The sequence below is a fragment of the Brachycentrus maculatus genome, unplaced genomic scaffold (genome assembly GCF_059751285.1).
Source record: "Brachycentrus maculatus isolate JH-2025_06_01 unplaced genomic scaffold, ASM5975128v1 h1tg000374l, whole genome shotgun sequence".
Lineage (NCBI taxonomy): Eukaryota > Metazoa > Arthropoda > Insecta > Trichoptera > Brachycentridae > Brachycentrus > Brachycentrus maculatus.
The window spans coordinates 25290-157811 of NW_028281123.1; the positions used below are offsets into that span (position 1 = coordinate 25290).

Sequence of the window (132522 nt, forward strand, 5' to 3'; positions counted from 1 at the left end):
AACGGATTCGACTGGAATGCGAAAAACCGGGATTCGAGATCATAATTGAAGGTATTATGTTCACAACCGGCTCTCGGAAATTGCATTTCCAACGTATGGATAATTTAATGATTGGTTATTATTTATTGACGACCCTTGCGTACTGCATGATAATCGTTTAAAAAGAAAACAGTTTAATATAAGGCAGATAGAAAAAAAGTTGAGTGATGTGTGGTCAGAGGACACAAATCGTTACAGTAATTAAAACATGTCGTTAGTTAGATTTTCAGCATTTTTAGGCTGTAGAAATGTATGGTCAGCAACTTTAATGTGAAGGTCCTCACAAAAAGTTACTTTTCCAATATTGCACAAAAAATCCTTGAAATACAAATCTGTTTTGTTTACTGTATTCTATCGAAATCTTAATTAAAGTTGCTACAAAACGTGACCAATCCTGTGTTAAAGCAATATGAAATCGTAACAATTTTACAAGATTCTTGATCACTTAAAATCACTTATAATGGAAATGTAACGTTTTAGTATATTTTCAATTTATTTTTCATCCTCCTTTCAATATATTTTTCATTATATTTTTAAACATTAAAAACGAACTCCTGAAAAAATCAAGTTTTTTTTAAATATTTCGCTCACTCCTTTCGAGAACGTCATAAATCAAAAATCGACAATTTTCAGTTGTGCATGTTTTCGGAATGCCCAGAAAATATACTACATCCCAGCAAAAGAGGCATATTTTTAACTCAATATCTACCCGTTACAGGGCAGAAAATTTTGTTTTTGCATTTTAAAGAAAAGGTATTGCTTAGTTATTTTTTTTTTAAATTTACTAAATATTTTTCAAATGGAGAAAAAACCTTCAGGTTTTACCTAAAAAGATGTGTTGTACAGTAAAAACTTTAATAAGTGGCTTGATATTTATTTTTAATACATTGTGTTATATTTTTAATCTTTTAAAACGTTATTCTGAAAAATCAAGTTTTTTGATTTATGACGTTCTTGAAAGGAGTGAGCGATATGAGGTTGTTGAAAGGAGTGAGCGATATACGATATTGATAGTGCTCAAATCATAACAGATACGTATACTAAGCTACTCTGAGCTATTTCTTTTGCTGGCTATTTTAATGAGGCCCTGTCGACAGGCCACGTGTCTAAAATTCACGGTCCCAACTCTAATATGATAATATCGCACGGCTACAGTAATCACACGCTTAATTAGAAAAATTCGGTGTGAAGTTCGATTATTCCAAGTCTTCGAGATATTAACCGGTAATCCGTGCAAATCGAATTATTTAGGAGGTGAAATTATTATCAAAAGAATGTTTAAAAATAATATTAAAAATATATTAGAGATTCGCACATTATACGAGACGAAAATATCGATAATATCTAGGTTAAAGTTTTTACTTTTTTATTTATATTTAATATAAGTTTTACTTTGTAAATACTACTGTTTCTTAAAATCTATTGTGACACGTGTTTCGATGCATTCAGCATCACTTTCGAACCCCGTATAATGCGGAATGCAATAATCGAAACGCGTGTCCAAATAGATTTTAAGAAAGAGTGGAATTAACCAAGTAAAACTTAAATTAAAAATGGATAGATTTAAACACAAAGTGACTACCGAATCAATTGATGAAATTATAATTTTTGCATTTATTTCGTTTAGTACTTTTCTAGATGCGGATTGCATTTTCAGGGTCACTATCCCATGTTCCATTAACACAAAGATTTATAGAATTTAAAACTAAGTTTTGTGAACAAGGATTTTAACACACACAAAATATTGTTAATAAAACAAACGGTCAAATTATAAGCAGTATAAAAATTTTAAATCACATTTTCACGCGTCTCTCAGTGTGTAAAATATTTCAGTAATGATCTTGTATACATTTAAAAAGGTTAAAAAAAAATACAATTGTTTAACCAACAGAACTACGCTGTCATTTAAGGCACACATATAGCGCAGTGGTTAGTACATTTGGCTAGTATGGATAATTTCCCTTGCTCGATTCCCAATCTGATTTATTTTTGTGATGCAAAGAGTGTCAGAAATGAAGACTGTAAGGATCATATCTGGCAAGAGCCTATGAGATAGAATAAAGAACACCAGGATAAGAGAAATATGCGAGATCGAAGATGTCGCTAGGTGGGAAAGGCGACGAAGGAGATAATGGTATACGCATGTGAGGATAATGGAACCATCAGACTCCCCAAACATTGCATTGCACGTCCAACCCCAAGGCAAACCACCAGTAGGATTGACAGCTGGGATTCGACATGGGAGGCTAATCCCTTTTAAAAACAGGCCACAAGGCCTACACCAAGAATAAAAAGGAGAATGAGACAGTCTGTCGCCATGGGTATTCGTTAAATACAATGAACAACACTTTCCAAACCACCATCGTTTGAACTTATAAGCCATCGCGCACTGTGACGAATTTAACCTTTACAGAAAAACGTAGGTAAATAAAAACCATAGCTAATACCCGAATTGCTCCTAAACAATATCGTTTTATAAACAGTATACATACCTTTATCTGTAAATATATTATATAAAGCATAATACAACCAAGACGAAAATGTTTCAAATTTTGTTCCATTTCTTTCTTTTTACGATAATGTTCAATTATAAGTATGAAAATGTTCGATTCGTCACAGTTTCCCTTTAATTTCTAAGCTGTGCGAAGTATTTTAGTGTTCATTTTGTATATCATATAATTTCGAATGGCAATTTTAATTAATCATTTTTAAAAACAAAACATATCTCCATTGTTCATTAATTGACTCGGAAAAAATATCTATCGATTTTAAATTTAAGTTTTACTTTAAATACCACTATTTATTAAGATCTATTGTGACGCGTGTTTTGGTGTATTCTTATCATTATCAGGCACCGTATGTGAAGCTGAGCCTTAATCGTAGAGTTGTTTCCTTGGGACGTTGAAGGATGAAGAGGAGGTAGGAACTGTTTCTTATTATTTACTAGTGGAAATATGGACAATAGGGGAGATGCTTTTATTCATGGACATATTGTTAAGGCCTTACTCGCAATGATAGAATTCAATAAGCGTCCGGCTGCACTGAGAGCCGGACGTCACTACACACCCATTTTTTTTCAAAATATATTTTGTATTTTTTTGTTTTTAAAATAAATGTAGGTACATATATTGAAAAAATATTTTTATATTTTTTAACTCTTCACCTTTAAATACCTTTTTTCTCTTCGAAACTATATATTTATTTCGAATAAAAACTTTTATTACGTAAAATTTCACCTGCGTTTCAAGAAAATTATTTTGCGATTTGTCGAGTACTGGGCCTCAAATATGGATAAATTATTATTTGTATAAGATTATTACAATAGCTTTATATCACATGGAATATTGGTTTATATTTTAAATAAATAAATTATTTTAAGAACAGAATTTCTAAACAAATAATTTATTTTATAATTGAAATGTAAGTTTGTTTGAAAATCACTATTTATAGTGATTTTAAAACAATGTTACATTTTAATTATACAATGGAAAATCACAAAGTTAGTGCCTCAAATATAAACTATATATAAATAAATTATTTCTCCCTTATTTATTTACAAATTTAAAAAAGAATGATACATATTGTACGAGTATTTCTATATTTTTGTTTTCAATCTATTTTTTTTTAAATATAGAATGGCGTTGCACATGTAATACAATGCATCTGCCAATGTCAAGTTAATTGAATTCTTAATTATAAAATATGATAGACTATAAATTATAAAGAAAAACTATAAATTTATTCGATTTAATTTCAGAAATACAACTAACAGTCTGTACATATTTGGGTTCCTGCTCGCCAGGATGAGATGGATATCTGTAGGGAGGGGAATAAGCGGGGCCAGAGATTTAAAAAAATGGCATTTGGTCATTATTTGGGCAAACAAAGAATATGTGGTTAAGGTCTTCCTCTTCGAAACGACTTCAATCAATTTGCTAACATTATTTTTAAACCTAAGGCTTTCTTTGTATACAGGGTGGGGCAAAATTAATCACTCTATCGGAAGATGTTTTAATTTTGCAAATGGCATCGTAAGTTAATATAATATTTGACATTTGTGAACTTGACAGATGCAGTATACGAAAAAATTTAAGGTGGCGCAAAATTGATCATCCAATTTTGTTAATAAATATTTTTTTTCCAAAAAAAATTAGTGATATAAATCTTTATTTGGACTTTTTTTGTCAAGTGGCTGCTTTATTCCCGTTTTATCAATTTGTTTGTATACTGCAGCTGTCCAGATCACAAATATCAAATATAATTGACGTACGTCGCCATCTGTAAAAATTTTAACATCTTCCGATAGAGTGATAAATTTTGTGCCACTCCGTATAAGTTGCCCTGAAACGCATAAAAAATATCATTCATCATTTTGTACTCAATATTTTCAAATTAATCAACCATCCACTTTGCATTTTAATTATATAAGTCATTTATGCCCAATTACTATACAATTACTTTTCAATTCATTCCTTATAATTACGACTATCTTTGAAGCACTAAATCACTTCACAGATCATCATTTGGTCATCTAATAAGATAAAAAAAGAATCTCTGATAAGCGGTTATCGTTTTGTCTTAAACTTGTCTGCTAATCTTACCCGAGAGGAATTTTAAAGTGTGTGAAGAAAAGAATGCGGGTCAATTTCACACTTAAAACAGAGGTATAACATTGGAAATTTATATCAAGTCTTATATAGATTATATCAAGTCTCATTTATATCAAGACACGTGTGTAAAGTGATCACTTAAACCAGCCTATGAAGGTCGTCAGCCCCGTAAATGCCCAGACTTCAATATTCTTCTTCATCTTTGATGAGATGTCAAAAAATACTTTATCAAGTTTTTCACGGTCTTTCTAAGCTTCTTTTTCTATCAACATTTGCCTAATAGTTTGTTTTACCGTTCTTTCCTCGCTCATTCGTTCCACATGTCGAAATTCTTATCTCAGCCTTCTTATCTTATTATTTTCACCATTTCCACATCTACAATACATCGTTTTGCCGCAAGAAGAGATTGCGGATAGGATAATAAATAATACGAAAATAACTCCTGTAATTGGAGATAAGTCCGCCCGGTCCGTCCTCAGTCCGCCTCCGTAGTGTAATGGTCAGCACGCTCGGCTACCGTTCTGGAGGTCCCGGGTTCGATTCCCAGGGGGGGTCAAATAAATATAAGTGATTTTTTCACTGTTATATCTATTCAATATTACCCTGGACTGGTACCTGAAGCGGGGGGCTGATCACCTTTCCTTCATGTGTTAACGATCAAGATAACACTGCGTTTATATGATGCAGTGCCCTATGCACCATTGGGGTGCGGATAAGGGTTTTATTTATTATTATAATAGGAGATAATCCAGATTTTGTGAACTAGTATTTGGACACACTCAAAATGTTGTAAATGCAAATGAATATCAGGTTGTACAACTTTGTTGCATAATAATCGTAGTGCTTTTGACCAAAATTGGTGTTAATAGTGATTTGTATGCCTTTCTGGGAGGTGCTGCTTATATTATGTTAGAGCAATTCATAAATGCATTTAAACATCAGGTTGTACAACTTGATTGCATAATAATCATAGCTCTTTTGACCAAAAGAGGTATCGCTCATTCCTTTCAAGAACGTCATAAATAAAATAAAAACTTGATTTTTCAGGAGAACGTTTTTAAAGTTTAAAAATATGATACAATGTATTAAAAATAGCCAAGCATAAATCAAGCCACTTATTGAACTTTTTACTGTGAAACAGATCTTTTTATGCAAAACCTGAAGATTTTTTTCTACATTTGAAAAATAATAGTATATTAAAAAAAATAATGAAACAATACCTTTTCTTCAAAATGCAAAAACAACACTTTCTGCCCTGTAGCGGGTAAATATTAAGTTACAATGATTAAAGAAAACACATAGTTTTTTACCACTTGAGTTTTATTATAGACTACATGTTTCAGAAGTTAACCTTCCATCATTCAGGTCTGTATAATAACTAAAATATAAAATATAAAATTGTTCTACAAATAAAGAGAGGGGAAAGTTTAACTAGTTTAGTTTAGTTTTTTTGAATGATGGAAGTTTAACTTCTGAAACATGTAGTCTATAATAAAACTCAAGTGGTAAAAAACGAAGTGTTTTCTTTAATCATTGTAACATGTCTTACCACAAAGTTAATGCCGAAACAATAAATAAAATATTAAGTTAATAAAAAACCGGTTTTGCTGGGATATAGTACATTTTCTGGGCATTCCGAAAACATGCACAACAAAAAATTGGCGATTTTTGATATATGACGTTGTTGAAAGGAGTGAGCGGTATGTGTTAGGTTTTATTTGATGTTTATCGATTTATAATTCGGTATTTTAATTCAATAAATAGCCCATGTGTAGGCCTAAAGCTTCTAAACTGGATCGCGGAATGTATCAGGAGCTCAGAGACACAAAGTAGGTAAATCTAGGCGCTCGTTTCGGAAATCCAGTATATTTGTTCTGCGCACCAAATAAAGTACTTTTTTTATGTCCAAGTCGGAATGCGGTACCTACTCCACTTCACCCTGCACTGGATCAAGTCAGACACATAAAAACAAACAAATGCGTAACTATTTAATAAGGTCGCGCCGTGAGCATATCAAGTGCTCGAAACGTGTAAAGACAAACACGGCAACCTCTGAATGAAATGGATCATTTCATCAACTAATTCGGAAGTCGCTCTGTGCGGCAAGACGATGGATGATGGATTGTGATAAGATGATTGCGTAACTCACTATAGTTATCTTCTTCTTCTTCTTCTTCATGAGCCCTCAGTCCTGCACTGCTGGATATAGGCCTCTTCCCCTACTCTCCATTTCCTCCGGTCGGTTGCTGCTTGCAGCCAGTTTCTACCCCCCACAGCGACTATGTCGTCGGACCGTGTCTTTTAGGGTCTTCCGACACCTCTTATGTTCTCCCAAGGTCTCCATAGTAAAATTCTTGGGACTCCAAGGATTTCACGATAGTTATAGCAAATAAAAACCTATCGAAGCAAGCTAAACTTTCTAGTTTACTTTTTGTACACAATAAAGTTTTGGTTTCAACCTAAATGTATGGAAGTAAAGCACAGAGTTGACAAAAGAAGGATGAAAGTAGACTGAATGCAGTCGAAATGCAATATTTTAGAGCTGCAAAACGATGTTTGATAGATGGGCTCACGATAGGCATGGCAAATAAAAACAACCGAGTTATGGTTTCAACCCAAATGTATGGAAGTGAAGTTGGCAAAAGAAAGATGAAAGTAATTTATTATTAGATTAAAACCAATATTTTTTAGCTTTTCCACTTTTTTATTTGACCAGCGACCGGGTTTCGTCGTTACCGACATCATCAGACTGGACCAGTCTGATGATGTCGGTAACGACGAAACCCGGTCGCTGGTCAAATAAAAAAGTGGAAAAGCTAAAAAATATTGGTTTTAATCTAATAATAAATTAAAAATGCAATTCCATCACGAAGTGTCAGTGGATAATATAAATCTATTAAGATGAAAGTAGACTGATTGTAGTCTAAATGCGATCTCTCAACCATGGTGCGGTAAAACCATGTACGATAGATGTTCGAATGGTGATATAAGGAAAGAATGCAAGGCTGAGATAAGCGTTATCGATAAAATTATGAAAGGCGTGTTGAGGTGGTTTGGCCATGTGAATTGAATGAAAGAAGAAAGAGTAGTAAAAACAAACTTATGAGGTGAATCTGGTTGGAAATAGAAGCAGAGGAAGACCGAGGAATACTTGGAATGATCGAATATTTCAATTACTTGAAAGTGGCCTGGTCAGGAGTTGAAATAATCGCATGTGTATATGAGGGGGTACATAAATGTGGAAGAGGCGAAGAATGTGTAAAGAGACAGAGTGGTGGCGTTCTATTGTCGTATATAAAATTATCACTCAAACCAACCTATGACAGGTCATAAGCCCTATCATAGATTGGTTAAAGTGATCCATATTCATTTGATTACAGTCTGTTCACAGTTATTTTACAGATATTTTTTTTTTTTAATTTCTATTTGGCTGTATAAATAATTTAAAAAAAATTAATGAAAAAAAAACAGGTAAAATAACTTACTTTTTTTAAAAAATTAATTGGGTAGTATAAATAATTTAAAAAAATAATAAATGAAAATAAAATAAGTGAACAGACTGTACCAGTAGATATAGTGATAATTATTCCAGATTCATTATCTACTTTTTTTACATAGTTAAAACGTAAACTACTGTATATAATAGATGTCCTCGTAGGTACTTATATTTTTTTGGAGTTTAATATTAAAATAAAGAGAATTTATTTTATTCACGGAAGAGGAGATTGCCAATTTTGTTATTATATACCACACTCTCTGTGTTTTGTTTTTATGGCCGGCTACCAGAGGATCTACAGCATAAAATCATGAATAAAAACTTGATTCGATGTCCCATTTTTTACCGCAATTAATATCTGTGTTTGAGATTCGGTATTAAAGTGTTTGATGACGGTCGTTAAATTCATTATAAAAAAAGGAGTTTCGGAAGCACAAGTCTCAAATTCTCAGGGGACATAGTCATTATTCAAGATTCAACTGTAGAAAACGTAATAAAATTCCCTCACCGCAACCGTTTCGATAAGCCAATAAATTGGAGCGTGTTGTTTTATGTAAATTTATTGATACCTTCCTTCGTTTATAAATTAATTGACGATATATTTATTTTTCTTCATCTTCAAACCATTATCCACACCCGGTGGTGCATAGGGCACTGCTTCATATAAACACAGTGTTATCTTGATAGCTAACACATGAAGGAAAGGTGATCACTCCTCAGCTTCAGGTATCAGTCCAGGGTAATATTGAACAAAATTAGAGTGAAAATCAGTTACTTTTATTTGATCCCACTCCCTGAGAATCGAACCCGTGACCTCCAGTACGGTAGACAATGCATTTACGATAAACGTATTCATAAAATATATTTTCAGCAAATAACTTCCAATTTCCAATCCAATTTCCTCGGTGTTTCTCCTTCTATGTCCAATTATTTCACATTTATATAACAAAATAATAACTTTATATGTAGTTTTTTCCACGTATATTTGATTTGACCGGTTACCAGGTTTTGTCGTTACTGACATCATCAGACTGGTGGTAGGCTAGACGAAAAGTTAAAAACACAACAAGGCAGGGGTTGAAAACCATTATCTTATATAATTAAGTTTTGAGATATTGTACATTTACCAGATAAATGTATTTTACGGTTCTTTCTTTACTCATTCGTTCCACGTGTGCCAACCATCTCAACAGATATTTCTTAATTTTATCGATAATGCTTATCTTAGCCTTGCATGCTTTATTATATCACCATACGAACATTTATCATATCGTAGTCGTACAGGAGAAAGTGACCAACTAACAAAACGTAAAATGTTCAGGAGGGCCATTTAAATCACTTTTGCTTGGCAAGAAAATAAACATCGATGCAGTTAGTCATTTTTAACAAGTTAATAATCCTTTTGAATTTTTTTCAGGGCAACATTAAGCTAGTAAGATATCAAATAGTAAATGATCAAATTTTTGTTAAAAATGCAGTTGGTCACTTTCTCCTGTATGACAACGATATATCGTTTTACCGCACTGAGAGATCGCATTTCGATTGTATTCTGTCTACTTTCGGTAGAAGTAGGATGAAAAAAAAATTCCCCATCTCTGTACTTCACTTCCATACATTGGAGTTAAGACTGAGCGCCGTTGTGTACTGACAGTTTTAACTTTTGCCGATAGGTTTTTATTTACTATAATTGAAAAATATATTTAAAAAACGGTGACAACTGTTTCACCTTATGGGGTATTATCATTAACAGTTTAAAAAAACAACTAGGTGTATGTAAGTCAAAAATGAATAAAGCGGGAAAAAGAGCTAGATTTAGTCATTATAAAATAAATATTTTGATAGCTAATATAATTTTTTAGCCATATTAGTACGGGGAGTTTTTCTTATATTTATGCTAAAATTGCTGAAGACTTTTTGCAAACAAGTTCCATTTAAAATTTAGAGGATATTATATGAAAACAATAGGGATATTATACGAAAAAAATACGATTTTTATTCAAAGCATTTATTTCTAATTTTCATTAAAATTTAGTGAAATTTATTTATTTCTTATCTGAATATTATAAACGAATCGAGTATCAATTTTTAAATCAAACACAGATTTAAATAAAATATATGCAAGAATGCATAGTTTGGGAACTCCATTTTAAATTATGTTTTAATTTTAAATCAGACACAGATATTTTGAGTCTACTAAGTTGTGTTTTATTAAAAAAACACATAAAAATTAATTTTGTGACAATTATTTCGCCTAGTTATGGCATTTTCAAACGAATGTGAAGATTAAATGGACTGACGGTCCTTATAAAGCTATACAATAATACATAAATTAAAATGGAGTTCTACAAATTAAGCGCCAAATTGATAAACGAAACGAAACATTAGCGACACGATCTCCTACCTCAAAAGCCAAAATAATCGATATATCGACTGAAGAGCATCTGGCGTAGAATACCAGAGTCAATATATCGATTCTCTGCTCACTAAGGATTAAATGAATTCAATAATTTTATGATTTCCAGATAAGGGCAATTCTTCTTAGAATGTGTAACTCGACATATATTTTGGCGATTTTTTGTTATTTTTTTTTGCAATGTATATCAACTTTGTCGGCTTCTTTGAGCCGTGATCTAATGCGCAAAATTTTTATTACCGTGTGAAAAAAAACAGGTACCTACCTACATTAATTATATATTCCGCGGGAAAATTGATTCGGAAGTGGAATAGAATTACAATATAACGTTTATCTATGGAATCACGAATGTTTAAAAAATGGCGACCAGTCGCGGCCATAATAGATTCAAATTGACCCCAATTGTCAAAAATGCTCTAGAAATTCGTGTGGGATTAAGCTTTAAGTGCTTAGTCATCAGTAATTCGTATATAACTGATAATGAGATGATATTTTTAGAAGGAATAAAAACGCATTTGTTTGCTGTATTATTTCCACAATCTTTTTTTCCCCAATTGAATCTCAGTAAAGCGCCCATGAGGTAGTATTTTATTAAAATGGCGCTTTATAAATTGTGCTAAATTATTGAATGTCAAATTCAAACACTGATTATTAGATTGAAAATGCCATAACGCAAACGAAAAGGCAAAAAAATTGTCACATCGCTCACTCCTTTCAAGAACGTCGTAAATCAAAAAACTTGATTTTTCAGGAGAACGTTTTTAAAGTTTAAAAATATAAACAATGTATTAGAAATTAATATCAAACCACTTATTGAACTTTTTACTGTCAATAGAACTTTTTAGGTAAAACCTGGAGGTTTTTTCTCCATTTGAAAAATATTGAATATATTTAAAAAAATAATTAAAAAATATGTTTTCTTCAAAATGCAAAAACAACACTTTCTGCCCTGTAGCGGGTAAATATTAAGTTAAAAATATGCCGCTTTTGCTGGGATATAGTACATTTTCTGGGCATTCCAAAAACATGCACAACTGAAAATTGACAATTTTTTATTCATGACGTTCTTGAAAGGAGTGAGTACATGCTTGACATGAGGTGAGTTCCGGGGCCTATTTTGTTAAAAAAAAAAACCCTGACCATACTTACCTCTGAAATATTTTATAGTCTCTTTTATTTGCTTTTCTCATTGGTCAATATGCCTTTATTTTATTGAGTTTATGTTAACTAACTAACTAACCATCGCGACGCTTCGCCGCAGGGGTAGGCAGAGAGAATCAAATGCCACATCGCTCTGTCTTTGCAAACATTCTTCGCCTCTTCCACGTTCATGCATCTCCTCATACATACCCGCCTTATTACCCGATTATTACGACTCCTAACCTGACCACTTTTAAGTATTTGGCATACCAGATCGTGCCTTCCTCTGCGTTTTTTTCCAACTACATTCGCCTCATAAATTTGTTTTACCATTCTTTCCTCACTCTTACGTTCTACATGTCCAAACCATCTCAAAACACCTTTCTTAATTTTACCGATAATGCTTGTCTCAGCTTGGCATTCCTTCCTTATTTCACTATTCGAACATCTATCATACATCGTTTTGTCGCACATTCTTCTGAGTTATCGCATTTCGACTGCATTCAGTCTACTTTCATCCTTCTTTTGCCAACTCCATGTTTCACTTCCATACATTAGAGTTGGAACTAGGACTCCATTGTGTTCTGCCAGTTTAGCTTCCGCTGATTGCAGTGCACCATTCACTCTGTTCCCAGCATATATATATATATATATATATATATATATATATATATATATATATATATATATATATATATATATATATATATAGCCATATTTAAGGTTTATAGTGACATCTGTGGAATTTTCCTTAAAGCTTTATTATAAGAGTACATTTCAAGACTGTCCCACTCTTACCACTGGTACCAACCTTTAGTAAAATATTGATTTTTATTACAAATTTGGTATTAAATTTGTGGTGAAAAAACATGATGATTACAATTTAAAAATAAAACACTTGCGTAAGACCACTTTTGAGTTTATTAATGTAGACATGACTATTTTCTAGAACTACATATTTGTAAAATACAAACAGATACAAATTCATAATGGATTATTGTACATTTTTTCAAAAATACTAAAAGTGTTGTTCACACATTTGGGACGGTAAAGGAATTTCTACCCTTTGGGTTGATTTAAGATTAAGGACAGGAAGGGTATTATTACCTTCTGCGCCGGCCTCATTTCAAAGGCAGAAAAGAAAGAATTACATATTCAACGCTTTTATATGAATATTATGTACCAATCTCTTATTTATTGATTTGGCATTTAATTTGTAGAACTACATTTTAATTTATGTATTAATTTTAAATCAAACACAGATTTTTTTGAGTCTACTAACTTAGTAGACTCAAAAAATCTGTGTTTGATTTAAAATTAATACATAAATACCAATCTCTTTGTTAAGGTCTTAACTACACGTACATAATTATCAAATTTCAGCGGTCCGCAGGCGTAAAAAACACCCGTCCGAAATGTGTTGAAAATGTTACTGAACATAGCCTCTTTTATTTTCTTCACAATGTCAAAAGTCTAAATAAAAAAAAATTTGTAATAAATAAAACCTTATTGTGATAATTAAATGACTCGGACTTCTATCTTTTTTTCGTATAAAAATAAATACTTATTGCTCACTCTTTTCAACAATGTCATATATCAAAAATCGACAATTTTAAGCTGTGCATGTTTTTGGAATGCTCAAAAAATGTACTTTATCCCAGCAAAAGCGGTATATTTCTAACTTAATATTTACCCGCTACAGGGCAAAGTGTTGTTTTTGCATTTTGATGAAAAGGTATTGTATAATTATTTTTTAAATACACTAAATATTTTTCAAATGGAGAAAAAACATTCAGGTTTTACCTTAAAAGGTCTATTGCTCAGTAAAAAGTTCAATAAGTGGCTTGATACATATTTTTAATACATTTTATTATATCCTTAAACTTTAAAAAGGATTTCTTGAAAAATCAAGTTTTTTGATATGACGTTGTTGAAAGGAGTGAGCGATATTTCATCTCAGTTACAAATGAATTTATCAAAAATGGTCCAGCCATGTGGCAAGATCAATTGTCACCAAAAACTTGACATGAGCAAATTGGGACCTTAAAAACTCCCATCTAATTTTTGTGACCTTTAAATTCAGTCACATCACCCCACTACTTGCCAAATGCACTGGCTACGCTTTCCTGAAAAGGTTGAGTATAAATAAACTCTTATTTTTATATTCTTCTTCATCTTTGATGAGATGTCAAAAAATAATACCTCACCACTTCACCAAATGCACTGGCTACGCTTTCCCGAAAGGGTAGATATAAACTCTCTCTACTCATGTATAAATCAGTACAAAATATGGCACCGGAATATCTAAAAGATCTGTGTTTTTTATACACAGCTCTTTTGGATATTCCAGATGAATTGCTGCTTGATAGACGTCTCACATTTGGATCCACTACACTAACTGCTATGGGTAAAGTGATCAACCATCGTACTAAATTTGGCAAGCATGCCTTTGCTGTTGCGTGACTGATGGCGTGGATGCTCTTTCACTAGTGAAACAGTGAGAAAAAAAAACTAAAAATGCATTTGTTTGCTAAATCATTACACTATCTCCCTCTCCCCGATTCATTCACAGCGAAGTGCCATTACGAAAATGGCACTATATAAATTATCAAAAATTATTGTTATCCCTGTTGCGAGTGTTTTTGCCTTGAATTTTCACTCATGGATTACATTAATTATAGTAACTTTAAACATAAAGAGTAAATCCACTCAGGAGTAGGAATAGGCTATGAAACTTATAAAGTTGAATCCTGAGTAGGGACATGATAAGCGGTGTTGCATAATCCGTAGCTATATTTCTGAGTCACTTGGACGTTAGGTAATACAAAAAAAAATGTTATCCTTGTTTTCTTCAAGTCTACTTAGCCGGAAGACATGTACAACCAGACATGGAGAACATCCCCATAACTTTAATGATAGTGGTATTTTGTATGTTCGCACCGCCCAGGACGAGTACTGTTGACAATTCATCGGCAGTTCTCATCAGAACTTCGGGACGCGGACCTGACTTGGGAGGATGCAAGGGAGCTGGCAGCTGACAGAAATACCTATAGACAGTTTGTGGACTCCATATGCTCCACATAGGAATCGGATATGGTTTAATATTTAATATTTATTACATATGGTTGTTATTCTCCATTGTCCATTTGCCAAAGAAGGTCTATCCGAGAACATAATGTTTTGACCTGAAAAAAAAAATGAAAAAATTATAATCATCAAAACTAACCAACTAATCATCACGCTGCTTCCCCGCAGCAATAGGAAGAGAGAATAGTAGAACGCCACACCACTCTCTCTTTGCCTCTTCCACATTCATGCAACTCCTCGTACATACCCGCCGATATTTCAAAATTAGTTGCGAAAATGGGAAAGCCTATGCTAAAACTAACTTACCATCACGCCGCTTCTCCGCGGGGGGAGCCTGAGAGAATATAACGCCACACCAATCTGTCTTTCCAAACATTCTTCACCTCTTCCACATTCATCTCCGCATACATACCTGCTGATTATTACGACTTCTGACCTGACCCCTTTCAAGTATTTGATATACTTGATCATACCAAGTTTTTCTCGGTCTTTCTCTGCTCTATTATCACCCCTGACCATTTATGCTGAAAATCTATGCTAAGTTCTTCTTCTTCTTTTGTAGATCCTAGGGATCTGTTTGTGCCTCGGCATGTCGCTCTTGGGATGTTGACTCCCAGCTGTCTTTCCATCTTTAAGGAGGTCTGCCTGGAGGTCTGCGTCCTTCAGGGTTGCCTTGAAGGGCGATACGTGGAAATCTGTCTTCTGACATTCTGTTTATATGTTCCTTCCAGTATCGCCTTCATTGTCGTCCCCACCTCCGTCTTACAGATGCTCCGGATGTCGGTATTTCTTACTCGATCTTACGCTAAGTTGTCAATATAAATTACTCCCAAGTGGAGACGAGGCCAGAATCTTGAACAAAGATTCGGACACACTCGAAGTATTGTGAGAAAAAAAGACGACTGATTACCTTGAAAAAATCGGCGCTTCTAAATGCCTTGCTGTTGCATTTCAACGCATTAAAGAAAGAGACAATCCAAATTTTGGCATTCTTCTCTTTCGGTTTACCCAAATCGGCAGGATCAAACATCCATTTCAGCTCATTGACTAGTTTGACCATGATGTACTGCTCGTACGGCGACAGCAGATTGATCCGTTCGCCTTTGGCCAGCACTTGCCGCATTCCGGAAAACCGGCAAGTGTCGCCATCGTCCCTCGCGTACCCGACCAGCCGGCAGAGGGTCCTGCGGAGCAGTTCTTGCGCGAGCCGGGTGGAAAAGTACACGGGATCGGTGTCAATATGGCGAGGATTGCACTTTACGATCATGCACTCGGCTATGTAGAGTCTGTCGTGAAAATGGTCAAAGTTTAAAAGGATTCTATGTAAAAATCGATCAATCTGAAAACAGAAAAAACAACAATAAAAATCAATTATACTTTCCAAATACACGAAACCATATAACTGTTTAAAAATTTCTCTATATACTACTATGATAAATGTGCGGCAAAATGATGTATGATAGACGTTTGAATGCTGAAATAAGGAAAGAATGCTAGGCTGAGATTAGCCAATAAAATAAAGAAATATTTAAATTGTAAAAGAAAAATTCTCGCCTCTTCCTCATCCATGCATCTCCTCGAATATTTTCTTCAAACCCTCACCCGCACACGATGGTGCATAGGGCACTGCATCATAAAAACACATTGTGTTCTTGGTCATTAACACACGAAGGAAAGGTGATCAGCCCTCCGCTTCAGGTACCAGGGTAGTGCTGAATAAATATTAGAGTGAAAAAATCACCTATATTTATTTAACCCCACCCTGGGATTCGAACCCGGGACCTCCAGAATGGTAGCCGAGCGTCCTGACCGTTACACTACGGAGGCGGGTCCCACCCCCCCCTCATACATACCCGCCGATTATTCCAACTTTTGACGTGACCACTTTGAAATACTTGATCATGTCAAGATTTCCTTGGTCCCTCTCTACATTTATTACCAACCATGTGTGTGTGTTTTTTTTTTAAATAAGGGTGCAAATGAATTTGTTCATTTGTATAACTCACGGTTTCTTTATTTTGTAAATCTTTAGGGACTCTCTCCAGAATTCGACACAGGACTTCAGGGACTGTCAAAGTGGTAAATACCAGCCGGCACTTTACGTCCAATAAAATGGAAATCACAAGCAACGCATGGCACAATATATTTCCGAGTTGGATGACTAACTTCTGGTCAGAATACATTTCCACAATTGTATCAAGTAGCTGCAACAAAATAAGATGAACGGCTAAGTCCCTCATTCATATCTGTGAAGGTGTTAAACAGGGATGTGCAATGTCACCGTGGATGATAAATGTATACATATATGGAATTGTACAAACAAACTGTGACTGTAAAAATGTTCTGTTTTCTGCTTTGACGGATGAGTTATAATGAAAATTTTATTACGAAAAAGGGCAGGTTTTTTAAAAATATTTTTGATAATGAAAAATGCATTATTGCAAGGAAATTATTATTTATTCAAATGATACATGTCCACAAATTCAAAGCAATCAACAATACAGGTAAATAACTTTGGAAGATTAAAGATTTTGCACAAACTAACATTGACATTCTTAATTATACATACAGATAAAAACATGCGTAAATTCGATTGCAATATTGTGTCAAAATTTCAAAACAATCAGTGAATAACTTATCAAATTTTGAACTTATCAAATTTTATATTTTTTTTTATATTCTTATTTAAATAGCGATTACACCTTTTGCTCACTCCTTTCAAGAACGTCATAAATAAAAAATTGTCAATTTTCAGTTGTGCATGTTTTCAGAATGCCTAGAAAATGCACTATATCCCAGCAAAAGAGGCATATTTTTAACATAATATTTACCCGCTACAGGGCAGAAAATATTGTTTATGCATTTGAAGAAAAGGTATTGTTTTATTATTTTTTTTAAATATACTTATATTTCTCAAATGGAGAAAAAACCTTCAGGTTTTACCTAAAAAGTTGCATGGTAAAAAATTCAGTAAAAAGCTTGATATTTATTTTTAATACATTGTGTTATATTTTTAAACTTTAAAATCGTTTTCCTGAAAAATCAAGTTTTTTTATTTATGACGTTCTTGAAAAGAGGGAGCGATTTATACTAAGTTAATGCCAATCAAATAAATATTTTAAAACCTTACACGGTCCAGAACGATCCGCAAATGTTCATCAGATTCACACTGCTCCAATTTTTCAATATAGTCCGAAACAAATTTTTTCCTAATTTGCGACGGCGTATCGAAAAAATTATCTATGTTCAATTTCGAGACTTGTATTCCGGGATTTTCGGCCGGAATGGTCGGGGTAACCTTCTCATGCAGCACTTCCATTATCTCTTCCTTGTCCATGCTCTCCTGCTCCTTCAAAAGGTCGTCCAGTAACAAATCCTTCTCCAATTGTAATTTTCTGTTTGCGGCGATGACATCGGCGTCGGGCATTGAAAAGTGCGAGTTGTTTGATGTGTTTTGGGAAGCATCCGAAGCGTTCTGAAAGTAGACATTTTATCAGTATCATTCATGAATAATAATAGATATAATATAATTTGTTTGACAACTCAACATAGATGAAGAAGAATATGCACGTCTGGGCAATTACGGGCTTACGACTGTCATAAGTGTAACATTTACCAATTCTGCCCATGATTGACAACCACACTGTTCAAATTCTTGGAAGTTTTATGAGGTATAATTTTACGAAAATGGTATCCCATGGACAGCTAGACGCACCAACGAGTCCATTCATCAGGAGTTACACTTGGATGGTTTTATTCTAGCCAATGTCTGTACACGACGGATTCTTTAGTTCTTTGGACATGTTGTGAGTACATGAGGACAGCCTAGAACGGCTGGTTGTGATCGGTAGCCTGGAGCGGAAGAGAGGGAGAGGAAGATCTCCACACGATGGACCGATCAAGTTAAGGTAGCAGCAGGCACCTCGGTGGTTGGCGCTACATGCAGTGCAGTCAAGGGGTAGCTGGAGAAGAGTCATTGGTTCAACAAGGATCACAACCCTGCGTAATGTGGTGCCTCATCCGGTCCCGACTACCATGGACGGATGTGACGAGCGGTGTCTTGAGAGCGAGGCGGCATAGACAAGAACGCTACAATTGAACGCAACGTAACCGCGCCATCGCGGACAGCGGCGTGATGTCACCACGCCTTTAAAAGTGCTGACGACGGAAGGTACCTCCTCTCTCGTCATCTAGCCATCAGCGTGAACTGCCGCTGCATTAGTGCATTAGTATAAAAAATTGTAACCTTAATTAATTTTGTGAATATAACAACCTGGTATTAAAATTTGTAAGCTTAACCTTTTAACCGCGTTAACTTTGTTCCTAAGAGACGCCCGTGCGCGGCGGTATTTCGCCGTTTTTTAAATGATTTCTTTTATCATATATTAAGTTAAGAAACGATTTATTTTCCTAAACAAAAACGTTCAGTGGGATTCATTGTGCCTTTTTGGTACTCTATAATACACTTGTGTCACATTATTCTTGAAATATATCGTAATATAAACAAATAAGATCGTAACATAAATAAATCAAAGGACGCATCGTGTGTCGCTCTTACCCACTGGCGATGCGTAGCGTCGAGAGTGAGACAGATATAGGGCATGATTATGGCGCGGACTAATTACCGACCGCAAGAAAAATCAGGGATCTGTTCTTTTATTTATCCTTGCGATGTTACAAATTATTAGTCAGATATTTCAACAGACGTCATAAGGCCAAGGATTGACGTATTATTTTATCCAAAGTTCCACACCACGAAAAAATCCCTCCAAGTTGAACTGAGGTTCGAAACTTGGAGCAAAGTAAAAACACATAAGCTTATGTCAGCCGCGTATGGGGCATGTTTTGTGAAAACACATACGGTTATGCGAGCCGCATGCATCTGGTTAATTAATTTTGTGAATATAAAAAATGTGAAAAATCAAGTAAGTCTATTGATTAAATTTCCAACCATTTTTAAAACGCAGCTTCTGAGGAGCACAACTAGTTGATGCACGTAATTAGTGTAACACCCGTCCCCATAGTAATAAGGAGTAGAGGGAGAAGAATGTAATCACCATTACATCGCATGCTTCCATTTCATCCTGATCCTCAGATAAAATCTTCATCAAAGTTATCTCCTGTTCATCTTCCAGCTTTCTTCTGGCCGCTAACACCGACGGATCCGGCATTTGGAACGATCCTAAATATGGCTTCTGAAAAAAAATGGAATTAAAATAAATGAAAAAAATAATACAATACACATAGAGAGTAGCCTATTTTTTTCACATATCGCTCACTCCTTTAACAACGTAATATATGAAAAATCGTCAATTATCAGTTGCGCGTGTTTTCGGAATGCCCAGAAAATGTACTATATCCCGGCAAAAGCGGTATATTTTTAACTTAATATTTAACCCATTACAGGGCAGAAAGTGTTGTTTTTGCATTTTGAAGAAAAGGTATCGTTTAATTGTACTAAATATTTTTCAAATGGAAAAAAAACATTCAGGTTTTACCTAAAACGATCTGTTGCACAATAAAAAGTTCAATAAGTGGCTTGATATTTATTTTTCATACATTTTATTATATTTTTAAACTTCAAAAACGATCTCTGGAAAAATAAAGTTTTTTATATATGACGTTGTTGAAAGGAGTGAGCGATATCACATTCATTACTTTTACAATAACCATCCCGAAAACAATGTATAATTTACTTTCAAAATTAATTCTATCAATTAATGATATTTACTTCTTCTTCTGGAGTGTCATTCCAGGCACCTCAGTGGTTGGAGCGCTACGTGCAGCGCAGTCAAGGGATAACTGGAGAAGAGTCATTGCTTCTGCAAGGGTCACAACCCTCAGCAATGAGGAATAAGACGGAGAAGAAGACTTCTTCTATTTTTTGTACGGACTAATGTTGCAAAGGGAATTTGCTGTCAAGCGTATAAAATAAACATTTATTGAAAGTGGCCACGACGAATGGTTTGATGTCGGTATTTCTTACGATTACGAGTAAGTCACTTAACATCCTCTTTTTAGTGTGCTTACTCGGCTACGCCACAAATAATTATTTATAAAAATACATTTATTTATTAAGACAAAATGCAATATTTACCTTTCTGGGAGAATTTAAATTGACCTCTGGAAGTTCCTCGTCGTTGTCCGCCTCCATTTTCACGATTTACATTTAATTTCTTGGTGATTTGGCAAGCTTAAGTGTTAATTACATGTATAAATAACGAATATAACTAATTGAATGTATATTTTTATAGAATTTAAACAATGCTGAGAAATTATTTTGATCGAGTGTTGCCGTCCTAGTTGTGTTTTCAATTTGAATTTTGACAGATATAAAGCATAGATAAATTCATTTAAAGAAATATTTTGAAGGTATGTAGTAGTCAGGTACTGTTGTGATAAATCTACAGTACTTGCTTTTAAAAAAATTTATTCCACTACATTGCTCTAAAATAGCACAGTAACTGACTAACAAAGTTAAAAAAGGGTCTTTAGTAAAATCGTGTGTTTTGATTATGGTTTATTTCTTTTAAATCAACGATATGACTATATCCAAGGCATTCGAATATAAAAATTTATAAATTAGAGAAAATAGACATTCCAAAAATGTTTTAACAGTAGAACTGTTACAATGGACCAAATTTCTTAATAGAACCGCATGTAACTGGAAAAAAGTTAAAGTCTTGATTTAAAATCCATATTATGATCACATACAAAACAATTATTAATGTGTTTTTACTTATGAGGCATTTGGCAAAAGCGTTGCATTGTCAGTTGTAAAAATTAAAAAACTAAAACTGTAAGTATTTTATTTTGATACTTTTATCTAAATCTTTGAATTGCATATTATAAAACAGTAATTAAAATACAAAAAAAAAACATATGTATTATATAAAATTTAAAAACCCTTTTACATTTTTGGTTTGTTGAAATTACAGCCTGGCAATTTGAATGTGAGAAATACTTTTTAACATTCCTCATTTAACAAAAGGTTGAAAACCATTTGGCACTCTGCGGCAATCATTTAAATATTTAACAACTTTTTGACAACAGCATATTTCTTTATTCGCTAAATTTATCGGAGCACCATTTCGATCAATACTTCTATAATGTGATTTCCATTTACCTTCGAAACAATTTGTTTTTTTCATGGCTACTTTAATTAACGAAGAAAAGTCTGAACAAATATTAGATTTACTGGCAAATAAACCCAATGCTTTGTAGGCTAAGTACCGCAGGTGATTGATACATATATTGAACTTGGTGTTTGGGTTATTGCTAAAAATGATTTTCATTATTGCATCGCACATTCTAACAGCTACCTTCCTCTTATAAACGTTGAAAATACTTTCTGCATTGAAGCTAGGATTATTAATACAAATAATATTTGTAATAGTACAAAATTTGTTTGCAGAAATGCAAAGAGAAATGAAAATGTTTTTCCAAACGGTTTCTTCGGAGTTGATTGCTAAATTGAAAAATAATGGTGTTAAAGGCACGGTTGTTTGCGCTATCCTATTTTCTAAGAATTTAACTGGTTCTGAAATGCCAGTACTAAATGAAATTCTATAACAAATTTGACCGTTATAAACTTTTTCATCTCTTGTGACTTCTAGATTGTGAGCATTTAAAATGTAACCAAAAAAAGAAATAGTAAAAGAGGTCTCTACACCTTCATAGCTAAAGTTACAAATCGTCTTTTTCGCATTCGTTTTACCAGAATTGATCATTGTTTTTAGGAAGTTGAAAGCAGTTTTTATATTATCGGTTACAAATAAATAGTCATCAACGAGCCTGATAAAAAGATTCGTTCCAGTAAGTTCGGAAAATTCTGATAAATTAATTGAATCCGAGTTGCTATAAAATATTTCGCAAAGAATGGGTGAAAATCGCATTCCTTGCACGAGGCCTCGTTTCCACTGATAAGCGCAAGACCCAATTCTAACGATTACCGATTTTCTCATGTCGGCTATTAGTTTTTGGTATTCTTTAGCTACCATTCTCTTTTTATCTAAATTTGTCTCCCTTTTTTGAAAATCACAATGTAACTTAGCTAAAATTTGTCTTAAAACATCAATGTTTACAGAACCGAAAGCGTCTGTCAGATCAGCTTTTACAAAATAAAGTTTTGGTTCACCCTGTCTTTTCCAATTTTTAAACAATTCAATATATTTCCCTTCGAAATTTCCCGGTAACGAAGATGGATAAATACATTTAAACATAATTCTTCTGTTTCTTATAATCTTCTTTTCTAAAGGACAAAGTTTTTTATATCTTATGATAACACGGACAGAAGAATTGGGTTTCAACATAAGCCTCACGACGGGTAATCTTTTTAGGAAGAATTTTCTTTCCAACTTATTATTAACTTGTATATTTTTCTTACATCTACTTCCTAAACTAAAAGAATCACACTTAACTATATCACCCTTTTCAATAAGATCAAAAATAATTTTATCACTCAATCTTTGCCAATCCTCTTTGGCATAAAAATAAAGTTTTCTCGTTTCTTGTGTTATTTTTGTGACCGTTACATAAAAACGAACAGCAATAATGGAACAAACTGTATTCTTAATCACCCAAATGATTACTTTACAAAGAATATCAGATTTGATTTCCGTTTTAGAAATATTTTCCAACCAAACAACTTTGTCAATGTCCCATTTATGTAAAATTCTTTCGAACGTAACATATTGATGAAGCATTCCTTTCAAAATAAAACGAATTAGGTCATAAAAACACTTCTTGTTCTTATTGCAACCGTAAAAATCTGGAGTTATAATTTTCTCCATGATAACCAAAATAATTTTAGTAATCTCTAAAACATCTACACATTTAAATTCATCATTTTCAGACTTGAGATGTTGAAAATAGGCTTTGAAGTCATCTTTACAATGTTTACGAAAATTAACATGTAAATTTAATAAAAATTTACAAACATCATGTCTAAAACTAGGGCTCTCTTTTACATCAAAAGAATTTTCAGTATTGACAATTTTAAGAATATTTTTTAAAATACGGTCTGGATTAAATTTTCTTTTCACTAAAACATTAAATTTATTATTAGAGGTACTTCGACAAAATGACTTATTGCAAATAAAATTCGTAAAACAAATTGATTTGGTATATTTCATATACTTGTTTTGGCTATTACTAAAACTCATTGTAATATTATTAAATATAAAAATTTTAACTAACCAACCAAATACTTAATATTTGTACATAAAAAATGAGAAAAGTATTTTAATTGTCTTATACAAGGAATGCTTTGTAACTTGGCTTTGATAAAATCTATATACAACACAATTATTACAAGAAAATACAAGTAGAAATATAATCAAAGTTTAGAAATTCAATAAGCACATAATTTGTATTTTATAATCACAAATTTAGTTTTTTCAAGCAGTAGATAATGATAAATAAGGTTTAAAACTACTAAATTTATAAAATAATATTTTTAGTGATAAAAATAAAAATATTTAAATAAAAAATAAAAACAGCAATGTTCACAATATTACAGCTAAAAACCAAATAAAAAGTATATATATTTTTTAATTCATTTCAAAATGGATTAATGGAATGTAATATTATATCCTTTAAAGTGAAACTAATTGTGTATTAACTTAACTAAAAAAAAAACATTAAATTCAATAGTTAACAATCAAGAAATGATATTATGTAGGTAATAAAATACATTAGAAATAGAATAAAGAATTTTAAAAAAAATATATTATTTACCAAGTCAAATATTTATCAACTTGTAAATCAATAATACAACCAACTTAAAGTAAATACCAAAGAGATGCTTTTCACTGAGAACACAAAAGTAAAATGAATCATTTCAAATAAGGGCCAAGCATAATAGAAGCTTTTTTCCAAAGGCAAGTCTAAACATGAAAACAAATTAATTTAATCAAACAGAAGTCGACAGAAAGGGACAAAATATCCCCCCTCCGAACCTTAAAATAATCCCTACTCCTTACGACCCAAAAAATATTACTTTATTATGAGAAATAGGTACCTACCTACAAAAGTTATCTAATTTTTCATACATTACGTGCTTACGCATGAAAAAATGTGGACACAAAAATTGTACCATAAACGTATACAACCAAAAATTGAATTTAATACAAAAATGCCATTATTTTTCTTACATATTTTTTTCGTTGTAGTTAATGATAAAACAATCTGATACAAACATTAAAAGTATAAGTTAATAAGTTGCTTAAAAATATAGAAAACTCATTTGAAATGAAAAGGAAGCGCGAACAACGTTAAAATCACGATAGAATTATATATGTATTGTTTGTTTTTATGGATTGTCAAATTTGACATTTGAATTTGACGTAGAAAAAATACATAGATAATATTATTTAATATATGGCTGTAAAGTGTATATTTTAAGTATTAATTTTCCCTTATTTTTAAATACCTACCTATAACACCCACCTCCACCCCTTCAGATAGTGTTTGATAACTATCATGTATCACAGCGAGTGATTTTGCCTAGGATTTTCATTCATGAATTACATGAAATCATAGTAACTTTAAACATAAAAAGTAAATCCACAAGTTGAAGCATGAGTAGGGTCATGATAAGCGGTGTTGTATAAGCCGTAGCTAGATTTCAGTTACTTAGACGTTAGGTAATTAAACAAAAAAAGATAACTATCTCAATTTGCTGTCAAGTGAATTTTAGTACATGTATCACTCAATTTTAGGTGCTTTGCAAACAAAAAGTAGTACAAAACAGGTTTAATTCTACAGTGTAAAAACATCTGAACCCTCCATCTCGATACTTTTCTGCGACATCACATGAAATTTAGATGACATTTTTACGACATGTATTTTTTATGTAATAAAATAAAAATCAGGTTTTGCTTTTCGAATAAACAATTTATTGGCTTTGCTAAATGTTCTAAAATTCCATTTTACACGTAATAACATGAAACTCATCGAAAATTAAGTAACAATACCTTGTAACATTTCAATTAAAAACTATCATTACTTGAAAAAAATCTCAAAGACAACATATTACATAATATTATATATATTTTCATCAGTTAAGAGGTATCTTTGGCTGTCAATATGCTAATTTATATAATATTGAAAGGCTCTTAAAAATACAATACTTTAATACCTTATTCTATACTCTTATGATTTTTATGACAGTTCATGATAATGTGATCTAATATCATTCATGTATGATAATTATAAATAATACCTTAACACCTTGCTTGTCCAAAGATTTACAAAAAATATATGATATTCTGACAGTTTTCTTCCATTATTTTGTAAATAATGTTTTTATGTTTCGGATGATGATGATAACCAGTCTCATTAAAAATACAAATAAAATTTGATATTTATATAAGTTTATCAAATCCTGTAATGCAGTATTTAATATAAGAGAAGAATATCATAGTCGTACAGGAGAAAGTGACCATCTAACAAAATGTAAAATGTTCAGGAGGGCCATTTAAGTCACTTTTGCTCGGCAAGAAAATAAACATAAATGCAGTTAGTCATTTTTAACAAGTCAATATATTATACTTCCAAGTTTAAAATCCTTTAGGATTTTTTTCTAGTAAGATAACAAATAGTCAATGATCACGTTTTTGTATAAAATGCACTTGGTCATATAACCTTTATCTCCAACTTATAATGCTTAGAACACTGGATCTTATGAACACAGTGTTTTCTGGATTGTTGATTGCATGAAGACAAGATGACAAGTCCAGATAAGCAGGTACCAATGTGCTATTAAAAAGTGAAACATCAGTGATGTTTATTTTGACCCCCCCATATCGAACCGGAGACCTCCAGCGCAGTAGCCAAATAGACCAATCACTAAACTACAGAGGCAGAATTTTTCCGGAATACTCAAAATTACAATCTAAGTACATATTCCGTTAAAAATAAAGCTTGGAAGCTTAAGTACATCCAAATTATACATGTATCTGTGAAAGTCTAATAACACACATGTGTGTGTATTGTCACAGACCTATGTGTCAGTCGCAATCGAGGGGTTAATCTTTTTTATTGAATTTCTCCATTCTCAACACTGTTATTCATAAATTTTTCAACACACTTGTCAGAAGAATTGACCAGCATTCATCGTCCTCTTTAATAAATCTGCATTCCTTCTATTATTTTTGCATTGTATTAAATAAATACATTATTACTCTCACGTAAAATCGATCTTCAATTGACAAGCAAAGTATTTCCATCTTTATTACACATTTCAACATTTAAGTAACCGTCTGTCTTATTTTCCAACATCTTAAGACTATTACATTATGCACAAAGTTCGAAAACATAGCACAAAGAATTTATTATTTAAAGCTGTAATTATTGTTATTGGTTATATTACTACAGTAATAACATTATAACATAAGCATTTTGAAGCTTTGCTGAATAGAATGGCGAAGGAGATGTCATTTGTTGTTGCAGACCAATCTACAGACCAATCAAGAAAGAGACTGAATAGGTACTTACTGTATTTCTAAACATTTAGTCTCTTCAAAATTCAAAATTGTACCAGAAACAAAAGGTGATTACGATCTGGTGATTTGTAAGATTTGAATTGAGGGACCTATATCACCAAAGTGATTTAGTGATTAATGCAATAAATCTTTTGAGTATTAAGTCATTTATTTACCAATTCATTCCCAAGATCAGTAATATCTCCCTTATTTAAATAAAATAAAAACAGATTGACAGAAATTTATGAGACATGCTTATTGACTAGTGACAGATTCAAGAGATTCGTTTATCAGATCAAATATTCAATGGCTCAACAAATCCTGAATGATCATGAATGACCTTCTCTTAAAATTGTCTCTCATTAAGTACACCTGGTTGGGTGCTATATGAACTAGCCAAATATTATATTAATTTTTCAGTATTGCACAAACCGTGTGCCAAAGTACAGTGTCATTGGCTTTGTCCAAACTGTTAGTAAAGAATTAATATCATTCTCTTATATATTTTCACTTATTAAAATTGTGCGGGTTATTCCTTTAAAAAAAATAATAGAAATTCCCACCCAATATGTAATAAACTAATAATGGTATAATAGTAGAATGGAACCATCCTGACTCCCTCACATTGCATTGCACAGCCAACCTCAAGGTGACGACTCCTAGGATTACCGTCAAATGGATTGGCAGCTGGGAATCGACATCGCAGGAGGCTAATCCACTTAAAAAAAGGCCACAAGGCCTACACTAAGAAGGTAAAGAAGAATGAGCTTTTCATTCTTAAACTCGCAAGAAGATAAATGTTTACTCTAAATACATTCAACAACCAACAAGCATGCAACACTAGACAACAATGTAACAACATTTACGTAACAATCGATAATTCCAGATACCATTTATTTTATTGTATCATTAACACTTTTCCTAAATCATTGACTTAATCTACTCATCATTGAATGAATAATATTTGTCTACTCAGTTTAGAGTAGATATTCCTATTTTCAATTTAAAACCAGCGACCTCTTGAACGTAATATTGTTGATTTGAGTCCTTCATACCATCCTTCTGCCATAAACATGTATGGAAGGATAAATACTTCTGAATTTATTCTCATGGAAGGTTCACCTTGAATACAGAATTTTTAAAATTATTATTTGATTGATAGTTTCCTACAGCTTTTTACTTCACTAAATTCTCAACAGATAGCGGTTTCATATGTACACACTCTTTACAAACAACCTTTAAGAATTAAGGCAAAATGGATGTTCAATAATGGGCAGAATGGTGAAAGTTACACAGTGTAATGTGATCTTTTAGCCATCTAATTCCAGGCCACATGAGCTCCATGAATGCCTAACTTTCACATTCTCTTTGCATAAAAAGAGTATGTCTGTTGAGGAATTTATTACATACCTGATAATTTTTTAGCATTATTTATTCCATACTCCCTTCTTCTTCTTCAAACCTTTTCCGCACCCAATGGTCCTATTATTCCTCATATAAACCTCTTCACTTTCAGCGTATCAAAAATCAGTAGAGAAACTACAAGTTTCTAAGACAAGGAACAAACATGCACAAGACATTTAATAAATAAAAAAACACAAATTCATATACAAAATATTTATTACAAAAAAAAAACAATGAATTTTGTTCTAAGCATTACAGGTTTAGGTATTCATGATAATACATATTTAAGAGATCTATTCATACTGCACAAAAAAAAACAAATGATATGGATTCACCTCAAAATATGTATACTGGGATAATATTCCTGTGCCTATTAGCCTGAATTATTAAGATCGTAATTAGCAACAGTGAGCGTTCACTAATGAACTAAATTCAGTTCGATTTCTTGCAAACACGCGCAGAGTCTACGTAATTTTTAGTGGAATCTATGAACTACAGGCAGTCCTACCCAATGTAACAAATTCAATATGAACGCAAAGCACCGAAAGTGACTATATCAGTGTCACTGAGACCACAAATCTTACATGGGTGTTCAAATGAGAGACACCTTTATAGTGTGTTCTAGTATTAATAAATTTCAGACCGCTGGCGATGGGATTTGATTATTATGTACATATAGTTAAGACTTTAATAAACAGATTGGTATATAATATTTACTTAAAAACATTGGATAATTTCTTCTTTTCTGACTTTGAAATTAGGCCGGCGCAGAAGGTAAAAACACCCTTCCCGTCTTTAGGCATCAATCGATCGAACAGGTAGAAATACCTTTCCAGTCCCAAGTGTATTAAATGGCCATGTGAATTATTTACATTCTATTTAAGACTTGGTATTTTTATAAAATAAATACACATGATGTGTTACAGAAATATTTATTTAAAATCACTTTGGGCCTGAAACACTATGGCTTTGGATGATTAACTATCAAGATAACACTGCTTCGATTCGATGTAGTGCCCTATACACTGTTGGGTGGAGATAAGGGTCAAACGAAGAATAAATTTATGTATATATGAGAACTGCCTGTAAGTACAAATTTGTGGGAATTATATTATTTATTTTCTAAAGCAAAGTACGATCTCTTTCTTATTTGAATGACTGGATGGACATGGCATAAATCAATATGATAAAATCAGACTAGACACCTCATTGTTACTTTTATATAAATGTATTCATTTTACTATAAAAATATTGTATTCTACAGATGATATTAAAACAGGATGGTATATTTTACATAACAAAACAACGGTAAACATAATTCAAGAACCTTAAATAAAATAAAACAAATTTAAAAAATAACCACTAGTGTCATCTCTTGATTTTAATTTAAACTATAATAGTTATTAATAACGGCGTAAGATGGCGTTGTTACGTCTTTTGTATCGGAGCATTTCATTCTCATTTTTACGATTTAGAAATATTTCACAAAATTGAAAAAAATCGTTAAAATATATTTTAATTCGTCACTTATCAAAATTATCACAAATTAAAGCTACTATACAAAATGGTTAATAAGTTATTACAAAATTGTACAGTTATGTAAAATATGAAGTCTAAAATTACAGTATGAAACCAGCCTTTAGTTTTTCATTTCGTGGAATAAATATAAACTCATATTTATTTTTAAGTAAAGTTTTTTTTGTTTGTTAATTATAAATGTTTTATCTCATTTATTGTTACATTTTAATATTTCCATTGAAGTCCATACAGCAGCTTAGAAACTATGTAAAATAATATTAAAACTAATGATACTTAAATTAATTATAAAATAAATAAAATTCATTTAGCATGCGTTTGTCAGAAACAATGAAAATGTTTCAGTTAATTCATTATGGTACTTTCTATGTTGTGTAAAACTTAGTTGTTTGTAAGGAACATGCTTTAGAATGCCATCAAATGTAAGCATACAGCTGCCAACTCATTTAAATCAAATTCTATCAGAAATCATTATTGCTGATAAATAATTGTACATACTACTTACTACTTATCATTAGAGAAGATAGATCACATAACATGGCTTCCATACATTAGGGTTGGCCCAGGACACCATCATGCACCGCTAGTCTAGCTTTCGCTGCAAGCTTTTGATTGCCACAATTGTTTGTAGTACACCATTTAATCTGCTCCTGGCATGCATCCTCCTTTCAACGTCTTTTCAATTATTCTATCCCTCGAAAACATACTTTTCAGATATGCAAATTCATCTATCTGTTTCAGACTTTCATCAGTCACCATATTTGTGATACTTTCATCTTTTTCAAAAACCATAGACTTTACAACATTCCACAACAAATCACTTTCTTTGCATACATACCTTAGTCATCGGTTCTTTTTAAAATCAGCAGAATCAAATGAATAAAGCTGACAAACATACTGTTTATTATTTCTCCTTAAAACAGCCATGGTGACATTACACATTCCTGCTTAACGCCTTTGGAAATGTCAAATTACGATGTAAAAGAACCAGTTATTAAGAATGCATCAGATACGTTTACAGATTACTCCAAACTCAGATGTAAACAACCATAGATTCATCCTGTTAACTCAATCATACGCTTTTTACGAATATTCTTCAAGTAAAAATGTGATCCATACATCCACTAAAATGTTATATATACATCTGACGACACAAAACACTTATACATATTCTAGAGACAGAATATTCAATCCTACGAATGCAGACGACATCAAGCTACATTTAAAACATACAATAAATGATAAGACATTCCACAAAATACGTAATAAGAAAAGTGAGCATTAATACCTATGATTTGACTTTCATACATATATACATATATATATATATATATATATATATATATATATATATATATATATATATATATATATATATATATATGTATATATATATATATATATATGTATATATATATATATATATATATATATATATATATATATATATATATATATATATATATATATATATATATATATATATATATATATATATATATATATATATATATATATATATATATATATATATATATATATATATATATATATATATATATATATGTATATATATATATATATATGTATATATATATATATATATATATATATATATATATATATATGTATATATATATATATATATATATATATATATATATATATATATATATATATATATATATATATATATATATATATATATATATATATATATATATATATATATATATATATATATATATATATATATATATATATATATATATATATATATATATATATATATATATATATATATATATATATATATATATATATATATATATATATATATATATATATATATATATATATATATATATATATATATATATATATGTATATATATGTATGTATATATATATATATATATATATATATATATATATATATATATATATATATATATATATATATATATATATATATGTATATACATATAAAAATATCACAGTAAAAGCTCATTTATTTAAATTTTTAAAGATTGAAATATTAAATTAGTAAATAATAAAAAAGTCCGCCTCCGTAGTGTAATGGTCAGCATGCTCGCCTACCGTTCTGGAGGTCCCAGGTTCGATTCCCAAGGGGGGTAAAATAAATATAAGTGATTTTTTCACTGTCATATTTATTCAATATTACCCTGGACTGGTACCTGAAGCGGAGGGCTGATCACCTTTCCTCCATGTGTAAACGATCAAGATAACACTGCGTTTATATGACGCAGTGCCCTATGCACCATTGGGGTGCGGATAAGGGTTTTATTATTATTAAATAATAAAAAAAGAGCTGTATTTTTTTATTACGAAAATAAAAAAAAACTATGAATAAATAGATTTATATTATCCACTGACACTTCGTGATGGAATTGCATTTTTAATTTATTATTAGATTAAAACCAATATTTTTAGCTTTTCCACTTTTTTATTTGACCAGCGACCGGGTTTCGTCGTTACCGACATCATCAGACCAGTCTGATGATGTCGGTAACGACGAAACCCGGTCGCTGGTCAAATAAAAAAGTGGAAAAGCTAAAAATATTGGTTTTAATCTAATAATAAATTAACTATGAATAAAAGCAAAATTTTCAATTCCTAATTTTTTTTTCAAATCAAGAAAAAAGATCATAACTCATAAAAAAACTTGCATTTTTTTTTCAAAAATTCATTTGAGGGACCAGAATTTCAAAATATGCATATTCATTTTTGGATAAAAGCAAAATTTCTAATTAAAGTTGTTCAAATTAATGAGCTCTTACTGTACTCTACAAATGATACGACCATATTTAGATAATTGAGTGCATAATAAAAACGGACGCATTTAATTTCTTCCCGCGAGCTCAGCTTGAATCTGGGCGCTCGTTTTGCCCTTAGTTTCGGGGATAACAAAGAAAACGAAGACTGTAGAGACCACCATGAAGCATGTGAACACCCAGAAGGTGTAATGCATCCCGATGGTGATGACCATGGTGGGGAAAACTTTGGTCACCAGGAATACGAGAATCCAGTTTACCATGACGGCGATTCCGCTAGCCACTCCCTTGCATTCCGTCGAAAACAGTTCCCCCATCATCATCCAGGGAATTGGTCCAAATCCGAGAGAGAAGCAAATTATAAAGATCACCATGCTCGCCAATGGCAACCAGCCGATGTTAGACACGTCTGTTCCGTCATTCTGCAGTTTGAAGTACACTCCCAACGCGGTCAAGCAAGCGCCCATCATGATGCAGCTCTGCAGCAGGAGAGGTCTACGTCCAGCTTTGTCGATCAAGAGAGACGAAACAACGGTAAACACGGTCTGTACGATTCCTACGACGATTGTAGCGATGGTAGGATCCATATCGCTCCCGGCAGATTTAAAGATCGGCATGGTGTAAAAGATCACGGCGTTGATCCCGCTGAATTGCTGGAAGAACATGAGACCCAAGCTGCAGATCAGAGCCTTTCGGTTGGCCTGTACGGTGATCAGATCCATCAGAGACGCTTTGTTTTGAGCGGCGTTGTCCACTTCCTTCTGGATTTCTTCAATCTCGTGGGAGATGTCATAGTTGGGCCCGCGCAGCCAGGTCAGTGAGCGTTCGGCGTCCTTAAGTCGGTTTTTCTTCAACAGGTACTGAGGCGTCTCGGGTACAAAGAAGAATGCCATTCCAAATATGATGGGAATGATGGCCGAAATGATGGAAAGAGTCCTCCAGTCGGTGAAACCTCCTACCACATAAGTGAAGAGGATACCGACGGTCAGGAACAGTTGGAAGAACGATCCCAGGGCGCCTCTGATGGCCGGTTCTGCTATTTCTCCAATATACATGGGAGCAGTTACGCAAATTCCACCTGAAAATACAAAATACTCCATGAAGGGATTTAAAAAAAATGTAATTACAATAAATAGATTGGTATTTTTTGTTCATTAAAAGCATTGTTAAGTTTGTGGTATGGTAATATAACCCTCTCCTTATCATTAATTGTTCACTCTGTGTATTTTATTTTATTTTTATACAAATGTCGGACCGTAATAATTTTATTTTAATGACCTGATGATGGAATAATTATTCCGAAACCGGCAGTCACAAATAAATGTTTACTAAAGTGGTATTAAACAAAGTGAACGACGAATGATAAGGACAGTTTTAAATAGATTGGGCCTGCATTTATCATTTTTCTCTTTTGTCTCTAGTACTCAAGTGTTCATACAGTACCCTATGCACCACTAAGATGCAGATCGGGGTCAGAGAGAGAGAGGATGAGAGGAAGATGTTCATCAAAATTTAAATTACAGTAATACCCGAATATGACAAAATATTTTGATTTATATTTTTAATTTTGTTTCAGTGTTTATGAAATTTTTTAAAATTCACGAGAAAATAAGGGTAATCATGTTAATGATCTATTTTCTATTGAAATATTTCTAAAAGTCATGGATTTCTAATTTGATTATAATTTTAAGATTTTAATTTATATTTTACATGGTAAATACCATAATTTTTAAAAATCTATTGTGACAATTGTTTTGATGCATTTTAAAAATATTGTATGCATCAAAACATGCGTCATAATTGATTTTCATAAATAGTGGTATTACTTACCCGATAAAATTTTATTAAAAATGGATAGATATTATTATTTTTTGATATCTCATCAAAGATGAAGAAGAATATGGAAGTCTGGACATTTACGGGGCTTACGATCGTCATAGGCTGGTTTAAGTGATCACTTTACACACGTGTAACATTCACCAATTCTACCCATTATTGACAACCACACTACTCAAATTCTTGTGAACAAGTATTTGGACACACTAAAAATGTTGTAAATAAATTATCTGGTCAAATTATAAGCTTACTAATAAAAATGAAAATGGTATTTTCTGGCGTTTCTCATGTGTGTGATTATAATCCAGGATTCGGATCTCACATACTAATATAAGAATTTCTGCTTAATAAAAAGCTTCCTTACATCTCACCAATAGATGTCTCTAGTGAAGTTCTAGTGATTCATGAACAAGGTTTCTAAATTGGTTCATATATATAGAACTTCCAAGAATTTGAGTAGTGTGGTTGTCAATAATGGGTAGAATTGGTGAATGTTACACGTGTGTAAAGTGATCACTTAAACCAGCCTATGACGGTCGTAAGCCCCGTAAATGCCCAGACTTCCATATTCTTCTTCATCTTTGATGAGATATCAAAAAATAATATGAAAATAACTCCTGTAATTGGAGATAATCCAGATTTTGTGAACAAGTATTTGGACACACTCAAAATGTTGTAGATAGATATTATCATGAAGGTACTGCCGAGTCAATTTATGAAATTAATCAAATTTTTACTGCATTCAATCTACTATATTTCTTTCTTTTGCCAATTCCATGCTTCGCTTCCATACATAATGGTTAGTAACAGGAACATATTGTAGCAATCTTTTTATTGTATTTCGACCAATGATATAGTGGGTACATTGAACATGATCAATATTCTGTGAAAACTGCAACCGTAACGTACATTTGTAGGGCTACAATCTCGTATATTCCATTTGCAAAAGCAGCATTTTTATCGTAGTATTTATTTATTTATTTGAACTTTTTGTACAATATGTGTGTACATTGGCGGGCTTATTGCTATAAAGCAATATCTTCCAACCAACCAGTGTGAACCAACAGACTAGTGTGAACGATCTAGGCTTGTACCTTTTGATGTCTGTTAGAAATTAGTGGGGAGATAATGCTTGAACAGGTTAAGACAAGGATAAGAAAAAAGAAAAACAAAGAAACATAAGAGAGCATAATTACAAATTAAGAATTTAAACAGGGTGACATGAATAGAAAAACAAAATGACGATAGAGTAAGGAAGGCATGGGAAAAGGGAATCAGGTAGAAAGTTTAAGGAAGAGAGGAGGGGTCAGGGGAGCAGGAGATGGACAGTTAGGTTTCTAAGGTAAGATAATGATGTTTCAGGCGAAGCTTTTTTGAAGGTTAAAATAGAAGGAGCATTTTTTTTAGTATTTTTAGTATTTCTCATTTTGATTGTCCGCCTCTGTAGTGTAATGGTCAGCACGCTCGGCTACTGTTCTGGAGGTCCCGGGTTCGACTCCCAAGGGGGGTAAAAATAAATATAAGTGATTTTTTCACTGTAATATTTATTCAATATTACCATGGACTGGTACCTGAAGCGGAGGGCTGATCACCTTTCCTTCATAAGTAAAACGATCATGATAACACTGCGTTTATAAGACACAGTGCCCTATGCACCATTGGGGTGCGGATAAGGGTTTTATCATTATTATTATTTCTCATTACAAATTAATGGAAGCGGATGTATCTTATTTTTTTGATTGCATGTTTGTTAACAATGTGTGGCAGGTACTACATACGTAGAATGATGTAATAGATTGGAGCTGATAATAACGATAGATTTGACTGGTTGCCAACAGATGGCACTGATGTGGCAACTATTGACATTAGATAAGTAATTGACGTTGATCCAAGAATCTGACATATTTATCATTGATAAAAATGCCCATTGTGATATATTCCCCTGAATTGATAACAACTTTTTGATTATTCCCCTGGAAACGATATACATATAACCAGGATTGATTCCCCAATAATAACTAATAAGATTACCAAAGTGCTTTATTTAAATTGAACATGATATAAAAATTCATATGAATCTCGAACAAGAAAAAGTATTTCTCAAGTATGTGAATAATCCAGGATTCAGACAAATGAAAAGAGTCTCTGCTTGATGAAAACTCTCCCCATTCCACCATAGATGGCTGTTGTGAACTCGCGCATACGGTGTTGCGAGTTTGATCAATATTTCTAGAAGTTTCAAGAATTTGAGCAGTGTTCAGTGTGTCAATCATGGGTGAATTTAATGTGAATGAAGTGTGTAAAGTGATCACTTAAACAAGTCTGTGATGGTCGTAAGCCCTGTAAATGACAAGACTTTCATATTCTTCTCTGTCTATGTTAAGATAATATACTTTTCCGATTAAGTTAATAATAGTCTATTTTTAATTTAAGACTCTAGGAGAAGAAAAACTTAAATGAAAAATGGATAGATCTTTACCACAAACTGACTGACGAATCAATTAATGAAATTAAAAATAATCGTTAAAGACGTTTATACAATACACTAATGAAAATTGTTGAAGAAAATATTAGTGATGGTCAATATATGTTATAATGATTAAAGAAAACACTTGTTTTATACCACTTGAGTTTAATTATAGACTACATGTTTCAGAAGTTAAACTTCCATCATTCAGGTCTGTATAAAAACTAAAATATAAAATATAAAATTTTTCTATAAATAAGGAGAGGGGAAAGTAAGGGGAAGGGGTTAGTCAAGGAACGGAGTTTGAAAACAAAGGAAAAATTTAAAGCAATGGCGAAGAATTTTGAAACAATATATTATTTAATAAATTATTATTAGAATTCAGGTTTTTTTGTATTTCTAAATTTTCAAGATAATTCATAATTTGGCCTTTATATGGAACAAGGTGTAATAATTTTAATTTATGAGAGTGAAATGAGTGATTAGTATCTATTATATGATTTGCAAATTCCGAAAAATAATTACTAACAAGACCGCTATGATGTTCTTTAATTCTAATCTTTAAATTTCTCGCAGTTTGGCCAATATATTTTCTATCACAATCTCCACACGAAATTTCATAAACACCACTTTTTTGTAATAAATCAATTTGGAATGATGGAAGTTTAACTTCTGAAACATGTAGTCTATAATAAAACTCAAGTGGTAAAAAACGAAGTGTTTTCTTTAATTATTGTAACATGTCTTACCACAAAGTTAATGCCGAAACAATAAATAAAATATATGTTATAATGATTAAAGAAAACACTTGTTTTATACCACTTGAGTTTTATTATAGACTACATGTTTCAGAAGTTAAACTTCCATCATTCAGGTGTGTATAATAATAGTTATTATACAGACCTGAATGATGGAAGTTTAACTTCTGAAACATGTAGTCTATAATAAAACTCAAGTGGTAAAAAACGAAGTGTTTTCTTTAATTATTGTAACATGTCTTACCACAAAGTTAATGCCGAAACAATAAATAAAATATATGTTATAATGATTAAAGAAAACACTTGTTTTATACCACTTGAGTTTTATTATAGACTACATGTTTCAGAAGTTAAACTTCCATCATTCAGGTGTGTATAATAATAGTTATTATACAGACCTGAATGATGGAAGTTTAACTTCTGAAACATGTAGTCTATAATAAAACTCAAGTGGTATAAAACAAGTGTTTTCTTTAATCATTGTAACATGTCTTACCACAAAGTTAATGCCGAAACAATAAATAAAATATATGTTATATCGTGGGTGAACTGGCGAAAAATGTTAACTTGAAAATATGCAATTTTGACCTAACGATGCAGTACTATAAAGTTTTCACCTTTCTTTAAACTGGCAAAATACACTAAGTAGTTTGAAATGTCATATTTATGTGGTTTTATAAGTAGATTAAAACTTTAAGTTTAATAGCGTGTATTTTATTCAGCCTAAAAACTTTAAATAACATGGATCATTCAAACAGGGATTATGTAAAAAGAACTCTACCGACAAAACTCATAAGGTGACTTGGTGGGTGTCTTTGCAAAAAAATAAAAACAATAATACTATAGAAAATATTAGTGATCATCGATATATTTATTTATTTAATTTACAGAAAGGAAAACATTGGTAGGCTTATTGCTAAAAACCAATATCTTCCCACCAATCAAAAACAGACTAGAGATATTGATCAAAACGTTTGATACCATATATAGCTATTTGCAATCAGAGGGTAGATAGTACTTGAACATAAAAAAAAACATAAATTACAAATTGATGATAATAAGGAAGACATGGGAAAAAGGGAGTTAAGGGAAGGTGGTAGAGGGAAAAACTAAGGAAGGAGGGTTGTTGGACAGTAAGGATTCGAATGATAAATAGTAATGTCTCAGATGTTTCTTAAAAGTTATTAGAGAAGGTGCATTTTTTACAAGGAGAGGTAATTGATTCCATTGTCTGGCCGCAGAAATATTGAATAAGAATGATTTTCACATTATTTTTTGACATCTCATCAAAGATGAAGAAGAATATGGAAGTCTGGGCATATACAGGGCTTAAGACTTACGACCGTCATAGGCTTGGTGATCACTTTATACACGTGTAACATTCACCAATTCAAGAGTCATGAATTTTTCGCCTTTATCTTGTAGCTTCGTTTAATTTTGCTATTATTTCATTATTATTTTTTGACATCTCATCAAAGATGAAGAAGAATATAGAAGTCTGGGCATTTACGAGGCTGACGACCGTCATAGGCTGGTTTAAGTGATCACTTTACACACGTGTAACATTCACCAATTCTACCCATTATTGACAACCACACTACTCAAATTATTGGAAGTTCTATATTTATATGAACCAATTTAGAAACCTTGTTCTTGAATCACTAGAACTTCACTAGAGACATCTATTGGTGAGATGTATTATCTCCTGTAATTGGAGATAATCCAGATTTTGTGAACAAGTATTTGAACACACTCAAAATGTTGTAAATTATTTCATTACTTTTTATTGTTACTTCTCTGTTTTTAAGACCTCATAAGGAAGGAGGTTTGTTGGACAGTTAGGATTCTAATGATAAATAGTAATGTCTCAGACGTTTCTTGAAAGTATTTATCCAATAATATGTATTTACCTGTGCCAACACCAGCGAAGAACCTGGCCGCGTACAGCATCCCGACGTTGCTCGCGAACACAATGAGCAGCCAGTTGAGCAAGAATGGGATGACAAGAGCCAGGATGGCGACCTTCCTGCCAACGGCTTCCGCCAGCATTCCCACGGGAATGGCAAGCAGCAGGGCTCCGATGGCCAGGACGGAGCTGATCCAGGATCCTACAAAAGTCGGGAAAGGGTGATTAACATACTCAATACGTGCACTCTCCCAAGTCAGATCCAAGTCCCGAATTTCAAACAAGAAATGCCTTTACTTTGAGTACCTCCATTTATTAACATTTTTCAACATTCTTATACTTGATACAATTTACTATATACACACATATTTATAAATATATATATATATATATATATATATATATATATATATATATATATATATATATATATATATATATATATATATATATATATATATATATATATATATATATATATATATATATATATATATATATATATATATATATATATATATATATATATATATATATATATATATTTATAAATATGTGTGTATATATATATATATATATATATATATATATATATATATATACTTTTTTTTTGTCCGCCTTCGTAGTGTAATGGTCAGCACGCTCGGCTACCGTTCTGGAGGTCCCGGGTTCGATTCCCAGGGGGGGGGGTTAAATAAATATAAGTGATTTTTTCACTGTAATATTACCCTGGACTGGCACCTGATACAGAGGGCTGATCACCTTTCCTTCATGTGTAAACGATCAAGATAACACTGCGTTTATATGAAGCAGTGCCCTATGCACCATTGGGGTGCGGATAAGAGTTTTATTATTATTATATGGGAATTCATAAAAAATGTATATTGATGCTTGTATGTATGTATATATTTAACAAATAAATAAAATTATAAAAAAAAACAATATTTGTGTTTGTAACTTATAACTCATGTAATATATCCTTCTGACCCAAAGATGCATAGGGCACTGCAATGTATTGACGCAGTGTCAACTTGATTGTTACTTACATGAAGGAACGATCAAGGATAATATTAAATAAATAGAGTGAAAAATCACAAATATTTATTTGAACCTCTCCAGGGAATCGAACCCGGGGTCTCTAGCACGGTAGATAAACGCGTTAACCATTACACCGCGAATTTTATGCATATAAATTAAACTGCGGATGTACGTGTCTAAATAAATAAATAATAAAAAATATTAGATACCTTCTTCGGGGGTAACGACGAGAGTTGAGTTCGCATTCTGAATCTGTGGCAGGACGGGTGATGTCCACGCGAGGATCGTTCCAGCTGTGACTGCCCCGAGACCAGCTGCAAGAGATGAAGAAGAAGACTGTCAATGATATGAATCAAACTCATTTGAAAAAGTGTAGCCAGTGAAGGATATTGAATATTTTGTTTTTACCTTATGTTTTTTTTATATTTTCTCATTTGTTTATTTTAAATATGCTTCTTGCCTTATGTTGACTCATTTATTCCTTTTAAATATGCTTCTTGTGCCTATTTATTGTACCTGTTTATTGTTTTTATATTTTGCCATGTATTAGTATTAGATTTGGTAATTAAAAAAAAAACTTTTTTGTTACTTTATTATTTGCGTTCCAGTCTTGTTAACCTTAATCCCATGTCCCAAAATGAGAAATAGAAATTACTCATCGGGAATATTATATGTATATATGATTTATGTATGTAATATGTTTTGAAATAAATAAATAAAAAATAAAAAATAAATAAGAATTGGAGAATCTTCAAAATAAAGCTATGAGAAAAATGCTTAAGAAAAAAAAGATAGAAGAATGTAGAAAAAATGGGTGAAGAACTTACATGGGTTACGTATAAAAAAGGCTGGAAAAAAATAGCAACAATTTACTTTTAACACATTTTATTTATTTTATTTTATTTATTTCAAAACATATTACATACATAAATAATTGTACTTATAATTTCCCGATGAGTAATATATTATATTTCTCATTTTGGGACTTGGGATTAAGGTTAACAAGACTGGAACACAAATAATAAAGTAACTATTTTTTTTAAATAACCAAAACTAATACTAATACATGGCAAAATATAAAAACAATAAACAGGTACTTATAATAAATAGGCACAAGAAGCATATTTAAAAGAAATAAATGAGAAAACACAAGGTAAGAAGCATATTTAAAATAAACAAATGAGAAAAAAAATAAGAGAAAATATAACAAATGAGAAAGTATAAAAAACATAAGGTAAAAACAAAATAAGAAATATGACTAATCACTACATATACTTATATCTTTCCATAAAGTACCTTCTCAGATCATTTATTTTGGATCCCCGAATGGGTTTTATTTTATATATCGCTCACTCCATTCAAGAACGTCATAAATCAAAAATTGTCAATTTTCAGTTGTACATGTTTTCGGAATGCCCAGAAAATGTACTATATCCCAGCAAAAGAGGCATATTTTTAACTTAATATTTACCCGCTACAGGGCAGAAAATGTTGTTTTTACATTTTGAAGAAAACGTTTTGCTTAATTATTTTTTAAAATATACTAAATATTTTTCAAATGGAGAAAAAACCTTCAGGTTTTACCTAAAAAGATCTGTTGCACAGTAAAAAGTTCAATAAGTGGCTTGATATTTATTTTTAATACATTGTGTTATATTTTCAAACTTTAAAAACGTTCTCCTGAATAATCAAGTTTTTTGATTTATGACGTTCTTGAAAGGAGTGAGCGATATGTCAGGCAGCTGGTTGATTTGGGGATTGGCAATATAATTTAAGGACCTAATTCATTCATCTGAGAGATGGCATTTCGACTGCGTTCATCCTTCTTTTGCCAAGACTATGCTTCACTCCAATACAATAGGGTTGGTGTACCAAGACTCCATTGTGTAGGTTAGCTTTCGCATAGCATGTCGCTCACTCCTTTCAACAACGTCATAAATAAAAAAAACTTGATTTTTCAGGAGATTGTTTTTAATGTTTAAAAATAGAATAAAATGCATTAAAAATAAATATCAAGCCACTTATTGAACTTTTTACTATGCAACAGATATTTTTAGGTTAAATCTGAAGGTTTTTTCTCCATTTGAAAAATATTTATTATATTTAAAAAAAATAATTAAACAATACCTTTTCTTCAAAATGCAAAAACAACACTTTCTGCCCTGTAGCGGGTAAATATTAAGTTAAAAATATGCCACTTTTGCTGGGATATAGATATAGAACATTTTCTGGGCATTCTGAAAACATGTACAACTGAAAATTTACGATTTTTTATAAATGATGTTGTTGAAAGGAGTGAGCGATATACGAGTACATACTTTTGAATATTTAGAATAAGTTTCAAGTAATGAATATCATTCATCTTAATTAAACATATAATTTAAAAGATATAAATAATTTATAAAACGTTAAAATTGATAAATACTTAAAAATGGAGATCGAAGATGATCTGATACCTGTGCTGCCATTAATGAGGTTTTAAGTTCACATTCACCAGATTAAAAGTCGTAACAAAAGAATAAATTAATTGTTTATAATATGATTTAAATCGCTAAATTAAATAAAACGTAGATACCGTAACAAGGTGATACAATTTGGTAATCTTAAAGATGAAGACGATAAATACAGTTTTATCATAATCGTTATTTAAATGGAGGTAAAACCAATATTTTTAGCTTTTCCACTTTATTTTTATTTGACCAGCGACCGGGTTTCGTCGTTACCGACATCATCAGACTAGTGGGAAGGTATACAAATTGTTATGTTATATATAAAACAAGGCAGGAGTTGATAACCATGATTTGATATAATTTTATTGAATTAATTTCTCAATAAAATTATATCAAATCATGGTTATCAACTCCTGCCTTGTTTTATATATAACATAACAATTTGTATAGCCTCCCACTAGTCTGATGATGTCGGTAATGACGAAACCCGGTCGCTGGTCAAATAAAAATGAAGTTGAAAAGCTAAAAATATTGGTTTTAATCTAATAATATATTGAAAATGCAATTCCATCACGAAGTGTCAGTGGATAATATAAATTTATTAAATGGAGGTAAGTTGAGCAATATTGCACTTCAGGTACCAGTCCAGGGTAATATATAGTATTTTACGAGTGAAAAAACACCAATATTTATGAATTATTTTGACCCCAACTGGGAATTGAAGCTGGGACCACCAGGACGGTATTTAAACGTACCATTATACCATTACACTACGGATGCAGATTATTGATTATTCGCTGCTAAGGCCTTACTCGCAATGAGTACCTATAATTCATTTAGTCGCACGCCCCTGTTTAAAGAATATATATTGGATTTTTGTACGTATATTGAAAAAATATTTTTTCTACTCCTAACCTTTGTCCGCCTCCGTAGTGTAATGGTCAGCACGCTTGGCTACCGTTCTGGAGGTCCCGGGTTCGATTCCCAGGGGGGGGTCAAATAAATATAAGCGATGTTTTCACTGTAATATTTATTCAATATTTCCCTGGACTGGTACCTGAAGCGGAGGGCTGATCACCTTTCCTTCATGTGTAAACGATCAAGATAACACTGCGTTGATATAACGCAGTGCCCTATGCACCATTGGGGTGCGGATAAGGGTTTTATTATTATTAACCTTTCAATAACTTTTTTCCTTTTCCGAACCGTATTTTTTTTCGAAGAAAATCTTGTTTTTTCAATACAGAAACGGTGTTATACGCAAAAAATACTACCTGATGTTACCAGAGTAACGAGTAAAGTACCATTATAACGCCTTAATTGTAATTGTTGCCAGTGTATTGCTGAAAGTAGGTACGAAGTAACTAACTAACTAACTAACCATCACGCCGCTTCCCGCAGGGGTAGGCAGAGAGAATAGAGCGCCACACCACTCTGTCCTTGCAAACATTCTTCGTCTCTTCCACGTTCATGCATCTGCTCATACATACCCGCCGATTGTTACGACTCCTAACCTGACCACTTTCAAGTATATGGCATACCTGATCGTGCCATGTTTTTCTCGGTCTTCCTCTGCTTCTTTTCCCACCAACATTCGCCTCATAAATTTGTTTTACCGTTCTTTCCTCACTCATTCGTTCTACATGTCCAAACCATGCCGATTGTTACGACTCCTAACCTGACCACTTTCAAGTATATGGCATACCTGATCCCTCACTCATTCGTTCTACATGTCTATCATATTGTACATCGTTTTGTCCCACATTCTTCTGAGAGATCGCATTTCGACTGCATGCAGTCTACTTTCATCCTTCTTTTGCCAACTCCATGTTTCACTTCCATACATTAGAGTTGGAACCAGGACTAAGTAATTTTGAGATATTTATTATGAAGTTCGCTTATATTTAGATAACCTTGGCAAATCATCGCGTAAATATTAGCATATCTCTTTTGGCACTGCCAGCGTTACAATAACACAAATTTCATCAGCAGTTTCCACAATAACAATAAAAAAAAATATGATGATCTATCCTCACTCTTTTGTCCGCCTCCGTAGTGTAATGGTCAGCACTCTCGGCTACCGTTCTGGAGGTCCCGGGTTCGATTCCCAAGGGGGGTTAAATAAATATAAGTGATTTTTTTCACTGTAATATTTATTCAATATTACCCTGGACTGGTACCTGAAGCGGAGGGCTGATCACCTTTCCTTCATATGTAAACGATCAAGATAACACTGCGTTGATATGACGCAGCGCCCTATGCACCATTGGGGTGCGGATAAGGGTTTTATTATTATTATTTATTTTCCTCACTCTTATCCTCGCTAAACGGTGCATGAGGCACTTTTGTCATTATTGTGACACGTGCTTCGATGCATTCCGCATTATTTTCAAAATTTAACATGGCATAGTTTCTTCGAAATAAATATACGTTTATAAAAAAATTACAAATTACAAATGTATGAATAAGGCAGATATCGCTCACTCCTTTCAACAACGTCATATATCAAAAATCGACAATTTTCAGTTGCGCATGTTTTCGGAATTCCCAGAAAATGTACTATATCCCAGAAAAAGAGGCATATTTTGAACTTAATATTTACCCGCTACATGACAGAAAGTGTTGTTTTTGCATTTTGAAGAAAAGGTATTGTTTAATAATTTTTTTAAATATACTAAATATTTTTCTAATGGAGAAAAAACATTCAGGTTTTACCTAAAAAGATCTGTTGCACAGTAAAAAATTCAATAAGTGGCTTTGTCTTTAATACATTTTGTTTTATTTTTAAACATTAAAAACGATCTCGTGAAAAATCAAGTTTTTTCATATTTGACGTTGTTGAAAGGAGTGAGCGATATGTGTATGTTTACGTTTAAATCGTTTTGCATACGGTGTTTGAATCGGTGTTCAATCGAGTAACCGAATAAGAACAGTTACCCGATAGTCACATCTCTAATATTATGTAACGACTAACCGACCTCGCATAGTTTTGCGAATGACCACTTTTGGCATAAAAATAGATTTTCCGGTCTCAACTCGTGCCGCAAAATGTCATTTTGCCAAAATTATTGTTGTGTTATTGATACAATACCACATAAAGTCACATTTTGGTATAATTTTACGTGATAATGGGGCTTCTGGGTTGTGACGGAAACCGGGTTAAGTCAAATTTCGAGAGTTAAGTAAATTAAAAATAAAACAACATATAATAAAATGAACCATATAGTTTTTTAATTTGACCAGCAACCGAGTTTCGTCGTAATCGACATCATGAGACTGGTGTGAGGCTATAATTTTGTGTATAAAACATGAATTTTATATAGCCTTACACCAGTCAGATGATGTCAGTTACGACAAAACCCGGTCGCTGGTTAGTGAAAATTTATGTGGAAAAAAACTACATAGAAGTTATTTTATTCTGTAAAATGCAGTTCCACCAAGAAAGGTCAGTAGAAAACTTAAATCTAATAAAAAACATTTTGAGTATGTCCAATAACTTATTCAGAAATATGGGTTTCTCCACATTTTGATACTGATCTTGCACACAAATAAATTAAAGGGTCTCCGCTAAATAAAAAACTTTCTAAATCCAATCAACGATGGCTGTTGTGAACTCAATCACGGAACGTCATGAGATTGATCATATCGTAGTCGTACAGGAGAAAGTGACCATCTAACAAAACCTAATTTTTTCAGGAGGGCCATCTCACTTTTGCTTGGCAAGAAAATAAACATCAATGCAGTTAGTCATTTTTACCAAGTCAATATATTATACTTCCAAGTTTAAAATCCTTTGGGATTTTTAAGGGCAATATTAAGCTTGTAAGATATGAAATAGTTAATGATCACGTTTTTGTAAAAAAATGCACTTGGTCACTTTCTCCTGTATGACTACGATATACTACTTCGTATGACTTTCCAAATATGAGTAGTTTAGTTGTCAATCGTGGGTAGAATAGTGAATGTTACACATGTGTAAAGTGATCCCTTAACCAGCCTTTGACAGGTCGTAAGCCTTGTAAAATTTACAGTGTAAATAACCAGACTTCCATCTTTTTCTTTATCTACAATATGTTGAGATGTATGAGTATTTACAGACTTATGTATGACGTTGGTATTTGAGTAGTTAGGTTGTCAATCTTGGTAAAATGATGAATATGTTGCACGTGTGTAAAGTGATCACTTAACCAGCCTATGACAGTCGTGAGCCCTGCAAATATCAGGACTTCCATATTCTTCTCGATCTTTGTTGAGATTTAAAAAAATAATGTTTTTTTTTTAAATATTATTTATCCATAAATTTATTTAGCCTGGTTTTCTTTACAGCCACATGTTTTAGCGGATGTTATTTATTTGGACTAGTATTGCTCGCAAGGTCGACTGTATTTGAGCGAATATTTTGAATTGTAAAATATGGATTTTTTATACACCGATTCAGTGATTTTGATATTTAAAATATAAAAATCAACCGTTTTAAGTTCATGCAAAATACAAATCTTATTGTTTAATTTCAACGTAATTTGACAAGATCTTAGGGCCGAGAATCTTTACAATAATAAAAATGTTAAAAAAAAATACACGTGATAGAAGTGAAACTTCTTCAAAAATGAAGAAAGATTTAGTGTGAGAGATACAGGAACAGAGAATCTCAAAAGAACAATACATACATTCATACAAAATTTACATACCGTAAAGTGGGTATACATTGCACCAAAATACTGCATTTTTTCAAAAAATTGTCTATTCAGATCAGGTTTTTTACTTTTTCTGAGGTTTCAACTATTGCAATGTAATAACACATATACCTGTAACATGTCTGATACGTTTTTAATTTTTTATCTATTTTGCCTGTATTTTTTTTTTATATTTATATTTTGGTGCAAAGTATCCCGGGGTAAAGTACAACTTTGCACCATGATATTTTCTCTACACTTTTCGTACTAGAATCCAAATTTATGCAAAGTAAAGACTATCCTACAAGTTTTGTTGCACCTTATGAAGGGTTTTGGCTCACAGTTCACTAAATGCAGATTATAATATTGTATAATTATGGAAAAATAAGACACTTGATAGAATTTTTTTTTTTAAAATATTTAAAAATCTAACAAAAATGTTTTTTTTTTCAATACTGAAGGTTTAAAATTATATAAAATAAAAGGTGAATATTAAAACATATCGTACTACATATGTAATAGGAATTAAAATTAAATTAGGTCTAAATATGGTCAAGTTCCGGGACGGTAAAGAAACCTCTTTTGGATTGCATTTTCGGTTCTTTTATGAAACCCGCTACATCCTTCCAAGAATATTGAAGAAAGTCATCCTTCATCGGCCACTTCCACGATTTGAGACTCTCCTGCGTGGATTTAACAGCTCTGTCTTTCTTTATTTCCAAAATCTGTCCCGGAAATTTTTCTCCTTCATAATGAAAAACGACATATTCTCCCATCTTCTTTTTTACTGGTCCTAATGAAACGGAAGAACAAATACGATAACTGGTTTCAGTCATCGTTTTTGTTCTTCTCCCTCTTCCTCAAAGCTTCCGTATGAACTATAATCAGTTAATGCTAGATATGCTGGAAGTTTCGATGCGGAAGGTGGGATCATTGATGTAGTTGGTTCAGGTAGCATTTGTGTCTCGTCAACGTTCATTTCGACATTTGGATCGTGAGCAATGCTCTTACCTGGATCTATCGGTATCGTTTTCCTGCGTTTTAAGACTGAATTCTTTGGGTTGAATCTGTTTTCTTCCAAAAACTGTTGAAAACTCTGGCGCACGTCATCGTCATACGCTTTTAATGGCAACCGATTAAGCAACTGACTAGTTTTAGCAACAGTCTAGGTTTTATGTCTTTGCAAAAATGATCTTATCCATTCAGAGCCTGGTACGTTGTTCTTTAATATTCGTACTCTTCTGCCAAATCTATCCAAATAGGCTATTAGAATGTAGCGAATGTTAAAAACACTCACTGGGAAACCGTACTCACTCATGTCTACTATGCAGTTAATGAAGGATTGCTCTTCGCCCTTGTCACATATCGGAGGTTTTCCCACAGGTTTTGTGTGCTGACCTTTGAGCTTATAGTTAATCGTCCTTCTGGGGATTTCGAAAATTTCTTCAGCCTTTCTTTGACTGATTGTACCATTTCGAATGGCCTCCAAACACTGCTCCACTCTCTTCGGTGTAAAATCGCAGTATCGTCTGGCATAAGGCCGCTGTTTGTGTGTTCTTGACATTTTTGAAAAAAATATACCATCAGGAATTAAGTAAGTACACAAAACCAATAGATATTTAGCAAACATGTCAAGTTGTATAAGCCGTTTTAAGACTTTTCATCAAATTAATTAACTATGGCCTTTTGTGGATACTTTGCACTTGGTGCAATGTTACCCCAAATGTGGTCAATACAAGTCAGTTCTTAAAAAAATATTATTTTTACATAAACTTGACAACGTAACTAAAAAATACAGCATTTGAGAAAAGCAGGGCCTATCTACCTACGATTTAGAGACCACTCACTTGTTGTAACTAGTTTCAGTATACTGATTCCACTGGATTTTTTCGGACACAATTTTCAGACAGAAAACTTACTTTACGTTCGGACAGGAAAAACGCATTGAAGCAATAGCGACCGACTGTTACTTCTGTAAACTAAAAAGTAGATTGAAGTGCCATCTATCAGAAACAATAGAAAGTAGAATGAAAAATGACATGTATCAGAGATGACCAGCTCTACAATTTCTTTACAGAAGGTGGTGCAAAGTATCACCCATGGTGCAAAGTATACCCACTTTACGGTACCTAAAAAATATAATTGTATGTTTTTTTTCAATATGTACACTGCCATTGATTGGTGCTTTAATTGGTTTAATACTGATATTAATGGTTTGTAATTTCTTAATCCTTAGTAACTAAACATTCGTCTGGCAGACTACGCAATTAAAAACGTGAAACTTAATGAAAAGTATTTATTAAGAATAGGAACCGGTTATGTGGCTCTAAAATTTGGTTTATAAGGAATTAATGTAAGAGACATTTAAGAATAAATCACTATTCCGCACAGCTACTACATCGCTCACTCCTTTCAAGAACGTCATAAATCAAAAATCGTCAATTTTCAGTTGTGCATGTTTTCGGAATGCCCAGAAAATGTACTATATCCCAGCAAAAGCGGTATATTTTTTACTTAATATTTACCTGCTACAGGGCAGAAAGTGTTCTTTGTGCATTTTGAAGAAAAGGCATTATTTAATTATTTTTTAAACATACTAAATATTTTTCAAATGGAGAAAAAACCTTCAGGTTTTACCTAAAAAGATCTGTTGCACAGTATGAAGTTCAATAAGTGGCTTGATATTTATTTTTAATACATTGTATTTTATTTTTAAACTTTAAAAACGTTCTCCTGAAAAATCAAGTTTTTTATTATTATTTAAATTTAGTATTTTTAAAAAATAATTAAACGATACCTTTTCTTCAAATTGCAAAAACAACACTTTCTGCCCTGTAGCGGGTAAATATTAAGTTAAAAATATGCCTCTTTTGCTGGGATATAGTACATTTTCTGGGCATTCCGAAAACATGCACAACTGAAAATTGACGATTTTTGATTTATGACGTTCTTGAAAGGAGTGAGCGATATGTTCGTGATTCGATATTTACTTGATAACAAGTAAAAATTGCATCTATTGTAGTTCTGAATTCTGTTGTTGATCCGTAGGGTTTGTTATTTATGTACACTCCAAATAGGAGCAGAGGAAGAACGAGAAAAAACTTGGCAAGATCAAGTAGGTGAAATACTTGAATGCGGGCAGGTCGGGAGTCGGAATAATCGGCGGGTATGTATGAATGTGGAAGAAGCGAAGAATGTTTGCAAAGACAGAGTGGTGCGAGGTTCAATTCTTTCTGCTTACCCCTGCGGGGAAGCGGCGTGATGGTTAGTTAGTTAACTGTATGCGAGTGTATATATATATATATATATATATATATATATATATATGTATATATATATATATATATATATATATATATATATATATATATATATATATATATATATATATATATATATATATATATATATATATATATATATATATATATATATATATATATATATATATTTGTCTGCTCCGTAATGTAATGGTCAACACTCTCGGCTACCGTTCTGGAGGTCCCGGGTTCGATTCCCAAGGAGGGTTAAATAAATGTAAGTGATTTTTTTCACTGTAATATTTATTCAATATTACCATGGACTGGTACCTGAAGCGGAGGGCTGATCACCTTTCCTTCATATGTAAACGATCAAGATAACACTGCTTTTATATGACACAGTGCCCTATGCACCATTGGGGTGCGGATAAGGGTTTTATATATTATATTATATATATATATATATATATATATATATATATATATATATATATATGTATATATATATATATATATATATATATATATATATATATATATATATATATATATATATATATATATATATATATATATATATATATATATATATATATATATATATATATATATATATATATATATATATATATATATATTTATATATATATATATATAGACATATACACACACATGTGTGTGTGCATTTGTGTGTGTGCAAGAGATAATGTGTACCTGCGTACCTTAAATCTATTGAAAAACAACCTAAAAAAGAGTTACCGGTTATAATGAAAGTACGTACGGAAATTCAAAGTCGAAAACTCTTAATGATTCTCCAAACAGCCATACAAACCATGTACACATATCAACTGACGTCAATAGTAAATAAAACAAAAGTTTTTATCACCAAAAATATTAAACATTACTTTACAAAAATCAAACCAATAAGAATGACAAAACAGTACAATGTTAGTTCACATAGGTCTGTAAATTAAAATACTTAAAGTAAACAAAATAAACGTCTTTACAACATTTTGAGTGTGTCTAAATACTTGTTCTGGATTATATCCAATTATAGGAGTTATTTTTCATATTATTTTTTTTGAAATCTCATCAAAGACGATGAAGAATATGGAAGTTTTAGCATTTACGGGGCTGACGACTGTTATAGGCTGGTTTAAGTAGTTTATCACTTTACACACGTGTAACATTCACCAATTCTACACATTATTGACAACCACACTACTCAAATTCTTGGATGTTCTATATATTTGAATTAATTTTGATAATAATAAAAATTAAAATAATCCAGGATTCGGACCTCACATACTAACAAAAGAGTTTCTGCTCAATAATTAGTTTCTTTTCATCTCACCTATAGATGTCTCCAGTGAAGTTCTAGTGATTCAAGAACAATGTTTCAACACAAATGGTAGTGTAGTGTAAACAAACAATCCACACTACTACTATTACAGTTCTATAAACCATAGACAATAAACCATATGACGTCATAAAACGTTTGATGACGGAAATTGATGACGTATGCGAACGCACGTTTTTCATTTTATTCAAATATCTTAAGTTTAAACCTTAATATCTTCCTTACTTCTCTACAGATTTCATAAGAATGTAAGATGGTCTAGTGATATTTCATAAGATAGTCTAAAACTAACTAACTAACTAACCATCACGCCACTTCCCCGAAGGAGTAGGCAGAGAGAATAGAACGCCACACCACTCTGTCTTTGCAAACATTCTTCGCCTCTTCCACGTTCATGCATCTCCTCATACATACTCGCCAATTGTTACGACTCCTAACCTGAGAACCTTTCAAGTATTTGGCATACCTGATCGTGCCATGTTTTTTTCGGTCTTCCTCTGCTCTTTTTTCCACTTACATTCGCCTCATAAATTTGTTTTACCGTTCTTTCCTCACTCATTCGTTCTAGATAGTCTTGTGATTTTTTATATTAACTTATTAGCCAATACACATCACATCACACATCGTGAAATGTATCCATTGCATATTATCGAGTAAACGTTTTTTTTTGCCAATAATGATGTTATCTGTCGGAGGAAAGGTCATTCCAAGCTGTCGACAAAACTTTGCCAGAGGTCACATTGGCCGTACCTACGAGACACAGTCCGTTCTACAAAATATACGAGATGGGGTAGTCAATATCTGCGCGCGCATCGACATTATCAATTAACCTTTGACATTCGTCGGAAATTCGGAAATTTTAATCGCACAGCACCTATGTACCTACACAACCGAGCTGCGACACGTCTTCCAATTAATTGATTCTAGATAAACTGGCAACATTTTGAGTGTGTCTAAATACTTGTTCACAAAATCTGAATTATCTCCAATTACATGAGTTATTTTCATATTATTTTTTGACATCTCATCAAAGATGAAGAAGAATATGGAAGTTCTTTCCATATTCTTCTTCATCATTGAATAGTTCCATATGATGTCAAAAAATTGATGTTCTTCATTTGATTGACAACCACTACTCAAATTTTTGCAACTCATCTATGTATAACATATTTCACACGTCGTTTAATGTGTGAATTCTTGGCAGCATCTATGGTTGATTTGATCCAGTACATTGGCTTCAGGTACCGATAGAGGGTAATTTAAAATTAATATCAGAGTGAAAAAATACTTATATTAATTTTGACGGTCCTAAGAATCGAATCCGCAATCTCCAACAAAAAAGATAAACGCAGTAACTACTATGCCACTGAGGAAGCTACAATAAAACATGGTTTTCACTCATTGAAGTTTAAAATGTATTTTTAATAAAAGTAACCATTTAAAAATTAATTTAGTGTTGGTATTTAAAAAAAAAAAATTTTACAGATAGATAATGATTTATTTACGAATTTATTTAACTATTCATTAAAATGAACTACGCAATCAACGCCCGATAACGTTGCGTAGAAAAAATATAAAGAGAAAGAAATTTAAACATAAAAAATATGATTATTACGCAAATATTAGTTTTGCATTTTTCTAATTTGCGATGGGATTAATTGTGTCTGACCTTCCAGTACATCGCTCTCGATTGGTCGAGACAGAAGGTGTGTCGCTCACGGCGCCGTCTTATTGGCGGAGCGCTTGTCGCCGTACAGGCTGTTGCGAAACTAGTGATCCGATTAAAAATAAATAAAAAAAGTAAATACGTTGATTGATGGATGAGCACTTTGATTCAGAATGCGTTCACTCGAAAGTGGGTCACTTTTAACATGTTTTTAAGCTGTTTGCTATGTGATAAAAAAGTTTCATTCGAGTGTTTTTATAGCGGAGTGATTTATTAAAATGATAACGTAAGTTTTATCAACACATTCTTTACACTGTTTCACAATATTGTATTTTAATACAACTAGAACTATTTCATTATAAATTTGACGACAGTTGACATATTCGAATTCAATAAGTGTATTTACATAATATAAGTGTCACAAATGTTTTTTTTTCTTTCATATAATATAGATTTTTCATGTTGAAACACTTACGAGTATAACACACTGCATCAATGTGATCTTAATAGCGTACAGTGCTCTGTACACCATTCAGTGTAAAATAGAGTTAGAAGCAGAAATATAGTAAACTAAAAAAATTTTATTTTCTTTCTTTTAACCCTTATCCGCACCCAATAGTGCATAGGGCACCGCATCGTATTGAAGCAGTGTTATCTCAATCGTTAAATACACAAAGGAAATGTGATCAGCCTTGCGCTTCAGGTGCCAGTCCAGGGTCACATTAAATCAATATTAGACTGAAAAATTACTAATATTTATTTTGCCCCTCTCGGGAATCGAACCCGGGACTTCCAGCACGGTAGCTTAGCGTGCAAACCACTACACTATTGAGGCGGACAAAGTATATATATGGAAAAAAATCATGAACCGTAGGAACCGTATTTAAAAATGGTTTTGGAGGTTTCAAGTATAGTCATGATATGTGTAGGTCCTCGCCAAAATGTCACATATCCAATATTGCACAAAAAAATCCTTTAAATGCAAATCTTTTCTGTTAACTGTATTCTATCGAAATCTTAATTAAAGTAGCGACAAAACTTGACCAATCCCGTGTTAAACCAATATGAAATCATTCAATCGCACCAAAACGTAACAATTTTACAAGCTAGAATTCCTGATTACTTAAAAACATTTATAATGGAAATGTAACGTTTTGGTGAGGACCTCCACATATTTGATTGTACCAAAAACGCATGGAAATGTAATGTAATAGGTATGAGGACGTTATTTTGCGAACAGGGTGTTCTTTAACGTTCTAGATTACAAAGCAAACAGTGGTGTAGTTACAATCAACAAATATTGCGTCAGGAGTAATGAAAAGACAGGTGGTTTGCGCGTTAAAACACGTAGCTATGAGTTTATCTCTCGTTTGTTTGTTTAGTTCTTGGCTAAGAACAATATGGAGCAGCCTGCGTCGCGTATCACAGGTGTACTAACAGAATTAACAATACAATAAGACACAGCTAAATGGGAAATCTGTTACAGATAGAGTATGAAGCAGGCGCTAGGCTAAAAATAAACAAGATACATTCTTCAATGGTCTGAAACTCATTGTAAATCTGGCCTTAAACATACGTAGTCCACTTGCAAACCACGTTATTGTAATAAGATGACACTTCGCTCACTCCTTTCAAGAACGTGATAAATAAAAAAAACTTGATTTTTCAGGATAACGTTTTTAAAGTTTAAAAATATAATTGAATGTATTAAAAATAAATATCAAGCCACTTCTTGTACTTTTTACTGTGCGACAGATCTTTTTAGGTAAAACCTGAAGGTTTTTTCTCCATTTGAAAAATATTTAGTAAATTTAAAAGAATAATTAAACAATACCTTTTCTTCAAAATGCAAAAGCAACACTTTCTGCCCTGTAGCGGGTAAATATTAAGTTAAAAATATGCCGCTTTTGCTGGGATATAGTACATTTTCTGGGCATTCCGAAAACACGCACAACTGAAATTTACAATTTTTAATTTATGGCGTTCTTGAAAGGAGTGAGCGACTTGTGATAGCACTTGTTGACGCCCAAATGAAACAGGACACTTGATTCCCCTTTTGTCAGGAGGCAGGTTGGACTGAAGCGAGTATTAATTAAGATAACGGTATCTATTTATTTATATGTATATTTACGAAACAAACTATATATGAATACTCATGTGTTTCCAAACAGCTCTGTTAAGTTATAATAATTACAGAAAACACTTCGTTTTTTACCACTTGAGTTTTATTATAGACTACATGTTTCAGAAGTTAAACTTCCATCATTCAGGTCTGTATAATAACTAAAATATAAAATAAAAAATTGTTCTATAAATAAGGAGAGGGCAAAGTAAGGGGAAGGGGTTAGTCAAGGGACGGAGTTTGAAAACAAAGGAAAAATGGAAAGCAAAGGTGAAGAATTTTGAAACAATATATTATTTAATAAATTATTATTAGAATTCAGGTTTTTTTGGATTTCTAAATTTTCAAGATAATTCATAATTTGGCCTTTATATGGAATAAGGTGTAATAATTTTGTTAAGTTATGTTACACCCGACTCTCATGAAATAAGATTTTAGACTATTTTTAAAACCATCTTGGGTAGAGACTCCTAAAATGTTGTATCAATTTATGGAAGTGGGACGCATCACGCACCAAAGCTGGATAACATATTGCAAGCAAATGAGTCCCTCGACTTTCTAGGTAGGACTGTAAAAAGTGCGAATGACGAATGGTTGGGCCATTACATTATGTTGAAAATTAAGTTTTTTTAGTCAATGGCGGCAATCGGTAGAATATTAAATCTTCTACCGATTTGAGTTTTTTTGAGAGATTTTTAAAGGTGAACTGTCGATCGGCAGTTTTGCAATAGTATTAATTTTCATATTCCATTTTATTCCTAACATAACGATATATCATTAGATTAAAACCAATATTTTAAGCTTTTCCACTTTATTTTTATTTGACCAGCGACCGGGTTTCGTCGTTACCGACATCATCAGACTGGTGGGAGGCTATACAAATTGTTATGCTATATATAAAACAAGGCAGGAGTTGATAACCATGATTTGATATAATTTTGTTGAGAAATTAATTGAATTTGAGTGAATTTAAGTATTGTATGATATTAAGAATACCTACAATACTTACTTAAATTCACTATAATTAAATTAATTTTTCAACAAAATTATATCAAATCATGGTTATCAACTCCTGCCTTGTTTTATATATAACATAACAATTTGTATAGCCTTCCACCAGTCTGATGATGTCGGTAACGACGAAACCCGGTCGCTGGTCACATAAAAATAAAGTGGAAAAGCTAAAAATATTGGTTTTAATCTAATAATATATTAAAATGCAATTCCATCACGAAGTGTCGGTGGATAATATAAATCTAACATAACGAGTTTTGGCAGATTATGTTAAATTTAGACGTTAACATTTTAAATCTTGTACTGATTGGCTAAAAAATTTACTTTTTTAACATAACGAGGTTTGCAAGTGTGCTTATCAAATAGGTTATACAGTATGTTATATAAAACGTTATTTTTAACCGTCTCCTACATTAACCCTTCTCTGCATTGTGTATCAAATTTGTTGCCAAAAGTTAGTGTTAAAACGTTCATTAAAAAAATATAAGCAACCATTATCACCATATCGCTCACTCCTTTCAAGAACGTCATAAATCAAAAATCGACAATTTTCATTTGTGCATATTATCGGAATGTCCAGAAAATGTAATATATCCCAACAAAAGAGGCATATTTTTAACTTAATATTTACCCGCTACAGAGCAGAAAGTGTGGTTTTTGCATTTTTAAGAAAATGTATTATTTAATTATTTTTTTTAATATACTAAATATTTTTCGAATGGAGAAAAAACCTTCAGGTTCTACCTTAAAAGATCTATTGCACAGTAAAAAGTTTAATTAGTGGCTTGGTATTTATTTTAATACATTGTATTTTATTTATAAATTTTAAAAACGATATCCTGAAAAATCAAGTTTTTTTGATTTATGACGTTCTTGAAAGGAGTGCGCGATATGAATTAGTATTTACATACGTATAAAATAAATGCACAAAAAACTTATTTTCATCATCAAATTTATAAATATTTAATTTATTATTGAATTCCAAACTTATTATATACAATTTCTCATAAGAATAACCATTGCACGTTGTTGCAAATTTGATACATAAGTATTTTCTTGATTTTTCCTTTAGATTAAGATACAAGCATTTTTTTTTTATTTAAAATAAAAAAGTCAAGCAATGAAGGGTTAAACCGTATTCGTCCGTATTTATCCATATTTGTTCAGTAAATCATAAAATTATTCATATTCATTGCACGTTTTGTCATATTGGTATAGCGAAATATATATTAAATATTCTATTTTGTATATTAAAAGCGTTGTCAACTTTCTGGTATGGTAATATAACACTCTCCTTATCATTCATCGTTCACTTTGTGTAATACCACTTTAATAAACACTTATTTAATTGTAGTCACGAATTAGTGTTTATTAAACAGGTATTACACAAAGTGAACGATGAATGATAAGATGAATATTCTACTATAATAATTTAATATTATTTATTAACATTATCCTTCCTTTTCCCAATACAGATTTAAATAAAACATGTATTTAGCTAGAAGAAACAAAAAACAACTAATTAATATAAAAACCTCATATGTGACAAGCAAGGTAAATAATAAATGCAACTTTCATATATAAAATAATCCTCAACAACACAGGAAAGCTATTTTACGCTAAATAAAAAATACAACATTACGTCATATGTGTTTTTAGCTCATAAAAAATACGTTATTAGTATTTTAATTACAAGTTACGTTTTTTGTATTTTTATGCACCTATTAATGTAATTTTTACATATCAACCTCAGCAATTATCGGCCATTAGGAACAATTGCTTACATCAGTTAATGACTGTACTGTAACTCAGCTTAGACGACAGTTTACCGAGTCAACATGCCTCGCGTTCGAGCGGTAATGCGATAATTACAGGCAGTATGTCCATAAATCATACTAAAGTATGTTGAAACAATGTAACGGCTACCGTATATTAAGGACTATAAGGCACGCCTTAACACAAGTGTTTTTTAATATGATTTTCACTCATGAATAACATCTAATTATAGTCATTTTATACATATCGCTCACTCTTTCAAGAACTACTAAATACGATCTTATAATTTTAGTTGCGCTGAAAAAGAGACTAGGTTCTTGTGCTTTAGAGAGGGAAAATTGTAATTTAAATATTGTAATTATTATTTTTGACATCTCATCGAAAATCATTTACGGGGCAGACACCGTCATAGGCTGGTTTAAGTGATCACTTTACACACGTGTAACATTCACCAATTCTACCCATTATTGACAACCACACTACTGAATTTATTGGAAGTTCTATATATATGAACCAATTTAGAAACATTGTTCTTGAATCACTAGAACTTCACTAGAGACATCTATTGGTCAGATGAAAAGAAGCTTTTTATCAAGCAGAAACTCTTATTTAATATTAGTATGTGAGATCCGATTCCTGGATTATAATCACAATTTTGTGAACAAGTATTTGGACACACTCAAAATATTGTAATTATTATTGCTTTATAGTTAGGAAGTGACATATTCCAGATATCGATATGGTCTGCGAAATCATTGCCGAGGTTTTTTCATTCGGTGTATAGGAGTATTGAATCCAGACACTGTCCGGCTGTTATTACAATAAAATATTTGACGGTTTCTCGTGTTTCTGATTGGGGCATTAATATTTATCGTTTGCAATAACAAGGGACAGTTTAAAATATTATTTAAAATTAAATAAAATAAATCAATGAAATCAATCAGATCACTGTCTCCAGCTCCCTTGCATCCTCCCAAGTCAGGTCCACGTCCCGAAGTACAGACGGGAACTGCCAAACTTTAGTCATTGAACTGGGTCAAATCAACCATAGATGCTGCCGAGAACACATAAATGAAACGACGCTTGAATTATATGGTATATATTTAAGTTTAAAAAAAAGCACAATGGTTGTCAACTATGCGTAGAATGGTGAATGTTACAGGTGTATAAAGATATCACGTATACCAGTCTATGATGGGTCGTAAGCCCTGTAAATAGTCAGACTTCTATATTCTTCTTCATCTATGTTGAGATGTCAAAATATATGTATTAGTATAACCTACATTTGATTAATACATAAACCTATTTTAGTTTCAAATTACCATCCAAACCAATAATCCTATACTGTATAAAAAGCGGACTAATTATTTACTAATATTTTCATATTATTAGTATAAAAACTGCAATAGTAGCAGTTACCGTTTATCTATGGAACACATTAAGTAAGTACCTTCCCATTCAAAATAAAACAATGAATACTTAGGCATGCACCCGACCTAGATCGACCTCGCGCTCTGACGTCACTCGCCTCGACCAATCAGACGGCCCCGTCGGGCAGGCGCGTCGACACACCTCCGCTAGTGTGGTGTGTCGGAATGCGCTGAATAACGATTTTATATTTACAACTCTACGCAGGTAGGTACTCGCATTGCAGTACCTACTTATGAATGCAATTAAATTATTTCCCTATATTTCTAATTTATTTTCTTTTAAATATGCTTCTTACCGTATGTTTTTTCATGTTTCTTTTAAATATGCTTTTTACCTAATGTTATTTTTATATGCCTATTTATTATACCTGTTTATTGTTTTATATTTTGCCATGTATTAGTTTTGGTTATTAAAAAAAAACTTTTTTGTAACTTTACTATTTGTGTTTTACCAGTCTTGTTAACCTTAATCCCATGTCCCAAAATGAGAAATAGAAATTACTCATCGGGAATATTATATAAGTATATATATAAATATATATATATATATATATATATATATATATATATATATATATATATATATATATATATATATATATATATATATATATACATATATAAATATTTCTATCTGTATGTATATTAAATTTTTTGACATACCCACACATCAAAAACAACCAATTGACTTATTGTAATGTCGTAACCTCGGTCAAGTCATTTTTTTAAAAGATGAATGATGTGATCTTCGATGGTCCTATTATAAGGGCATAAATTTCAATTATTATTTAATGAAGTCCTTTGAACCGACAGTAACTAATAGAGTTACATTGCTCTAATGGGCCCTTTGAACTTTCTTGTATACAAGTAATGTGTCATCATCGGTCCTACATAATAGATTCGATACAAAGTAGCAATAAGGGAAACATGCATCAGTAGATCGGCTTTCCAAACTTAAAACACTGTAAGGGACATTTTTTTTGCAGTACGTTTTTTGCATTTTTAGACTAAGTAGAATCTATTTATTTCTTGAATGTTTTCCGCAGATACTTTGTGGTACATTTTATAATATCTTAACAGTCCTATTTTTTTAAATATTTTTCCAATTTCTGTTCCTAAAATTTCTGCACAGGTTTTGTGTTTTTTGTGTGTTCTCCACTTTATTTTAGGTGATTTAGTTTTTTGGGTGATTCCATTAGTTTTTATTTGGGGTTGCTATGCAATGAATAATAAAAATAACATCAAAATTGGTCAACGATGAATATAGGAATTTTCTAGCATATTCTTTTTTATTGTGTCTAATAGGTGTGTACTTTGAAATCTTGGCACACTTTTTTTGCAATCGATGTGTCGATATTACCGATATTTGAATAAATTAGTTTTTTTGTAATTTTTTTACGCCAAACGATTCTCATGAATAATTCATCGTATTTAAATTAATATACAACATTTTCTGCTGAAACTTGCACCTTGTTTAAAGGCCACGTTTTGGTATGATATTTACGTAATATGAAATAAAATTTCCGAATTTAAATCTAGTTGTCGGGTTAGTGTCTTTAAAATATAAAATTTAGCAAATTTGTTATGTCTATCCTAACAACAAAATGGTCTATGTTTTTCAATTTAAATATATCAGCATATTTCGGATATGCGATACCAAAAGGCGTAAAACAGGGCTATGTAATGTCACCATTTTTAAAAAAATATTTTTGAATTACCTAACGTCTAAGTGACTCTGAAATCTAACTACGGCTTATGCAACACCGTTTATCATGTCCCTACTCAGGCTTCAACTTTATAAGTTTCATAGCCTCGTGAGTGGATTTACTATTTATGTTTAAAGTTACTATAATTTCATGTTATTCATGAGTGAAAATTCTAGGCAAAAACATTCGCGTAATGTCACCATGGTTGTTTAATCTGTATATAAACCATTGTATGAAAGAGATGAACGTATGGGAATCGGAGCAAGAATATCGCAAACAATATGTTAAAAAGCAATGTATATTAGTTATACATTGATCATGGGGAATGAAGAGTTGATCTGTGGTTTAATGTTCTAATCTGTATTGAATTGTTTTTAAATTATTCGGTTTGTTGAGCGGTGCTGATGCTGGATCAAGTGAGACCGTCTCCGGCGTAGGTGCTGTTCGCAGCTGAATTTAGTGCCATTATCCAATCAGTCGGCAAATAGTCGAAGAATTCGCTTCCTCTTGTGTCTGACCTACCTATTTATTTAAGCACTAACATAATACCTTTTGACATTCTACCTACTTATGGGATTGCAAATACAATGCTTTAAATAATGTTTAAAACGACTCAGCAACACCATACCGATTTTTAACAAAGAAATTCATAATCATAATACACGAGGACATAACAAAATACATGTGGAGCCGATAAACACTACTAAATTTGGAGTCGAAATGCGATCGAAATGCGATCTCTCAGAAGAATGTGCGACAAAACGATGTATGATATATGTACGAATAGTGAAATAAGGAAGGAATGCAAAGCTGAGATAAGCATTATCGATAAAATTAAGAAAGGTGTGTTGAGATGGTTTGGACATGTAGAACGAATGAGTGAGGAAAGAACGGTAAAACAAATTTATGAGGCGAACGTTAGCGGGAAAAGAAGCAGAGGAAGACCGAGAAAAACATGGCACGATCAGGTATGCCAAATACTTGAAAGTGGTCAGGTTAGGAGTCGTAACAATCGGCGGGTATGTATGAGGAGATGCATGAACGTGGAAGAGGCGAAGAATGTTTGCAAGGACAAGGTGGTGTGGCGCTCTATTCTCTCTGCCTACCCCTGCGGGGAAGCGGCGTGATGGTTAGTTAGTTAGTTAGTTAGTTAAATTTGGAGTAAGGTCCTTAAAATATACTGGCTTTACCCAAATAAACCAGCTGCCTGACATATATAAAATATAACCCATTCGGGGATCCAAAATAAATGATCTGAGAAGGTACTTTATGGAAAGATATAACAAGCTTGTTATATGAATCTCACCGATAGATGTCTCTAGTGAAGTTCTAGTGATTCAAGAATAATGTTTTAAAATTGGTTCATATATATAGAACTTCCAAGAATTTGAGTAGTGTGGTTATCAATAATGGGTAGAATCGGTGAATGATACACGTGTGTAAAGTGACCACTTAAACCAGTCTATGATGGTCGTCAGCCCCGTAAATACCCAGGCTTCCATATTCTTCTTCATCTTTGATGAGATGTCAAAAAATAATATGAAAAATGTAACTATTACTTTGTTCAAAATCCAAAATCTCCGATTGCTTTTCTTCTGGTCGTAGGTGCTTTCTTGTGTAATGTGAGAGTCATAAGAGTAAGTATGTATGATGTATTTGTTTTCGTTGTTTATACTTTGATCGAAAGATTACTTTGAGAACCCTATGACAAACTACTTCATTAGTAGTTTATAGAGACATTTGTCTATTTTTGTATTTTTTATTTATACATACGATAAAGAAAAAAATCGCCACTTTTTGCTGTTGTTCCAGCCCCGATAGTATTGCGTACGAATGGAAGTCAGATAACAAGGAAAGATAGTGAAAGGAAACATGTGTTTGAGGTTGGTATGCAGGAAACAATTGCTTGCAGTATGTGCATAACAGATAGCTAATTGGTTGATAAACGTTAAATAATACGAATATAATTAGCTATCATCACCTAACCTACATATTTTATCACCTAACCTAACGCAACTTATAACAAAAAGGCAATTTATCAAACATAATCTACATATTCAAACTATCAATCAAGTAATTAGTCATATGAAGACTTACATATTAGCATAATTTTATGATAGAATTAAAAATGAAGATATTAAAAAGGAATGTAAGGCTAAACCGGGGATAATTGAATATACAAAGAAATGTTATTTAAGGTGGTATGAACACGTGGAGCGAAGGTATAGCGAGAGAATGACCAAGAAAGTTTGTTTGGCAAATTGGAACAAGAGAACAACATGAACATCCAGAAGAGACTTGTCACGACCAGATTGATTAAAACCTAAAATCTGGTAGTGTCAAAAGTCTACGTAAGCGGAGAGTATGTATTACTAGATGTATGGATGTGAAGGAAGCTAGGAGTGTATGTCAGGAAAGATGAGTGTGACGTTCCATCCTCTCTATCTTACCCCTGCAGGGAAACGGCGTGATGGTAGTAGTAATAGTAGTATACTTAGTAACTTAAAAAACACTTAAAAAGGCAGAATTTCTTAAATACGTGCCTCCATTTCTACGAACTTGAAAAGCAGAAAGTCTTAAATGTTTGAATCTATTTAAGTTTACTTAAAAAATCAGAATGTCTTAAATACGTCAGTCTATTTCTGCCAACTTGAAAAGCAGAAAGTCTTAAATACGTGCCTTGATTTCTACGAATTTGAAAAGCATAAAGTCTTAAATGTGTTAATCTATTTCTGCTTACTTAAAAAATCAGAATGTCTTAAATACGTCAGTTTATTTCTGCTAACTTGAAAAGCAGAAAATCTTAAATACGTGCCTCTATTTCTACGCACTTGAAAAACAGAAAATTCTTATGTGTGTGAATCTATTTCCGTTTACTTAAAAAAACAGAATGTCTTAAATACGTCAGTCTATTTCTGCGAACTTGAAAAGCAGTAAGTCTTAAATACGTGCCTCTATTTCTATGAACTTGAAAAGCAGAAAGTCTCAAATGCGTGAATCTATTTCTGCTTACTTAAAAAGGCAGAATGTCTTAAATACGTGCGTTTATTTCTGCGAACTTAATAGGCACAAAGTCTCAAATACGTGAACCTAATGTTCAAATACAACTTTCTTGATATCACACATGATAAAATTCTAGCGACAAATATGCGTAAGTTCAAACATTGCTGTTGTATCAGTGTTTGCATTTAGTACACATTAGACATTATTTATGTTGATGCGAGGCTAGAATAAATTGCATTTGAATAAGAGAGCTATGTTTGCATTATTAACTCAATTACAATAACAATGTACTTTGTACAACTTTATTGATATTAAACGAATCTTTACTTTAAGAAGTGGATAGAGCTATGGATGCTGAATAGCAAGTAGTTGAAATACCCACTGCAATGCTCCATTATCTGATACGTACAGCCACATGTGGACAAGAAATACGAGAAGTGTCACCTTGGCAGACACAATAACATACTGTGAGATGTAAACAATAAGCCTACATATCGCTCACTCCTTTCAACAACGTCATATTTCAAAAATCGACAATTTTCAGTTGTGCATGTATTCGGAATGCTCAGAAAATGGGCTACATAGAAGTAAAAGCGGCATATTTTTAACTTAATGTTTACCCGCTACAGGGCAGAAGGCGTTGTTTTTGCATTTTGAAGAAACGTTATTGTTAAATTTTTTTTAAATATGCTAAATATTTTTCAAATGAAGAAAAAACCTTCAGGTTGTACCCAAAAAGATCTGTTGCACAGTAAAAAGTTCAATAAGTGGCTTGGTGTTTATTTTTAATACATTTTTAAACATTAAAAACGATCTTCTGAAAAATCTAGTTTTTTGATATGTAATATGACGTTGTTGAAAGGAGTGAGCGATATGTTATAGGTAAATTTGCTACACGCACCGTATACTTAAAAATCAAATATACAATATATAGATAACTATCACATATACATACATGGTAACATTTTTTTTAGTAACTTTAGAAACTGTACAAAACCTTTTAATTTTAATTCATGCTTAAAAAATTAACTCTTACTTCCAACCAATTATTTCAGGAAGCTTAACTTTTGGAGCTACGAGAAATCTATTGCCAACAGTGTCCAAAATATGTTTTCGTGCGCCAACATTTATTTTGATTTTTTTATGGTTACAATACTTTTTACGTATTGTCATGTGATTTAATACAGTGACCTCCGCTAGGATGTAATGAAGATACTTTGAAAGTTTCAAACATTTTCTATTCTTAATATACAATAGCAATGCATCAAGTATAAACAAACAAACATATATGACATTTATATATATATATATATATATATATATATATATATATATATATATATATATATATATATATATATATTACTTCAAAGTACAATTAGGAATTTCAATATGAACTATTCATTAATTCTCAAGCATTTTAGTACTCGACAAGTATTGTTGACAGCAATCTCTGCCACCCACATGACAGTTACGGCGTTGAGCTCGGATTCATTCTACAGAGAGATAGAAGTGACGTAAGTAGCGCATGCGCATTGTCCTACCGGTCATTTGAGAAAATTACTATATTCATTCCATTGACGCTGGCAAATCACACTCGGAGCACTGCGACGAGTGATTATTTCAATTTTATCATACAACGCGTGAATTACACTTTTCGAATATTATTTTTAAATATTACTTAGGTTATTGAAATGCTAGGTTATATTTTTGTAAAAAAAATATTAAATTTTGTAAAAAAAATGTGTCCAAATATTTGTCCACAAATCTGGGTTTTCTCTATTTAAAGGGTTATTTTTTTTATACTTTTTTTGACATCTTAACCTTCTGCGAGGTTATATATTTTTGTAAAAACATTTTGAGTGTGTCCAAATACTTGTTCACAAATCTGGGTTTTCACCAATTGGGAGATATTTTTACTTTTTTGACATCTCAGCATAGATGATGAAAAATATGGAAGTCTGGGTATTTTCAGGGCTTACGACCTGTAAATAGGCTGGTTAAGTGATCACTTTACACGCGTGCTACATTAACCATTCCAACTAGTTATCTAGCCACCACACTACTAAAAATTTCGGAAGTTCTATATATTTTGTTTTAAAATTCGAAACATAGTGCTGGAATTCACACGAATTTCACTAGAGACATCTAAGTCCTGGATGTATGATCAATCTCATGACACAGTACACATGAGTTCACAACAGCCATCTTTGTTAGATTGAGGAAGCTTCTTATTTAGCAGACACCCTTTTATTTGAATGCATGATCCGAACTCCGGATTATTTTTATATACTGATACCTACATACTTATAATAGCTGTGATACAAACCTTGATATATCATCCATAGGGTAAAAATCCAATGTCTGATAGATAATTAAAAAAAAACTATAATGGTAGCAAGTTAAAACGTTAACTTCCGTATGCAATACCAAAACAGATATGGACAGTAGTACATTTTTAAAATTTCTATCGACATTTCCTGTTTCAAAACAATCTATGAAATAAACTTTGTGAAGGTTTTATTTGTCATCATTCATAGGGGTCACTATCTTTTAATTAAAAATAATATTTATTATTGAAAAAAATGTTCTAGTTTATTAAGTGGGCACTTGAACGATCTACAAGAGAAGATAACAAAAGTGTTTGTGAAACTGTTCAGATATAAATTATATTTAAAAAAAAATTGGAATTAAAAAAAAATATTCACATTTGTACTACATATACAGTCAGTGTGAATATCTGCCCATATCTTTTATTCTTAAGACTAGCAAGTGCGTTAGTCGTCAAGTTGGCAAGCCCGCGTGGCGCGCTGTCATAGTCTGTGCGCGCGATGTGTACTCAAGTTTTCAGACAAGATTTTCAATGCTACTTTCAGTCATGAATACTACATTTAATATATTTTTTAATTATTTATATAAAATATATAATGTCCAATTTCTTTTGTAAAACGTCCAATTTGATTTTTAAGGCGTTCTATTTGGTATGTAAAACGTTCATTTGTAAGTGAAAATCCTGTATAAGCATGGTTTCGGTAATGTTTTATCGTCCCACTCGCGTTTTGTGCAGTTTGCTGACGTTAATAAATCCGAATGCACCTACTCGTATATGTTCATATTCTCCATAAATATAGGTAGACATATTACTGTCATTGAGACGATGAACTCTGCAAGCAAATTATACTAACGATCTCGGGAACTAACAAGCTACCCAACACTAAATACAAGGCACAAGTGGATCGTGTCGTATTCATATCACGTCTGCACTTTTTATTTCATTCTCCAGTACTCCAAATTGCCTAATTCGCAAGCAAATATTTTCCCAAACAGTTTCCTATCGTAGTGCCTGAATGAAAAATAAACAAGATGGCGGCCGTATTGACAGCTGATTTGAAATGACAGATCTTTTATGGCGCCAAATAGATTCGACCAATACCAATTTAAGTAGATACTCGTTCCATCTGCAATTGGCATTCTATAAACTATTATGTTCTCTATGGTTACCTAATGTAAATTATCTCTGGTATATAGTCCGCTGACAGAAGGTTATTATAACGCTATTTAATTAAATTTTAACTTAAAACTAACTAACCATCACGCCGCTTCTCCGCAGGGGTAGGCAGAGAGAATAGAACGCCACACCACTCTGTCCTTGCAAACATTATTTGCCTCTTCCACGTTCATGCATCTCCTCATACATACCCGCCGATTGTTTCGACTCCTAACCTGACCACTTTCAAGAATTTGGCATACTTGATCGTGCCAAGTTTTTTTCGGTCTTTCTCTGCTCTTTTTTCCAATTACATTCGCCTCATAAATTTGTTTTACCGTTCTTTTCTCCCTCATTCAATTAATTAATTAAATTTTTATCCCACTTTATTCTGTTTAATATTTTGAATAAATTTAAGCTTAGATATTGTTGCTAAATGGGAAAATAGGAAATATGGTAGGTTCTATAAAATATGAAGATAACCGTCACATCGGTAGTATTTTTATGTAATTATGATTAGAGGCATTCGAAACGTGGCTACATCGTAGAATGCTACGCATTCCATGGACCGATATGGTCAGAACGCAAATCGCTCACTCCTTTCAAGTACGTCATAAATCAAAAATCGTAAATTTTTAGTTGTGCGTGTTTTCGGAATGCCCAGAAAATGTACTATACCCCAGCAAAAGAGGCATGTTTTTGACTTAATATTTACCCGCTACGGGGCAGAAAGTATTGTTTTTGCATTGTGATGAAAATGTTTTGTTTATTTTTATTTTTAGCATACTAAATATTTTTCAAATGGCGAAAAAACCTTCAGGTTTTACCTAAAAAGATCTGTTGCATGGTAAAAAGTTCAGTAAGTGGCTTGATATTTATTTTTAATACATTGGATTATATTTTTAAACTTTAAAAACGTTCTCCTGAAAAATTAAGTTTTTTGATTTATGACGTTCTTGAAAGGAGTGAGCGAAATGTGCTCCAAAGAGCAAGAGCAGGGAGACAGTTGCTGACTGATATCAAGGTCCGGAAGGTGTCGTATCTGGGGCATGTGCTGAGAAGAGACAAGTACGAGCTATTGGACCTAATAGAGGGTGGACGAGGTGTGGGCAGAAGGCAGATCTCCTGGCTCCGGAATATACGAGATTGGATGGGGATCAGGACCCTGTTTAGAGCTGCCCAAGACAAGGGCAATTACTCTCAAGTGATAGTCAGGGGGATATGACAAGCACAGAAGAAGAAGAATTATAAATTTAAATTAAATTTAATGGTAGGAGAATCGCACTAAATTTCAAACCGATCCCTTCGAGAAGTCGCAGTCTTGCACGGGAATTATGTCCGACCGCGTGCTGAAGTCTTCAATACGAAATTGGCCTAAATTGAATATTGGCTGTTAAATGATTAAGCCAATTTCATTTTAAAATATCAATGCAATAAACGAAATGAATAACACGAATAAATTTATTACCAGTCGCAAAAAATGGAGCAAAAAATAGGTACCTACGTACCGACTGTGCTGTACTATAGCGAAGGAAAATTTACCAAATTAAATTGACATTATGGTTTTTAAGTATTGTTTAATATCTGTATCTATCTATCCCTCACATCTTCTTCTACTCTTATCCGTACCTAATGGTGCATAGGGCACTGAGACACGAGACAAGATAAGTAAGGATATCCCTTTTTAAATTGCAAAAAGTCATATAGGTATTTTTGCATTTTAAATGCATTAAAATATCGATCCTTTTTTACTCGCACCAAATCTGATTGCGAGAAATTATAAACTTTGAATTTTCAGTCATGAATGAGTAAAAATATATGATCTAAAGCATGATCTAAAGCGAGCAATACAGGGGATTTTTAAAAAAATATGTATATACTTATACATATATAGAAAAAACATATACTTATTTGGTGTAAAAAAGTCATAATTTATAGTCTTATGTGAACCAACGTCATTAGTATTGTTTCAATTCTTGAAAGTACGTATTTTTTAAAGATCCATAGTAATATTTACTATTGACTTAAGTCTATGTATAGTATGTACAGCTGTTTGGAGAATCATTACGAGATTTCGACTTTGGATCTCTGTACGTACTTCGATAATATTCTGAAACTCTTTTTTACGTTGTTTTTTTAATAGATTTTAGGTACGCGGGTACACGTTATCTCTTATGCGAACACACATGCACACACTTGTGTGTGTGCGTGCAATATATATTGTATATCTTTGCCCATTTGTAAAAAAATAAATATAAGAATTCTATTTTTAAAAAATATGTATTGAAAAAATATATCATTTAACCATGTATTTAGGTAGTATGTTTTCTAGGGATGGAAAGTTTGATAAAGACAGAAAGGAGAGTGAATGCTGGGAACAAAGTGAATGGTGCACTGAAATCAGTTTAAGCAAATAAAAACCTATCAGCGGAAGCTAAACTGGCAGTGCGCAACGGAGTCCTGGTTCCAACTCTAATGTATGGAAGTGAAACATGGAGTTGGCAAAAGAAGGATGAAAGTAGACTGAATGCAGTCGAAATGCGATCTCTCAGAAGAATGTGCGACAAAACGATGTATGATAGATGTACGAATAGTGAAATAAGGAAGGAATGCAAAGCTGAGATAAGCATTATCGATAACATTAAGAAAGGTGTGATGAGATGGTTTGGACATGTAGAACGAATGAGTGAGGAAAGAACGGTAAAACAAATTTATGAGGCGAATGTTAGCGAGAAAAGAAGCAGAGGAAGACCGAGAAAAACATGGCACGATCAGGTATGCCAAATACTTGAAAGTGGTCAGGTTAGGAGTCGTAACAATCGGCGGGTATGTATGAGGAGATGCATGAACGTGGAAGAGGCGAAGAATGTTTGCAAGGACAGAGTGGTGTGGCGGTCTATTCTCTCAGCCTACCCCTGCGGAGAAGCGGCGTGATGGTTAGGTAGTTAGTTTTTTATCATTTAACCTTTAATAACTCTTTTATTTCCAAAACCATATATTTATTTCGAAGAAGTTTTTTTCAATACAAAAATGGCATTTTAAGCAATCGATTACATATTTTTTTTTATCTGGGCTTAAAGAAAATTCAGTTGCATTTTATCACTCACATATCGCTCACTCTTTTCAAGAACGTCATAAATCAAAAACCGTCAATTTTCAGCTGTGCATGTTTTCGGAATGCCCAGAAAATGTACTATATCCCAGCAAAAGAAGCATATTTTTTAACGTAATATTTACCCGCTGCAGGGCAGAAAGAATTCGTTTTGCATTTTGAAGAAAAGGTAGTGTTAAATAATTTTTTTAAATATACTAAATATTTTTCAAATGGAAAAAAACCTTAAGGTTTTACCTAAAAAGATCTGTTGCACAGTAAAAAGTTCAATAAGTGGCTTGATATTTATTTTTAATACAATGAATTATATTTTTAAACTTTAAAAACGATCTCCTGAAAAATCAATCCGGGCTGGCCTACAAACATTTCGCTCACTCCTTTCAAGAACGTCATAAATCATAAAACTTGATTTTTCAGGAGATCGTTTTTAAAGTTTAAAAATATAATTCATTGTATTAAAAATAAAGCCACTTATTGAACTTTTTAATGTGCAACAGATCTATTTAGGTAAAACCTCAAGGTTTTTTCTCCATTTGAAAAATATTTAGTTTATTTAAAAAAAAAAATTAAACAATACTTTTACTTCAAAATGCAAAACGCACTCTTTCTGCCCTGCAGCGGGTAAATATTAAGTTAAAAATATGCCGCTTTTGCTGGGATATAGTAAATTTTCTGGGCATTCCGAAAGCATGTACAACTGAAAATTTACGTTTTTTGATTTATGACGTTCTTGAAAGGAGTGAGGGAGTTGTGCAAATTCAGACTAAAATTGTGAAACAAAGCAGTCAGTCCGGCCGAGTTAAGTCACCCAAACTGGATTAACAAGACTTATATGCACGTATTGTGGTTAAGTAACGCAAAGGTCGAAAACCCCGGGACGAACTCATCGAAAGGGCCGATCTACTTCATGCCTTCCTCGCGCCCCCACATATGGACCGAATCGCTTTTTAATAAGTGCCACATCGCTAATTAAACGGTGCTTATTGTGAAATATTCAAGACTTGGCCCACTTATGCAAGAGACAAAACTACTTTCAGCGGTTTGTTATGCACGCTCGTATGTATAATACCACATATCGTCAAATGGCGGAAATGTGTATAAAATATTTCGTGCCAGTCACAATTTAGAGGTAAACCTTATTTTGCGCCAGTTCGATTTACGCCGATTCACAATTACACCGGTTGGTACCGGTCGTGGGTTTCCCTTATCAAGAACTAGAAGATTTGATGGAGGAATAAGATCGTCCTCAATCAAAAATCGCGAAAAAGAAGAAGAGGAAGCTGAGATTTTTTTATGAGAAAATCCTAAAAACGGCGAATCTGACTCATATCCTTAATATTAAGTAAATATTGAGTTTAAAATATGCCTCTTTTGCTGGGATACAGTACATTTTCTGGGGATTCCGAAAACATGCACAACTGAAAATTTACGATTTTTGATTTACGACGTTCTTGAAAGGAGTGAGCGATATATTTATTAAAATTTTAATGAAATAATACAAAACAAATAATTATCATGAATATGCTGGTATAAATATTATCAATAAATATAATATGACGGCGTCTGCATTATTATTATGTTGCCAAGAAAGATTAAGGTTAAATTTGTAATTATACGAGGAAATCAACAAATATACGTATTATTTTTTTTAAATAACGAGACGTATATAATATTGATCTAAATTAATTAAAATTAAAGATATCCGAAGGCTTCTGAGGTCGATCAGTTTAAGTCCATTAAGAACGAACAGAGGCAATTAATAATAATAATAAAACCCTTATCCGCACCCCAATGGTGCATATGGCACTGCGTCATATAAACGAAGTGTTATCTTGATCGTTTACACATGAAGGAAAGGTGATCAGCCCTCCGCTTCAGGTACCAGTCCAGGGTAATATTGAATAAATATGACAGTGAAAAAATCACTTATATTTATTTTACTCCCCTTGGGAATCGAACCCGGGACCTCCAGAACGGTAGCCGAGCGTGCTGACCATTACACTACGGAGGTGGACAATTAGACTTTTTATAATTAAAATGAAACTTTGTTTTAAAATCACTTTAAATTTATACTTTTGGTGATTTCAAAACAAAGTTACATTTTAATTATAAAATGGAAAATCACAAAGATAGTGCTTCAAATATAAATTATAATTAGACTTTTGTTAGTAATGGGTAGAATAGTGGAAGTTATAATTATACGTGTAAAAAGTGGTTGCTTAAGCCAGCCAAATGCCAGGTCGTAAGCCCTGGGATGCTCAGATTTGTATCTTGATTCATATAAAAAAAATATAAATGTTTCATATCAAGTGGAAACGTCTATCATATCTTTATCACATGCAAACACATATCATATCTTTACCACAGATGCTCGTAGTTCTTCGATGCCAAAAGTCTATATACAGGGTTTCTACTTCAAATTGGACGTTTTACAAAAAAAATTGGACGTTATATTGTATTTGACAAAAAAATTTGAATTAAAAAAAAATATTCTAAGTAGTATCTCGATTCAAAGTAATATTGAAAATCTTCTCCGAAAACTTGAGTACACATCGCGCGCACAGGCTATGACAGCGCGCCGCGCGAGTTTGCAAACTTGACTAATGCACTCGCTAGTCTTAAGTATAAGAAATGTGAGCAGATATTCACACTGACGGTATATGTAGTTGTAATATGGATATATTCTTTAAAATTCTAACTTTTTCAAAAAATACGATAAAACATCCTATTTGTTTTGTAAAACATCCAAATTAAAGTGAGAAACCTGTATTACAAAAAAATGACTTACTTTGATTGACCCACGAATATCTGCGTATGTTTTTCGAGGCATTCTCGTAATTTTGATTTACATCTTTAGGCAATTCTTTAGCAATAGCCTTCAAATATAGATAGTCATCCTATTATACAATATTTAACAAGTAATATAAAATATTATTTAACAGTATAAACCAATTAATCACATTTTGTGGCAGTAACGATTTTAGCTGTAATCTCAAGTGGTTTCGATTAAGATGAGTCGATTGAATTGATTTATTTTGTTTTAATAGACGTCAATAATACCCTTTTACGTAACTCTTGAAAGATATTTCATGACGCACTATTTTTTTATATTTATTATTCGCCTCGCTTATTATTGTACAGTATCGAACAGATTAATTGAAACAAAACTTATTTTTCGTATTTTCAACACCCTCTAAAAAAATGTTTTAAGGGTGTTCCTCGTATTATGGACCAGGGCTGCTTCTTTCAGTGACTGAGACGATGAATAGCGAGAAGTATCACCCAATTCTACTGGAAAAGATACTACCGGAGATACAAAAACGAAGGTCAAATGGTAATGAAATATTTCAGCAGGATTTAACTCCCTGCCAAAAATCTTAAAAGTTGATGATATTTTTCACACAAACACAATAAACTGTGTTAGACTGGTCAAGAATTTTGCCAGACATATACCTAATTGAAAATCTATCGGCAATCTGTAGGAATTGGCTCTCCAAAATTCATTGCACTACGGTGGAAAAGCTCATTTTGTCCATAATTCAGGTATGGTTTCGAGACGAAAAATGGCATCTACGTGCCAAAACCTTATATAATAGATGCCAAAAAGAGTAAAATCTTTGATTGAGCCCAAATGAGATTATATTAAATATTAATTTGTGATATAACTAATAGACAAAAATTTTACAAGACTTTTAACGAAAATACAACAAAAAAAGTTTTGTTTCAATTAATCTGTTCGATACTGTATGTACAAGGTTTATAGATCATTAAGTGGGTTTTTGTTTCTTCTAGCTTTTTTTCATTTATATATTTTTTTAAATCTCAATATAGATATTGCGTTCGCGAGCGATGTTGCGATCAAAAGATGTCACTGCCATTGTTGTAATTTAAAAAAAGTGTATTTCTTTCCACTAGTAAAAAAACACATGTCGTTGGTATATTAAAACACGCTCGTATTTGAATGCAACGGGGTGTCAAAATTTCTAAGTAATCGGTGAATTACTGTAAGTGGCAACATTTTGAGTGTGTCCAAATACTTATTCACAAATCTGGGTTTCTACAAGTAGGTAGGAGCTATTTTGTACATTTTTGACATCTCGAAGCTTTGATAGCAAAAGAGCCTTCAAAATCCTACCATAGATAGCTGTTGTGAACTCAATCACGGAACGTCATGAGATTGATCATGTGTTTTGGTAGTCGGATAGACACTCCACTTCGAAACTGGCGTTGCTGGTTCGCTTCCCGCCAATTACAAAATGAATTCAAGAAATATTCATTTTCAATTGGTCTGGGTATTTTTCACATATACCCTCTCTTTCCAAGCTATCTCTTCTTCAAACAAGTCTCTAAAATAGAGGCTTTTCAAGTTATTTAAGTCGAAAGTTGTTTTAGTAGTGTGGTTATCAATCACGGGTAGAATGATACTGAATGTTACTCGCGTGTTAAGTGATGACTTTAAACCAGCCTAATACATGTCGTAAGCCCTGTAAATAACCAGAATAACATACTCTTCATATATCGCTCACTCCTTTCAAGAACGTCATAAATCAAAAAACTTGATTTTTCAGGAGAGCGTTTTTAAAGTTTAAAAATATAATACATTGTATTATAAATAAATATCAAGCCACTTATTGAACTTTTTACTGTGCAACAGATCTTTTTAGGTAAAACCTGAAAGTTTTTTCTTCATTTGAAAAATATTTAGTATATTTAAAAAAATAATTAAACAATACCTTTTCTTCAAAATGCAAAAACAACATTTTCTGCCGTGTAGCGGGTAAATATATAGTTAAAAATATGCCTCTTTTGCTGGGATATAGTACATTTTCTAAGCACTCGGAAAACACGCACAACTGAAAATTGACGATTTTTGATTTATGACGTTCTTGAAAGGAGTAGGCGATATGTTGAAGTGTCGTAAATGTAACTTTGGGTGATTTTTAATTTTGAGCAAACGAACGGGTACCTTTTTATTTATATGGATAATTATTATTTGTCATTAGAGTATCGATTTGTTATATTCAATGTCAAAAAAGATTAAATGGCGACATTATCAACGATAATTAATACAATACAGCGCATATTAAAGCACACAATTGTGTCTTGTGTACGAATGCTCGATCAAAATTTGTTTCGATAAATGTTTTTTCCCAGATAGACATCTCTTCTTGTTATCAGATTATTACATATATCAATTGTTATTGTATCTATTGTATGTAATGTTTAAAGTCTAGTAATTAAAGAATATTTATTTAATATTACCCTGGACTGGTACCTGAAGCGGAGGGCTGATCACCTTTCCTTCATGTGTGAACGATCAAGATAACACTGCGTTTATATGAAGCAGTGCCCTATGCACCATTGGGGTGCGGATAAGGGTTTTATTATTTATTATATATAAATGCACTATATAAAATCATTTGTGTATAACGAGCAATGCGAAATACAAATACATGAAATATTGTATTATGATATATTATTATATTTTACTGATAAAACTATGTTTTGACCGCTGTGGATGAACGCTGAGAATAATATTAAATAAGCGATAACTGTTGATATAATATTTTAATATAAACTTAATTAGATACTGTTATGATATTGAATTGGGGTCGAACATAGGTCAATAAGCTATCTTTTACAGTAATTATTATTTCATTATATGTGTCGCCTGCTTTCAAAATCTGCCAGATCCATGTAAGTCGATTTTACGAAAAATGCTAAATTCTCCGGGTTACATTTATGTTTCAAAGATTTGTCTATTTTTAGATAAAATATTATGAAATAGGGAATTTTCCAATTTTAAAAAAAAAATGTTTTCAGTATTTAAATAAAAAACGCGAGACAGAAACCGATAATGACGTCATCTTAATTTTTTACCTATCCCCGCTCTGTGATTGGCCGATATGGGTCACAAGGCAAGTTCCATGAATGTAGCGGAATTTGAAATACAACGCTGTTTTTAAGTATTTTTAGCAGAGTTTTCAAGTATATAAATATTTAAACAATAAAACCCACAATTGGCATTCCGATAGAGTATTTATTTTTCAATCTCATAAAATTGGATCTGGCGGATTTTGAAAGTAGGCGACACTTCGCTCACTCCTTTCAAGAACGTCGTAAATCAAAAATCGTCAATTTTCAGTTGTGCGTGTGCGGAATGCCCAGAAAATGTACTATACCCCAGCAAAATAGGCATATTTTTAACATAATATTTACCCGCTACAGGGCATAAAATGTTGTTTTTGCATTTTGAAGATAAGGTATTGTTTAATTATTTTTTTAAATATACTAAATATTTTTCAAGTGGAGAAAAAACCTTCAGGCTTCACCTCAAAAGATCTGTTGCACAGTAAAAAGTTCAATAAGTGGCTTGATATTTATCTTTGATACATTTTATTATACTCCTGAAAAATCAAGTTTTATGATTTATGACGTTCTTGAAAGGAGCGAGCGACATATCAAATAAATTAATTTTTTCTAGAGATGGAATGATGAACTGAGAGGTTAAAATATTTGAATAACATATAATAACCGATTTGACTGTCTGTGTGTTGCCTTTTGTATGCTGAGGATACTATGATTCTAGTGGAGAGTAGAGAAGGTCTGCAGGAGTTGGTGTCAAAGGAGTATAGTGTGTGCAAAGAAAGTAATTTACTGATGAATTTTGCCAAATCTAAATGCATGGTTTTTGAAAGAGATGAATATATATCCGAATGTTAGTTAGTTTAAATAAATTGGTATCGTATGGATAATTTTTAACACTATCAGCTACTGAAACTTCCGCAGTTAGTGATATGATAACTATACTTGTACTGATTTTTTTTTAATATCCGGTTCAGATTGATAATTATTTTGTATTTAGTATTAATCTGTCTTGATAAAGAAGCGGTTAGCTTCGAAACCGGTAGACATTATAATCAAGTTATAATAAAATATTAATAGTGATTTTAAAACAAAGGTACATTTTAAGTATAAAACGGAAAATCACAAAGCTAGTGCTTCAAATATAAATGATAATTATTTCATTCATTTAATAGGCTTCTTTGTGGTAAAATCAATCCATTTTTTATTAAAGTTTTACTTGGTAAATACCACTATTTCTTAAAATCCATTGTGACACGTGTTTCTATGCGTTCCGCGTCATTTTCAAACATCGTGTCACAATAGATTTTAAGAAACAGTGTTATTTACCAAGTCAAAATTAAATTTAAAATGGATGGATAATACTACAACGTTACAGACGAATCAATTAAGACCCAATATATGATAAATCACAAGTTGATTTTCTTTAAACCCGGTTACAATTAATGATAATATTTTTTTTTGTTGAAATACTTTTTTGGTATTAAAAAATAAGTTTTCCTCGAAATAAATATACGGTTTTGTAAAGAAAAGATGAACGAAATCTTGTTGACACGTTGATTGCCGGTCACGCGTATACGCGTGATCAGGCCCGTCAGCCGATGGCCGATCACTATTTGATAAATATTTATATTTTGTTAAACCTACTTAGATGATATTAAAACTAAATACACACTTTGCAAAGTGACATAAACACAGTTTAAAAAATACAACCAAGTTTAAAGAAGAATAATAATTTGGTCATTTCCTGAAATCTAGCTTTTCAGGTCGGCAATCAACTTGTTAAAAAATTAAACTAAATTCATTTCAAAATGTGGTTAATTTCTACCAAGTCTCTCCTACTTGTACATATATCGCTCACTCCTTTCAACAACGTTATTTATCAAAAATCGTCAATTTTCAGTTGTGCATGTTTTCGGAATGCCCAGAAAATGTACTATATTCCAGCAAAAGCGGCATACTTTTAACTTAATAGTTACCAGCTACAGGGCAGAAAGTGCTGTTTTTGCATTTTAAAGAAAAGGTATTGTTTTATTATTTTTTTAAATAAAATAAATATTTTTCAATGAAGAAAAACATTCAGGTTTTACCTAAAAAGATCTGTTGCACAGTAAAATGTTAAATAAGTGGCTTGATATTTATTTTTAATACATTTTATTATATTCTTAAACTTTAAAAACGATTTCCTGAAAAATCAAGTTTTTTGATATATGACGCTGTTGAAAGGAGTGAGCGATATATGCCAATACGTAAAATACATTTTCCGCTTTCTCAAGACACAATACATATGAATATTGGACTTCATCAGAATGTTGCACGAATGCGTCATATCACAATACGCGTCACTTTTTGCGTCACTCTGACGAAACGCATTCGCGAGTTGCGTATTTGCGATCATTCAATTGATCTGATAATGCTAACTGATTGAAATTTAAGATTAAACGATAACGAAATATAATGATCCTTGATTTTGAATTCATGATTGATTCTTGAATTCCGATAATTCACAATTGATAGTCACGCGGAAAAGTTTAAAGAATTGGCGTTTTCCTGGAAAAATGGAGTACTTCATTTTTTTTATTTTTTAATTACTACAATATATCAAGATTATTTATTGTATATTATTTTAAATCTCTCGTTAACGAATAGAGATTAATTTTAATTTTACTTAAATAACGATTCCAGACAATTCATTCGAACCCTTATCCGCACCCCAATGGTGCATAGGGCACTGCTTTATATAAACGCAGTGTTATCTTGATCGTTAACACACGAAGGAAATGTGATCAGCCCTCCGCTTCAGGTACCAGTCCAGGGTATTATTGAATAAATATTAGAGTGAAAAACTATCTTATATTTAATTGACCCCCCCTGGGAATCGAAACCGCGACCTCCAGTGCGGCAGCCGAGCGTGCTTACCATTACATTACGGAGGCGGACAAAATAAAATTATATGAAATCACCCTTAAGGGTGTATTCTCAATAATACAGTATAAGTACGCGACCGGTTTCGTGAGGAGCCAGACGTGTTTTCCCCGCAACTGTTTATTTAAAAAAATATATTATAATTTTTTCTTTCTTTGTATATATTGAAAATATATATATTTGAACTCCTTACCTTTCAATAACCTTTTTTGTATGAAAACCATATATTTATTTAGGAGAAAATCTTATTTTTTCAATACAAAAACGGTATTTTAAGGAAAAAAAACGTTAAATGTTACCTGGGCATAGAAAATTAAATTATTGAAGAATTTTTTGTTTCCTTTCATATTTTTATTTTTTATTTTTGTATAAATGTCAGACCGTAATAATTTCATTTCAATGACCTGGTGAAAGAATGATTTGTATTAATTTTTAAATCAAACAAAGATTTTTTGAGTCTAATAAGTAGTATTTAAAAAAAAACTCATAAAAATTAATATTGTGACAACTGTTTCGCCCAGTTATGGCATTTTCAAACGAATTATTACATTTACATTCGTTTGAAAATGTCATAACTAGGCGTCACAATTGTCACAATATTAATTTTTTTGTTTTTTTTTTTAAATAAAATACAACTTAGTGTACTCAAAAAAACTGAGTTTGATTTAAAAATGAATACATAAATTAAAATGGAGTTCTACAAATTAAACGCCAAATCAATAAATCGATTGGTTATTCCGAAACCGGTAGTCACGAATTAATATTTATTACACAACGTGAACGATGAATGATAAGGAGAGTGTAATTATAATACACAATTGATTAATTGAATTTTAACTCATTTTAAATCCCTCTTAAAAACAGGCCTAAAGAAAAAGAAGAAGAAGATCCTTACCTGCGACTGCAGCGGCATATTGTGTGACTTGTCGCGATTTGCCAGTCGGCTTCTGCCCGACTGACAACATGTGTTTCGTGGTTTCACCCATCGTCTTGTCTCTTCTTCAGGACACTGTAACAACAACTAGTATATCAGTATCTACTCACAAAAACATCGAGTCAAATTAATTGACTTATTCGACCACAGAGCACCTATTTTATCTGCACATGGATAACAGCATGAAAGAACTGAAAGGTTTAAGGCCTAGTATTCGTTAAGTCACAACGATTTTTTTTTAAATCCATACAAAATTTTACGTAATAATTTTTTTTCTTAAACTACCGTTTTCGCATTGAAAAAATAAGTTTATAAATTAAATATAATGCGAATTAATTTTGATTGCTTAAAATAATACGTTTGTATTATTTTAAGCAAATAAAATTAATACACAAACTAATAAAATAAAATTAAAACTAGTTTTTTTCCAAACATATTTTATTTGACCAGCGACCGGGTTTCATCGTTACCAAAATCATCAGACTTATGATCAAAACCCGGTCACTGGTCATATAAAATAAACGTGAAATAAACTTTATTTATTTATTTAAAAAAAAAGAGAAATATTTGTGTTTTTATTATTTACACAAATATTTCAATTTCGTACTATTTCTGTGAGCCTAAGCGGCTCATTATTAGAAATAGGTATCAAATTGTGGTAGAGTGGATTCGAACCGAAAAACTCTGACTAACTAACACACTAACCACGGGACCACAATCCGACACTTCTTCTATTCTCCTTCAAACTCTTATCCGCACCTGATGGTGCATAGGGCACTGCATTATATAAACGCAGTTTTATCTTGATCGTTAACACATGAAGGAAAGGTGATCAGCCCTCCGCTTCAGGCACCAGTCCAACGTAATATTGAGCAATTATTATAGCGAAAAAATCAATTGTATTTATTTGATATCCCCCTGGGAATCGAACCTGGGACCTCCAGTACGGTAGCCGAGCGTGTTAACCATTACACTAAGGAGGCGGATGAACTTACTACTATGTATGGTCTATATTTTATTTTGTAAAATGCAGTTCCACCAAGAAATGTCAGTACAAAACTTAAAACTTGATGTATTATTTTAGTGCGAAATATTTATATAGATTTAGGTATATATGTATTAAATATTAAAATCAAACACTACTTTATTGTATTTTTTATTAAAAAACCGTCAAAATAAAATTATTTGGCTGGCAGCAGTTTGAAAATGCTATAACAAGGTGAAACAATTGTCACTAATTTTATTTTTGTGTTTTTAATGATAATTTTAAACTATTTTAAAGTTTTTTTTTATTTAAAATACCCAATTGCAACACAAAACAGTACCAACAAAAGTACATATATTTAGGAATATAAATTTCAACAGCCTCCCTTTAGAAATTAAAAATATAAAAGACGCAAACACTCTAAAAAATAAACTTAACGAACACTTTAAACATATACAGACTATACAATGAAAAACTTAACTAAACTTAAACTTAACTCTTGCACCGCATTAAAATATATGTTCCCCAGATTTTTTTTTCAAATTGCATGTCACTATCAAAAAAATGAAGAAAAAAGTCCCTCTCCAAGCACAAGAGCTCAGTCTCTTTTTTGGAGAGACTCAGTGCAACTAAAATTATAAGATTGTAAGATCAAGTTTAGATCAAAATTATAAGATCAAGTTGAAATGTATAGAAATTGTATTAAATTGTATAAAAAATGTAACTTTATTAAATAATAATAAGTTTTAAAAAATACAATATAGTAGACTCTAAAAATCGGTGTTTGATTTTAATATTCACTAAATTAATTAAAATGGAGTACTCCAAATTAAACGCCAAATCCAAAATAATTTTTTTGTTTTTATTTTAAAATGATAGAATAAACACCTTTAATAACACGTGCGGAAAGTATTTTCACACTGAAATTGCGTAACGCTTTCACAAATCCTGAAAACTGAAACTGAAACTGAAAACACCACCGTAGGCTTCTACTGCAAGATCCGTACTAACGGAAATTTAATTTTACCGAACTGAATCCGACTCTAACTACGAGAGAGTACTACGCAAGTCCAGTAGACACAATAAAAATAACTAACAAGCAATATTAACCACGAAGTCAAAAGCTCTGGACCGTACGTAGACTTCATTCAAATGTTGTATGGAATGCTTTACACTTTTCTGTGCACTTTTTAACTTCACGTAGTCACAACAGTCTACCGAACATATGATAGTATTTTCTACAAATTTTAATTCATTGCTTTTTATAAAGGCACTACATATTTTTGATATATCAATAATTTATCTACGTACTTCGTAAATTTCACAAAATATATCCGGGAATTTCTCACTAATGACGTCTTTCTCAAAAGCTTTTCGTCATTCTTTGATGTGTTATTTTATTTTTAAACACGTGCACACATAAAATTACATACATAACAGCACAAAGAATATTTGTAATACTTGTTTTGTAACAGATTTATAAGAGGTAACTAAGTACACACATAACAAATATCAAAACGTGAATTAAAAAAATACATACTAAATAAAACATTTATACTGATGAAATTTACGAAGAAGTACTATCTCTCCTGGGTCGGATATGTACTAAACTTATCACTGTGAATTATTCATACTTAAACTTTATAAAATAAAACAAAGTTGTTTTATTCTATAAAGTTTATAAAATGTGCCACAAAGTATCTGCAATTTTAAGTGTGAATATTTCTGAAAAACATTCAAGAAATATTTATTCTTAAGTGGGTTTTTCATAATGTTAAAAAAAATATATGAAACTATATATTTTTAAAATCCGTATTTTCAAAAACACAAGTTTTAATAAGATATTTTTCTCTACAATTTTATTTATAAAAAAATCAACAACACGTTTTATTTATTGATTTGGCGTTTAATTTGTAGAACTCCATTTTAATTTATGTATTAATTTTTATATCAAACACAGATTTTTTGAGTCTTCTAAGTTGTATTTTTATGTTTTTTTTATGTTGACTCAAAAAAATCTGTTTGATTTAAAAATTAATACATAAACACGTTTTATTTTGATTTATGTATGTATTTATAAACGCAATTCCACATATTTTGTTAAACATGATGATATAGGTCATGTATGTCAAATTCAAAACATAATATCTACTATTTGACCTCTGCTCACGCCATCAAGGTCGGGTAAGGGAAAATCAGACCTCCCTTCAGAAAAATACATGGCGAATTTTCCACAATTCGTGTTTATTAACTTGACTTAAGCATTCACATATCGCTTACTCCTTTCAACGACGCCATATATAAAAAAACTTGCTTTTTCAGGTGACCGTTTTTAAAGTTTAAAAATATAGTAAAACGTATGTTAAAAAATATTTATAAAATCTTTTTATCGTGCAACAGATCTTTTTAGGTAAAACATGAATGTTTTTTCTCCATTTGAAATATTTTTGGTATATTAAAAAAATATTAAACAATATCTTTTCTTCAAAATGCAAAAACAACTCTTTCTGCCTTATGGCGGGCTTATTAAGTTAAAAATATGCCGCTTTTGCTGGAATATAGTACATTTAGGCATCCCGAAAACATGCACAACTGAAAATTTTTTTTTTGTTGATATATGACGTTGTTGAAAGGAGTGAGCGATATGTTTTGTCCTCGGCGCGGGAAAACCTATATATATATATATATATATATATATATATATATATATATATATATATATATATATATATATATATATATATATATATATATATATATATATATATATATATATATATATATATATATATATATATATATATATATATATATATATATATATATATATATATATATATATATAATATATATATATATATATATATATATATATATATATATATATATATATATATATATATATATATATATATATATAATATATATATATATATATATATATATATATATATATATATATATATATATATATATATATATATATATATATATATATATATATATATATATATATATATATATATATATATATATATATATATATATATTTTTATATATATATATATATATATATATATATATATATATATATATATATATATATATATAAATATATATATATATATTTATATATATATAAATATATATATATATATATATATATATATATATATATATATATATATATATATATATATATATATATATATATATATATATATATATATATATATATATATATATATATATATATATATATATATATATATATATATATATATATATATATATATATATATATATATATATATATATATATATATATATATATGTATTATTAAACAATAAATAACCCAAATATTTTAAGGATAAAATAGTGTTAAACAAAAACTTTCTTGAACACATTACTAGAAATAACGATAAAATAAGACTGCACTTGTTGAAAAAACCGAGTCACAAAATTGTTTAATGTATAAGGGTTTGAAAATGTATGATGAGATGCCTGAATGTATGAAGAATGAAAAGAGTCTGAAAGAATTTAAAAAATAAATGTTTTGTTTACTGTAAAAAATATGTAAATATATAATATATCTGATGTAAATTCAGTGTTAGTAATAGTTTATATTAGTTGTAATATAATCTAATTAAAGAAATTTAAAATTAAAATAAAAAAATGTTTTTTTTATGTTCAAGGATAAAAACAAATATTACGTAATATAATTTATTCAACGTGATATTATTTAGCTGGTACCAAGAACGTTTTTACCCGTCATTTCTTCCGGAATAATAACCTTGAAAATTGAACCGTTATTGCAATAACTGCTCCTGTTTTTAACGGTTCCGTAGGAAAAAAATCTTCAAATCGATAAAAATAGAGAGAGAAAAACAAAAATGTGTTCAAATATGAATTTTACTTCATGATAAGTGTATTCGCTATGTACTTATTTGTTCCTTAGTAAAACAGGGGATAAGTTTTTTTTTTTAATATTTATTTTTATTTCTTAAGTAAGGCATCTCAGGGCTAAGATTTCGTACGGAAGTTAACAATTAAACTTCTAGAGTGTAGATAACTTGAACTCGCTTCTGGACCTACATATATTGTTCATTTTCCTCTTCTAATTTCGATTATGAATATCACCGAAATCGGACCACCACCAGTGACAAGCTATAAAGGTCGATTAAACTGTCAAAGACCTTTCTTGTAGAGGTGGTACGATCCGGTTTTTCAAAAGATCCGCATCAGTAGATCCGTTCACTAAGATCAGTTTAATCGAAGGAACGATCTTCCAAGGAAGAAAGAGAATCATCGACGATTCAATTATATATTTTATTCTTGAATGTTTTGTGGCACATTTTATAAACTTTATAAAATAAAATAACTTTGTTTTTACCACTTTTTATCGGTACACTTTTCCAACCGGTTTCGACAAGAACCTTGTCATCCTCAGGGTTTATGTACTAATTCTAAAACATTGAAATACTCATAGTTAGGTTATAGTTAATTACCCTTCCCTTAAGTTTAAATTTAGGAGTTTTTTCCTGGTTTTTTAAATCACATTTTAATATAGTGTACGGAGTGCGTGGAAGTTTTTGGTATCGTAAGGGAAGGGTAATCAACTATAGCCTTACTTTGAGTATTTCAATATTTTAGAATTAGTACATAAACCCTGAGGATGACAAGGTTTTTGTCGAAACCGATTGGAAAAAGTGTACCAATAAAAAGTGGTTAAAACAAAGTTGTTTTATTTTATATTTTTTGGTTTAGTTAGGACTGCGTCCTTTGTTCTCCGGTCCACTCCTGGGAGGTGGAAGACCAGCTGTCTCTCCATCGTTTAGGTGGTCTTCTGGGAGTCTGCTACGTCTTATACTGCTATCTGCTCCTATTCTCACCACTCGATCCGAACTTTCTCTTCCAATATGATTTCTCCAGAAAACTTATCTCATTTATTATCAAGAGAAAAAAAACCATTTCGCTATCATGAAACCTTATTTTAAAGAGTTTTTTTGTGGCATTTTTAGCACTTTACTCAGATATTCTACCGTTAGTGAGGGGTAATATTTTGCTGTCGTAAATCGTATCGTTGATGACGATCAGCAATTAAAATAAATGTAAATGCCCAGACTTCCATATTTTTCTTCATCTTTGTTGAGATGTCAAAAAATAATAATTAAAATAAGGTCGTTAAGAGATTAAGCTGTCGTATAATCTTTTTTAACTCTTCGGTCAACAATCTATCACTTTTGAACCACAAATCGACAAATCTTTGATTCGATAAACTCGTGAATAGATCAGCGTTAGTGAGCGAGATTCACTCGAAATTGAAACCCGATCACTCATTTAATGTAAATGAACGGTTCATTGAGATCCGGTCGTTCATAAACCACCCACGTCTACTTTCTTGCGGTTACCCTGTTACAAAAAACCTCACCGCCAGACATAAATTTGATAACATGAAATTAGATACCTCGATAATAGCGGTATGAGCAGATGCATAATATCGGGTTCATTCTAATCAACTCTGCTTCAGATCAGGTATCAGACTATACGTACAACAAGACGCCCAGAAAATGTATCGAAACACGTGGCATAATAGCATTTTTATGAATAGTGGTATTTACCAAGTGAAATGTATGTAGTGGTATTTACCTTATAATATGTATTTACCTTAAATAGTGGTATTTACCAAGTGAAACGGCGGGTATGTATGAGGAGATGCATGAACGTGGAAGAGGCGAAGAATGTTTGCAAGGACAGAGTAGTGTGGCGCTCTATTCTCTCTGCCTACCCCTGCGGGGAAGCGGCGTGATGGTTAGTTAGTTAGTTAGTTACCAAGTGAAATTTAAATTAAAGATTTTAGATTTATGGATTATCTTATTTTATATGAACAAAAATACGAGCAAAAATAATCCAAATGAAGAAAGAGACCTAAGCACGAGGCATGAGGGACACCAGAAGTTACGCTTTTTTCAAAGTTGTGATGTAAAAATAATGCACCTGTTCAACATACAATGAAAACTGGCATTTTAAAGGTAAGATTGCCTCAACTATCTGCAGTTGAATATCCACAATGACGGGACCTTAACAAGCTGCTCTCCGGCATAACCATTACACAGTGAGGCGTCCTGTCCAACATCTTGGCCATGCTCCGGCCCAAGAAGACCAAGAAGAAAGCGCAACAATACGTCGGCTCCACTTTCCTGCCTTCAGACTCAGCCGATTATTAATATTCATTAATATATATAACGTGGTAATATTTTTCTTCGTAAATTGGGTGTAAATAATATGTAAAGTGGGTGTATAATAATAAAATAAACAATGTGTTGCTTTGTAATTAAAGTTTATTCTTAATTTATCTTTATAATATTTTCTATCTATCTATCTGAAGCTGACATTTCAGAATATTATATTTTTTCTATCGGATCTCTTTTGTTTTATTCTGTGCGACGCATGCGACATCTGGTGGTAGAACTGTTTTATGTAGGTACTATATGTAAGTACTTAATAAAATGTATAGGTAGGTACCTAGTTATTTTATTACATATGTTTTTTAAATTCTCTCTTATTATAATTTTTATATCATAATCCATACCTGCATAAGCGCCCTTGAGGTAGTTTTTTACGAAAATGGCGCTATATAAATCATCGAAGATTATTATTATTATTAAGATGATTGTCAGATAATGTATCTCTTCGACTGATAGTGAAACTGTCGTAGTTTTTAATAATCTTCCATACTTTAATACCAAGTATGTGCATAAGTAAGCAAAAAGAAACGAAAACAATACATACTTGAACACGATCAGCAGTAATACAAATTAACATAAATATTGCTGTAAATCCGGTGTCGGCTCTATGAAATAATTCATGTTAATTTATTGCAAGAGCGCAATTAATGTGATAGACATAGTGTGTTAATTGATATTAGGTCGCCTTGGAATATCTCTCAGCGATGAATTAATGCTTACTTTTATGAGTGCAGAGCTATGCAACTGCATTTCTTAAAAACGCACGACCATATATCGCTCACTCCTTTCAAGAACGTCATAAATCAAATATCCTCAATTTCCAGTTATGCATGTTAACCATATTTATTCAATTCCTTGTTTTGGCAATCCAATATAAATATGTAGATATATCACTCACTCCTTTCAAGAACGTCATAAATCAAAAATCGTCAATTTTCAGTTGTGCTTGCTTTCGGAATGCCCAGAAAATGTACTATATCCCACAAAAAGAGGCATATTTTTTACTTAATATTTACCCGCTACAGGGCAGAAAATGTTGTTTTTGCATTTTGAATAAAACGGTATTGTTTAATTATTTTTTAAACATACCAAATATTTTTCAAATGGACAAAAAACCTTCAGGTTTTACCTTAAACGATCAATAAAAAGTTCAATAAGTGGCTTGATATTTATTTTTAATACATTGTGTTATATTTTAAACCTTTAAAAAGTTCTCCTGAAAAATCAAGTTTTTTTTATTTATGACGTTCTTGAAAGGAGTGAGCGATATTTGAATGAAGGATATAATTTCAATTATTTCAGAAAGCTGATCTTTTAGAGCTTAGAGAAATCTATTGCCTTAAAGTGTCTAAAATATGTTTTCGTGCGCCAACACCTTTATTTGATCAAAATATAGGTCTAAATATATTACACACATGCAATAGAGTACTTAAATTAGATTACTTAGAAATATTATAAATAAAAAAGGCAATTAATAATAATTTACAACAGTTAAATACAAAAGTAAATGATTTTTCTAAAAGTCCGTTATTGAATATGTTTCCAATCACTCGTCATCCCTGATCCCTTTTTGACTGTGACTGCCAATCAACACAACAAAATAAAGCCACTTGAGATCTATCCAAGCTCCTTGGTCTAACCGTCAAAATGTTTTGAATTTTGTTTAGTAGATAGTGTTTTAGTTTTAATCAGTCTTGATAAAGAAGCAGTTAGCTTCGAAACCGGTAGAGATTATAATTAAGTTATAATAAAATATTTAAGGTGATTTTAACAAAGTTACATTTTAATTGATTAATTTTTTGTTGTTGCCATATTTAAAAAAAAATATTTTGCAGAGACCCACCAAGCCACCTTGTGTGTCTTGTCGGTGGAGTTCTTTTTAAATATATTTTTATTGTTTTTAACCATTTTAACCTAATAAACACACAAAAAAGAGAGAATATGAAGAATATATACATTTTACAATTTTAATAAAATTTACTCTTGATCATTTACCCATTCCTTTATTTTGCCTTTGTTCCATATTTTATTTTGATCTCTAACATCCGTCGGCAACAAATTAAAAATGTTCGGAACGATATATTGCAGTGTTCGACTTCCATATTTATTGTTAATTCTTGGGACTATCAAACCTTCGTTGTGTGTAAATCGTGTATCATGGTTGTGTACTAAAAGATTTCGATATCTTTGTCTAGTTTGTTGTTCAACGATGAATTTAATCAGCGTTGTGCTCGTACATGTTGTTTTATTTTATAAATTTTGTTTAGAGTCTGTTCTACTCGTGGGAAGTGCTTAGATGTCGGTTGTCCAGGTGATCCGATCAAGAACCCTAAAATATATATTATGTCAGACAGAGATTATCAAGGAAGTTTCAAATCTGACCCAAAAGCAAAACAAAAGTTCCATGACCTAGCTATTGGCTCCTGAAGAGCCAGATGAGGTATTTATAGCGACGTGACTGTCTTACGCATTCCTGAGACGGATTTGTACGTCTGCCAAGATGCAAAATGTTGGGCAGATCGCGTGACTCGATGGACCACAAAAATACCCATAGAATTCTCGAAACTGACGTCACCGTCAGTTCATTTCCTGCACTGGAGTCGTGGGGAGTCTGGACGTCACGAGTGCACAACACGTGATTGTTTACATTTTGACATCTCAACATAGACGAGGAAGAATAAAGAAGTCTGCGTGTTCACAGGGCCCATCCTAGGTTGGTTTACTGAGCACTTTATACAAGTGTAATATTGACTATTCTACCCATGATTGATAACCACATTACTCAAATTTTTGGAACTCGTATGTACACATATCGGCTGTCCAAGTTTAAAACACAGTAAGGGACATTTTTTTGTAGTACGTTTTTTTTTGCATTTTTGGACTAAGTAGATTTTACTTAGTCCAAAAATGCAAAAAAAAACGTACTACAAAAAAAATGTCCCTTACTGTGTTTTAAATTTGGACAGCCGATATCATATTATGCTCCAGTCGCTTAATGTTTGAGTTCGCAGCAGTATCTGTGGCTGATTTGAGAAAGCTTCTAATATATAAATAGTTCTATATTGAATGATTTTAAGCACTGGGAGACGCCTGGAAACATGATTTTCTTTTTTTTATGTAGCTTATAATTTCGGCAACAATTTTATTCACATTATTTTGAATGTGTCTAAATCATTTTTATAAAATCTAGATTTCTCTACTTGGGAGTTTTTTTTCACATTTATTTCTTTTAAATTTAGCGAGATGGAAACACAGTAACGCGGGGCCGGGTACAATGAGTAAAAAAATTATAATTTCAATATATTTTTTACAAAAATAGCGATTGACAATTGACTTAAATATGCGACAAGCCCACATAAAAAAATATATAATATGTATTACATTTTAGCCTGCGTGATTGATTTCAAGTGGGTTTTATCATTAACATCTGAGAAAAACAGTTTGACGTAAGGTAATTCTATTGAACTTGGTGGTTTTAATCTTCAAGGAAAACGTTGTAAGAGTATGTACTATAATTAGTCGGAAAAAACAAATTAGGTACATATTATTATTTTATTTTTTTTATTATTGTATATTTTTTTGACATCTCATCAAAGATGAAGAAGAATATGGAAGTCTGGGCATTTACGAGGCTGACGACCGTCATAGACTGGTTTAAGTGATCACTTTACACGCGTGTAATATTCACCAATTGTACCCATTATTGACAACCACACTACTCAAATTTTTGGAAGTTCTACATATATAAGTATAAACCAATTTTGAAACATTATTTTTGAATCACTGGAACTTCACTAGAGATATCTATTGGTGAGATGAAAAGAAGCTTTTGTAATTGGAGATAATCCAGATTTTGTTAACAAGTATTTGGACACACTCAAAATGTTGTAAATATGGTAAATACAGTATTTTCTTCCTGGCTCCATCCCAACTTATCATCTTTGTAGGCTATAAGGATCAGCTCTCCTCTTCCTTAGGTTGTAGGTCCTTCTGTCATGGACAATATCATATAGGCCATACCTTCGTATCATGTTATCTTTCTGCAGCATCCATGAATTCTTTGGTCTTCTTCTAGATGCCTTTCGAGGAAGATCCATGGCGATTGCCTAGTTCACAATATGCTCAGGTTCTCTGCGCCCTATGTGCCCATACCATCTCAATTGCCTTTCCTCTACCTTACTATTGATGGCTATTACAGCCAGGTTTCCACAAAGGCGTGAACTCTTTATTTTGTCTCTAAGGAACACTCCAGCATTCGCATTTAAATGGTATGTAGGGCGGTTTCCTGGTTTACAATCCTGTTAATACTCAGACTTCCTTATTCTTCTTCATCTATATTAAGATGACAATTTAAAAAAAAGTTTTAGGCATTCTTGAGGTAGTATTTTGCAAAAAAGGCGCTACATAAAGTATCAAAAATTATCATTATTTACAAGGCTTTTGTTTGTTACATACTGATGATTCATGCAATTAGCACGGCTGTTACTGAAATCAAAACGTACAATTGGCGTAACCCTCAAAATATATATGTAATTAATAGGTAATTAAATGTAAACCATATAAATATTTAACAAAACAACCTTCGCGGTAAAAATATAATTCAACATATACATACCTATTTAATTAATAATAAATAATAACAAAACCCTTATCCGCACCCCAATGGTGCATAGGGCACTGCGTCATATAAACGCAGTGTTATCTTAATCGTTTACACATGAAGGAAAGGTGATCAGCCCTCCGCTTCAGGTACCAGTCCAGGGTAATATTGAATAAATATGACAGTGAAAAAATCACTTATGTTTATTTTACCCCCCTTGGGAATCGAACCCGGGACCTCCAGAACGGTAGCCGAGCGTGCTGACCATTACACTACGGAGGCGGACAATTAATCATGGCTAAATGTTAAATGTGTTAGTATTTACAGTGATCGAATTAAATAACGGCTTATTTAACACCAGATAACTAAACTTATGTTAGGGATCTGGGCGTTAGATTTGTGAGCACCCTGACATTTCACGATCATATAGAGGCAGTCAGTGGTAATACATTGAAAATGCTAGGATTTGTTCTGCGTACTGCCAGGGTTTTCCAAAATACCCGCATGCTGAGAACTCTTTATAACTCCTTGGTGCGAAGTAGACTCGAGAGTGGCTCGATGATCTGGGGGCCACCGAGCTTAAGTACTCTCTTATGGTAGAGAAAGTCCAAAAGAAGTTTTTGAGGTATCTCTACATGAGAGAGTACGGCTATTATCCTTGGCTCTACCCGACCCAGTTTCTCCAGGGTATGCTTGGCTACAATAGTTTAGAGACTAGAAGGAATGTGTATTTGATTACGCATTTTTATCCATTGTTGCGCGGTATGATCGATAATCCTGAAATTATCCGGAACATTGGTCTGTATGTTCCCGATAGTTACCTAAGACAGCGTCGGCATAGATTGTTTCACATTCCTATACACAGGACCAACCTGCCGATGGTTATGCCTGTAGGAAGAGCTTCCGCTATGTTGAACAATATCACATTGGATATTGATCTGTTCCATGTGTCCGAAGGAGTTTTCGGAAGCGGGATTCTTCTACACCGTTAAGTCTTCTTGCTTACTTTTAATATATACGCCTTGAATATTGTTTGTTATGTATATATATTTTTTTGTTCTATAAATTGAATTGAATTTAATTCAATTGAACTTTTTTGTAGATACATAGTAACTAAACATTCGTCAGACGGACTACGCAATTAAAAACGTGAAAATTATCAAAAGTATTTATTAAAAATAGTAACTGATTACATGACACTTAAGTTTGGTTTATAAGGAATGAATGTAAGAGACATTTAACTATAAATCACTATTCCGTAAACAAAGCCTGGCGGGTGCGGGGTGCAGGGAAGTACATAAGAGCACTTTTTCCCAGAAGGGCGTCGTCGCGCGGACGAATGTTTAGTTTTCTAGGGTTAAAGAGGTCGAAATATAAATCGGACCTTTGAGAATAAGAAAGTGTTAAGTATAATATTTAACAAAAAAAAAATTATTTTATCGGACACTGGATATTCACCCTACGGATGAGATGTTTTTTTTTAAGATAGTTGGACATGTGGAATGAATGGGCGAGGAAAAAGAACGGTAAAACAAATTTACGAAGCGAATGTAGTTGGAAAAAGGAGCAGAGGAAGACCGAGAAAAACTTGGCATGATCAGGTATGTCAAATACTCGGGTGTGGTCAGGTCAGGAGTCGAAATAATCGCCGGGTATGTATGGGGAGATGTGGAAGAGGCGAAGAACATTTGTAAAGATAGAGTGATATGGCATTCTATTCTCTCTGCCAACCCCTGCGGGGAAGCGGCGTGATGGTTGGTTAAGTGAAATATACTACCGGCAATTACCGTACTGCCCATTTCTGATGCATAATATTGACATTGGGTTAAAAACGTAATTGATCAGTAGATAACTTGAAATAATCTGGTTTATGAGTACCAGTAGAGATTTATTAGTCGTATACTTAACACCCGTGGCTGATATCGAACCGGTAAATTAGTTTTAGATAAGATTAAAATACATTGGGCAAAGTGCTCTTCTGTAAGTGGTCGTATGATACACAGTGAATGGCACCATCCATCTCACTCCATTTAACAGAAACGCGCCAATTTTGCGACTTAACCACACGGTTACAGAATACCATCAACCCAGAATCGCATAGCTGAAATGGTGACTCAATCGTTCAGCATTATTTTTTTAATAAAATAAGATACAGTCTTCATTATTCCGACAGTTTTTAATCAATAAAATAAACCGATTTCGTTATTTCCATATTTTTTTTTAACTAACCATCACGTAACAATAAAGTGACTATACGCCGATCCCCGTAGGGGTAGGCAGAGAGAATAGAATGCCACACCAATATTTGTAACTGTAGTAAATGAAACTCAATATAAAATGAAACTAAAATAATATATTATTAGATTAAAACCAATATTTTTAGCTTTTCCACTTTATTTTTATTTGACCAGCGACCGGGTTTCGGCGTTACCGACATCATCAGCCTTGCATCATTTGCCTTGTTTAAAATCTGCCTTGTTTTATATATAACATAACAATTTGTATAGCCTCCCACCAGTCTGATGATGTCGGTAACGACGAAACCCGGTCGCTGGTCAAATAAAAATAAAGTGGAAAAGCTAAAAATATTGGTTTTAATCTAATAATATATTAAAAATGCAATTCCATCACGAAGTGTCAGTGGATAATATAAATCTATGAAACTAAAATAAAACTCAATGTATAAAAGTTTAGTTTTACCTTGTTTTTTTTTCAGCTAAAAAAATGGTGGGTCAGTGAGACCATTCACCGTGTTGTTATATTATAATATTTTTTATTTTTTTAAATTATTTAATAATGTTACATTTTTTATACAATTGAATACAATGCCCATACATTTCTATTTAATACAAAATTTTAATTTTCGTTTCGCTGAGCCTCTCCGAATATTTTTTTTGTTGAAAATGATAATAATAATAATAGCAAATTTGGATAATTTATATAGCGCCATTTTCGTAAAATACTACTTCAAGGGCGCTTAATACCACGTTGATAGTGACATATATATTTTAAAAATATATATTACCAAGGAACATATATTTGTAAGCGGTACAAGGCAGTTATATTGTTTATTTTTCTATTGTATAGTCTGTATATGTTTATAGTGTTTGTTAATTTTCTTTTATGTCTTTTACATTTTTAATTTCTAAGGAGAGGCTGTCGAAAATTTTCATTTCTAAGTACAATTTGTCCGCCTCCGTAGCGTAATGGTCAGCATGCTCGCCTACCGTTCTGGAGGTCCCGGGTTCGATTCCCAGGGGGGTTTAATAAATATAATTGATTTTTTCACTCTAATATTTATTCAATATTACACTGGACTGGTACCTGAAGTGGAGGGCTGATCACCTTTCCTTCATGTGTAATCGATCGAGATAACACTGCGTTTATATGAAGCAGTACCCTATGCACCATTGGGGTGCGGTAAGGGATTTATTATTATTATTTATTAAGTACAAATATGTAATTTTTTTAGTACTGTTTTGTATTGTATTTCGGTATTTTTTTATTTATCATTGAAATGTGTTTGTTTCTAATTTTGAGTGAACTATTATGCGGCATCCCATACCTAAACGAAGGTTGAACTGATTGTTCCGATAGTCGATAAAAATATTAAAACGCACTGATGTTGATAGAGTGCTAGATTAAGAACAACACCCACGAAAAAATATCTATGATATTTTTAAGTAAAAACAAATTGTTCTCAAGTGGATTCTCAGATCACAAGACCGATTGTTTAACAGATGTATTTGAAAAATACCACACTTTTTGGCCTCTATGAAAGCCAATTTATTTTCATCTCAGACAAAGTTTATTTTTATAAGAATAAAGAAACACATATTCATTTTTTAACATTTTGAGTGTGCACAAGTGCTTGTTCAAAGATCTAGATTATCTCCAATTAGGATTTATTTTCTTACACACATTTTTGACGTTTCAACATAGATTAAAAAGAATTTGGAGGTCTTGGCATTTACAGGGCTTACGACCGTCAAATAATGTAAAAAATAACTTCTAATTGCAGATACTCTAGATTTGTCAACAAGAATTTGGACACACTCAAAATGTTGTTAATAAATTGACTGATATATATATATATATATATATATATATATATATATATATATATATATATATATATATATATATATATATATATATATATATATATATATATATATTTATATATAAATATATATATATATATATATATATATATATATATATATATATATATATACATATATATATATATATATATATATATATATATATATATTTATATATATATATATATATATATATATATATATATATATATATATATATATATATATATATACATATATATATATATATATATATATATATATATATATATATATATATATATATATATATATATATACATATATATATATATATATATATATATATATATATACATGAAAAATGATCACTTAACCAGGCTATGAGACAGGTCATACGCCCTGTAAATACCCAGAAATCAATATTCTTCTTCATCTATATTCAGATGTCAAAATGTATAGAATATGCTTAGGACTTAAATAATGTAATAATAACCTTTCTAGAAAATGAATTGAATTATTTAAATGAAAAAAACTCTTGTAACTGAATTAAATTTAAATAATATAAAAATCTTCATTGAGATGTCGAAATCGCTCACTCCTTTCAAGAATGTCATAAACCAAAAATCGTAAATTTTCAGTTGTGCATGTTTTCGGAATGCCCAGAAAATGTACAGTATCCCAGCAAAAGCGGCATATTTTTAACTTAATATTTCCCCCGTTACAGGGCAAAAAGTATTGTTTTTGCATTTCGAAGAAAAGGTATTGTTAAATTATTTTTTAAAAAATACTAAATATTTTTCAAATGGAGAAAAAACTTCAGCTTTTACCTAAAAAGATCTGTTGCACGGTAAAAAGTTCAGAAAGTGGCTTGATATTTATTTTTAATACATTGTATTATATTTTTAAACCTTAAAAACGTTCTCCTGAAAAATCAAGTTTTTTTTTAATGTACGATGTTCTTGAAAGGAGTGAGCGAAATGTAAAAATCTTTTAATTAAATAATGTTATACACAACATTGCATCAGATTATTTCACAACGGGTTGAATTTCACTACGAAGCGAGACAGGATATTGATTTCACATAACTTGGTAGAATTTCAGGGGCTCTGTGGATGACTATCGCGAGGGCGGATGACGTCATAGCACGGGGGCGGCTGACGTCACGTTTAGAGGGCGGCTGACGTCACAGCACGAGGGGCGGATGACGTCATCGGCGTACGTGCCAGTGTGACCAGGATATGGCGTAGTAAATAGTGAATTTGAGAATACGTAGACGTTTCAAAAAGTTCATACAAAAGTATATAACGTAGTCATGCAGGTGAAAGTGACCAAGTGCATTTTTTACAAAAACGTGATCGTTGACTATTTGATATCTTACTAGCTTAATATTGCCCTGAAAGTGTAATTTATTGACTTGTTAAAAATGACTAGCTGCATTGATGTTTATTTTATTGCCAAGCAAAAGTGACTTAAATGGGCCTCCTGAACATTTTACGTTTTGGTAGTTGGTCACTTTCTCCTGTATTGAACTTTTTACTGTGCAACAGATCTTTTAACGTTAAACCTGAATGTTTTATATCCATTTGAAAAATATTTAGTATATTTTAAAAAATAATTAAACAATACCTTTTCTTCAAAATGCAAAAACAACACTTTCTGCCCTGTAGCGGGTAAATATTATTAAGTTAAAAATATGCCTCTTTTGCTGGAATATAGTACATTTTCAAGGCATTCCGAAAACATGCACAACTGAAAATTTACGATTTTGGATTTATGGCGTTCTTGAAAGGAGTGAGCGATATATGTGTGTGTGTATAAAATAGCGCAATTTCAGGTAAATATATAGTTGAATCACAAATTACACGAGTGGCTAAAGAGTTGAAAGAAAAGAAATAAATATATGTGTGTATGTATTATTTACTTCAAACTTTTCCAGGAACAGGCGTGTGTAAATAATTCATGCAACGCTATCAAAACACACCTTTTCAATATTCCGAGAAGTGCAAATTACACACGCGTCATCGCCCGGAACAAGGTGACCGGCCGTACGGATTCGGTCGCCGGATCGTCCTCGGGCGAACTTGAGCGCGCTGAGGACGGTTGTGTGGTTCACGCGACCGTGACGTCAGAGTCGAGCCCCCTAAATATAGCGGATACGCAAAGGTCACATTGGGTCGAACTGTCAACAGCGGTAATATGACCTCCTATAGAGGTCAAATTCGCAAGGATTGCGAAATTCGTTGTGATACAGATAAAACATTCTATATCCCTTTTTGTATACATAAACTCAAAATACCGACAAATATAAAAATTACAATTCACAATGGTGACTGCAGGGATTCAAATTGTAAAAACTTATGTTCTGTTTTATGTCCCAAAAAAGAAATAAAATATCTAGGTGTAATAATAGATCAACACTTGAAATACCATAGTCACATTAGGGATTTTTTTTAATGGTGTATAGGTTAGCACAAGTACATACATATATAATATTGGAAAAAATCAATAATTCGGTTTCTGGGAACACGTGGACTGGAAAATAATCGATTACTAAGAAGGGATGTTCATGGCAATACGGAGAATACAAAATATAAATATTATGCATTACTCTTAAATATACCAAGGTGTACTCTTAAATATACCAAGCCAGGGTTTTAAAATATACGTTGCGGGCCATCGATTATCGCGCCTTAAGTGGTTTCTATATTGAATGCAGAGAATAGAATAAATGGTGCTTTGCATGGAATGATTGCAAATAAAAATATGTCCATGGATGCCAGACTGGCGGTTCACGACAGAGAGCTGGTACCAACACTGGTGTTTGGAAGCGAAACGTGGAGTTGAGAAAGAAAGGATGAAAGCAGAGTGAATGCTGATCAAATGCGTTACCTTAGTTCCTTAGTATATCGCTCACTCCTTTCAAGAACGTCATTAATAAAAAATCGTTAATTTTCAGTTTTGCATGTTTTCGGAATGCCCAGAAAATGTACTATATCCCAGCAAAAGCAGAATATTTTTAACTCAATATTTACCCGCTACAGAGCAGAAAGGGTTGTTTTTGAATTTTTAAGAAAAGGTATTGTTAAATTTTTTTTTTAAATACACCAAATATTTTTCAAATGGAGAAAAAACCTTCAGGTTTTACCTAAAAAGATCTGTTGCACAGTAAAAAGTTCAATAAGTGGCTAGATATTTACTTTTAATACATTGTGTTATATTATGAAACTTTAAAAACGTTCTCCTGAAAAATCAAGTTTTTGATTTATGACGTTCTTGAAAGGAGTGAGCGACATTTCATTTTATTTTTAAAAATCAAGTATTTTGAAACATGATTTTGTTGAAAGGAGTGAGCAATTTGTGGAAAATCGTTGTACGACAGTATTAAAAATGAAGGTATTAGAACGGAACGGAAAGCTGAGCTAGGGATAATTGAACATATTAAGATATGTTATGGCTACGTGGAACGAATGGATAACGAGAGAATGTATAAGAAAGTATATTTGGCAAATTTGAATGGGAGAACGGAACGAGGACGGCCGAAAAAGACTTGGAACGACCAGATCAATCAGAACCTAAAATCTGGGGGTGTCAAAAGTCTGCGCAATTGGGGGGCATATATGACTAGATGTGTGGACGTAACGGTAGCTAGGAGTGTATGTCAGGACAGAAGAGTGTGGCGTTCCATCCTCTCTGCCTACCCCTTCAAGGAAACGGTGTGATGGTAGTAGTAGTTTATGTATATGTATATGTATATATATATATATATATATATATATATATATATATATATATATATATATATATATATATATATATATACATATATATATTTATATTTATATATATATATATATATATATATATATATATATATATATATATATATATATATATAAATTAAGTACCTACTTAAGCATATTCTGACATGAAAACATTTTTTTTTTAAATTATTTTAGGCAAGAAAAGATTTTTTTAGAATAAGTTTGAATGTCACCTTCACAGATTTAAAACGCAACAGTAAAATTACCTAAAATACGATGACTTAAAAAATACATATTACATGCGTGTGTGATTGAATGGTTCAATTAGTATGTGTTATCATACATATATATGTATATTAAATGCAATTATATGTATCACAAATTTACTTACATTTCTTAGTGAGGTAACTCCCGCTAAAAATGCTACGCGCTTGCCTACCAACAATTGTATGCGTTCACGACGAGTAGCTACGTAAACAAAACGGTATATTTCTAAAATTATGACATAAACCTCACAACAGCACACTCTAAAACAGTCCAGCGAAATATTTCGATCAGTAAAAACGTAAAAAAACCAAGTAATTTCATTAAAATTCGTCTAGTTTCTTCAAAATACCATAACCAACAAATCGTAATGTCACTAGTTCGATATTGAGCTGCCGGCTAAACGAGCATATGGTTATAAAATGTATTTTTTTATTTTCAAAAACAAAACTTCTCGCGTCCACCGACGACTGTTATAAATGGCACAACATGTTGTCTATATTTAAATGCGAATTATTACGTAAAATATATATACATATGTGCAGAATAAACAACACGTCTGAATACAAACGCGGCAGATCTGCGCAACCGCGCAAATAAACATAGCCCATGTGGATTGTTGTTTGAATATTTTTGGGTTAGCGCCATTGGCGACCCTGTGTGTAAAAACTGAAACTATTTCTGGCGGGTCTTTCGAAGTGTCTTTTTGGATTTCGGTACTTTATGGTATTTTCGAACCAAATTTTTGTTCGAAAACCGGTTTTATTGAGAGAAATAAGTAAATAGTAAACAATTCAACATAGATTTGAACATCAAACCACAGATAAACCATCCGATACCCATGACCAATGTGCAACTAGTATAAATAGCTTCTTAAAGCTTCAATATCTCATAAAAAATAAGTATAATTTTTATGCATGGTGTTGGTAAAAGGAGGATAACAGTAGACTGAATGCAATCGAAATGCGTTCTCTCAGACGAGTGTGTCTCAAAACGTTGTATGATAGATGTTCGAATAGTAATTTAAGGAAAGAAAGCAAGGCTAAGATAAGCATTATCGATAAAATTAAGAAAGGTGCGTTGAGATGGTTTGGGCATGTGAATCGAATGAGTGAAGAAAGGATAGTTATACAAATTTATGAGGCTAATGTGGTCGGTAATGGAAGCAGAGAAAGACCGAGGAAAATTTGGCATGATCAAGTATTTCAAATACTTGGACGTGGTCAAGTCAGGATTCGAAATAATTAGCGGGTGTGTATGAGAATATGTATGAATGTAGAAGAGGCGAAGATTGTGTGCAAAGACAGATTGGGGTGGCGTTCTATTTTCTCTGCCTACCCCTACGGGAAGCGGCGTGATGGTTACTTAGTGGTTTGGTTAGTTGCTCAAACCCTTCCCACTTGAATTTGATCATTTTTATTTATGTTACAATATTTTTTTTTAAATAGACGGGTTTCCGATTGTCATTGTCATTTTGGTTTCCGATAACTTATAGTATTTTCGAGTGAAAATTTTGTTCGAAAACTGAATTTGTTGGAAAAAAAATAAAGAACCCTTCCCGTTTGAATTTGGTCATTTTAATTTATCTTTATATCTTTAAATGAATGAGGCGGGTTTTTCAAATTGTCTTTTTGGCTTCAGGTAATTTAAAGTATTTTCGAATCAAAATTTCGTTCGAAAACTGGTATTGTAGAAGAAGAAAAACCCTTCCCGCTATGAACTTGATCACTTTTATTTTTCTTACAATATAATATCTTTTTTTTTAAATTAAGCGGGTTTTTTCAAATTGTCTTTTTAGTTTCTGGTAATATATTTTCGACAAGTATAGTATTTTCTACAAGCCCCAATTTTCTTATATTTTTTACCAGCAAAAAAAACCTATGCATTGCCTTTTATGTAAATTTGGTTTATGCAATACTTTATGCATTAAGAATAAATCCGGCACCTTTATCGTAGTAGCACTATTATAAATCATTCTTGTTGGCACCTTGAATTAATTTAGCACACAGTTGCAACATTGGGCGTTATGGTGTGGGAGTTCGTGGGGAAATGGTAATTAATTTGTTTTCCTCCTTTCCAAGTACGCAGTGACTTGTTTAATTAACAAAACGGGCATTCCGGTAGTGTAAACATTTTTTTACATCTCAAATAGATGGAAAAGAATTTTTCCATCTGTACTCGTAATATGTATTTGTCCGCCTACATAGTGTATTGGTTAGCACATTTGTCTATCATTCTGGAGGTCCCGGGTTCAATTCCCAGGAGGCTCAAAATAAATAAAAGTGTTTTTTCACTCTCATATTTTTCATACTACCCTGGACTGGTACCTGAAGCGCAGGACTGATCATTTTGCCTTAATATGATAAACGATCAAATTAACATCGCATCAATTTGATGCAGTGCCCTATGCACCATTCGGAGTGGATAATGGTCAGAAGTATTTATGAGGAGATCCAGGAGATCCATGTTTGGGAAGACAGAGTGGCGTAGTGATTTATCCTCTCTGCCTACCCCTGCGGGGAAGCAACGTAGTAGTTAGTTATTTCGTTAACATACTATAAAACGTCACACAAACAATATAAATAAGAAATTAGATTAAACATTCCTCTATCCACACACAATGCTGTATTCAGCACTGCATCTCCCCATCTCAGTGTTTATTTTGATCGTTAATTACGTCATTAAGACATCAGTCTTGCGCTTCAGATACCAAATAAATGACTCCGGTCAGTCCCTACCATTACGTTTTTTGTATATGAAGTTGAAGATAACAGAAATGCACAAAAATGAGGTTTTTGAAACCCAAAAATATGTGCACACCACCGCAACATAAAGTTACTAAAACGCACAAATATGTGCACGCCGAAAACAATGCGTTACATAAATGTATTGAGTGAAATGTTGTACATGTGAATTTTACGAATTTAAAACTGCAGCGGATATATTCGTACATGTATGAGTATATATGTTACGGGTAATGCTAGAATACGAAGTAAACCTAGGTGTATCCGGATCAACTTAACATTACCCAATTCTGTTGGATAAACTTCGAAAACTGACAAAAATAAAATAGAATTCGCAGTTTACCCGTGTACACTTAAATCTACCCGATGCTGATTGGAGAATGTTAGAAAAACGTAGACAAAATAAGTATAGTCAGGGCAAAGGAACATTTAAACATAATATTTGAATTTATACGTTTTATAATAAAAAAATCTTTAAAAGGTAACCATATTGTATTCTTCTTCGTCTTATTCCTCATTGCTGAGGGTTATGACGCTTGCAGAAGCAATGACTCTTCTCCAGTTATTCCTTGACTGCGCTGCACGTAGCGCTCCAACCACTGAGGTCCCTGCTGCTGCCTTAATTTGATCGGTCCATCGTATGGGGATCTACCTCTCCCTCTCTTTCCCTCCAGGCTACCGATCACAACTAGTCGTTCGAGGCTATCCTCGTTGCCACGCACAACGTGTCCAAAGAACTGGAGAATCCGTCGGGTATAGATATTGCATGGTAAATTTAAAAAACTTAGCCTATCCTAACCTAACCTAACATTACCCGGCCTGGATAAACCTGGGTTTACTTCGTGTTCTAGCATTACCCATAGCACATGAAAACTAAATATAGCAATCTGCCTTACATAATGTATGAAGAATTGCATAAAACGGGCGTAATCGAAAAATAAACATCACCCAATGATTAATTTTTTTTACAAACAAACATTGTAAGATGAAATATTTTTCGATAATTTTTGTAAAAGCAATTAACGTTACCCAAAATCATTTAGTTGTCAATGGATTTGTGTACTATCTTTATAAATAAAAATGTAAATGTTATTTTGTTCAAACTCGTCCATCTCCATAATTTTTTCGCTGATTGCTTTGAAATTTTTACACAAAGTTGTACTCAAATACGCGCGTGTTTTAATATATATATATATATATATATATATATATATATATATATATATATATATATATATATATATATATATATATATATTACACTTAGAGAAATGTATCAGATGACTGTGTAAAAAATATATTTTGTTGAAAAACACGCCGTCATTGAACGTAATAGTAACTATTTAACATTGCTCATGGCAGAGATAGTGGTTTTAACAGATGTTGTCATAAGTGCTGTCAAAAGCATTGAAAATGCTTTCATATTTTCATGAGTCACAGCATCGCGTAGCCTGGTACAGCTATGTAAAGTTTATTAAAAATAAAAAACAATCTAATTTTTCGTTTTTTATTTTATTTCACCATAGTTTCCACGTTGCCGACGTCATAAGACTGATGGGAGGTTATTTTTTTTAAATTACCTAACCTCCAAGTGACTCTAAATATAGCTGTGGCTTATGTAGAACCACGTATCGTGGCCCTACTGAATGGATTTGCTCGTTATGTTTACAGTTACTGTAATTTATCACTAAATTAATATATGTACAATAATATACACACAGTAAGAGTAGATTAGTTCTCGAAACTAGTGTTTACATTCTCAAAAGCGGACTTTTACAAATGCTTAATTTAAAAAAAAAATTGTAAGTCCACAAAGTTAATGCCAAAGCAATATATTAGAAATCACATTTTACAAGTGTTTCATATTTATATTTAAATTATTACGTTATTCCACAAAGTGAATGCCAAATCAATACATTGCAAATCACATTACACAAGTGCTTTATTTTTATATTTAAAGTATAATGATATTCCACAAAGTTAATGCCAAATCACTACATTATGGTATAATAATAAAAATATATGCAAAGGTCTTGTCACCATTACCTAAGCAAATTTAGGTCTATTTATAAACTCTTAACGCCGACAAATGTTTTACTGCATGCATTGTTGCTTCCAAATCATTTGGCTTGTTTTCAAATTTAATTATAGGCACACTCATTCATTACATTCAATCAGCACTTCAAAAAAAGCACAATTACATACTATTATACTTTTCCATGTGTTAAAATTATTAATGGATAATACGATTTCATATTTATAAAAATCCTTTGTGTGCTTAAAAAACGTTAAGAGAGCAAATTCAATTATTTTTCTTCTTGCGCCTTGTTATACGTTTTATTGTAACATGTTACATAAAGCTGAACCCACAAAAGCATTTTAATTATGAAAATCACGTACCATATTATTCGAAAAAATCGAATTTGGTGCGAGTAGAAAATTATTGATATGTTTTTTTTTTAAGATTTTTAAAATTATTATTATGTTTTGTTATTTATTAATAACAATAATCTAGTTGTATTTAAAAAAATATTTCGTGGTTTGAAATATTAAATATTAACAACATATTTACATAACATAAAATGTAGATAAATTAAAAACCAATATTAAAACAATAAAACATATTAAATCATTTTTTTTTTAAATACAATTTCTAACGTAACTACATATTACAGGTCAAAGTATTTTTTTAATGTCGTAACGTATAAAAATAAAAATTTAAATATTGATTGAAACCATAAAACAAGTTATCAATATTATAACTTCAATTAATATATTATAAAGTATGGATTTGTTTAAATAAAGCTGACAGCAATATTCTGTCCTAATTTTAGAGCAATTATTACATATTTAATTATCAATTCTTTTATGAATAAAAATCACAATTTATCTGTTATCTGATTGTGTGCATGTTGCGTTGTCGTATGTAGTGTTGCCAGTTGTCAAAAGTACTTGATTGAAAATTGAACACGCCAATAAAGTGCACAACGGATTATTTTGGTTTCATGAAATCACTACTGACATCTACCAACGTTACGAACAAAAATGTTATAAACATTGGCGAGGCATTGTCAAAGTTGTTGAATTTTGCCATAATACTGAAGATTTCGCGTTCTTCCGTGTTCAACATGTGTTGATTTACCGATATTTGTATCTGTGATCGCCGCATTCGATTGCGTATACGAAGGCGCGATTGATTATCGGTGTTCCTTGCCTGCTATGGATATAGCCCAGTCGTTCTCCCTTCTGCCTGGAGATCCTCGCTTAATCGATCATATCGTTTGCGAACTCAAATCTCAGGGAAAATTCGATCAGGTTGGTGGATTTCAATAATGAAACATGTATATTTACAATTGAATGTCTTCATTGCGTAATGTTTTTGTGTATCCCGGCTCTTTGAATCCGAAGCCGCCATGAAGGCGTGTGATTGTATACTTATATATTTGTACGTACTCGTCACATTTCTGAGGTTGTCTCGCGTTATATATTTATAGCTTACTTTGCAATATAAAACATAACTATGGCATTTCTGTTATCTGCAGGCGAGTTTATTATCCTTTTATAGAATGATTATTTTTATTTATTTTTATAATGTACAATGGTTTACATTGTTAGTCAGGAAGTGACATCAGTGTGTAAATCCACACGCTCACCTCTTTTACTTTCTGATGCCTTGGTGTTTGTGTAGAATACATTGAAGTGTAATCGTTTTGAAGCTAGATAATGTTAATACAGATAAAACATTTATTAAAAAAAAATCGCTTTTCTTTTAAATTAAAATTCTCATCATTGAAATGTCAAGTTTTGATAATGCAATTAATTTTTTTTTAGTTTATCTTTCTGAACTCTCGCATTTGAATTGTACTGTGCACAATTTGTAATCTTACATCGTATTGTGTCTACAATGCCCCTTCAATTACCCCTGATGTCTAAATTAACACACTTAGGACGGCAAAGGTATTTCTACCCGTTAGGTCGATTGATGCTTAAGGACGGGAAGGGTATTTTTACCTTCTGCGCCGGCCTCATTTCAACGTTTGCAAAGAAGGAATTGTTCAATGTTTTTATAAGAATATTATGTACCAGTCTCTTTGTTAAGATCTTACTTAAATGTACATAATTATTAAAAGTCCGCAGGCATAAAAAACATTTGTCCAAAGTGTGTTAATATTACCTTGGACTGGTAAATGAAGATAATACTGCGTCAACATCATGCAGTGCCCTATGCATCATTGGGTGCGGATAACGGTTAGAAGAATAATATGAAAAAACCTATAATGTGTTGAATAGTAATAAGTCAGAATTTGATGGATTTATTGGGATGCAGGGGCGTGCGTTCCATGTAGTTAGAAAAGTAGTTTCCTATCCTAACTTACCCGCGTGACATATAAAAACGCAACCAATACCTGCGTTACCTTACTAAGTAAGACCAGGCTTACCTTACTACCTACCCCTACTGTCTACCCTAGTAAGTAGTGTCTAATTTACCTTACTACCTACCCCTACTGCCTACCCTCGTAAGTAGTGTCTAGCTTACCTTATAACTTTATTTATTTTATTTTATTTTATTCACATAAACGACCGGAGGGCTTTTATAAGTAAAATTCAAGTTACAAAAAATATAAAGCTGTTTTAAGAATACAGACAGCACATTCAAATAAATAATAATAATAATAATAATTTGGATAATTTGTATAGCGCAGGGGTTCCCAAAGTGTGCGCCGCGGCGCCCTGGTGCGCCGTAGAAAGTAAAGAGGGGCGCCGTGAGTCGATCCTCTATCATTATCCGAAACCACAAATATTCTCTTTTTTATTGTTCTCTGTTTCAATTCTGAATTCTTATAAAAATAAAAATAAAACTAACTAACCATCACGCCGCTTCTCCGCAGGGGTAGGCAGAGAGAATAGAACGCCACACCACTCTGTCTTTGCAAACATTCTTCGCCTCTTCCACGTTCATGCATCTCCTCATACATACCCGCCGATTGTTACGACTCCTAACCTGACCACTTTAATATGTCTTTAACCTGATCCACGCGGCTCGCATAACCGTATGTGTTTTCACAAAACATTCCCCGAACGCGGCTGACATAACTGTATGTGTTTTTACTTTGCTCCAAGTTTCGAATCTCAGTTCAACTTGGAGGGATTTTTTCATGGTGTGGAACTTTGGATAAAATAATACGTCAATCCTCGGGCTTATGACATCTGTTGAAATATCTGACTAATAATTTGTAACATCACAAGGATAAATAAAAGAACAGATCCCTGATTTTTCTTGCGGTCGGTAAGTCGGTAGTCTGCGCCATGATCATGCCCTATATCTGTCTCACTCTCGATGCTACGCATCGCCAGTGGGTAAGAGTGACACACGATGCGTGCTTTGATTTATTTATGTTACGATCTTATTTGTTTATATAACGATATATTTCAAGAATTATGTGACACAAGTGTATTATAGAGTACCAAGAAGGCACAATGAATCCCATTGAACGTTTTTGTTTAGGAAAATAAATCATTTCTTAACTAAATACATGATAAAAGTAATCATTTAAAAAATGGCGAAATACCGCTGCACACGGGCGTCTCTCAGGAACAAAGTTAATGCGGTTAAAAGGTTAATAAAACTCAAGTGGTATAAAAATAAGTGTTTCCTTAATCATTACTCCAGTAAACATGATTTATCGCAACATGGCAATTTTGACATCATGTTTTAAACATGTTTCAATATAAATCACGTCATAAATCATGTTTTGTATTGGTCGTACATATTCGACCATACTCCTGGAAAGGCGAATTAATGCACATGCCAAAGAACTTTTGAGCGCAAAGGATCAAGTCGCTCACTCCTTTCAAGAACGTCATAAATAAAAAAAAGTTGATTTTTCAGGAGAATGTTTTGAAAGTTTAAAAATATAACACAAAGTATTTAAAATAAATATCAAGCCACTTATTGAACTTTTTACTGTGCAACAGATCTTTTTAGGTAAAACCTGAAGGTTTTTTCTCCATTTGAAAAATATTTAGTATGATTTTAAAAAATAATTAAACAATACCTTTTCTTCAAAATTCAAAAACAACACTTTCTGCCCTGTAGCGGGTAAATATTAAGTTAAAAATATGCTTCTTTTGCTGGGATATAGTACATTTTCTGGGCATTCCGAAAACATGCACAACTGTAAATTGTCAATTTTTGATTTATGACGTTCTTGAAAAGAGTGAGCGACATGGCAAAGAACTTTTGAGCGCAAAGGTTCAAGTGTGGTATTTTCCAGTTCCGCAAGGAGTGCATTGCGGATGTAGACACGAAGCCGGCCTACCAGAACCTGCGGCAGCGGGTGGAGGGCTCCGTGGCCGGATTCCTCAGCAACCAGAAGTGGAAGCCCGAGCTCAACAAGAACCAGCTCAGGGAGAAACTCAGGAAGCACATCTTGGAGTGAGTCCATTTTTTAACATGTATTTACTACAACTTGACTTTAAAAATGAGAAAATCAATAAATAATATACAGTGAAACCTCTATCTATCGTTCCTCGAATAACCGTTTTCCCGGATGTGTCGTTTATTTCCTCTATCCCGAATTAATTTCATACTAAAATAGATCGCATCGATCGTTTCTCTATCACCATTTCCCGCATTCATCGTTCGAATTAGGCTGCATATTTGATAAATTTTGTCTGTTTTTTTTTACATAATGTTCAATTTTCTTACATTCAACGGCAACGTATGGGATAGAAACTATCAAAAGCTTGTGTAACCGATAGCAGGAGAGGTCGATATTGATGAAAAGGAGCCGCTGCCTGTACCTGCATTGCCAGAAGCATGCACACTTTTTGAAAGAAAACTTTCTACAACGCACATTCAATAACCGATGCTGAAAAAAAATACTATTTGCAAAGCCGAAAATATACTATTGACTTACGAAAATAAAACAGTTAAAAAACAAATTTAGATCAATAAACTTGAGTATTTTTAAAAATTCTTTTCAGGTTTGTATTTTTTTTAAATAAATACATTTGCATCTGAAACCTGTATTCTTCTTAGAATTTCAGCCTACAAATGGCTGTACAGATTGGGTATTGACTTCTTAATCCCGCATTCATTGTTTTCCCGCATCCATAGTTTATTTTTATAGGTCCCTTTAAAAATGATAGATAAAAGTTTCACTGTAATAATTACAGGCTTATTTTTTTTGTATTCCACCGTAATACTTTTACGTGTTACATAAAAGTATTATAATATAAAGTTATTTATTTGTAGAGACGGAAACCGCCTCCATAGTGTAATGGTCAGCACGCTCGGCTACCGTTCTGGAGGTCCCGGGTTCGATTCCCAGGGGGGTTCAAATAAATATAAGTGATTTTTTCACTCTTATATTTATTCAATATTAGCCTGGACTCGTACCTGAAGCGGAGGGCTGATCACCTTTCCTTCGTGTGTTAATGATGAAAATAACACTGTGTTTGTATAATGCAGTGCCCTATGCACCATTGCATGCGGATAAGGGTTAGAAGATGTATGCTTATTTGCAATTTTAATTGCTGAAGAATTTTTCTTATATGTTTTTAGTATGTTTTTTTGCATTTTTGGACTAAGTAGAATCTACTTAGTCCAAAAATGCAAAAAAAACGTACTACAAAAAAAATGTCCCTTACTGTGTTTTAAGTTTGGACAGGCGTATAGGCATTGTATAGGCGGCGTTTTCAGATACTTTACATGGTCTTTCCTTCTTTCCAGTTCAAATTTCCTGGATCAGGGTGTGGAGAGGATAGTGGACCAGGCTGTCAACCCTAAAATAGGGCCAGTTTTCCATCCCCAAGTCGAAGAGGTGGTTTACAAATGCTTCGGGGTGCAGAAGCCGGATAGGTCTGACTCCGTCGCTAACGGAGACACTGACTCTAAACTAGAGCTGAAAGTCTCGACCGATGACCTGCTTCCCGGCGACTTAGAAGCCGTCAGCCCCGATTCTGTCAAGTCACACGAGAAGCCCGCAGAGAGCCTGTTCCGGGATATCCAGCTGCCTCCCGACATCGAAATGGTCGAGAAAAAGGAAGAAACGGAGGTCAAAGTCGAAAGGGCTTTTCCCAATGTCGATACGGAAGATTCTGAGGATTCGAAGGATGATGATTTTGAATCACCGGCTTTCGAACCACTGGATGATGATCTGATCAAAAGTAGTGGCAGTCCGAACCTCTCGCGAATGTCGGGAGTCAGCGATGTAAACTCTCAGGATTCAAACGACTCCAAGGTGCTGTTGAAAACTAAGAAGTCTCACCTGCTAGAGCCGCAGTTGTCTCAGGCATCCACAGACTCCGATATCTCCATCAAGGTTTCCAAAGCGGGCAAGAAGTCCCTGATTTACGACAGCACTTTTAGCGGAGACGAGGCCAACATCACTTCAGCCGCCAAAAAAGATACCAACTCTTCCGCCAAGTTTAATTTCAGCAATGACGATAACTCTTCGGATGCGAGACAGTGTTTCGAGCATTCTCAGAGCAAGGACGAGGCGATGGAGTGTGACGATGCCGATAACAGCGCCGACGAGAGCTTCGGAAAAGGTCTGTCCGAAGACAAGGCTTCCCGAGTCGTCAAAAGTTCCGGCAGCAGCGAAACTGCGGAGCTCATTGACCGTCACAGAGCCAGCGTCGAATCCAAGGCTTCTTCCGAAGACAATAAACCGACCGCCGGCTTCGACGTTTCCATGGACTCTGACGAATCTAAATCCAGCAGCGTCTTCGCAAATTTAAAACACGAAACATACCGAGCTAAGGAAACTTACACATTCACCAACAAGATTTCCACTATGACTGAACACAGTGCGGACGGAGACGACTCTGGCAGCGACGGTTTGAAAATCAACTTGCAAGAAACGGTTCAATATTCGAGACAAGATATCGTTAACATCAATCGGTTGAGCATATCCGGCTCGGAGGATACGTCCGCCAATATCAAGTCTCCGAATGACGACATCAAAAGTAAACGCAGAGACAGCCACGGCGACAGTCACAAAGGCGGATCGAAGGGCGAACGACGCCCGAGCGGCAGCCACCATTCCAAGGGACACGGGAGAGACGACAAGCGTCACTCCAAGAGCTCCTCGCATTCCAAACATCATGACAGAAAGTATAGCGGCTCTTCCTGCGACAGGAAGGAGTCTTCTCATTCCAAGGAGGGCAAGGAGTCCGAAAAAGACAAGTACGGGGAGTCCAGTAACGGAGAGTCCAGGAAGGACTCCGGCGACAGGCGCAAGAGCTCGTCTTCCAGGCACCACAGCAGCTCCAAGCGCCGTGACGATGCCCACCACTCTCGCCACTCCGCCTCCAAGTCGGACGGCCATTCCTCCCGCCGCGACTCGCACAGGAGCGACAGGGATAAGGACTCTTCCAAGCGCTCGGAGAGCAAGGAGCCCGGCAGAGACAAGTCCTCTTCCAAGCGCGCAGACAAGGGTGATCACTCCGGCTCCGCCGACAGAAGCAAGTCCTCGTCCCACGGTCACCAGAAGGACAAGAGCGCCTCCAAACATTCCGGTTCGGAGAAATCGAGGAAATCCTCTAGTGACAAGAAAGACGATAAGAAAAGTAAGGAGAAATCGGAAAAAGACGATCATTACGGCGCTTCCGGCCGGGGAGGCAGAACTCGGCGCTCCACCGACAGAGATTCCAACGACGGAAACAACGGTTCCAAGAGCTCCACCTCCAACTCTGCCGAATCATCCAACCAAACGGCCAACCAATCCTCCGCGAAAGAGAAATCCGGAAGTTCCAAAGACAATTGCTCCAACGGCAACTACTCCTCGGGACAGAGTGACAGCGCCGCCAAAGACAAGCTGAACATATCTCTTGGTGGCTACATCAAGTCGGAATTCAACATGTTCCAACCCGTGGTGAAGAAGCCCCCCGTGCCCCTCATGAACCTGCACCGCTCGCCAGACGCTGTCGTCAAGAAGCCCATACACATCGACAGTCAACTCAACCCCGTCAAGCTGGAGGAACCCAAACCCGAAGAGCCTCCTCAAGACCGAGACCAGAAGATGAGGAAACCCAAATTCGCATCCAACATCTTCGAAGCCCGAAAGCTGATGAAGGTCCGCAAGAACATGGATAAGATGGAGTTGAAACGGAAACAGGACGCCCGAGAACTCGTCGAAAAACAGAATAACGTTCCTAAAAATGAAAGCAAAGTGTATTCCGGATTATCCGGACCGGAATTGCGCATCTCTTGCTCTAAGCTGGACACCGACACCCTGAAAAAATCTCCAAAGTCCAAAAAAACCAGGAACAGTTCCTCTCACCAACGAGATCTTTCGTACTTCGAAGAGGACTTGAAAAAGCAATCGCTGATCGACCTAGAAAAAGTCAAAAAAGTTCTGAAAAAGTTTTTGGCCACTATAAACGGAGTGGAAGAAAGGCCCGGTTCGGTCCTGCATTTCATCGCGTGCGACAAGGACCTAGAGCGGGCGTTTGTCAGACTCGGTCGTAAAAATCACACGATACAGACTGTCAACATTGTCAGGAACGGCGTCGTCCAGCAAAAAACCAAAGCTAGTCCCCGCAAACTGGAAATCACGGAGAACTCGGAGATCGTTCTGCCGTCAAGCTCCCAGGGCTACGTAGATTCGATGAGTGCGAAATACACGACGCAAAGTGAGATCCTGAAATCGAAGCGACTGCCGTTGAAAAAGAGGAAATTACCGGGAAGAAAAATCGTCAGAAGTGATGTGAAACCCGATTATTTGGTAGAAATCAAATCGGACGCAGTCCATGAAAAAGATGTGCCCGTATTCGGGAGTGATTTGTCAAGCGTTGTCGGTGACTTCCAAGACCACAGCATCAGCACGATGGACATGTCCAATGATTACAGCAAGGAGTATTACTCCAGCATCGACGACATGTTGAGCCGCGCCACCAAACAGGAGATAATGGAGATCATCCTGGGCGGCGGGGTCAACTTTGACGCCTCGAACGTCGATCTGAAACTCGTAAAAAACGAAACTTACAACAGCATTTGCGAAGCTAAAGTCGACACGACTAACGGCAAAACGGCTGCCAACAGAAAACGCAAAATATCTTTCCAGCTGGATGAGCCGACCAACAACAACAATCAAGTCAAGGGACAGATCGAAGCGACTATTCCAAAAAGACGCTATATCGAGGGTGTTTCATCCACAGATGGTATGTACAATTTTAAAAACATATTATTTTATAAATGCTTCTTTTTTTTTTTTTGTAGACCCTAGGGATCTGTGCCTCCGCATGTCGCTCTTGGGATGTCGACTCCCAGCTGTCTTTCCATCTTTTCGGAGGTCTGCCTAAGGGGCCGCGTCCTTCAGGGTTGCCTTGGAGGGCGATACGTGGAAGTCTGTCTTCTGATATTCTGTTTATATGTTCCTTCCAGTATCGCCTTCGTTGTCGTCCCCACCTCACGATATCGTCCGTCTTACACATGCTGGTATTTCTTACTCGGTCTCGCAATGTGTTTCCGGTTATGGATTGTAGAGTCTTCATCTCGGAGATTCGAAGTCAAGATTTTGTTCTGGAAGTATCTGCTCTTGCCTCAATCCCATAAGTGGCTATTGGTCGAACAAATGTTTTGGATATTTTCATTTTACTTTCTATTCTCATGTGTTTGTTCCTCCACACCGAGTTTCTGAGGCATCCTGATATAACTGCAGCCTTGTAAGCCTTATCATCATCACAAATGATTTTTAAATTTTAACCCGCAGGTCGATTGTAAAAGCTTTACTAAAAAAATCCTTCTTTTTCTCCTTCTTCTTGGTGTATGTCTTGTGGCCCTTTTTTAAGATGTACTAGCCGACTGACTAAAAATCCGATTTGTGAAAATGGACTTTTATCGTAGATTAATGGCCATTTCAAATCTATATTACACTACTGACATTTCATTGTATGGGAAATATTTTGTTAAAATAAATCACGCATGCCTTAATGATGGTTTTTCACTAACTTTTACTTATTTTGAAGATAAATTTCACATGTGAAATTTATTCTGATGAAGAATATATGCAACTTATATAACGGGTGATTCATTATGACCTTTTTTCAATAGACTTTCATTAAAACATTGCCTACGCACTACAAGATAACTAGTAGATTGCATTCTTTGCTAGGACTCTGACTAGGAGTTATCTCGTACTGTGTTTACTTGCAAAACACAAAACACATTATATTGGTAACTATCCGGAGCATACAGACCAGTGCTCCGGATAATTTCAGGATTAATTATACCATCACATCTACATTCACTATCCATACTATCTTCACAATCCTCTAAAGATAGAGGCTTTGCAGGTTATTCATTGAAAGTAATAAATTTAACTATTTTAGTGCTGATATTTATTTCTTGTACATATATGCTAAAATTGCAATTGGCACCTGAAGCGGAGGGCTGATCACCTTTCCTTCATGTGTTGAAAGATCAAGATAACACTATGTTTATGTGATGCAGTGCCCTATGCACCATTGGTGTGCGGATAAGGGTTTGAATGAATGAAATGTGTTTACGTGCCATATTCATGCAGCTATGATAAAATTCGTAATACATATATCAGTGCTAATAAGGGTAGATGGGCTCGTGGGAAGAGAACAAAAAATGAATGCTGGCTTTATCATTGAAAATTTATTTATAAATTAACAGAAAATATAATAATGTACCATAATTAGAGTTTTTAATGATTGAAATTGGAATTTTAGACCAGAATTCTAAAAATTGCCGTGGCAGTCAATGTGTTAAAAAAAGTCATAATAATTCACCCTGTATATCTTAATCTTACTTTATATATAATATATGGGTACTATATCTAGATTGAGTTTATGGTAAAAAAAACTGTATGAACACATTTGGTTTTGGTCCCCTAAACTGTTGCATGCTCTATCCCCTACTAACGCTTCCTTAATGCTTTGCACAGAACCCGGTGAGTGTTTAGTCCCTGCTAACGGCCTTCCCGCGGGAACTGGGCTAGGCGACCCGAGGTCGGTCTGTAAGGGCCGAGCCAGGCGGGTGGGACTCTCCAGAATTAGAAAGACAGGTGCGGATTGTTCTTGATCATTGGCAGACGGTATGGATAGTGGACTTTGTATTTCATCACGATGACGCTGGACAGCAAAACGCCTCCATTTTGCATGTTTTTATTTATTTTTAGGTTAAAGAGGGGGTAGGTCAATGTCCCAAAAGACCCAACTCTAAAATTTGGTATTAGCTTCACATATCGCTCACTCCTTTCAAGAACGTCATAAATAAAAAAACTCGATTTTTCAGGAGAATGTTTTTAATGTTTAAAAATATAATACAATGTATTAAAAATAAATATCAAGCCACTTACTGAACTTTTTAGATCTTAGGTAAAACCTGAATGTTTTTTCTCCAATTGAAAAATATTTAGAATATTTAAAAAAATAATTAAACAATACCTTTTCTTCAAAATTCAAAAACAACACTTTCTGCCGTGTAGCGGGTAAGTATTAAGTTAAAAATATACCTCTTTTGCTGGGATATAGTACATTTTCTGGGCATTACGAAAACATGCACAACTGGAAATTGACAATTTTTGATATATGACATTCTTGAAAGGAGTAAGCGATACGGTGTTTGAAAATGATGCGGAATGCATCGAAACACGTGTCACAATAGATTTTTTAAATGTGGTATTTACTAAGTAAAACATAAATTAAAAATGGATAGATTTTATCACAATGTGACTGCCGAATCAATTAATGAAGTAATGTTTTTATTTGCAATGATTTGTTTATAAATATAAAAAATAAATTAAAACAAATATCTGGTACCTTGTTGAATTTTCAACCACTTCACGCTCGTTTTTAGCAATTCTCGCCAATATATTAGCGCCCGCAGAACAGATGAGTCGGTATAATAACTCAAAATTAAACATTGTTTGCGGGAAACACTTTTTTTTAGGTTAAAAAGGTTTTTTTTACATACTGTTGGTGAATAACCAAAAAGTGGTGTTTCACAACATTTTGATTAAGGACATCCCTTTAAACCGGAATCATATAAGCACAATTAACATATTGTTTGCAGGAAACGCTTAAAAGCCTATTTTACATACTGTTGTTGAAGAGTGAGAGACGCTTATAAGCGTTCTATTTGCTTACTTTTGGTAGAGCGTGAGAGACGCCAAGAATCATTGTACAGATGGGAATTGGGTTTGCGGTTACTTGTGATTAGGTTACTTGCTGTTAGTATACGACCCTAATTAGCCACACTAATTAGGGTCGGGGTTGATGAAAAACCGCGCCACAATAATTTGTTAAGATTCAAATATGTATAATTTTTTAATAGTTGAAAAATTGCTTTCGTATAAATAAATTGTGACTGTTATAAAATCACTATAAATATTTTATTATAACTTAATTATTACCGTTTCGAAGCTAACCACTTCTTTTTCAAGATTGATTAATACGTATTAATACATATTAATTAATTAAAATCACTATAAATATTTTATTATTACTTAATTGTAATGTCTACCGGTTTCGAAGCTAACAGCTTCTTTATCGAGACTAATTAATATGTATTAATACATATTAATTAATTAAAATCGTAAATATTTTATTGTAACTTAATTATAATGTCTACCGGTTTCGAAGCTAACCGCTTCTTTATCAAGACTAATTAATATGTATTAATACATATTAATCAGTTAAAATCGCTATAAATATTTTATTGTAACTAAATTATAATGTCTACCGGTTTCGAAGCTAACCGCTTCTTTATCAAGACTGATTAATACGTATTAATTAATTAATAATAAGTATTCATCAGTCTTGATAATAAAGCGGTTAGCTTGGAAACCGGTAGACATTATAATTAAGTTATGATAAAATATTTATAGTGGTTTTAAAACAAAGTTACATTTTAATTATAAAATGGAAAATCACAAAGTTAGTGCTTCAATTATAAATTATAATTTTTTTTTTTTATAAAAATTCAATTTCATTCCTCTCAATCAATGCGCCTTTTTGCAGGAATCACCCGGAATAAGCTGAATGTCTCATTCAACATTCCCGGAAGCCCTGAGAGCGACAAGTCGGTCGAGAATCACATCAATCAGAGTGTCCATCTCACGGTCAAGGCGTCGAAGAACTTCAAGGAGAATTCCGACAAGGTGGTCTCCACGGCTCTCAACCAGGCCAACCACCAGATGAGCAAGCGTACGCGCAACTTCAAAGACAATGTGTCTATGAAGAATTGCATAAATGAAAAAATATTTGAGCCAAATATGCTGTCGATGGAACAAGCGCAGTAGCTTCGTAAGATAAAATTAAAACTTACAAAATTTTAATAGTTTTGTATTTTCAACATGTTGACTGCCAACTACAAGATGACTCGTAGATTGTGTTCTTTGCTAGGATGCCGACTAGGAGTTATCTCGTACTGTGTTTACTTGCAATATTTGTGCAGCTACGATGAAATTCCTAGTATGTCAGTGCTAATATCACTCACTCCGTTCAAGAACGACATAAATAAAAAAAACTTGATTTTTTAGGAGAAGGTAAAGAATAGTACAATGTATTAAAAATAAATATCAAGCCACTTATTGAATTTTTTTACTGTGCAACAGATCTTTTTACGTAAAATCTGAAGGTTTTATATCCATTTGAAAAATATTTAGTATATTTAAAAAAATAATTTAACACTACCTTTTCTTCAAAATGCAAAAACAATTCTGCCCTGTAGCGGGTAAATATTAAGTTAAAAATATGCCTCTTTTGCTGGGATATAGAACATTTTCTGGGCATTCCGAAAACATGCACAACTGAAAATTGACGATTTTTGATTTATGACATTCTTGAAAGGAGTGAGCGATATGGGTTTTTATGTATTAAGTGTTAAATCAAGCACTGGTTTTTTGAGTCTACTAAATTGTATTTTATTGTTAAAAAAAACACATAAAAATCAATTTTGTCACAGTTGTTTCGCTTAGTTAATAATAATAATAATAATAAATTTGGATAACTTATATAGCGCCATTTTCGTAAAATACTAACTCAAGGGCGCTTCATATGTTATAAGTTATGGCATATTCAAACGAATGTGCCATAAAATGCCATAACTAGGCGAAACAATCGTTACAAAATTGGTTTTTATGTGTTTTTTTAGTAATAAAATATAACCCAGTAGACTAAAAAAATCAGTGTTTAATTTAACATTTAATACATAAATGAAAATGGAGTTCTACAAATTAAACGTCAAATCTATAAATACTAATACATATGGAAAGAGAAAAAATCAATTCTATCTCTTAATACTAGAAAATAATATTAGAGAATTTCTTAATACATAAATGAACAGAAAATATAATTATAAATTTTTTAATAAAATTAAACAACTGTGTTTTTACCACTTTTTTATTATTAATACACTTTAACCGACCGGTTTCAAGAAGAACCTTGTCTTCATCAGGGTTTATTAAATTCTAAAAAATTAAAATATTAAAATACTCAAAGTTATTACATTCCCTTACTCCTAAATAATAAGTAAGGGAATGTAATAAACTATGAGTATTTTAATGTTTTAGAATTTAATAAACCCTGATGATGACAAGGTTCTTGTTATAACCGGTCGATTAAAGTGTACTAATAATAGAAAAGTGGTTAGAACAAAGTTGTTTAATTTTTTAAAGTTTAAAATGTGTCACAAAGTATCTACGGAAAGCATTCAAGAATTTTTTTTTATTCAAAATCAAGAGTAAAATAATATTTTTAAGAATTAGCTTTTTAGACTGGAATTCTGAAAATTTCCGTGGCAGGCAGCGTGTTAAAAATAGGATTACAATGTTTTTCGGTGATATCATTCGAGGGGTTGTTTTTAAAGTGAACGAAATATCGCTCACTCCTTTCAAGAACGTCATAAATAAAAAATTGTCAATTTTCAATTGTGCATGTTTTCGGAATGCCCAAAAAATGTACCCAGCAAAAGCGGCATATTTTTAACTTAATATTTACCCGCTACAGGGCAGAAAGTGTTGTTTTTGCATTTTGAAGAAAACGTATTGTTTAATTATTTTTATAAATATACTAAATATTTGTCAAATGGAGAAAGAACCTTCAGGTTTTACCTAAAAAATCTGTTGCACAGTAAAAAGTTCAATAAGTGGCTTGATATTTATTTTTTATACATTGTATTATATTTTTAATCTTAAAAACCGTTCTCCCGTAAAATCAAGTTTTTTGATTTATGACGTTCTTGAAAGGAGTGAGCGATATGTGCTGGTGGCTGTACAAAAAACTATAATGTCTAATTGTCTACGTTTATTTTTTATTTTAGTCAAAAATAGTGTGTCTAATTTTTTGTTAAGATACCGCTGAGAGCGTGCAGAATTATATCTTAGAATATTTTAGGATGTTAATATCAAACTATGATAAGTATTTAATAAAATCAGTTGTTCATAAATCAAATAGGCCGTAATGTTTTATTATATATTTAACCGGATCCACGCGGCTCGGCCCGTATGTATTTTAATAAAACATGCCCCATACGCGGCTGACATAACCGTATGTGTTTTTACTTTGCTCCAAGTTTCGAACCTCTGTTCAACTTGGAGGGATTTTTTCATGGTGTGGAACTTTGGATAAAATAATACGTCAATCCTTGGCCTTATGACATCTGTTGAAATATCTGAATAATAATTTGTAATATCACAAGGATAAATAAAAGAACAGATCCCTGATTTTTCTTGCGGTCGGTAATTAGTCCGCGCCATAATCATGCCCTATATCTGTCTCACTCTCGACGCTACGCATCGCCAGTGGGTAAGAGTGACACACGATGCGTGCTCTGATTTATTTATGTTACGATCTTATTTGTTTATATTACGACATATTTCAAGAATAATGTGACACAAGTGTATTATGGAGTACTAAAAAGGCACAATGAATCCCATTGAACGTTTTTGTTTAGGAAAATAAATCGTTTCTTAACTAAATACATGATAAAAGTAATCATTTTAAAAACGGCGAAATACCGCCGCGTACGGGCGTCTCTCAGGAACAAAGTTGACGCGGTTAAAAGGTTAAAGATTTTTTAAAAATGTTTCAATACCATTCATTTGGATTAGGAATCGTCTTTAATACTTTGTGTGGAGGTGCCCTTTAAATTGTCAGTCAAATTGCGTGATGATAATGATTGTACATATAGTACTAAAAATGAATGTCACTGGTTCAAAAAAGTCAAATATCTCTCGTAAAACACCTCACACTTTCACCAAAACAATGTTTAAAGCTTCTAGACTGACTACAATATGAGAAATAGCTTCGAATTGTTCCAAACAAATCCAATTTATATGTATTTCTATGAATAAAAATAAATAAAAACGCAAGTCTCTGTGCCTGTTTAATTTTTAACCACTCAGATTTTTTTCACAAAAATAAAACTCAAAATAGATTATTTTTTGACATCTCACCAAAGATGAAGAATATGGAAGTCTGGGCATTTACGGGGCTGACGGCCGTCATAGGCTGGTTTGAGTGATCATTTTACGCATGTGTAACATTCACCAATTCTACCCATTATTGACAACCACGCTATTAAAATTCTCGGAAGTTCCATATATGTATATGAACCAATTTTGAAACATTATTCATGAATCACTAGAACTTCACTAGAGACATCTATTGGTGAGATGAAAAGAAGCTTTTTATTGAGCAGAAACTCTTTTATTAGTATGTGAGGTATTTGGACACACTCAAAATGTTCTAAAAATATCAGCTTATTTTGTTTTTTATTAATGAGTTACATAATTTAAAAGTTGTCCAGTTCATAAAAATTATATAGAAGCGTTAAAAAATGTAAAAAAAACTTGACATATTAAAAAAAAAAATAAACTAAGTCTTACCATAATAATTTAAAAGTAAAAAGATAAAATTTGGTCTACATAATTATTACTAATTAAAAGCTCAGTTGGGTTGTTATATGGTGCAAACAAGTGGAAACACGCATTTGGTTTTGGTGAAGATGTGTTTAATTACGGCAAGATAATGTTAAGCACAAAAAAAACACACTTCGCTCACTCCTTTAAAAAACGTCATAAATCAAAAAACTTGATTTATCAGGAGAACGTTTTTAAAGTTTAAAAATATAATACAATTTATTAAAAATAAATATCAAGCCACGTACTGAACTTTTTACTATGCAACAATAGGTAAAACCTGAATGTTTTTTCTTCTTTTGAGAAATATTTAGAATATTTAAAAAAATAATTAAACAATACCTTTTCTTCAAAATTAAAAAACATCACTTTCTGCCCTGTAGCGGGTAAATATCAAGTTAAAAATAAGCCTCTTTTGCTGGGATATAGTACATTTTCTGGGCATTCAGAAAACATGCACAACTGAAAATTGACGATTTTTGATTTATGACGTTCTTGAAAGGAGTGAGCGACTTATATATAAATATGTGTGTGTAATTACACATACTGCATCCACACTACAATATGTTGAAATAGTTTTATCACATAAATACATAAGACTTCTGATCCATCGGTTGGTTATATTGCGAAAAGTATGTCAAATGACACATTTCAGATGGATTTTAAGAATTAAAGTTTTAAAGTCGTGAATACCGAGCCCTCTCTGCAGAACATGGTAGGCACCAATTTAAGAAAAATAATTTTGTTACATGGTCATAATAGAACATTTAGGATGTTTTTTTAAAAATCAAAGAGTTAATCTTTATTTTTTTATGGGAATAAATTACTTGCTACAGTCATACATACCCTATGTTTCATAGGGCACTGCATCACATAGATGTAGTGTTATCTTGATTGTAGATTACACAAAGGCAAAGTTATCAGTTCTGCGCTTCAAGTACCAGTCTAGGGTGATATTTGAATAAATATTGGATTAAATAATCACTTTTTAATATTTATTTTAATCGCCAAGGGAATTAAACCCTGGAACTCGGGCATGGAAGCCAAACTATTAATTAACACACTTAGGACGGGAAAGGTATTTCTACCCGTTGGGTCGATTGATGCTTAAGGACGGGAAGGGTATTTTTACCTTCTGCACTTGCCTTATTTTTAAGTCAGAAAATAAGGAATTACATATTTAATGTTTTTGTATAAATATTATGTACCAATCTCTTTGTTAAGGTTTTAACTATATGTACATAATTATCAAATCCCGTCGCCAGCGGTCTGCAGGCGTAAAAACCTTCTTCTTCTTCTTTTGTAGATCCTAGGTATCTGTTTGTGGCTACGCATGTCGCTCTTGGGATATCGACTCCCAGCTGTCCTTCCATCTTTTCGAAGGTCTGCCTGGGGGTCTGCGTTCTTCAGGGTTACCTTGAAGGGCGATACGTGGAAGTCTGTCTTCTGACATTCTGTTTATATGTTCATTCCAGTATCGCCTTTGTTGTCGTCCCCACTTCATGATATCCTCCGTCTTACACATGCTCCGGATGTCGGTATTTCTTACTCGGTCTCGCAATGTGTTTCCGGTTATGGATCGGAGAGTCTTCATCTCGGAGGTTCGAAGTCGAGATTTTGTTCTGGAAGTATCTGCTCTTGCCTCAATCCCATAAGTGGCTATTGGTCGAACAAATGTTTTGTATATTTTCATTTTACTTTCTATTCTCATGTGTTTGTTCCTCCACACCGAGTTTCTGAGGCATCCGGATATAACTGCAGCCTTGTTTATTTGTTTCTGAGTCTCACCATATACGTCACTGTAGTTACTGACGCGTAAAAACCACCAGTCCGAAATGTGTTAATATATCACAAAATATTACTTTGACTCTATGGAAACTTTTTATACTTACAATGCTCTGTCGAGAAGGCTTCAATGTAGTTTAGGTTTCTTTAAAATGTACCATTTTACAAATTGATATGTCTTGTTTTGATCGTAAATTTGAAAACTGTATATGTAAGAACAATTTTGATGCTGGGTTCAGAGTAAGAACGCTGATGGCTATAAACAATATATTTTTTCCCCTGTTTTTTGGTGTTTTTATTTCTTGTCACAATGTAATATTTCATATCCGATATTATTCATTTCACACGTGTATAATAATCCCACTTATTTAGGCTACGATAATTAAGTCATTTGTATTGATATAATTAAGTAGTATCTCATAAAATTTATGTTCTATTTTATCATTTTGTTTTGCATTTCGTTAAATTAAAATCGTAAATCTTCGTAAGTTGAGAATTCCTACTGACAGCGCAGTTGGAATTATATTTTTTATTTAGCATTATCATTTATGTATATTATGAAAAATAAAATGACTTAAATCATGCTGTTTTATTTATTTTTACCTGTCAGATAACCGAGGTCGGTTGATTACTCTTCATGTGATCACATGGAGAGTCACAATGTTTCAAGAGCTGCAGCTTTTTAGATGGGGAGTTGCATTTATTATTTACCTTGCTTATTACGTACAATCCTCGGGGTTGGAAGAAGAGACATGAGGGGTTGATGCACTCAGGTGGCATTCTAAGGATAGTCCCAACCATGTCCACCTTATCCTCTTTAGGACTTCCAGTATGAGGGGCTGTTGAGTTCTTCTCCTCACATCGTCATTCCTGACCAAGTCATGCCACTTTATACCCAGTATTCGCCTCAGGCACCTATTTTCAAAACTTGCTAGTTTCTTGCTTTGAGTTTGGTGAGGTGCCACGACTCACCCGTACAGCAACACTTAGGATGCAGGCGTTAAAAAGATGACACTTGGTTTTTGTCGAGTAAAGCAGTGAGTCCCAGACATTGCGCATTTTATTGAATATGGCTCCTGCCATTCCGAGCTGTACATTCAGTTCCTTCTGGACACTACCATCCTCCACCATTATTTACCTTGCTTATTACGTACAACACAACACCAAGATGAAGCTTGTCGGGAGCTTGGTCCACTCCATTTTTCTCTATGAAAGAAAAATTGATGCCTCCGAAATGTGGTGTTGGGGGCGCATGCTCCGAATTCCATGGACAGCTAGACGCATCAATGAGTTCATTCGCCAGGAACTACGCTTGGATGGCTTGACTCTGGCCAATATCTGTACCCAACGGATTCTCTAGTTCTTTGGACACGTTGCGCGTGGCAACGAGGATAGCCTGGAACGACTAGTTGTGGTCGGTAGCCTGGAGGGAAAGAGAGAGAGAGGAAGATCCCCCACACAATGGACCGATCAAATTAAGGCAGCAGCAGGCACCTCAGTGGCTGGAGCGCTACGTGCAGCGCAGTCAAGGGATAACTGGAGAAGAGTCATTGCTTCTGCAAGGGTCACAACCCTAAGCAATGAGGAATAAGATGGAGAAGAAGAAGATTATGTACAAGGTTTAGAGACCAATTAGAAGATTTTTGTTTCTTCTAGCTAACAACATGTTTTATTTTAATCTGTGTTGGGAACAGGAAGGATAAACTAGTGTGGGCCAATCAGGAACTTCTCAGCTTTTGCTTATTGCCGGGAGAAAATGTAAAACTCCTCAGGAGAAGCCGGACTGTTGACTGTCGTCAACAGACCTTCTGTTCCGCTAGAAGAAGGTTCGGCATTTTGTGTCCTAGCTTGGTTCATGGCACCAATTTACTTTACTATTTTTATCATGTATGATACCACCTCTCGTGAGAGTTCCTTATGAACTAACACTGATCTGATGTCGGATAGGTCCTTACCTAGGCTTCTAAAACGCGCCTCCATCTGTTGTCTTTGAACAAGAGTTGCAACTGGAGACTACATCATCATAGTTAGTTTTATTTTTTCGTTATCATTTGCAATTTCATACGGGCCCAAATTTTTGCTGCATGCTGATATGCTTTTGCTTGAATTATGACCTAAATTAACAGCTTGGGAATACAATAAAACATCACTGTTTAGATCTCCATATTACTTTATTTATTTCAATTAAACAGTCTACAACAGAACCTTGATGTAATGAACCTCAATATAACGAATTCCTCGATGTAACAATTTCTGAAATCTCCTTCAAGCTTCAATGAAAAATCTACCTCTACATAACAAATCAAAACTCTAGTCTGGAGCATACAGCGAAACGTGGACTATTGGCCAGGCAGAATGGGGACAGTTGGAGGTGTTTAAGATGAGGGTCTACAGGCGCATGTTAGGTATTCATCGGTCGGATCATGTAGGGAACAACGAGGTATCAAGCAGGGCTGGGAAGTCTAGATGCTTGCTAAATAAAGTAACACAACAGGGAGCCATGGATATCATTTATACATTTTTTTTACTTATGTAAATAATTCACATCAAACTTTTAGAATTAAATTGCAACTATGTTCATACTCAGGGCAATGGAGAAAGTGCTAAACCTATACATAAGGGAAAGATATCTCAAGATAAAACCCCTACATGTTAGACAGTGTCGGCAACCTGCGGCTCGACATCTTGGTGCGGCCCGCGAGATTCTCGCCGCAACGCACATGACGGACGATATTACACACAATCGAGTGAAAGGAAGCGAGAAAGGGAGCGAAGGGAATCTCATTGATTTTATTAAATACAATAAATGTCGTTAAAATATACACTTAGCGTTTTATTTTTAAAACTAAAATATTTGTACATAAATATTGTATGTATACCTACTGCAAGTGCGGCCCGCACTGATCCCCATGAAAAATATTTAGCCCTTTTACAACAAAAGGTTGCCGACCCATGGTCTACAGAATCCGCTCTGCTTAAATTAACAGACAGACTGGAGAAAGCCATAGATATTCAGGGAGCTTTTGATAACACCTCAACGGAAGTCATACTCAAGAGCATGACTGAAAGGAACATCGACCAAACGATACTTAACTGGATCGAGGCGATGCTTTCTAATAGAATTGTCAAGACGACACTCTTAGACAAAACTTTAGCTGCTCGAAAAAAAAACTATTTTCATATTTGGTATTGCAGAAGATTTAGCATATCTATTTATTAATTCTTCAATTATGGAATGTTGTTTCTCAACTGATCTTGACATATTTATCAGTTTTGTTAGTAGCAATATCAAAACCGGACCTAACCTATTATAACTCGTAAAAGAGTTATATAAATTAGTTAGTCTGTGAAAATAGTTTTCATTTCATATGTAAGTGGCTTGGGCAAAAATGTCCTGTATTTTTACTCGCTGGAATACAATAATTATAAATCCTTTATTTTAAATAATTTTAATTTAAAATATAACACTTCAGAAAACAGGTATTCACTTCTGAATGTGTAGAGGGATTAAGATCATGTTAATGAGAGGTAAAATGAATCATATGAGATTAAAAACAATGCGAAACCTCAGAGATTCACAAGATTAAGAGCAAAAGATTTTTTCTTTTATAATTCCTCATGTTTATACTTTACCCTGTAAAGTAAATATTTATTCTTAAGGTTCACAAATCGCTCACTCCTTTCAAGAACATCATAAATCAAAAAACTTGATTTTTCAGGAGAACGTTTTTAAAGTTGAAAAATATAACACAATGTATTAAAAATAAATATCAAGCCACTTATTAAACTTTTTACTGTGCAACAGATCTTTTTAGGTAAAATCTGAAGTTTTTTTCTCCATTTGAAAAATATTTAGTTCTTTTAAAAAAATAATTGAACAATGCCTTTTCTTCAAAATGCAAAAACAACACTTTCTGCCCTGTAGCGGTTAAATATTAAGTTTAAAATATGCCGCTTTTGCTAGGATATAGTACATTTTTTGGGCATTCCGAAAACATGCACAACTGAAAATTTACAATTTTCGATTTATGACGTTCTTGAAAGGAGTGAGCGATATGTCAATAATATAATGTGGTTGGCAAGTTACATTTTTCTATTCAGGTAGGTACTGGATCGAAATACTTACAAAAATATACATACTGGAATACACTTGATATCAATTGCTTATAATTATCATATAAAAATCCCTAAATAATCCTTATTAAATTATCTAAAAGTAATCTGCCTATTATAATCACGCTTTGACCTTAAATAGATATTATCTAACTTAAATTATAGGGTACCTATTTTAAAACCGCTAAAATTTGAATTTTAATCTTCATCAACTCAACATTGCATCAGTTTGATGCAGTGCCCTATGCACCACTGGGCGCAGATAAGAGCCTGTAGTGGTAGTTTGAACCTTTTATTAGATTACCCTTTTTAATAAAAAAAACGTATACATATAATTATCTTTGTAAATATAACAAACAAAACCCTTATCTGCACCCCAATGGTGCGTAGGGCACTGCTTCATATAAACGAAGTGTTATCTTAATCGTTTACGCATGAAGGAAAGGTGATCAGCCCTCCGCTTCAGGTACCAGTCCAGGGTATTTTTTTGTAAATATATGAAGAAAAAAAATATTACAAAACAACATTAATCTAATTTAACAAATTGTATTATTGTTTTGACCCAATCACCGCATTCAAAATCAGTTCTGATATTTACACATCGCGCTGCAATTATGACAAACGTTTTATGTATTATTTTTAACAATTATGTTCATTAAAACCATTAATTTTTATTACAGTAACCATTAATTTTTATTACAGTAACCATTAATTTTTATTACAATAACCATTCATTTTTATTACAATAACCATTAATTTTTATCACAATAACAGCTATATAAGTAAGCTACAAACCATTAAGATCATAAATAATCTGTTTTAAGCTTCAAGGAAGATGACATTTTTAATATAATACATAAGTACTTCACAATAGTCATTTTAACCCTGCATCTGCTCTCAAACACAAGCTCTCAATTTACTAATGCAATATCGCTTATTTGGTATATATGTATATTTAGTATTATTACATCGTTGCACTAAATGATCAATATGTCGCTCACTCCTTTCAACAACGTCATATATCAAAAACTTAATTTTTAAGGAGATCGTTTTTAAAGTTTAAAAATATAATCAAATTTATTAAAAATGAATATCAAGCCACTTATTGAACTTTTTACTATGCAACATTTTTTTAAAGGTAAAACCTGAATGTTTTTTCTCCATTTGTAAAATATTTAGTATAAGTATTTGAAAAATAATTTAATTTTAATTTTAAAAAAAATAATAATTTTGTCCGCCTCCGTAGTGTAATGGTCAGCACGCTCGGCTACCGTTCTGGAGGTCCCGGGTTCGATTCCCAAGGGGGGTAAAATAAATATAAGTGATTTTTTCACTGTCATATTTATTCAATATTACCCTGAACTGGTACCTGAAGCGGAGGGCTGATCACCTTTCCTTCATGTGTAAACGATCAAGATAACACTGCGTTTATATGACGCAGTGCCCTATGCACCATTGGGGTGCGGATAAGGGTTTTTATTTTTATTTATATATATATATTTGAAAAATAATTAAACAATACCTTTTCTTCAAAATGAAAATAACACTTTCTGCCCTGTATCGGGTAAATATTAAGTTAAAAATATGCCGCTTTTGCTGGGATATAGTAAATTTTCTGGACATTCCGAAAACATGCACAACTGAAAATTGACGATTTTTGATATTTGACATTGTTGAAAGGAGTGAGCGATGTGGCAGAGTGAGATGCAGGTATAATTGTCTTATAAAGTGATCACTGAGATCAACACAGTCCCATTTATCATGTTTATGCTATTTCAAATGACATTCTTCTTTGGATTGATTACTATAAATGTCAGCAGTATGAATAATCATCAATATTTTAACCTCAACCTTTCTCTTCCGGTGATATGTATTTACTACAACTCAACATTAAAAATGACATTATCAATATAAAACATAATAGATACAGGCTCAACATTTTTGTGTTCCTCCATAATATAATTGCGTATTACATAAAAGTATTATAATATATTTAATTTTTTACATCATTTTTTAAGTCTGGGCATTTACGGGGCTAACGAAGGGACTGGTTTAAGTGAACAATTTACACACGTGTAACATTCACCAATTCTACCCATTATTAACAACCACACTACTTAAATTTTTGAAAGTTCTATATATATGAACCAATTTAGAAACCTTGTTTTTGAATCAATAGAACTTCACTAGAGACATCTATTGGTGAGATGAAAAGAAGCTTTTTATTGAGCAGAAACTCTTTTATTAGTATAAAGTTTTTTATTTGCAGCGAAGTTATTATTATAATATAAAGTTATTCATTTGCAGCGATGGAAATAATTAATTTCTGAACAAATTGGGGATAAAATCACCAATACATTGACGTTTCTCAGTGTGTGCGTACGTACCCCGCCAAAATGCATGCGTATACTCTCATGTCACAGCAAGTTTAATAAAGATGAATATTGTGTTTTTATTATTTATACAAATGTTTCAATTTCTGTGAGCCCAAGCGGCTCATTATTAGAAATAGGTATCAAATTGTGGTAGAGTGGGTTCGAACCGAGAAACTCTGATTTAAGAGTCAGCGACACTAACCTCAGGACCATACCCGACACAATAAAGTAGTGCGCAAATAGTCATACGCTGTGGTCATGTCGCTACGATAGCTATTGCGGCTACTTGCGATATATTTTTTCTCATTTTCAGATACTTACCAGAGCTAACGTTACAATATTGTTACATGTTCAATTTTAACTATGATCAATAAAAGCAATATTTAGGAATTTTGTAATCACATTTTCATATGGTATACAAAATACATATCACCGTTGCACGCGGAAGTTTTTTAGCACAGTAATGGAAAGGTTAACAGTCAGCCTAGGGATATTAAGGTTTGTTTGCGGCATAAAGGCTGATGCATTGGGTTGCTCTGCGCTCCAACCTAACCCGGGACAATCTGTTACACTCCTCCATTCTTCACGGCTAGACAGGATGGGCATCCTGCCATTCATTGGGGCCGATGAGTGGCTCTTGATATCCAATTGATGTCTTCTACACTTTATATGGTTTAATGACAAATTATCTGATAGATGACTCTCGCTTCGATCAATTAACTAACTTAGTTTCTAAGGGATATAAAAAAATATTAAAATATTATTGTACAATTAATATCTTCCAAACCACTCTGTCCTTAACCCTTCTTGATCCCCCAAAATTAAAAAAAAAATCTAGGTAGACAGTTACATTCCAATTGGATTTTT

The 132522-nt window shown here is 32.8% G+C and overlaps 4 protein-coding genes across 8 annotated transcripts; 1 reads left to right on the forward strand and 3 right to left on the reverse strand.

Annotated features, from left to right (window-relative positions):
• Window positions 1–13854: 13854 nt before the first annotated feature.
• On the reverse strand, window positions 13855–21124 carry LOC148303270 (uncharacterized). 3 transcript variants are annotated; one of them, XM_088270189.1, is made up of 6 exons: window positions 20883–21124; window positions 19843–19980; window positions 17916–18260; window positions 16792–16989; window positions 15696–16124; window positions 13855–14883 (listed from the first exon to the last, which is right to left on the reverse strand). In XM_088270189.1, the coding sequence occupies exons 1-6, from the start codon at window positions 20937–20939 to the stop codon at window positions 14827–14829; spliced, it is 1224 nt and encodes a 407-aa protein (XP_088126315.1). In that variant the 5' UTR covers window positions 20940–21124; the 3' UTR covers window positions 13855–14826. The 3 variants fall into 3 exon arrangements, with proteins under 3 accessions (XP_088126315.1, XP_088126316.1, XP_088126318.1); XM_088270190.1 differs by having other exon boundaries at window positions 19849–19980; window positions 20883–21119; XM_088270192.1 differs by lacking the exon at window positions 20883–21124 and having other exon boundaries at window positions 14692–14883; window positions 19737–19878.
• Window positions 21125–21639: 515 nt separating this feature from the next.
• LOC148303271 (telomerase reverse transcriptase-like) lies at window positions 21640–24009 on the reverse strand. The gene has a single exon (XM_088270188.1). It carries the CDS (start codon window positions 23947–23949, stop codon window positions 21763–21765), a length of 2187 nt encoding a protein of 728 aa, XP_088126314.1. The 5' UTR covers window positions 23950–24009; the 3' UTR covers window positions 21640–21762.
• Window positions 24010–32850: 8841 nt separating this feature from the next.
• LOC148303272 (facilitated trehalose transporter Tret1-like) lies at window positions 32851–102340 on the reverse strand. Of its 2 annotated transcripts, none has more exons than XM_088270206.1 (5): window positions 101867–102340; window positions 81754–81867; window positions 41219–41323; window positions 39976–40173; window positions 32851–34082 (listed from the first exon to the last, which is right to left on the reverse strand). In XM_088270206.1, the coding sequence occupies exons 2-5, from the start codon at window positions 81842–81844 to the stop codon at window positions 33073–33075; spliced, it is 1404 nt and encodes a 467-aa protein (XP_088126332.1). In that variant the 5' UTR covers window positions 81845–81867; window positions 101867–102340; the 3' UTR covers window positions 32851–33072. The 2 variants fall into 2 exon arrangements, with proteins under 2 accessions (XP_088126332.1, XP_088126331.1); XM_088270205.1 differs by lacking the exon at window positions 101867–102340 and adding an exon at window positions 83666–83785.
• A 5184-nt stretch (window positions 102341–107524) lies between these two features.
• On the forward strand, window positions 107525–120612 carry LOC148303273 (uncharacterized). 2 transcript variants are annotated; one of them, XM_088270195.1, is made up of 5 exons: window positions 107525–107798; window positions 110759–110919; window positions 112219–115652; window positions 117404–117523; window positions 119481–120612. In XM_088270195.1, exons 1-5 carry the CDS (start codon window positions 107703–107705, stop codon window positions 119759–119761), a joined length of 4092 nt encoding a protein of 1363 aa, XP_088126321.1. In that variant the 5' UTR covers window positions 107525–107702; the 3' UTR covers window positions 119762–120612. The 2 variants fall into 2 exon arrangements, with proteins under 2 accessions (XP_088126321.1, XP_088126322.1); XM_088270196.1 differs by lacking the exon at window positions 117404–117523.
• Window positions 120613–132522: the final 11910 nt, after the last annotated feature.

Coding starts and splice junctions, on each gene's coding strand:
- LOC148303271 (XM_088270188.1), bottom strand. CDS start 23,949: ATGAGTTTTAGTAATAGCCAAAACAAGTATATGAAATATACCAAATCA.
- LOC148303273 (XM_088270195.1), top strand. CDS start 107,703: ATGGATATAGCCCAGTCGTTCTCCCTTCTGCCTGGAGATCCTCGCTTA. Junction 107,799..110,758: donor CTCAGGGAAAATTCGATCAG/GTTGGTGGATTT, acceptor GGTATTTTCCAG/TTCCGCAAGGAGTGCATTGC. Junction 110,920..112,218: donor CTCAGGAAGCACATCTTGGA/GTGAGTCCATTT, acceptor CCTTCTTTCCAG/TTCAAATTTCCTGGATCAGG.
- LOC148303270 (XM_088270189.1), bottom strand. CDS start 20,939: ATGGAGGCGGACAACGACGAGGAACTTCCAGAGGTCAATTTAAATTCT. Junction 18,261..19,842: donor TGGAAGCATGCGATGTAATG/GTGATTACATTC, acceptor GTCTACTTTCAG/AACGCTTCGGATGCTTCCCA. Junction 16,125..16,791: donor ATTTACAAAATAAAGAAACC/GTGAGTTATACA, acceptor TTCTGTTTTCAG/ATTGATCGATTTTTACATAG.
- LOC148303272 (XM_088270206.1), bottom strand. CDS start 81,844: ATGGGTGAAACCACGAAACACATGTTGTCAGTCGGGCAGAAGCCGACT. Junction 40,174..41,218: donor CGTCGTTACCCCCGAAGAAG/GTATCTAATATT, acceptor CGACTTTTGTAG/GATCCTGGATCAGCTCCGTC. Junction 34,083..39,975: donor CTTCGCTGGTGTTGGCACAG/GTAAATACATAT, acceptor TTGTATTTTCAG/GTGGAATTTGCGTAACTGCT.